The sequence below is a fragment of the Lissotriton vulgaris genome, chromosome 9 (assembly GCF_964263255.1).
Source record: "Lissotriton vulgaris chromosome 9, aLisVul1.2, whole genome shotgun sequence".
In the NCBI taxonomy this organism is placed as follows: Eukaryota; Metazoa; Chordata; class Amphibia; order Caudata; family Salamandridae; genus Lissotriton; species Lissotriton vulgaris.
Window position 1 is genome coordinate 910,004,457 of NC_141697.1, and position 144,179 is coordinate 910,148,635.

Sequence of the window (144,179 nt, forward strand, 5' to 3'; positions counted from 1 at the left end):
AAGGCACGTACTCATTTTGGTATTCACAGAATTTAAGAGTCCTAACTTTAGGACTCCGAAATGCCTTCTGTGACTACCGAAAGTCTTAAAGTTAGGATTTTTCTCAGTTTAGGGGTCCTAAAGTTAGGAGTCCTAACTTTACTACTCCTAAACTGAGACAAAAACCTAACTTTAAGGCTTTCAGTATTCACAGAAGGCATTTAGGAGTCCTAAAGTTAGGAGTCCTAACTTTACTACTCCTAAACTGAGAAAAATCCTAACTTTAAGACTTTCGGCATTCACAAAAGGCATTTAGGAGTCCTAAAGTTAGGACTCCTAACTTCTGTGAATACCGAAATGAGTAAGCGCCTTCTGTGAATACCAAAATGAGTAAGTGCCTTCTGTGAATACCAAAATGGTAGTAAGTTTAGGATTTTGTCTTAAGTTAGTTCTGTGAATTGGGTCCACAGAGTGCAGTGTTTAAGATTGGAATGGTGTGGGGTAGAGTGGAGTGGAGAGTTGCAGAGTGGAGCGGCCTAGATTGGAGTAGTGTAGTGCGCAGTGGCCAAGAGTGCAGTTGTGCATAGTATGGGGGGGGGGGGGTAGAGTGTGCTGGCATAGAGTATAATAGTGCACAGTAGATTACAGAAGCGTAGAGTGCAGTGGAGTGGCGTAGAGTGGTGCAGAGTAGAATGCAGTGACACAGAGTGGCACAGGGTAAAGTAGTGCAGAGTAGAGCAGCATAGAGTTCAGAGACAGAGAGTGCAGTACTGAAGAGCAGAGTGTTGTAGTAGTATACAGTAGAAGGCATAGATTGCATTGGTGTGGAGTGCAGTGGCATACAGTAGTACAGAGTAAAGTGACGTAGAGAGCAATAGTGTAGAGTAGAGCGGCGTAGCGTTGAGTGAAATAGAGTGGAGTATAGTGGCATACAGTGCAGAGGTGCAGAGTGGATTGGGATAGAGTGCAGTGGTACAAAATGTATTGGTTTTGAGAGCTGTGACGAAGAGTACAGTGGTGTGGTGTGGAGTGGCGCAGAGTGGATTAGAGTGTTGTAGACTACAGTGGCATAGAGTAGAGTGTTGAAGAATAGAGTAAAGTGGTGTAGAGTGCAGTGTAATGAGTAGAATGTCGCATAGTGCAGTAATGCAGAGTTGATTTGAGTGGCTTAGAGAGGATTGACGTAGACTGCAGTGGCATAGAGTTGAGTGGTGCAGAGTTCAGTGGCACCGAGTTCAGCGGCATAGAGTGGCATACAGTAGATTGGCATAAAGTAGAGTGACATAAAGTGGAGTGGCAGAGTGCAGTGTTGTAGAGTCTATTGTCATAGGGTGCAGTGGTGTATAGTAGAGTGGCGTGGAGTGCATTGGCTTAGAGTGCAGTGGGGTAGAGTGCAGTGGCGCAGAGTAGAGTGTCATAGAGAGCAGTGGCATAGAGTACAGTGGTGCAGAGTAGAATAGAGTGGCGTGGAGTGCAGTGGCAGAGTACAATGGTGTAGAGTGTAGTGGCATAGAGAATAGTGGCGTAGAGCACACTCGTATAAAGTATATTGGCATACAGTGGACCAGTTTTGAGTAAAGTGGTGTAGAATGCATTGGCATAGAGTGCAGTGGCATAGAGTTGTACAGTGTGGAGTGGCACTGAGTGCAGTGGCACAGAGTAGATTGTTTCAGAGTAGAGTACAGTGGTGCAGAGTAAATTAGAGTGGCATAGAGTACACTGATGTACAGTGGACTGGTACAGAGCAGAATGCATTGACATACAGTGCAGTGGCATAGAGTGCAGTGTTGCAGAGTAGGATGGAATAGAGTGGACTGGTGTAGAGTGCAATGGAGACGAGTGCAAAAGTGCATAGTAGAGTAGTGTGGGGTAGAGTGCAGTGGCTTAGAGCAGAGTTGAGAAGAGTAAAGTCGAGTGGTGCCAATAATAGTGCATTGACACCGTGTGCAGTGGAGTGGCGTAATATGGAGCTGTGCAGAGTAGAGTGCAGTGGTATAGAGTGGTGCAAAGTAAGGTGCAGTGGGGTAACATGGAGTATTAATGGTATGGTAGTGTATTGCAATTACAAACAACACATCATCAATTGAAAAGACCATTACATTTGCATTCACATACATTTTTACTGATAAAAGTATATAGCACACAAACGAAAATGTGAGGAAATGCCATAACCCAATGTATTAATTTAATCATCAGCATAGTTTATTTACAGACATTTACATTTTGTTGTGCACTAGAAAAAAATTAACATTGAATAGCCTACCTCAAGTAGACTTCCAGTAGCCAGCATTACTGTCATATAAATCCTCTCACTTTGATATCAGAGAAATTAAAATAAACACCAAACTCACTGGAAGACACCGCCTGACACATGAACGTCTGTCTTTGAATGCACAGCAAAAGTGAAAAGATAAGAACAAGATTTAAAGGTTTGTTTACAGATAGTGAGTTTGTGGAAGAATACGGTAAGCGGGGTTTGGGCAACGTGAGGGACGAACTCGAGCTAGACAGCCTCAGGCAAATAAAGCCAGCAAATAGAAAGCCAGAAAATGTGAGTTACAAACCACAAATACAATGGTAAACAACGGACAGAATGCATTCCTTGGTCAACTTTCTGAATATCCCCAAGATGTCGTTTGAAAACCAGACAAATGTGCTGTCTGGTAGGCTGCGACCTAAAAAGGGGCATCTACAGGTCTCTTTTCACTTTTGGATGTGCTCTTTTTTTTATTAAGGTGCCACTTACAGTGAGTGGGACAGAAAAAAAGCTGCATTACCAGCAAGCACTCTGTCAATCTACTTAAGGAGTCAAGATGATACTCTACTTAGTATTGGCTACAGAAGCTCAGTATGTTTTCAGTATAGAGAGATAGCGGAGGAACCACCAGCCAATTAAAGTGGCCCTCTGTGTAACATTTTAGGTGCCCAGCAAATCAAGAAAGATATTAATCTCAATGACCCACACCTGGAAATCTTTTGAATGTTGGCTTTGTAGGAATTAAAATGGTTTCCAGCCTAAAGCCAGCCATCTAAACAGTTCCTTTCTAGGCCATATCATTTCTTCCATTCTTCTAGTGATACAGGGAGTAGAGATGCATAGCCACAGGCTGCAACTACAGAAAGAAACTATAACACTGCAGGCTCGCATCCCTTGATCAGAGATCCGAACTTTACATTACAGTTAGTGAAAGTAAAGAGAATGCAGGTTATTGGAGAGTTTTACATAATAGGATCTGTAGCACTTTATCTTAAAACAGAGTTCGTCATACAAACAAGGGCTCTGGGACCAAAGGATGTTGGAAAAATAACACCTGTTTCAATGCAGGCTTTGCAATGAGAAAAAAGGCGTTTTTTTTAAAGGTTGTTGAATGTTATATTAGTAATGTTAATAGAAGACAAAATGCAGTATGAACAATGTAAGAATGTTATGTTATGTTATCAGCACTTTTATAGCGCACAGGATCTGGGGGGAGGACAATTTAAGGATCTTAAAAGACAGACATAAGGTCTTAAAATCAATTCGTTGCGCCATAGGCAGCCAGTGTAGCGTCCGGATAGTTTGTTTCACGGAGCAGAACCTCAGTAAACCCACCAGGGCTCTGGCAGCAGCATTTTGAACACGCTGCATCCGGGCGACTTCTGCCTGATTTGCCCCTAGCAGGAGCGTGCTGGCGTAGTCAAGCCGTGACAGAATAGTAGCTTGCATGATCAGCTGCCTGGTGGTGGCATCAAAAAATTCCAGGATGGGCCTAAGCCCTCGCAAGATCCCGAAACAAGTAGCTGCCACTTTTTTTTGTATGGCTGCAAAAACTGAGGGCAGAGTCCAGCCAGACACCTACGTTTTTAACCTCCGAAACCGGAGTGGGAGTGACACCTAGCTCTCGAGGCCACCACTCTTCACCCCAAAGGTTGCTCTGTTTGCCCACGATCAGGACATCCGTCTTCTTAGCATTGAGCTGAAGACAATTAGCTGTCATCCAGCCTGCTACTGCTAAGAGTCCGTCCCGTAACCAGGGGGCATCAAGGTCGGACCTCCCACTCAGTGTCACCGCCAGCTGCGTGTCGTCAGCATAGGAGACCATAGTCATGTCCCACTGCTTGGTGACCGCAGCCAGCGGCTGCACATAAAGATTAAACAATGTGGGGCTCAGTGCCGATCCCTGAGGCACTCCCAGTTCGAGCGGATGGGATTTAGACTCGAAGGGTGGGGTTGCAACCCTGAATGAGCGATCGGCCAAGAAAGACCGAAACCAGTCCAATGCTGTGCCAGAGACACCAGCCTCTTCCAGACGTTGTAGCAGAATCGAGTGTGAAACCGTGTCAAACGCGGCACTGAGGTCAAGTAACACCAGTGCCGCAGTCCGACCGGAATCAAGCACGGACCGCAGATGTTCCGTCATCGAGAGTAAAGCGGTCTCAGTGCTGTGGCCAGCACGGAAGCCATTCTGGGAGGGATCCAGAATTTTGGCCCTTTGTAGATGTTGAGACAGAATACCATTGACATGGGCCTCTGCGACCTTCGCAACCCATGGGAGCAAAGAGATTGGTCGATAATTCTCCAGTTTGAGGGGATCTAACGTGGGTTTCTTTAAGATCTGGGTGACAAAAGCCTGTTTCCATTTAGTTGGAAACAATACCTGAGGAAAAGGACAGGTTAATAAGCTGGCGCACAGGAGGGAGACAAAGAATAGATGGTTCCCTGAACTGCGCCAGTCTAAGAGGGTCAGCAGGAGACCCAAATTTTACTTTAGTGGCCAACCTATTAAACACCTCCTCCGACAGGCAAGGGAGAGTCGAAAGAACCACGTTCGTGGAGAGGTTGGGTCTCAGAGCCTCGCTCGAGGGGATAGAGCTAGGAAAGGAACGATAAATAGCCTGAACCTTTTCAAGGAAAAAGGCCTCTAGATCTTCACAGTGAGACTCTGAACAGATTTCAGTTGTAGGAGCTCTTTTCACGGTCAGGTCTTTGAGGACTTTGAAGATCAATTTCGACGGATTAGAGCTATTTTTAAACTCTTTAGAATAGTAGGCCGCACGGGCCCTGCATATGGCTCTATGATAGCTTTTAACTTTAATGAGGTATGCGGTCTTTTTCCCAGCTTCATAAGTTTCCAGCCAGTCCTGTTCCGCTTGTTTACATGCTTTTTTAGCAGCAGCAGGGTACTATCGTACCATGGACTTGGTTCTAAGGAGCGACATTTGCTCCACATGGCGGGGATCAGAGTATCTAGAGCCCGGCTAATCCATGCACAGAAGAGATCATAGCCGGATTCCACCTCGTTAAGGGGATCAAGCGGATTTTCAACAAGTAAGTGATGGAGGTCTTCAAGGTTTCGTTTTTTCCAAGAGCGTTTAAAAACGAACCTATCTAACGGTTCAAAAGGGAGGTCTCTGATCGTAAGATACAATTTCACTAGAAAATGATCAGACCAGGCAACTGGGCTGGGCTGCGGAACCTTAGCTCCCAACAAATTCGAAAATATGGGATCCAATATATGTCCACCCACGTGTGTAGGGTGAGTAACCAGCTGGCTTAGCTGCAGTGCCTCTAAATCAGCAATAGTGCTGCTAATCGATGGAGTATAGTGGCGATCAAAATGGAGATTAAGATCTCCAGGGATACTAAAATTGGTCGAACCCATTACAAGGGAGCTAGCTATTTCAGGAAGGGCCTTCCTGAAGGCAGTATCATTGCCAGGCGGACGATAAATCAAGAGGCCGGAGAAGGTAAAATGGTGGCTGATCGTGACATTGAAATGTGCACTTTCGCAGCCATCCAAGTTCAGAACCTTCCAGACACAAGGATAACAAGACCTAACTACCATAGCAATGCCCCCGCCCCTAGAGTTACGATTATGGGTATAGATGCAGTGGCATGAATCAGCGGTGGTGAGCTCAGTGAGAGCTAAGATAGGGGTTGGGGTGTTAAGAGAAAAGTTGCCACATGAGCAACTAAAAAGACCACACAATGGGTCACAAGTGTAGGGAGGTGGATACCTGACTATGGTTGCCCCCAACTTTTTGCCTGGTGTTTTGCTGGTTTTCCGACTTAGTTGGCCTGGGACCCTGCCAATCAGGACCCCAGGCCTACTGCTCTCTCTCTAAAATGGATTCCATGTACCTTAGGTACATTTCCAATTGGTACTGGGCCACCTTATCAGACCCTGTAACTCAGGGCATAGGTGTACCCAGGGCCTACCAGGGGCTGAAGCATGTATTATGCCACCCCTGGATGGCCATCTAAATCTGACACAACTGGCTGCACGACAGCTGGGGCAAGGTGGTGTAATCACCCCTTGCTGTAGATATAGTATACCTATATCTAACCCTAAAAATGGACGCACAGATTCCTATCAGTCACTCCTATGGCAGGCCTTGACAATCCTGAAGGCAGAGTGCTTGGAATCGTGTGAGATGGTGCTCTGGCATGAGCTGAGTCAGTTTGCAGCTTGCGGAACCAAGTCCTAATAGCTGTTCCATGATAATGCATACCATATACTCTTAAGTGCATTATAATCCTCGCGGTTAAATGCTATCTTTGCTATCGCTTTATCAAAACATGTCGAGTAAGGTGTCATACGAATTGGAATACTAACCCCTCGCCAATTCTGGCGACGGGGTTAGCATTCCACCCTTCTAGAGGGACACAACATGTATGTAACTGTGAACCCCGGTTAAAGTTAACTCAAGCCTCAGCATCACAAAATGGATGCTGCCACCACAGACACGAGCCTGACCCCCTGCAGCTGGGAGTCCTTCCAGCGAGGGGAGCTTGGACAAAGGGTTTCCTGTCAGGGGCGGTGCTAGCACCATCCCAGACAGGGTTTTGTGTATCCTGGGTAGGCAGGGCTTTACAGGAAGGTGACTGCAAGTGGCACCCCGGTGCTCACTACGCATCTGCCGGCTAGAACCAGTTCCAGGGGCACACCAGCCCTGGCCTGGGGAAAGTCCGGCATGGGAGAGGGGTGTAACCACCCCCCTTCCTGGTCCCACCCCTAGGGCAGGACCTAGTCGCGTACCCACCCCTTTCTTTAGGATAAAGGCAGGAGCGGGGACCCTTCCAAATTAGATCATCTTTGAATCAAGAAACTACTTTCCACGAAAGGAACTCTCGACTCTTCTCAAGATTTCTCCCTTGTGACTAAGGAGTAGTCACCCTGCATCCGCAGGCACCATCTAAGAACTCTGCGGTTTGCTGCACGTCCTTCCTCCGGAATCCGACTGACCAGCTCGACGAGACCCGGCTTCCCTGGCACCTCTGACCTCTACCTACCTCTACAGCTAAGCTGAGAACCGTAGGTGCGACGAGACCTCGAGGGACCGGCCATCATCAGAACTGCACGACTTCTATCCAGCACGACCGCCGAGGGATCCTCTGGTGAGTGCTTTGGGGTCCGAGAAGCCTCGACCCTGAGCAGCTCCAGCACCGAAGTCCAGCCCCCCAGCATCTCCACGATCTGCGTGGGGCCCTTCTGCTTTTTGCTGCTCACCGCGTTGTCTGGCTACTAGCCCGCTGGCTTGTGGCCTTCCCGACGACGACCGACGACATCAACACTGCTAGTCTGGTTGATCCAGACTGGCCCTTGCTCTCTTCCAAAAGAGGAGCAACCCCGGACCCTCCTGGTCCACTCCAGACGCCATTTTAGGTCCACCGCGTGGGCTTGAATTTGCCAAGACTTGTTGCCCCAATCCTGGGTCCAGCGATGTCGACAGCATCAACCATCGTGGGACAGCTCGCACCTCCATCCTGGTCGCCGACAACGCCTCCTGGCCCGTGAGACTGCAGAGCCCAGCGTCGCCCACTCACCTGGTCGAGGTGACTACCATCCGGTGCCCTCCTGGTGCCATCTGATCACTGGCTAGTGGTCAAGAACTTGGTCCCCTCTGCTTTCAGGTGTCATCCATCTTCGATCCAGGCTTGGATCACTTCGAACAATCTTCACTGGTCGCCTGCCAGCAACTCTTTCTTCAGGCTCCTGGTTCGTCAACGAGGATTCCCGACGTCTTTTCAGACCTATGCAGCCGCAGCCCCTGGGCTAGGTAACTTCGGCATTTCAGTGCCCCAGCATAGCCTCACTATCCAAGGGTCCAGATCCACTGTCGTTTTTGACCTACCTTATCGGGTTCGCCCGAGAACACTAACTTTGCATTTACTAGCTCCCATAGACTTTGTCCCGCATCCCGCGTGAGAGTGCACACTCTGCACCCGAGTCCCCTAGGCCTCCTACTAGTAATCTGAAGGTTCCGTAACATAGTCCTAGCGATTCCAAAGCCTATTAGTCCAGTACTTACCTGCTAGTAATTTCGCATTCCACTTCCATAGTATATGGTTTTTCGTGCCCCTCGGGCATTTGTGTAAATTGTGCAACTTAAAGTATTTTCGTAAGAGTTTTGTTGTGTGCTTAGTACCCTGTCCTCATAAAGAGTACAGGGCTGTTGTGATCTAAATAAATACACTGTTTATTTTCATAACACTTGTGTGGTGTCCTTTCACTTGGTGTTCAAGGGGTATATGTGATGGTATAACAGCTGGCTTAACACGCCCTCTAGAGTTTAGCCCGAAGACTGCTCGTATCCACGCTACTAGGATAGCTGGTCTATAAGGTTGACTTACAACCAATCACCATAAGGGTTGTTTGGACTGATACAAAGTGCTCACTAGAATAGTGAACATTATATATCAGGCCAACTTCTCACATTGGTGAGCAGCGGTTGGGATTTGAGCTTGCTGTTGTTTTACCACACGTATTCTAAGAATATCTTTGTGAAAGATCACATAAGTACTCCAGGTACATATAACTTAGCTTAGAATACTCTGAGTTCTACTGAACCAGCTGTTGTAGCTCCTCAAGGCTTAGCACACCTTGGCTACAACTCTTAGCAAGGGATCAGTAGGCAAACAAATAGTGTAGGTCGGTGCATCACTTACACCACACTAGAAACAGCATGTCAGACAAAGGAGGAAACTCTGAGTCTCCTCTTGTGTCAGTGGACCCTCCACAGGTCACTTCCAGATATTCTGCTCTTAGCTTCCAGGAGATGAGACAAGTGTGTACCTCCAGGAAGCTAAAACAGGGTTCTAACCCTACAATCCCATTTCTGATTGGTCTCTTAGAGACTTATGATGCTAGGAGGGCTGCTAACACAGATCCTTCTCATCCAAAAGGGAATATGCCCACCTTACAGGGTCCCTTTGATAACCATGACCATCCCCTCCAGGAGGCAGACGATGCTGAGGATGAGGATGAGTTGTCAGGGGATGAGGCAGACAAGGGACAGGTAGAAGTCAGGAGACTCACCAGGTCCAACTTAAGTAGGCATGAGAATGGACTTGGGGGACCCCCGGGGCCACTCTCAGGCAGACTTAACATTGGGGATAGACGAGTTAGGTCTCGCTCCAGAGGCTCTAACAGATCTATTCATACCAATGGCTCTCAGACCTCTTCTCATAGAGGGATGTCATCCCCTAAGAGAAGGGAGCATGAAGCCAAGATGAGGGAAGCCACTCTGAGGATTGAAAGGGAAGAACTTGCCCTGGCTAAAGAGAGGCTTGCCTTTGCTAGAGAGCAAAAGTTAAGTGGACTAGATTCCACTGGTGGCAGCATTCCCTCAAGGGAAAACAGGAGTTTAGATACTAGACACCTGAGTAAGATAGTGCCCCCCTTTAAACAAGGGGATGACATCCACAAATGGATGACTGCTTTGGAGAGGGCCTGCACTGTACAGTGTGTCCCCCAGAGTCAGTGGGCAGCTATCTTGTGGCTCTCCTTTGAAGGCAAAGGTAGAGATAAGCTCCTCACTACTAGAGCTGAGGATGCTAACAATTACCAAGTCCTGAAGAATACACTGGTTGACGGGTTTGGTTTAACCACTGAACAGTACAGGTTGATGTTCAGAGATACCCAGAAAACTCAGTCTCGGGATTGGACTGACTTTGTTGATTGTGCCACTAAGGCTTTTGAAGGCTGGCTACTGGGAAGTAAGGTTACTGATTTTAAAGGATTGTACAATCTAATTATGAGAGAGCAAATCTTAAGTAATTGTCAGAACCAGTTATTACACCAACACCTGGTAGACTCTGATCTGACCTCTCCACAAGAATTGGGTAAGAGGGCAGACAAATGGGTCAGAACCAGGGTCAGGCCTAAGAACCAGGGTGGTGACCAAAAGAAGGAATCAACCAAGCCTCAAGAGAAGGGTGGGAATAAGTCTTCTGATCAAACCACAGGGCCCCAAAATTCCTCTGAAAAGGGTGGGTCCCAAACTTCTCCCAAAACCCAAAAGAAACCTTATTGTCATACCTGCAAACAGGTAGGCCATTATAAAAGTGACAGCAGTTGCCCCAAGGCCAACAACAATAAGGAGAACATACCCCCAGGTAATACTCCCAGACCTCCTGTTACCACTAGTGGTAATCCCCCAGGTGGTGGGAGTGCCCCCAGGAATGTGGTGGGCATTACTTTGGGAAACCAGGTGGACTATGGCCTAGCCAGGTCCCCTAACAACACTCTTGTCTGTGAGACTGGCATGGGGTTTGCCAACTTCACTACTGGTTCCCACATTTTGGGAAAGTATAGACAAGAGCCCTTTATCAATGGTCAGAAGGTTGAGGCATACAGAGACACAGGGGCCAGCATCACCATGGTGATTGACCATCTGGTCCCCTCTGCTCAACTGACCCCTGGTTTTCTTTATCGGGTGACAGATGTTCATGGAGTGAAAAGAAGGCATCCCATGGCAGTAGTCGAGCTCAGTTGGGGTAATGTCACAGGGCCCATGAGAGTGGCAGTGACAGATAACCTACCTGTAGATTGCTTACTGGGGAATGACCTGGAACTCTCAGCATGGGCTGAGGTGGAGCAAGAAACTCACTCCAGGATGATAGGCCTACCCAGAAAGGTTAGTGGGGCAGTAATAGCTACAGCCCCAGTCCAAGCACCATTCCTCCCTGAAAAGGTTGGAAGAGCAGTGGTAGCCACTGCCCAGGCTCAGACAGACTTTCCTGAACAGGATAGGAGGGCTGTGACAGTCACAGCCCAAACACAGACTGAGTGCCCTCCTGAAAAGGTTGGCAAGGCTGAAATGGTCTCAGCCTCTACTCAGACAGATAGTGGGGTTGTGAAGCCTGAAACAATGGATCACTCCACCCAAACTGAGAGCATTGAGGCGGAAGAAAAGTCTTCCCCCTCCCGGACACTAGGTGAGAGCCAGCCTCCTCAGGGAACTGACTCTACCCCTGGTGAAGGAACTGCCCCAGAGGTAGTCAGGCCTAGCCTGGCAGAGCCCCTGATGACAGTGGACCCTTCCCAGGTGGGACCCAGTCTGGAGCAGGTAGCCTGCACCTCTCTACCCTGCCTCAGTCAGCCCAGGGCTGTAGAGGTCAGGGAGGCCAGTGGTGGACCCCAAAGGGCCCCCTGTCCAAAAGAACTCCCCAATCAACAGATTAGGATCACTGAAGCTAGTAGTTCTAGCCAAGTGAAAATAAAACACACTCCTGAGGGATCCCCCTTAAACTTAGTTAGGGAACTCCCACAGCTGGACACTGCTGGGCACAGCCAAACCTGGGGCCTAAAAACCCCATACCTGACCTGTCCCTCCAGTAAGCCAAAAAGAGGGACTCAGCCTCCAGCTTTAGGTAGCCAGAGGTTGACCCTGAGAGCTCATAGCAACTCAGTACTGGAAAGAAGGGCACATATGGTGGATAGTGTTTGGAGGAAGTTGAGCCCAACAGTAGTGGAGTCTCACTTCAGTACTCCATTCCCACACCAGCCTTTTACTTTGCCAAAGCACACCACAGGTAGTGATTCCCTATGGTCGAGACCCTCAGATACCCTTAGGGTGAGGGGTTGCTTAGTGGACCATGATACAGGGGGTAACCATGCCAGTGCATGTACCACCTCATATGGCCACTCAGGCAATATAGGCTTACCTGGTCAAGGATAGCCTTATCTCCTTTCGTTTGGGGGGGGGGGGGGGTTGTGTAGGAAGGTGGATACCTGACTATGGTTGCCCCCAACTTTTTGCCTGGTGTTTTGCTGGTTTTCCGACTTAGTTGGCCTGGGACCCTGCCAATCAGGACCCCAGGCCTACTGCTCTCTCTCTAGAATGGATTCCATGTACCTTAGGTACATTTCCAATTGGTACTGGGCCACCTTATCAGACTCTGTAACTCAGGGCATAGGTGTACCCAGGGCCTACCAGGGGCTGAAGCATGTATTATGCCACCCCTGGATGGCCATCTAAATCTGACACAACTGGCTGCATGACAGCTGGGGCAAGGTGGTGTAATCACCCCTTGCTGTAGATATAGTATACCTATATCTAACCCTAAAAATGGACGCACAGATTCCTATCAGTCACTCCTATGGCAGGCCTTGACAATCCTGAAGGCATAGTGCTTGGAATCGTGTGAGATGGTGCTCTGGCATGAGCTGAGCCCGTTTGCAGCTTGCGGAACCAAGTCCTAATAGCTGTTCCATGATAACGCATACCATATACTCTTAAGTGCATTATAATCCTCGCGGTTAAATGCTATCTTTGGTATCGCTTTATCAAAACATGTCGAGTAAGGTGTCATACGAATTGGAATACTAACCCCTCGCCAATTCTGGCGACGGGGTTAGCATTCCACCCTTCTAGAGGGACACGACATGTATGTAACTGTGAACCCCGGTTAAAGTTAACTCAAGCCTCAGCATCACAAAATGGATGCTGCCACCACAGACACAAGTCTGACCCCCTGCAGCTGGGAGTCCTTCCAGCGAGGGGAGCTTGGACAAAGGGTTTCCTGTCAGGGGCGGTGCTAGCACCATCCCAGACAGGGTTTTGTGTATCCTGGGTAGGCAGGGCTTTACAGGAAGGTGACTGCAAGTGGCACCCCGGTGCTCACTACGCATCTGCCGGCTAGAACCAGTTCCAGGGGCACACCAGCCCTGGCCTGGGGAAAGTCCGGCATGGGAGAGGGGTGTAACCACCCCCCTTCCTGGTCCCACCCCTAGGGCAGGACCTAGTCGCGTACCCACCCCTTTCTTTAGGATAAAGGCAGGAGCGGGGACCCTTCCAAATTAGATCATCTTTGAATCAAGAAACTACTTTCCACGAAAGGAACTCTCGACTCTCCTCAAGATTTCTCCCTTGTGACTAAGGAGTAGTCACCCTGCATCCGCAGGCACCATCTAAGAACTCTGCGGTTTGCTGCACGTCCTTCCTCCGGAATCCGACTGACCAGCTCGACGAGACCTGGCTTCCCTGGCACCTCTGACCTCTACCTACCTCTACAGCTAAGCTGAGAACCGTAGGTGCGACGAGACCTCGAGGGACCGGCCATCATCAGAACTGCACGACTTCTATCCAGCACGACCGCCGAGGGATCCTCTGGTGAGTGCTTTGGGGTCCGAGAAGCCCCGATCCTGAGCAGCTCCAGCACCGAAGTCCAGCCCCCCAGCATCTCCACGATCTGCGTGGGGCCCTTATGCTTTTTGCTGCTCACCGTGTTGTCTGGCTACTAGCCCGCTGGCTTGTGGCCTTCCCAACGACGACCGATGACATCACCACTGCTAGTCTGGTTGCTCCAGACTGGCCCTTGCTCCCTTCCAAAAGAGGAGCACCCCGGACCCTCCTGGTCCACTCCAGACGCCATTTTAGGTCCACCGCGTGGGCTTGAATTTGCCAAGACTTGTTGCCCCAATCCTGGGTCCAGTGATGTCGACAGCATCAACCATCGTGGGACAGCTCGCACCTCCATCCTGGTCGCCGACAACGCCTCCTGGTCCGTGAGACTGCAGAGCCCAGCGTCGCCCACTCACCTGGTCGAGGTGACTACCATCCGGTGCCCTCCTGGTGCCATCTGATCACTGGCTAGTGGTCAAGAACTTGGTCCCCTCTGCTTTCAGGTGTCATCCATCTTCGATCCAGGCTTGGATCACTTCGAACAATCTTCACTGGTCGCCTGCCAGCAACTCTTTCTTCAGGCTCCTGGTTCGTCAACGAGGATTCCTGACGTCTTTTCAGACCTATGCAGCCGCAGCCCCTGGGCTAGGTAACTTCGGCATTTCGGTGCCCCAGCATAGCCTCACTATCCAAGGGTCCAGATCCACTGTCGTTTTCGACCTACCTTATCGGGTTCGCCCGAGAACACTAACTTTGCATTTACTAGCTCCCATAGACTTTGTCCCGCATCCCGCGTGAGAGTGCACACTCTGCACCCGAGTCCCCTAGGCCTCCTACTAGTAATCTGAAAGTTCAGTAACGTAGTCCTAGCGATTCCAAAGCCTATTAGTCCAGTACTTACCTGCTAGTAATTTCGCATTCCACTTCCATAGTATATGGTTTTTCGTGCCCCTCGGGCATTTGTGTAAATTGTGCAACTTAAAGTATTTTCGTAAGAGTTTTGTTGTGTGCTTAGTACCCTGTCCTCATAAAGAGTACAGGGCTGTTGTGATCTAAATAAATACACTGTTTATTTTCATAACACTTGTGTGGTGTCCTTTCACTTGGTGTTCAAGGGGTATATGTGATGGTATAACAGCTGGCTTAACACGCCCTCTAGAGTTTAGCCCGAAGACTGCTCGTATCCACGCTACTAGGATAGCTGGTCTATAAGGTTGACTTACAACCAATCACCATAAGGGTTGTTTGGACTGATACAAAGTGCTCACTAGAATAGTGAACATTATATATCAGGCCAACTTCTCACAACAAGGCCCAGAGGCACAATGCGGGGGCAGCTGTCTAATAGTCAGCAGCTCCTCCCTAGAATACTGACCTCCTATGACCTGAGAGACAGAGTCCCTAGCGCCTAGCACTGCCCCATTTTTATGAGAAATCGTAAGTCAGAGCCAGCACCAAAAACGTACGACTCCCCAGGGAAGGCATAAGGGAGGCACAACTAAGAGAAATATCTTTATTTCTCCTAGTTTTTCCTCTTTCTATTTTGCGGCACACATAGAAAGAGGAAAAAGCCTCTTGTGATTGTTTTTGTGCAGAAACGTTTCCCTTCTTGCACAAAAATTATCATCCCCGCAACCCATGCACCCTTGCCCCATGGTGCAAAGGTGCCTGCGTTGGCGCACAGGCACAGGGAAAAAGGACAGGAATGTGCTGTATCTAATAGATACGGCACAGTCCTGCCCTTTTCTTTTGCTGTAGGGCAGCGCAGCAGCAAGGCCTGCTGCGCTGCCCCACAGAGGCGGGCCGAAACATGGATTCCTGGAAGACTTTGCTGTTGTGACCTGAAAGAGATTTCCTTGCAGGGAGAGGAGCATCATGGCCTCAGGAAGAGCTGCACAACTCCCAGCTGGCTTAAGCTCTGTCTGGAGAATGATGCAAGGAACCAAGACTGCCCAGGAGCCACATGATCTCTGCAGTGCAGCTGGCCTGGAACCCCGCCAAAAACCTCCATGCCAGCACTTGCCCAGTCAGAAGGAGTTGAAGTCCACAGCAGTGCTTAATTTGAGGGAGTGGCTTCCAGTGCTCTGCACCAGCACTTATTAATCAATACCAGTGCTTTTCATATGCAGCAGTTACAGTCACATTAATTTAGGATAGGCACAGGGAGTTTGAGTGACTTGTCCAGAATCACAGGATGTTGAGCCGATGACCAGACTCAAAGCTGGTTCCCCTGCTCCAAAGTTTGCAGCGCTGGCCATTATGCCACATCCTCTGCCCACTTTCATGGTTCTGTTTTAGATGGTGCTAACAGGAGAAATGGGATGGTACAAGCCGCCTCCTGACAAGAGCCCCAACACTTATCTTTTTACAAATTAACCACTGGTTTATAGCTTCATACCCCTGGGATACCCTTTGATACACCTGGCTGGCCATGGCTGTCCTTATCCTGATTCTGAAACCATCTGAATTATGATAGCACATACGGTTCCTGAAATATAACTGTTTAAGGTCACGATTGCTCCCCACCCTGGTATTGCCTGGCTTCCGAATGTTCACCAAGTCCCATGTGTGCCGCACCACAATACAATCCTCACTATGATTAGTTGCTTTCCATCTACATGTCATTTAAGGTTGGCACCCCTGAGCTTGTCATAGTGGGAGATGACACTAGTACCTCTGTCCGCATTCACAAGACCAGGAACTGCTAAGTCGCTAACAGGCCTCCGAACTATATCTGGACTGGACACCAGCTTTTGCACCACCAATAGTCCACTGCACTGAACATCAAAAGTCTTAGCAATCTAAAAACTCCAACGTCCTTTTTGATAGCATAAAGCCTTTGTAGCTTGCAGGATTAGATTTAAGGTACACCCAATAAATAGCTATTGCTATTGCTAACTGGAATTACAGGTACTCAGTAGGACAAGCTGAGTTGGCTTTATGTGATCATAACTTGTAACCTGCAGTTGAGCCATTTTGGCCTTATGAGGATGGCCGGGAGATCAGTCCTGGGAGAAGACTTTAGAATCAAGTTTAGGGTAAGTGATTTCAATGCTTAATTTGAGCTGGTAGTTTTTGGGGTTCACCCGCTCTCATTTTTGGGGACTGGGACTTATTTTTCATCATCAGACTTTGACCCAGAACAACAGAGAGAAAATGAGGAAAGATGGAGAAAGAGAAGGGCGGAAAAACAGCGCCAAAGGGAGAAACCATTGAAGAAAGAGAACCTGCAGGAATGAGATAATAGGACGGGAAGTGTAGGGTGGTGGATGAAAAAGGCATGACGTGGCAACAAAACTAGGCAGTGTTGGTATTAGCAGTCTCAACCTTCACCTGCATCGGAGGTAGGCTTATGGGGAAAACTTTAGACCCTGGAATTTAATATTTAACAAATTAAGCACCATGTGATTTACTTAAGGAATGGGGAAATATAGAAATATATATGTATCAGTTTAGTGATAATGGCGGAGGGGACTGGCTTGTACCGAGGGCGGTGCGGCAGGGGGTGGCCAACCCCCCGAACATAAACTCACTTACCTTGGTAGTGCAAAGTCCTTCTCCCTCGGGTGTCTTCCAGAAAGCTCCAGATGCAGGAAACTGCACTACACCATCCTGGTGCTGCTTTACCAGCATGAAAGCAGCACCAGGATTTGATAGGGCGGCCTCTCTCAACACTCTTAAGAGCACCGGAGGCCTGTGCTTTCTCTATTAGATTAGAGAATTTAAAAATGTGCATGTTTGGTTGGCCGGCCCAAAACAGCTGGCCAAAGAGACATGTGCATTTTAAAGCACACAACATTCCTCTCTGCTGCTGCCACTCAGCAGCGCTGGCCCTGCTAAGTCCTGACACTTAAAAATAAAACGGTGATAAATAAACTTGATTACCTTTTTATTTGTAAGCTCTGGGGCTTGTGGTGCGCCGCTCCTCCACTCAAATGGATTATGGTTTATACTCCTGTGTAAAATGAATGGGCCTAGGATGACGTTTCTTTGAAATCTGGTTCCAACACCATATTCCCCAATGTTCTCTTCTGAACTGTGGGATAACGCAGGCCTCAACCCTTCAGAGGTTTCCAAACGCCAGGGGCCCCCATTCTGCCCAAGGCCTATGAGGATAAGTTAGATACATTGAAGACTCAGGAGTCAGAACCCAAGGTTCCCTCATCATATTCTGCAGGGGGGGGGGGCTTCATTTTGCATTACGCCACTAAACTGTGGCCAGGTGATGTTAATTGCAAATCTTTGCTGAATTGTCCTACCTCTTCACCATATATGCTTTGGTACCAGTGCTGAATTTGTAAAAGATTAAGTGCCATGGGCTCTTCTCAGACAGCCACTGTACCCTGCACCACGCATTGCCGCTGCCAATGACACTACCAACATAACACCTGACCATTTCACTGCTACAATTGTGACTATTTCAAGCCACACAAAGCTATCATAATGCGGTGCGGCTGGTATTATTAATTTTCTATGCAGATGTTACCTAATAAATACGGTTGTTGTGCTCATCTCATAGTTAAACAGACAGCGCCCCCATGGGGTGGTCTGTCACTAGAGCCAGTGCTGACATTTAAGGGCTGGTGCTTAGCACCAGAAACCAACAGCTCAAATTAAGCACTGTTAGGTACACAACACCTCTCGCTGCCCCTTCACTTAAAGCAATGCTTTAAATCGAAATATAGGGTACCCACTGTCTGGAGCACCTTTTCCTCCTGAAAAGTTTCTGTATTCCCCCATTAAATGGATTGCAACAGTGTTGAGAAGTGCAGGTACTCTCCCTTTCAAGTTAAAGTTGGGCAGAGACTCAGTACTGGGGAGGACCAGCACACCTAAAACACAGACCAAGTACCCTACAGGTGGCACAGTTACGTAGACATCCATGCGGCACTCCAGAAGGTTACCTAGTTACATGACCTCCTCGTCCATCTTCCCGTCCCATTCCTTATCCATGAGCAGCTCGTCTGCTCCACAGAACGTTCTACCTAGCTTAGGTCAAAATACTTCCCCCAATATGGCGCTGCCTACCCAACAGGCATAAAGGGGTCAGGACGTGCGTCAGCCTGACAGTCTGAGAATACCAAAGAAACTCAAAAGAAAAAGAAAACAAGCATTGGAAATGCAATAGGTCTCGCAGCATTAGAGTTAGTGCTTTTAGAATTGTTTATGGGTTTTTTTTGTAAATCTTTAGCATTTTTGTTTCCTGTAGCCAATGCTAAAGAATTACAAATAAAAAAAGCCATAAACAATTCTAAAAGCTCTAACTCAAATGCTCCGAGACCTATTGCACTGTGTGAGGGTGAGGGAGTGAGGGTGAGAGAGGGTGAGTGAGGGTGAGGGTGGGTGAGTGAGGGTGAGTGAGGGGTTGAGGGTGAGTGAGGGTGAGTGAGAGTGAGTGAGGGTGAGTGTGAGTGAGGGTGAGTGAGGGTGGGTGAGGGTGAGGGGTTGAGGGTGAGTGAGGATGAGTGAGGGTGAGTGAGGGGTTGAGGGTGAGTGAGGGTGAGTGAGGGTGAGTGAGGGTGAGGGGGTGAGGGTGAGGGGTTGAGGGTGAGTGAGGGTGAGGGGTTGAGGGTGCCTACTGTTATATGTTACATATTTATTATGTGTACATCCTGCTAGAAAGTGCTCTATTGTATTTTTGTGGGGAGCTACATATTAATGTCAATAAATAAAGATAAGTAGCAGAATTCTCAATATACTTTCATCAAGCTGCAAAGGTAACGAGAAGAAAAAACAGCAAATCCGCATAGTGCAAGCAGTCATAAATAATAAAGCCCCCATCATCGAACACCCTTCATTCCTACATGTCGTATGAAGCTGCATGACTATTCCCGCTCTAGCTCTCCAAGTTTGTATTACAAAATTAATCGACTTGCAAGGAATCACCTTTAACTAAAAAAACGCAAGCAGTTCACTTTGTTTACTGTCAACAAAGCCAAATATCTCTAGATCTCACAGTTATTTAAGTATTTAAAAAAAAACAAGATGGTTATATTTAATCTTTTTTGTCTGTTTAAAGGAAGCTATAGCATTATTTCAAATGCTAGTTAATAATTGAAATAACTAATGATATTGGTATACTTATTCTGGATTACTGGCAATTATAATGAAACTATGCTTAAACCTCTGTTTTTGTATTTAATTTACTTCATGAAACGAAAAGCTTTAAGATGGCCGCTCGAGTAGCGTCTCTTCCGCTTTGGGTTTATTAGGTGTTGAGTTCTCTGTTTTCCCGGCATGCATCGGTGCATATGGCGGCTCCCATATGTGTGCAGCGTGTGTTTTGATATTTGTTAATCCTGATTTTATACCTGTTTACATATAGTTTTAACGCATCATTGAACTGGATCCCCAGCTACGACGAATCGGCCCACAGCACCAACATGAAGAGCAAATCTTCCCACCACAAGAGCGAGAATACATTTAAGGTAGGAGAGGGCTAGATCAGAGTAAAACGTAGAGAGTGAGAGTTATTCCTCATGCGTGGGGAAAGCAACAGATAAACAGTGCTTACTCGAAAACGCTAGACTGCAGGTATCAGTTGCATGAAAGTCATCGCAGTGCAACCGGCAGATCATTAAAATCGGTGGCATAATATGTTGAAGGCGATCGCCACTATCCGAGCTCTCAATATTTCCATTTGAAAGCTTGAGAATCTCAAGTCCGGGAATCGTCTTTGAATTTGGAACTTATTGTCCTGGTCTGATAATGCCTCAAACAGGACTACAAATCCCAACATCCATCGAAAAAAATGTGGAATGGATTACCCACTCACGCAATGAACTGGGTAATTTGACAGTGCTGCATGGTGTCAGCAGGGGCAGACTGGTGCTATCTTTTTGAAACCGCACTTTCAGGTTCAGAGACGTGCTCTATCTATAGGAAAACTCACCGCAAGTTATAGGAATTATTTTGTGCAGCAGTCTTCTGGAGAATTCAGATACCTTATTTCCTTAGAAACAATCATGCCAGCGCACAGTGTTGCCCTTGTTACTTTGCAGGACGTTTTACACTTGCGAAGACATCAGAATATGTTTGTTAGGCAGTGGGGTGGGGGTTGAATCCCGTAGCGATTTTTGTGGTTTCATTTTGAAAGCCTCCCTTTACATCTTAAAAGCTATAACTCGGCCGAAGAGCAAACGTATCGACTATGATTACTATTTATACTGCATTGGAGGTCTAACCCGTTACTAGCTTCCGGCGCAAGCCTTAACTGCTCGCTATTGCAGCTTTTGAGAGTAACGTTTAGAAAATTAACCTCCCTAGTATCCAAATGGAATGAAATGGTCTTAAGCGTTATAACAACAATGGTAAATAGCAGTATCTACTGCACATGTTGCTAGTAACCACTCACCATCTCTGGTCCAGTGGATAATTTAGCCGTATAACTAAGATATTTAAGTTAATCTCTATTTCTTTTCATTGCGTGACTGGGCAGGCGGGCCGGAGGTGGGCTTCTGTGTGTTAGGAGGGCATTGCTGTGGGGAGGGGGGAGGAGAAATGCGACATGGCGGGGAGGGGGCGGAGCGGGGGAGAGGGTGTGTGTGTTGTTAGGAGGGCATTGCTGTGGGGAGGGGGAGGAGAAATGGGACATGGCGGGGAGGGGGCGGAGCGGGGGGAGAGGGTGTTAAGCAGCAGGGAGGGGGTGTGAAAGCAGCAGGGGCCTGGAGTGCGGCTGAGGGAACTGATGTGCACGCGCTTTTAAGCTCAATGCGCATGCGCATTGAGCTTAAAAGTCACGGGCACTGCAAGGAATCGCCACGATTCCTTGCAAGTTGGGAAAAGAGTGGATAAGTCCCAATACTCTCGCTTGCTCGATGCGCATGCGCATCGACAGGCGAGACCTAAACAATCACCAGTACCAGAAACCAGGGAGGGAGGGACGGGCCCAGGAATAGAACGGGAAGACCAGGACTCGGAGTAATGAAGATTACCGGTGAGTAACTGCGGATTATGAAACACCAATAATAAATATGTAAATTAATTGATGAGTTAATAAATTGCTCTAGAGACATTTTGATTAAATATTGGCATCTGAATGACCATCCTTCTGCTTTCTTTGTCACACCCCACATCACAGACTTTGGTATCAGGGGCCCTGGGATACAGGTATGTGAGTCCTGTCCTTCTGACAGCTGGTGCAGCCCATGGTACCTCAACACCCCCCATGGGATACAGAAAGAGGAAATCATCGACAGCTGAGCAGTCCTGGGGGTCGGGAAGGCAGCCGCCCCTTCTCTTTTCACATGCACACGCCCTGCCTGCCCAGGGCTGTAACCAGACACCAGCCGCCAATTGCTTCTCACGACTACTGTCCCTTTAACTCTGTAATGACAGCTGGGAGCAGCGCGCATCTCTCGGGGGTCAGAGGCCAGGGGTCCCACGGCATCAGGACCTGTGTTTTCATCATTTCAACACCGTGCACTGTTGATGCAAGAGACTGCGTCCAGGGCAAAGATCTGTCATCTGCTGACACCGTGAAAGGGCTCTCTGTGCGGGGAATCGGAGAGCCAAACATGGGGCCCCGGGAGAGGGGGGCTTACAGAACACAAAAGGTCTCTCGACCATAACCCCCAGCGGGCTGATCCGGAGACTGGTCAGATCTCACCCTGTTATAAATTCAGACTGAGAGGGATCAGCAATACATCGCAGCTGTGAGGCCAGATGACACCCATTGCACTAGTGGCGGCCATCTTTAGCACTAGAGCCAGGCAATTTTGAACCGGTGCCTGACAATAATTCATTGATGGTTGCACCGATCTACAAGTGCACAACTGACTTTTGTACCCGCCGGTCTAGACTGGGGCAAAGGTATCCGGAGCAGGTGCAGCTGACATGATCTGGCCCACTTTCTGTTAAGGTCACGTGTGCAACATTTTATTGTCAGGGTCGCTGCTTCAGGGAGGTGTTTTGGGTGTTATACTCCCCCTAATAAATGTATTTTCTGGTGAATAGTGGAATACAGGTGCTTTCAGCGGGGCATGGTATGGTGAGGTGTCTGTTGGATATCAAAGGAAACTTTTTACATAAATACAGACAAAAATGCACGCACACACTCTTCCGCTCTGCTTTGAAAGTCTTCAAAAATGTTGGTTATTTTACAAAATATTGTTTACTCTCACTTAGTGTCCCTACCAACCTGCATTCATCTCACGTTCCACTGCCCTGCTTGTCCTTTAATGTAGTTTAACATTATATGGCAGCGTGATTGTTGGAAAATCTGAAGCTGACATCCTCCCAGTCTTACTTACCAAGCTACATCCCTAGAAAAAATGGACAAACCAGCCTACTCCCTATGTCTGCTCTCGGAATTTCTCTCTTTCCACCCATCCTCTCTCTATCTCTCTCCTCCCCCTCTGGTCGCTTTCTCTCTCAGTTACTACTGGTTTCCTCGCCCTCTCTTTCTTAATCTTGAATCTCCCCCCTTAAGAAGCTGGGCAAAGTGACAAGAGGCACCAGGAGTGGCCCTTGGTTTTCAAAATCCGCCTCCAAGAGCTCCAGACACCAGGAACATGTCTAGGGGTTTAAAGGCCCTTTTGACTCTGTAGGACAGAAATATACACTCAGCGGCACAGTGAAGTAGACAGGACTGAAATGTCCATGCAGTGGTAAGTGAAATGGGAAGAATATCCATGCTGTAGCACAGGTCAAACATGTCTAAGAAGTGGCACAGTGAAACGGGACGTAAATGCCCATGCAGTGGCACAGTGAAATAGACTGGACTGAAATGTCCATGCAGTGGTAAGTGAAATATACAGGAGGGAAATGTCCATGCAGTGGCACAGTGAAGCAGACCAGATATGCCCATGGAGTGGTAAGTGAAATGGCAAGAAATGTCCATGCAGTGGCACAGCGAAGCAGGACAGGAATGTCTATGCAGTGGCACAGTGAAACAGGATAGAAATGTCCATAGAGTGGTAAGTGAAATGGGAAGAAATGTCCATGCAGTGGCACAGTTCAGAAATGTCCATGTGGCACAGGTCAGAAATGTCCATGCAATGGCACAGGTCAGAAATGTCGATGCAATGGCACAGTGAAACAGGACAGAAATGTCCATGCAGTGGTAAATGAAATGGGAAGAAATGTCTATGCAGTGGCACAGGTCAGAAATGTCCATGAAGTGGCACAATGAAGCAGGACAGAAATGTCCCTGCAATGGCACAGTGAAACGGGACAGAAATGACCATACAGTGGTAAGTGAAATTGGAAGAAATGTCCATGCAGTGGCACAGGTCAGAAATGTCCATTCAGTGGCACAGTGAAGCAGGACAGAAATCTCCATGCAGTGGCACAGTGAAGCAGGACAGAAATCTCCATGCAGTGGCACAGTTCAGAAATGTCCATGCAATGGCACAGGTCAGAAATGTCCATGCAATGGCACAGTGAAACAGGACAGAAATTTCCATACAGTGGTAAGTATAATGGGAATAAATGTCCATGCAGTGGCACAGGTCAGAAATGTCCATGCAGTGGTACTGTGCCCAGTGACACAGGACAGAAATGTCCATCGAGTGGTAAATGAAATAGGATAGAAATGTCCATGCGGTGCCTCAGTAAAACAGCACAGAAATGTCCATGCAGTGGTAAGAGAAATGGGAAGAACGTTTATGCAGTGGCACAGTGAAACAGACCAGAAATGTCCATGCAGTGGTAAATGAAATGGGAAGAAATGTCCATGAAGTGGTAGAGTGAAACAGGACAGAAATGTCCATGGAGTGGTAAGTGGAATGGGAAGAAATGTCCATGCAGTGGCACAGGTCAGAAAAGTCCATGCAGTAATACAGGTCAGAAATGTCCATGCAGTGGCACAGTGAAACAGGACAGAATGTCCATGCAGTGGTAAGTGAAATGGGAAAAAATGTCCACGCAGTGGCACAGATGATTAAAAGTGTCCATGCAGTGGCACAGTGTAACAGGACAGAAATGTCCATGGAGTGGTAAGTGAAATAAGAAGAATGTCCATACAGTGGCACAGGTCAGAAATGTCTGTGCAGTGGCATAGGTCAGAAATGTCCATGCAGTGGCACAGTGAAACAGGACGGGAATGTCCATGCAGTGGTACGTGAAATGGGAAGAAATGTCCATGCAGTGGCACAGGTCAGAAATATTCATGCAGTGACACAGTGAAACAGGTGAGAAATTCCAAGCAGTTGCACAGTGAGACAGGACAGAAATGTCCATGCAGTGGCACAATGAAATAGGACAAGAATGTGTATTCAGTGGTAAGTGAAATAGGAAGAAATGTCCATGCAGTTGCACAGGTCGGAAATGTCAGTGCAGTGGCACAATGAAAAGGACAGAAATGCCCATGCAATGGCACTGTGAAACAGGACAGGAATGCCCATGTAGTGGCACAGTGTAACAGGACAGAAAAGGCCATGCAGTGGTAAGTGAAATGGGAAGAAATGTCCATGCAGTGGCACAGGTCAGAAATGACCATGCAGTGGCACAGTACCCAGTGAAACAGGATAGAAATGTCCATAGAGTGGTAAGTGAAATGTGAAGAAATGTCCATGCAGTGACACAGGTCAGAAATGTCCATGCAATGGCACAGGTCAGAAATGTCCATGCAATGGCACAGGTCAGAAATGTTCATGCAATGGCACAGTGAAACAGGGCAGAAATGTCCATGCAGTGGTAAATGAAATGGGAAGAAATGTATATGCAGTGGCACAGGTCAGAAATGTCCATGCAGTGGCACAGTGAAGCAGGACATAAATGTCCATGCAGTGTCACAGTGAAGCAGGACAGAAATGTCCATGCAGTGGCACAGTGAAACAGGACAGGAATGGCCATGCAGTGGTACATGAAATGGGAAGAAATGTTCATGCAGTGGCACAGGTCAGAAATGTCAATGCAGTGACAAAGTGAAACAGGTGAGAAATTCCAAGCAGTTGCACAGTGAGACAGGATAGAAATGTCCATGCAGTGGCACAATGAAATAGGATAAGAATGTATATTCAGTGGTAAGTGAAATATAAAGAAATGTCCAAGCAGTGACACAGGTCGGAAATGTCAGTGCAATGGCACAATGAAAAGGACAGAAATGCCCATGCAATGGCACAGTGAAACAGGACAGGAATGCCCATGTAGTGGCACAGTGTAACAGGACAGAAAAGGCCATGCAGTGGTAAGTGAAATGGGAAGAAATGTCCATGCAGTGGCACAGGTCAGAAATGACTATGCAGTGGCACAGTGCACAGTGAAACAGCATAGAAATGGCCATAGAGTGGTAAGTGAAATGGGAAGAAATGTCCATGCAGTGGCACAGGTCAGAAATGTCCATGCAATGGCACTGGTTAGAAATGTCCATGCAATGGCACAGTGAAACAGGGCAGAAATGTCCATGCAGTGGTAAATGAAATGGGAAGAAATGTCTTTGCAGTGGCACAGGTCAGAAATGTCCACGCAGTGGCACAGGTTAGACATGTCCATGCAGTGGCACAGTGAAGCAGGGCAGAAATGTCCATGCAGTGGCACAGTGAAGCAGGACAGAAATGTCCATGCAGTGGTACAGTGAAACAGGACAGAAAAGTCCATGCGGTGGTAAGTGAATTGGGAAAAAAATGTCCATGCAGTGGCACAGGTCAGAAATGTCCATGCAGTGGTACTGTGCCTAGTGAAACACGACAGAAATGTCCATCGAGTGATAAGTGAAATAGGATAGAAATGTCCATGCAGTGTCTCAGTGAAACAGAACAGAAATGTCCATGCAGTGGTAAATTAAATGGGAAGAAATGTCCTTGAAGTGGCAGAGTGAAACAGGACAGAAATGTCCATGGAGTAGTAAGTGAAATAGGATAGAAATGTCCACACAGTGGTAAGTGAAATGGGAAGAAATGTCCATGCAGTGGCACAAGTCAGAAAAGTCCATGCAGTAACACAGGTCAGAAATGTCCATTCAGTGGCACAGTGAAACAGGACAGAATGTCCATGCAATGGTGAGTGAAATGGGAAGAAATGTCCATGCAGTGGCACAGGTCAGAAATGTCTGTGCAGTGGTATAGGTCAGAAATGTCCATGCAGTGGCACAGTGAAGCAGGACAGAAATGCCCTTGCAGTGGCACAGTGAAACAGGACAGGAATGTCCATGCAGTGGTACATGAAATGGGAAGAAATGTTCATGCAGTGGCACAGGTCAGAAATGTCAATGCAGTGACACGGTGAAACAGGTGAGAAATTCCAAGCAGTTGCACAGTGAGACAGGACAGAAATGTCCATGTAGTGGCACAATGAAATAGGACAAGAATGTGTATTCAGTGATAAGTGAAATAGGAAGAAATGTCCATGCAGTGGCACAGGTCAGAAATGTCAGTGCAGTGGCACAATGAAAAGGACAAAAAAGCCCATGCAATGGCACAGTGAAACAGGACAGGACTGTCCATGTAGTGGCACAGTGAAACAGGACAGAAATGTTCATGCAGTGGTAAGTGAAATGGCAAGAAATGTCCATGCAGAGGCACAGGTCAGAAATATCCATGCAGTGACACAGGTCAGAAATGTCCATGCAGTGAGTGGCACAGAGAAACTGACATGACTGAAATGCCTCAGGGCATGGGTGATTTTGTGAGACTAATAAGCTCAGTATTGTGTTCATGAGACATATCTCCTATGCCTTGTGCTTTCTCAGGGAGAACAGACCGCCACCTGCTCATTAGATACGTTTTTCGCAGAAAGTAACATACGTCTGTAGGTTCCACAGACACATATTAGGAGAAATTCTATGTAAACTGGCTAACATTGTATATATTTTAGCATTAAGCTCGAACTGACCTTTTTCTAGTGAGATCAGTTGCAGTCACAATTGTAATTTCATTATTTTGCTGTGCTGTCGGCTACTTTACACTAAATTCAGGTTAAACTTTAGGATTTCTTACATGTTATGTTATATTTTTAACATCTAAAATGCCCCTGGGTGTTCTTTATTCAGCAGTGATGCAGTAATATATACATATGATAGAAATACTGCAGAATATTTTTTATTCCATACACTGACACAGTGGAAAAGACAGAAATGTTTGTGGATGATCTTTATTGTGCAGTGATAAAGTAAACTAAACAAGAAAGAAATGCCCAAATACGCTCTTTATTCTATACAGGGAAGGCAGAGACATGTCCATAGGTGTTGTTAGGTCAAGCCTGGGCAGTGCAAGTGCTTCTCTGCGAAGCATGCTGTATTGAGTATATGGGTTATCGGAACTTTGAACACACCCATCACTTTTGATTGGTTAGTTGGGCTGCTTTTAAAAATTAATATTGTGCATCTGTCCCGCCTTTCGGTGCTTGGTTACCCCCCCCCCCCCCCCCCCCCCAACAGACATCATCAATTGATTCTTTTGGTTAGCCAGCTCGGGACATCTCTTGACTCCACACCCCATCCCGTCACATGCAGCGTCCATCCAAGTCATAATCTGGAGGGGGAACATGTAGGCCCTTTTCAACAGGTCACTGGCTTGCAGAAGAAAGTCATGGGATCCTGCAGGTAAGATCAAGATTAAACAAGCATTTGCAATGCAATAGGTTGCGCTTTATGGAAAGCTTGACTTATCGGTGTTGCAGATAATAATCCAACACCAATAGCTCAACCTTACAGTAATGCGAGACCTATTGCATTGCAAATGCTAATTTTGAACTGCAGTGATACAATGATATATAAAGGATCGAAAAAGTTGGGAATTTCTTCATGCAGTGAAATAGGACAAGATAGACTGTGCCCTGTTTCATTGCAAGCTAAACTGACATAGAAGACATTTCATGCCCTGACATTAACAGAGAGCCATATACATTCTTGCATATGTCCTCTGTTCTCTCCCGTATGAGTGAAATAAAAGTTATAGGTATAAACGGTGAGGGCCTTTATATCTCGCAGTAATGTTATCATAAGTCTATTTGGAAAGTGCACATGCACGAAGCTTCTAGACACTGCATAAAAACCGACTACAACTAAAACCTCTTGGAACTACTACAAGTGAAAAGGGAAAAACAGAAAATATAGTCCTACGGGTTAAATAGGAAACTTTTGAGTTGTTCTCGAAAAACACACAGTAACCAATTCCATATTTTGACTGCAGCAATTAAAAAGCTCTTTCTTCCTAAGCAACAGTGTGAGCTCTAGAAACATGGAGATTTTGGAAAGATGAACTACGACCAAGTAGTGATAAAAAGAAAATGTATGAGTAAGCAGAGTTAGACTAACAATTGTAAATGGGGGCCATCGGGTGAATGTCACAATATGCCTGATAGCCATCATCAAATAAAGGAAAACCCTAGAATGTTTAATGTTGGGGATTATTAGCCATACAGGAATGTGTAAAGAGATATTCTTCCTCTTCCCTGGAAGGCTTCTTTAAGGCCTACAATTTATTTCTGCAAAGGGACATGCGAAGAACGAAGTGACCTCAGAGACAGGATTATATGAGTTTGACAACGGGTATTCATGATAATCGAGCTTTGTTATTCTGTACCAATAGCAAGGGTACTGCATGCATAAACCAGTGCAACTAAGTTGTACCGCATGAATGAACCAGTGCAACTAGAGTTATACCGAATGCATAAACCAGTGCAACTAGAGTTGTACCGCATACTTAAACAAGTCCAAATTGAGGTGTACTGCATGCATGAACCAGTGTAACTAGAGGTGTACTGCATGCATGAACCAGTGCAACTAAAATTGTGCTGCATGCATAAAGTGCAACTAGATGTGTACTGCAAGCATAAACATGTGCAACTAGACGTGACCTGCACGCAACACCAGTACAACTAGATGTGTACTGCATGCATGAACCAGTGCAACTAAAGTTGTACTGCTTGTATGAACCAGTGTAACTAGAGGTGTACTGCATGCATGAACCAGTACAACTAGATATGTACTGCATGAATAAAGCAGTGCAACTAGATATCTACTGCATGCATAAACATGTGCAACTAGACGTGTACTGCATGCATGAACCAGTGCAACTAGAGGTGTACTGCTTGCATGAACCAGTACAACTAGATGTGCACTGCATGCATGAACCAGTGCAACTAGAGTTGTACTGGATGTGTAAACCATTGGAACTAGAGGTGTACTGCATGCATAAACCAGTGCAACTAGAGTTGTACTGGATGTGTAAACCATTGGAACTAGAGGGGCACTGCATGCATAAACCAGTGCAACTAGAGTTGTACTGGATGTGTAAACCATTGGAACTAGAGGTGTACTGCATGCATAAACCAGTGCAACTAGAGTTGTACTGGATGTGTAAACCATTGGAACTAGAGGTGTACTGCATGCATAAACCAGTGCAACTAGAGTTGTACTGGATGTGTAAACCATTGGAACTAGAGGTGCACTGCATGCATAAACCAGTGCAACTAGAGTTGTACTGGATGTGTAAACCATTGGAACTAGAGGTGCACTGCATGCTTAAACCAGTGCAACTAGAGTTGTACTGGATGTGTAAACCATTGGAACTAGAGGTGCACTGCATGCATAAACCAGTGCAACTAGAGTTGTACTGGATGTGTAAACCATTGGAACTAGAGGTGCACTGCATGCATAAACCAGTGCAACTAGAGTTGTACTGGATGTGTAAACCATTGGAACTAGAGGTGCACTGCATGCTTAAACCAGTGCAACTAGAGTTGTACTGGATGTGTAAACCATTGGAACTAGAGGTGCACTGCATGCATAAACCAGTGCAACTAGAGTTGTACTGGATGTGTAAACCATTGGAACTAGAGGTGCACTGCATGCATAAACCAGTGCAACTAGAGTTGTACTGGATGTGTAAACCATTGGAACTAGAGGTGCACTGCATGCATAAACCAGTGCAACTAGAGTTGTACTGGATGTGTAAACCATTGGAACTAGAGGTGTACTGCTTACAAAAATTGTAAATAAACAGTATGACAGCAGCAGTGCTACCTGAACTCAGTGTAGACATTACTGTTACTACCCTGCTGACTGTTTCTATAAATACGGTGCAAAAAATGAACTATGACTTTACTCCTGTTAGATACAGCATCTGCTTTTGTTCTGTGTGTGTGAGCACTGTGCATGTTCTACTGCTTTTATTAATTTTGTTCTCTACAACAGGGAGCTCTGCTGGTATTCCACTGTTCTGTACACATGGTACAATTTTATTGCTACATTCACACTATTCATGTGCACCCTGGGCAGGTAGTACCATTGTTGTTTCTATACACCCTATGCAAACAGTTCTTATTTCGTCACGCCTTACGTACATCTGATAATGGTAGTGTTGCTTCGGTTACATGGCTTCTGTATACCCCATGCTGACAGTACTGCTGTGCGACTGTGCCTTTCCATTTCAGGCTGTTTGCAAGGCTAGTGCACCCACAAAACACACACATCTAGTGCTGATGATATGACTGTTTCTGTAGAATTCACGCAGGTAGTACTGCTGCCTTTAATATGATTATGGACAACATATACCAGCTGTACTGCTCCTATGGCATTTTCTCAATGCTTTGTACACTTTGATACTGCTGTTCACACAGGGATTTGCTGCTTCGGATAGGTAGTAGTATTGCTGTCACTCTGTTCCTGTATACCCGGGCCATATTATGGCAAGTATCCTGGGGCGCACCAGGCATATGTGCCCACTTTCCACGCCAGTGGGGCACTTCGGTATTATAGAAAAGGCAGCAGATGCTTGTGCCGCCCTTTCTGTAATACAGATCGCGCTGGTGCACATATAGCCCACACTGTCACCAGAGGGTGCTCCTCATTTGCATGGGAGCGTAGCCCCCTGAAAATGAGGGAATCCATATGCTTCTGCGCCCGCACCGTGTTATAGACATGGGCGTAGAGACAAAGAAGCTGTCAGGAGGAGTACTGAAGGATCGCCACCCAAAAACAGAGAAAGTGTGCCCTATGTGCAATAGAGCCCCTGGTGTGAGGAGCTGTGATGAAAACACTCTGTTTCTTTTCATCTTTGTTGGACTTGGCCCTTCTGGCAAGTTCACCCCTAAACTTTTTGCTTTTAATCGTGACCTGGTATTGGTGATTTTTGGCTTCTGCGCACTTTACCACTGTGCCCCAGGGTAAAGCGCGTGCGTGTAGTGAGGTTGGCCTGCCCTCTCATAGGAATGCATGGGGATTGTATGTGAGTGTGGAGAAAGGTGAAGACCATGATGAAAGGACAGAAAGTGTTTGGAAATCTTTGTTTAAAATTCATGCTTTGCATTTTTTTCCTAACGCATAACTAATTAGTCTCAGTTTTAAAACGAATGGGCAGAGAGTTTGTGGGGAGCATTAATTTTGGATGTGAATGCCTCCTGCATGGTAAACAGACATATACCCCTGCCAGGGGTGCCCCGACTGCATCTGGCACTGCAATGCTGACTATTTTTGGTCCAGCTGTCACACTAATCTAGCGTGTCCCCTGAGGCCTGGGCTTGTCCATGGTGATTCTAAAGCCCAGAACATGTTCTATGATCTGGGATCTGTAGCAAGCGTGCTTTCTTTACTGACGTAGGACAAATATCTCTGACCTGGTTGTTGGCATGCAGATTTGCTGGCTGTATACCGATTTTTGTGAATTAACACTACTGAAAAAAACTTTGTCCTGGTTCAAGTGGGTAGTGGTACCCTCTGGCATCTTTGCAACATGACTAGAGGGATGTGTTTTGCTGCTGCCTCGACATGCTGTGCAACCTGAAAAGATAAAATCAATGCCACTGTGGATGACCCTAACAACTGCCATGAGGCCACAACTTCTGAAGATGGGCTATGCATGTGAAGGCCTATATTGGTGTTTGTTCACAGCAGCAACAGTTGAGACGACGGGGCTACTGACTGTGACCCTGCACCGACTGACGAAGACCCTGATGGTGCGACCACGACAAGTGCACCCTCAATTGCTCAGCCACAAGCCAGCGAACAGGTAACACAGGGCCCGAACTCAAAGACTGAGAGACTGTATCTTGAACTTATAAAGATATGCCTTCCTGTTAAGAGGATACATGTTGCCAGTGTTAACTCTTTTAGCTCAAGAGCGGATCAAACTGACCTTTGTGTTACTAAAAATGGAGGTTTCTTGCTCAGACTGATAGTAAACTCACCAGAACCTGATTCTGCCTATGAGCCGTTCTCTCTGCTGGACACTGAAGATATTGTGAACACCACAGGGGTTTGTCAAGTCACTATAGAGGGTGTGAGAAATGGAGTACTTTCCCAGAGCATACTAGAAGTAATTGTAGCACCCAGTAACTGAATTCCAGTTAATGTCTGTAGCATTTTGTGTGGCTGTGATACTGAAGTACTTTTATTTTTATTGAAATAATCATTGGGTTGGACAGTGAGATTGTGTCTGTTGTTTGACTGTTTGAGTTCTGAGTTTCTGCCCCGCTCACACTACCTCCCTCAGAAGCCTTTGAGTGCTCACCATCACTACCCTGAAAGTCAAGTGTGGAAAGGGTATACTTGGCCCACTTTGCAAAGACATAGGAGGATGGATCCCAGGATACCACAGTTAATGACCTGAACCAACACAGTTGTGGCCCAGTATCCCCTGCCTGCCCAGTTGCCCCTTAATGGGATGTGGCAATAAACTAAAGTGCATGCAATCGCCCACACAAAACTATATAAAATACAACCAAAGTTTGGGCTCTCAAATAATGAAGACTTTGTAGCCCAATCCAGCTAGCTTAAATTTAGGGACCACAAATAACGTCTTGTCAGCAGACCATAGGCTGCATGTTGAATGCCAAAAATACCAGCTTGAAAGCACTTCAATGTGGTTGATGGGGTGGGAATGGCCCCTACATGACATACAGGTGTCTTCCAATGCCACGAGTGCCAGACTGCATGAATATCTGGTATCCTGGCCTTTATTTTGGCCTAAATTCCATGCTAACCTAAGTATGTACACAGAGGCCGCTGCCTAGGACCCCTCCATGTGATGTCCCTGACATAGCCGTTGACCTGAAGTGGTGTGCAGAGGAGTATTGTCCCTGTCCTGGGTATTGAGAAAAAAGTGGTGATGGCACCATTCCATGTTTTGGAAAGATCAGTTGTGTGACCGGACCTTTTTGAATTGAACACTACCATAAAAGAGTAGATGTCTGTTTTGCTTACGACTTCTTGTGGGCATTCTGAAGGCTTCCCTGGGAATGTATTTCGTCCATTGCTTACTAATTTCTTTGTGGATTGTAACTCACATTTGCTTCCTTTTTATTTGCTGGCTTAATTTGTTTTAGACTGTCCAGCTTGAGTTTTTCCCTCCCGTGAGCATTTCTTGTATACTGTATCCTTCCTAGTACTCGTTTTCTGTAAACCGGCCTTCAAATCATTTTCTTGTCACATTTTCTGTGCATTCAAAGACAGAGGTCAAATGTACGGCTATTTATTCTGAGGGAGCTTAGTGTTTAATTTTCTTTTGCTGACTTCAAAGGAAGAGAATTTATGTGACAATCCATCCTGGTTGTGGGATCTTATTTTTTCTACCACACAACAAAAATAAATGAACTGCTGATATTTCAGAATACATCAGAATTAGGAAAGTAGAAATGAAGCAATTTTTTTTGTAACTTTTAAGTGTGATGGAAACAAATATTTTAAAAAGATCAAAGTACATCACACTCTATGCCATTCCACTCCATTCTAAGACACTCTACAGCATGTCACACCACTACACCCAACACCACTTACCCCACTTCACTCTAATCTACCTCACTTCACTCCAATCTAATGAACTCCAATCCATCACACACCACTCCAATCTACACCACTCCACTTCAATCTACCCCAATCCAATCCTCCCACTTCACTCCAATCTACTCCACCCTAATCTACACTTCACTCCAATCTACCCCACTCCAATCTTATTCTACTTCAATCTACCCCACTCCAACCTACCTCAATCTACCCAACTCCAGTCTACCACAATCTAGCCTACTGCATTCCACCGTCTACCCTACTCAAATCCACCCGGTCTATGCCACTCAAATCCACCCGGTCTACTCCACTTCAATCCACCCAATATACCTCACTCCATTCCATTCCAATCTACCCCATCCCACTTCAGGCTACCAAACTCCAATCTACCCAAACCTACTCTACATCAATCTACTCCACACAACATTCTAATCTACCCCACTCCACTCAACCCTAACCTACCCTAATCCACCAGTTCTAACCCAATTCACCCATTCTAACTCACACCACCATAATCTACCCCACTCCACCCTAATCTATCTCACTCCACTCCGCCCCTCTCAAATTGACCCCTCTCCAATCTATCACACTCCACCCCAATATCCATTCCACTCAAATCTACCACAATCTACTCCACTCCAGTCCAACAAATGTACTCAATTCCAATTCACCCAATATACCTCACTCCACTCAAACCTACTGCAATCCACTCATTCCACTCTTCCCCAATCTACATAAGTCCACTGCAACCTACCCCATTCCACTTTTCCTCAATCAACCCCACTCTGCTCCAAACTACAATACTCCAATCCATCCCACCCCAATCTGCCCCACCACAATCCACCCCACTCCAATCTCTTCTAATCCACATATTCTACCCCACTCCCACCTTCCCTCCTCCACACTACCCCAGTCCAATCTACCCCACTCCACTCCAATCTCCATTCCACTCAAATCTACCCCATTCTGCCCCACTCCAATCTACCACAATCTCCCTCACTCAACTCCATTCTACCCTACTTCAATCCACCCAATCTTCCCCACGCCACTTCAAGATACCAAACTCCAATCTACCCCATCCCAATGTACTCCTCCTCATTCTACCCCAATCTACTCACTCTACCCCACCTCCAAATTACCCCACTCCAAGTAACCCCAATATACCCCACTCCATTCAAATCTACCCTACTTTAATCCACCCAATCTGCCCCACTCTACTTAAATCTACCCCATTACACCCCAATCTACCCCATTCCACTCTTCCCCAGCCTACCCCACTCCAATTTACCACAATATACCCATCACTACTCTACCCCAATCTACCTCAAACTACCCCACTCCTAAATACCCTACCCCAATCTATCCCACTCCACTCCAATCTAGTCCACGTTAATCTACCCCACTCCACCTCAAACTGCTCCACTCAACTCCAATCTACCTCACTCCAATCCACCTTACTCCACTCGAATCTATCCCACTCAACTCACCTCCATTCCAATCCACCCACACCACCCCAATCTACCAAACTCCACTCCTATCTTCTCCCCTCTAATCTACCCCAATCCACTCCAATCTACCCCATATACCCCAATCTACCTCAATCTACCACAATCCTATCTACCCCACCCCAATCTACCCGAGTCCACTCCAGTTCACTCCACTCCATTCAACCTCACCCCCTCCAATCTACCCAACCCCAGTCTTCACCCACTGCACCCCAATCTACCCCACTCCACTCCAATTCACTCCACTACCCTCCAATCTACACCACTCTGCTACACCACAATCGACCACAATCTACCCCACTCTAGTGTACCTCACTCAACCCCACTACAATTTACCCCACTCTATCCCATTAACCCCCTCCCTTGAAAAGCCCTCCATTCTACACTGCGCCACGCTACTCAAATCTACCCCACCTGAATCTACCCCACCCCACACTGCAACTCTAACTTTTAGTCTTGCTAAACAGCAGCCACACTGTTGTACAACATGGCTAGGCTGTCCGGAATTCGGTTTAAACCGACTCTAAACGATACTACCCTACCGGATGAAAATCAGCTGACCTGGTTTAAACCGAGTGTCACTGATTTTCATTGTTGTTGCAGGTTTTGGCCACTTGAGGGAGCCAAAGCATAATAAAGTGTGGTGCCTGGCGCGGAGGTTTTCACGCGAAAACAGTGCTTCTGGGCCGGTCCGCACATGGGGAGCCGTAGTGTGAATGGCCCAAAGGCCAGAGCAACACCAGGCCCCCTGCCTGGCTCACTTGGGGGGAGAGGAACTGTTGTGCTCGGCTGTCTTACTGCGGGCGGCCGCACCAGAGTACTTCACAGGTCTTAAAAAGACCATTTACTTTATTTGCTTTGATGTTATTAACAAAGGAGTGGGCGACAGGGGTGGGCACTCTTCTCCTCTGGCTCAGCTTTTTCCTCGCCTGAAGCTTTATAGCCTCTCTCTCGCTTTGCTATATCCAGTCCCTCTTCCGCTTACATGCACACCAGACACCACTACCTCTCTCCTTTTCTGTGCTCTGTTGGTGTTTTCTTATTGTCATCTTTCGTTTCTCTTCCCCTGTTTTCCCCGCCAGTTCACTCTTTTCTCCCTCCTCATATGCTCAGGGTGAGAGAGTCGCACGGTCACCTTCTCTTCTGGTCTGGTATATTGCAATAGTAAATTAAAATTGTGCAACGTTTTGTTTCCTGCCGTTTTCCACGCACAGGCTACAGCCAGGCGGCAGAATGTCCTTTTCTTATCTAGCCAGATTATAGTGTCACTGGATGTGTGTGAGGGCCCCCTCCACCGTAGGGAAGACTGCCCCCACAGGCACTGCAGGGGGGGGAGCTACAGGTCCTTGCCTTGGCCCCCTGGTGTGAGGAGAGAGTTGCTTGTAAATGTCGGCATTTGGCAGGTTTAACAATTTCTGGCAGGGGGCTATCAAGGAGAAGTATTCAAGCATAACGGTCAGAGGCAGGAACAAAAGCGCGCCCCTTTGATGTGTGGCACCGCTAATCTACCCGACCTCCCCTCCCATTCACGCACTCCCACCCCTTTAGGCTTAACTGCAGCAGTGATGGGGGTCAAGGAGAGCACCGAGGTGTCATAAAACAGACCCAGAATATGTTTTTGTGAGGGCATATTTGTGTCCGACCTGAAAACCATTGAGATTCCAAAGGAAAATGCTTATTAACAGATGTGGCTGCTTTGAGGAGACTTGAGGCTGATGAAACGTCGAGGACTGCTTTGAATTTAACAAGCACCGAACATCGTTGTTTGCTGGTAATTTATGTCACATTTTCCTAGTCTGTGTAAGCTCTTTTTATTGCGTGTCATTTCTGTTTTACTTCTTGAACATTTTCAACTCCAGCAACTACTGTTGAAGCTATCACATTGCTATATCTTTCTTGTCCATGGTTGCTGTGCTTTTTCTGCCGTCTAATGATACACCAGAACATTTTTGCATTATTGACCTTTATCAAAGCAGCTCCAAACATAGAAAAAACGTTTTATTGTTGTGCCTTTTTGTTTTTGCCATAGTGTAGCACATTTTAGCACATCATTGCCTTTTGGGGGCGATAGAGTGTAGGTGGCAGCGTTTACGTGTATTCATAGAACAATGCATTGTCAGAAAAGATGTGTGTTCCTTTTCCATGGTTCAGTTCCAGCAGTACCTCTGGGCTCTGTCAGCTAGAATTGCACTTCTGTGAATATGTACTTAGTCAAGGCCGCGTATCTTCCCTTTTGGCCCAAACCTCCAGGCATGGCCTTTTTCTTTGTCATTTTGTTGATCTGGAAAAGCTAAACAGTTGATTATCGTTAATCTCATTTCATAGTTTCAGCCAATCCCTGCCTGCATTTTCTTCTCCCTAGGGGTTGAAGTGGTTTTAAGTCCACGCCTGGTTTGTGTGAAATCAAGATACTCTGTGCTCCAATGTTGAGAATTCCGTTATCACAGAGAGGAGCTTTGGATACCAGATTTCTGGAGTGCAATGGCCAGTCTGCCTCCAAAACAACTACACAGCACAACCAGAGCAAAAAGAAGTTAACAACTGCAATATCTTTAGGTTTCAGCAAAATTCCCATTTTCTGCAGCTAATGTGTTGGCAGTGAGAACATTTGAGTACCTGTGATAGCCAGCCGGCAGTAGTGTACTAGAGCAGGGACAAGGCAGAAGCCTTGACCATACTTTGTGGTTTCCACATTTTGCTCTACACAGAAAATCCTGTGATTCTGGGCAAATCACTTAATGTCCCCGTGCCTAACAAAATGATGAATGTGTCCTCATGTAATGCAACTGGTGCTATGTAAAGCGCTCTGATACCCGATACCGGGTCAAGTTTGCGCTATATAAAATTCCAGGGGGGAAAAAAGCACTGATTTGTGGGGCAGACTAGTTAATGAAAGCAAATTACATTTTCTACCAACTTCCCTTCCTCCTTCCCGTCTTGGGACCGTGGGGCAGAGGACTTCAAAATAAAGAGGGTTTGCTTTATGATTGAACAGAAATGGTCACATTTCGAATCAAACGAACAGTGATCCTGCAACTCGAAGTGTGAGTGTTTAAATGTAACTTACATTTTAAGGGATTGTAATGGTTATTGATAGGAATGCAAACTGCCACACAGGCAAGAAAGAAAGCTCAGTTAAACGCTCCCACGCAGGTTCCAGAGTTAGCCTACAGGCAACAGCAGCAACCACCACAAGGCAGATTCCACCCTTCATCCTTCTGAAGTCGATAAAATAAGCACTGTTGAGTTGGGCCGATGTGATTACATTGGCTACTTTCCGCTTTAAAAAAATGGCTAATTACACAAACAAGCACCAGGTAATTTGCAATGTGTTGTTTTTTTTATCATTCAAGTAGTTTTATTTGTGTACAATTATAAATTATTTTGTTTTTTCTTTCTGAGTTTCACAAATTAATGTGTTATTGATAGATTAGTGGTGGGAGCAAATGAGGTAGGCAGCAGGATTTTATATGTATGTTGTGTTACATCACATTTGACTTTGGCTCAAAAGTAACATCTCCATGTGTAACACTCAGCATATATCGGCAGCCATAAAACGACTGGGCAAGCAACAAGAGCAAGGGTTTAAAAACCAGCATTGGCATAGCTAATAGGTCTGGCCTTTGGGACCTTATAAGTGTTTAGCCATGCAACAGTTAATGTTGTTGCACCAAGGATATTGTGCTGCATAACTAAATACTAATAAGGTCCCAAAGGCGAGACCTATTGGCATGGTGCACCTAAAAGTACCTTATTGCATTTCAGCACTTGCTACACAATCCTGTTGGAGAGCAGTCAAAAAAGCAAAAGCTACCATCACTGTCGGACAAAAAAAATCAAGTGCAAAAACAAAGTCCCAAATACTTATTAATTTTTTTTGCTGGAGGAAGTCTTTTTCTTAACCCCATTTTTTTGACTTGCATATGCCCCTTCGGCCACACTACAATTTCATAATAGCATTTTTAAAAATTCTCTACGTATGTTTATTGACAAACCCTGAGTGACCAATTCATGCTTACATTTAAAACAAGTATTTGCAATGCAATAGGTCTCGCATTTACACAAGTTTGAGCTGTTGACATTGCAAATAACAATGCCTTTTATTTTTGTTTTCGTTTTAAAAAATCTAAATAAAAGGCTTTGTCATTTACAATGCCAATAGCTTAAACTCGCATGAATGCGAGACCTATTACATTGCAAATGCTTGGTAAATCTGACCTGCAGAATCAAAGGACAATGGAAAGTATTTCATGACTGTATTAACTTCTGAAATGTAGAGCAGTATACCATTTCTGAAGAAAAAGGAAAAAGCAATAATAAAAGCGAAGCGTTCCACAAACACCGGTAAAACACTGTTTCAGTTGATTTTTTGGCACGAAAATGAGTAACCACTGAAAAGCACTGTTTTTTAAGGTATGGAAATCACTGGAAAACACTGAAAAAACACCACCAGAATTTACCAAAAATAGAAACTGAAAACAGGAAAGCCTAAACATGGCTAAAACACATTGCTGAAGCAAATAGCTCTTGCAACGGGAAGACCTAGTGGCCTTACCAATGCTAATTTTATGTGTCACTGAGAGAAGGGCATACCGAATCCAGTTGTGTTCTGTTGTTATGTGTATGCCCAGAACCTTGCAGTGTATATCGAGTGTGTGCCTATGGGTAATGAGTGTAGCACATGTATAGTTATAGGCTCAGTTTGTGTATGAGTGAGCTTGAGAACTGAAGCCAGTAGGATCCATTTTTGATGCCCACAAGATTAGGTGCAGTCACGAAAGTCTTTCTTAGGAGCCCTCGCCTAACACTGACAAATGCTGAGGTTTCTGAACTTCCAATGCTACCTAGTCTTGATTCCAATGCACGCTTCTTTCTTCCACCACCCAGTACTTCCTATCTATTTGACGAACTCTTGCAAGTTTTTTTCATCTTTGCCTACTACTTGTGTCACTTTTTAAGAATCTTTCTCCTACTCCTTCTTTCTCCCTTTTCTACCTTTAGCTCTATTTCTCTGTGTCAAAGTTCTGATGATGACAAATAGGCCCGGTGCCAACAAATGTCTGTTGATGCCCAGCAACTGCAACCACCAGCACTCATTAAGCACTGGTTGTTATTGTAAACTGTCATTGTAAATTGTATTTATATAGCACTTACTGGCCTGACGATGGGTTGAAGCACTTTGGAGCGAGTAGCACGGTACTCTGAAACCCAAGATAGAGTTTAATAGTTAGTAGATTAGTAAGAATTATTTTTTCCCTTGTGCGTTAGTTGTGTTGGGTTTGTGTTCTTGATTTCTTGGGTGTTTACCAGGTTTTAGAGTAGGGATAGAATGATGGCAGTATGTTTGAAGGGGAAGTAAATTGTTTTTGTAAGCAGTGGTCGAGTGGGCCTGCTAGTTGGGAGAACATGGCTAAAAATGGAGGGTGACATTTGAGAAGGATGTTTGTGAATTCATCGTAGTCAGAAAGGTTTGGGATTAGTTAGGAGGAATGTGATTATGTTACATGCCTGTTGGGGTAAAAAGTAAACACCAAAATTCTAGATCTGTCCAGAAAGTGTTCTGGCTTGCACACTGCTTTGAAACAAATGGAGACATGGGGTTCTGTGGTCTAGTTAATCAAGCATTGGTAAAGGGGAAAAGTCTTGGCTTTAAAAGGCTGAGCTATTGACTTGCCAATGCTTTTTTTGTTGTCATTTGCATATGAATGCATATGTCACAACGCTTGTATGGCTGGTAGCCTTACAATACGTTTCTATTCCAAGGTTCCCACCGATGCATAGGCATGCGTACATGTGTCATGATGCATGTGTTTATGTGTTGTGAAACACAGCAGCCATTTTGCCACTTTAAAGTTACTGTTCTAATATTTTTTCAAACCAGTATTATGGTTGTGAGGCTTTGCACAATGTAAGTCTGTGCCAAGTAGAGGTCTAACAGTTGGATACTGCTCTGGTGTACTGGTGGTATTGTGAATACTGAGCAGACAGGTAACCTCATGCGAGGAAAGTGTCCCACAGTCTCCTACCTCAAGAATGGAGGTGGGGGTTCTGCTAATGTCCTGCAACAGTGTATCGCTCTGCCAGCCACAGCTCCTACAGCTTAAGAGTTAAAACACTCTCTTTGTACTGCCCATGCGATGTGCCCGGGGAACTCCCATGTAATCGCCCCTTCTGCGTTGTTACCCCTCTACACTCCGCCTGATATAATATCTTACATTCCAACCATTGCACATGAGTGGAATCATAAGTCGAAGTGGATGGGATCTATGGGGAACAACGTGCCCTAGGGTTTTTTTTTATTTCACATAAATAGTTCCCATATTTTTTGCTATGAAACCACCCTCCATGGACAGTTAATGCTCACCTTTGGGTGCCTGTGGCAGAAAGCGACGAGAGTGGGCGGTCTTCGTGCTGTGAAGCCAAGAGAGGGACAGAGGGCTAAGAAGAAACAACAAGCCTTCTCTCCAAGGTGCCTGCAATCTGACAGACATGTAAAGATGCGCCACTGGTTGATCAGCAATGATTGGGCTGCGTGGGAGCCAATGTAGGCTTTATTTGATGGAGGCACTTGAAGCCTCAAGGTGACAAAGATTTGAGAGGTTATGTGAGGGCAGATGAGTTCTGGAGGATATCATTTCATTGGACACATAAAAAATGCTTGTAATACGTAGTCAAGTTGCATATTCCTAAAATATATATTTTGAAAGCACTTGTTTTTATCTGAAACAGTAAGGGCCTGATTCACAAAGGGCCTCCGCACTCGTGGCAGTAATAGCGGGACCTCCGTACTGCAGCTACCCATTGCGGGAACCCAGCCATAATTGCGGGGTCTCCACCACAATTGCAGGGCTCCTGCCACAAGTGCAGAGGCCCTTTGTGAATCGGGCTCTATATCTTTTTGCACATTTTGCTGCAGCCTACCTTATACCAAGTGTAATACATTTTTTGTTTAATTACTTATATATTCACTGTGCTTTCTGTCACAATCTAGGACCTCGGAGCACTAAAAACACAAGTCACTATTCCCCACTGGGCCAACCAGGTTTCATGTCTGTGACTCTCTGGTTACAGATAAAGACATCTGCAGTGATTGCATTCGTCTCTTGTTTCTTAATGTATAAGAGTGCATTTTCCACGGATTAATTTCATTTGTATTTATTTTTCATTGAAGGCGAGTGGTTACTTTATATTCAGTTTCCTGAAAGTGAAAGACCAACTAAAGAAGCTACAGATTGTTTTGCCCATTGTAGCTGCGTCTATGGCACGCTCCCACAATTGCTAGCCAGGTCCCATTGCACTTAGGATCACCGTTCCCATACTGTCAGGAACTTTAACCGCGCATTGGAATATATCTATTTAAAGCGCTCTGGATTGGTTCAATCTATGAAAACACATTAGGGTGAGATTGTCAAAGTTAAAGGGCATTCGATAGCTTTGCCTGTTACTCTCATTAACACCATGGATCCCAAGCAGCTCCCGTGCATGGAAACCTCTGCCCGCAGCTTGACACCTGTGCCCCGCCGCCCCCTCCTGGTACACTCATTACTATTATAAATTCCTCAGGAATGTTCTCAGACAGCTCTGGTTCCCAGGCACGGTAGCACTTATGACTAAAGATCGGGGTCGCCTTGAGGGCCGGGCATGAAACTGCACACTACTAAGATCCCAGGATTTAGAATGAAGTGTACGTCACTTCCAGGGTCTTGTGCTCGAGGGCTGAGACTGCACCCATCCCGGCATCCCAAACGTGAAGTCTAAAATCGCAGTGCTTTCTAGGTCTCAGGCGCGAGCGAGCGTTGACACTAAGGTTCCCTAGATCACACCTCTGTGAATACTTAATATATCTCTACACTACCCGGAACTACGTTTGCTACCTCACTCTTTCTACCTCTGTTCAGTTGACCTCATCTCTCACTACTTAAATCTTTTCTTACCTCCTCTACTTTTCTATCTTTACCTCTTTTCTCTACATTCCATTAACTATCCTCTCTTTCTCACACATTTCTCTCAGCACCCCCTTCTCCATGTCAACTCAGCCCTTCTACCTCACCTATCTCTTCCAACCTAGCTTTCTTTTTACATTCGTCTACCTCACTTCTATGTCTCTAATTCTAGTCTACTTCACATTTTTCTCACACAAGAAATATTCTCCTACTTCGTAGGGCACACCGTGAATTTTATAATTATTTCTATTAGTTTATTTTGCAAACTGCAGTGAAATCCATAGACACTTAGCCAGTATATTTAGAAATTTGGCTAAAAAATGTAGTCTGTCTGTTGTGTGGCTTATTGTGGGCCTACCAAGAACATGCAGGGGCTTGGAGCCCGCCCTTTGCTTACCATTCATTGGCTTTCCTGTCTCTCTCATTGGCTTGCTTCATATGGCTTGCCTTGCCATCTTGTGTCTGCCCTTACCCTGGAGCATTGTCCTTTTTTTGTGTTCTTCTACTGCTCATCTTTAGGGACCTACTTATTTTTTTTCATTTAAGTCGTCCACTGGAGTGTATGTGTTTTCCAGCAATTTTCCTGGTGTACTTCTCTTGATTTCCATCTGCTTGTCCTATTGCACTCTCTCACCGTGTGCTTCTCACCGCATCCCTCTATGATGCACTCGCTGTCATATGCTTCTCCCCATGTTGCTTTCTCACCCTTGTACTTCCCTTCCAACTCACTTCAAGTTTCTCTCTCTCTACCCATGCTCCACTTTGCTCCGTATGATCTCTTGCCCGTTGCTTTTCCACCCCGCCCTCCATGTCGCTTCCACCCTCTGCCATGCTTACCCTACAAACCCTGCGAAACAAAAGGGGATGATGGACGGAGCGTTTGAGCAAATCAAACACTCACCCCCAGTCAACTGATCAGGGTTTAATCCATCACCATTCTTTAGCTCACTCAGCCACCCCAGTTCAGACATGGCCATTTGCAAATCAGTCTGACCCTGTGCCTCATGGGAACAGTCCAGCCCGAACTGCCAAGCCATGTCTTCCCTGGACCAGAAACAAGCATCCTGGGACCGGTTTCGGATTCATAATCCTCATCAGCCAGGCTATCTTGAATCCAGTGGCAAAGTGAGCAAGTGACTCACGTCTGAGCATACCCTGCCAACTTACGGCGAACAAAGCGAAACAAAAGGGGATGATGGACAGAGTGTTTGAGCAAATCAAACACTCACCCCCAGTCAACTGATCTGGGTTTAATCCATCACCATTCTTTAGCTCACTCAGCCACCCCAGTTCAGACATGGCCATATGCAAATCAGTCTGACCCTGTGCCTCATGGGAACATCCAGCCCGAACTGCCAAGCCGTGTCTTCCCTGGACCGGAACAAGCATCCTATGACCGGTTTCGGATTCATAATCCTCATCAGCCAGGCTATCTTGAATCCAGTGGCAAAGTGAGCAAGGGACTCACGTCTGAGCATACCCTGCCAACTTACGGCGAACAAAGCGAAACAAAAGGGGATGATGGACGGAGCATTTGAGCAAATCAAACATTCACCCCCAGTCAACTGATCTGGGTTTAATCCATCACCATTCTTTAGCTCACTCAGCCACCCCAGTTCAGAAATGGCCATATGCAAATCAGTCTGACCCTGTGCCTCATGGGATCAGTCCTGCCCAAGCCATGTCAGACATGGCCATATGCAAATCATCGGCGAACAAAGCGATGTCTGAACTGGGGTGGGAAAAGGAAAGCAATTTTTTTCACATATAGGCAAATTGGGTCTAAAGAAGTAATGTTTGAGCTCCTGAGGAAGGACAGCAAGACCAAAATGCATTGCACTGCACAATCATATAATATGAATTATAAATATTGTTGATTCTGGACCAAACACAATGGGGAATAACACTAAGGGCCTCAAAACGAGTACGGCAGTCCACAGGACCCCTGTACTCATAGTGGCGGTCTGACCACCACCACGCTGGCGGTCGCCCACCGTATTATGAGTGATGTGGTCAGACCGCCACAGGACCTCTGCATCTGCTGGGATCCAGAATCCGGCGGCGGTGGTGCAGCGGTCGGTAGCACGAATATCCTGGTGGTGCTGCTGCCGCCAAGCATATTCGGAGTTGCCTGTCCACCGCCCCTTTTATGGCAGTGAGCCTGCCATGAAAAGGGTGGCACAGAGGCACCTACGGGGGCCCTAAGAGGGCCCTCTGCCACTCCTGGGCCTAGGGTGCATGCAGGGGGACAGATGTTGTGGAATTTCAAACCTGTGCCTGCACGGTGTGGCTTGCAAGACATGGTGCATGCCACATGCAGGAACATGCTGCAAGCACTATAACGACGGAAGTCTGCATGTTAGGCTCTCCTATGAGCCTAACAGACCACTGCTGTGAGACTGCCACAGCACCGCCAGCACGCACTGGATTACACTCGTAATCCAGCAGGCAGGCGCACTACGGGCTTGGCGGTGCTCCTGTCGGTGCGGCGGTGGTAGGCAGACAGGAGGACCGCCAAACTCCACCTCAGAGCGCGCAAGCACCTTTGACCCATTTTTAAGATGTCTTAGATTTAACTGGATGTCTTTAGGTTCCAGCACCTAAGACTGCTTAATAGAGATCTTGGGTGAGAGACCGCTCACTGGAGCACGGGACTTTCATTTCATTATATTGCTGGTCACTATAATGAATGTCTCGTTTTGTGTGTGTGGGTTTAAGGTCGTAGTTTGGGCCGAAGGCCTGTATCAATATATACTGCACTGAGGTCAAGGGTGTGGTGTATTCTGTCATGAGGTGATTTGATAGTTCTTGGGGAGGTTAGTGCCCCATGCTGTTTATTTTGGAGTGGTTAGTGTTCTATTCATTTGTGAAGTTGTGGGTGTTGAGTGCACAAGTGTAGTTTATTTTAGAGTGGTGAGTGCCCTGCTACTGTTAATTTGTGCCCTACTACTGTGAATTTGTGGAGTTTTTATTTTAGGGTGGTGAGTGCCCTACTACTGTGAATTTGTGGGGTGGTTAGTGCCTCATCGCAGTTTATTTTAGGGTGTCCTATTCATTTGTGAAGTTGTGGGTGTTGAGTGCACAAGTGTAGTTTATTTTAGGGTGGTGAGTGCCCCTGTGCTGTTTATTTTGGGGTAGTGGATGCCCTAATGTGGCGAGTTTGTGAGCTGGTGAGTGCCCCAGTGTGATTTATTGTAGTGTGGGGAGTGCACTATCATGTCGCCGTTAAGGGGTGGTGTGTGCCCCAGTTTGTTTCACTGCTATGTGCGTTTTGGTGTGGTGTGGGTTTTTTTCCCTAAGGGAGGGGGATGGGGTTAACCTCTACCAGTTTATTTATTTTTGTCTTTGGTCAATTCCATAATTTCATGCATATATATGGTGGCCTTCTTCCATCTTTTCTGATGTTTATAATTTTTCTGCATCATTTCTATTTTATGCATGTATATTGTCGATTGCTTCCATCTCTTCTTATGTAATGTATTTAATGATGTTTCGATTAAGGTGCATTATTTCTGCTTTTAGTTTTCCTAAGGAAGGGGGATTTGTTATAACTTACTCGTCTCTTCCCTACTGCTCAGCCAGAGTGAGTGCTGGTGTGCTTGATGATGTTGGAATGTTGGATGTGTGTGATGTCACAGGATGCTTGGGGTCTGGAGATGTGTGGAGTGGCAGTTGGTGAATGCAGGCTGAGCAGCAGGGAGGCTGCTCCTGGTGGGGCTTTTGTCATCTTTACTTATTTACTTGAAACCTAATTTGGAACTAAGCTTCCTTAAATCCAGCGTGTTATATATACCTGGCTCAAGGACTTTTTAATTACAACAAGCTCACAATATGCATTGAATACACACGTGTGTTAGCTGATCCAGTATACATGAGACTAAAAAGACAAGCTAAAAATGTTCTAGTGGCTTATTGGGCCGTGATATGACTTCAAGCAGTAGCACTGCAATCAATTCAAGTAACCAGTGCATCTATGGACAGCGTTAATCAAGTGGGCTGGTTTATGAGTTATTCCCAGTGACTAATCCATGTAGAAAAGCCTCCAAAGAGGATATTACAATGTTTTGAGAACCCTATATATGTCTTCTCGTTATACTAGTTTCTCAGGTGCACTGGGTGATCTGAGGGACAATTCATTGTGTCCGATTCCAGACTAGTAAGGAGTTGCAAAAATGTCAAAATCCTAGAAGTCTTTTTTTTTTTTATCAAACACCTATCAGGCAAAATTTAAGTTGTGCTGCTGCCCATGAAAAAATAATGGCTCAAGGCACTTGATGCCTTTGAAGATGAGCGCATTGGGAAAGCAACTCTTTTGCATCAGGTTTTTTGCACAAACCACCTGGAATCCTCATAGCCTGTGCTCTCATGCCTTGATAGTATGCATGTGATGCGGTTTTCCTCTTACCACAACTCCAGTGCTTAAGCATCCCAGCAGTGCTTAATTTTTGCTGGTGTCTGCCAGTGCCCAACACTTGCACTTGTTTATGAGACTACACCACAAGATGGCGCTCCCAGCCTATTTCTTTATTTTGTTTAGCACAGCACAAGTGTTCAGCAATTCAATGAATTCAAATTTTTTTAACACTTGCACTTCCAGATCCTCCCTACAGCTTAGGGTGGCCTGCAATAGCCCAAAATGTCACACTACCCTCAATGTGATAATGAGTAGGTAATGCTGACGATGCCATTTGGCAGCAGTGGTAGGAGCCGCAGTAGAATACTTTGGGCCCAGTGTGGTGCTGCAGCATCATGGCCCTCTTCTTCTGTGACTATGAATCAGGTAGTACAGTCTGTCTGTCTTCCACCTCCTGCACCCATAGGTGTATAGCACACTGATGGACTCCCCTGCCCAGAGGCTTCTGTTCAATTCATACTGATTTCCCTTAGTTATTCGTGCATTAGCTCAAATTATTCACAAGCCGGTTTCCCTGGCTTTCCAGTGCTGCATTAGGGCATGGAGGTTGCATGAAATGTTATAATTCCTTCACATGAAAGGGGTTGGGTGTTTGATCATTGTGTACTCTGCGGTCCAAGATGTATTCTATACATTGTTTCCATTCGGAGGCCACTTTAACATGGCCCCTTTTTGCTTCCGCTGCAGGGTAGGCATCTTCACTGTGTAATTAACGCAATATCTGAGAATCAAAATGTATCAACCGCGGCTGTTTCTGTGTCAGTGTTGCTACTCTGGATGCTGTTCATGGCTTCCGAATTTTCTGTTACTCACGTTTTAGATTCGTCTGAATACCTCAATGATCAAAATCCCAATTCAATTGGTTGTGCAGAGATTTCTTTTGGCTTCTTGTCAGTTTTGATTCTGAAGAGAAACCTGTTTCACAACACACCTCTGACTTTCTTGTGCTCCTCAATTGATAAGACTAATGGAAAGTAACAGCGCCCTGATTTTAAAGAATGCACTCTGTATCATCCTGCTCGTGATAGTTTCACTGTACAAAGAACTAATTTCCACTCATCAAAGTATAAGGTTCACTTAAAAAGACAACCAGCTATCCAGTGATCAGTGTCAGGGACAAAGGAATAGGTTCAGGGAGAGAGCAGTCCAGACTCCAGATGGCCCATACTCAACTATTCAACCAAGGGGATTTCTGGTGCTGGGTTTTGGGCAGCCACGTTACATTCTATCAGGTACAAAAGGACCCTTAATTCATGAGAGCTGGTCATGGTTGGAACCTGTGGGTAATAGAGACACCCACATTAACCTGGGCCCCCACCACTGGCGTAACTTGAGGGGGTCCCACTGCAAAATACATGTAGGGCCCCTCCCTACCCCGGCCCACCGCCTGCCACTTTGGTCCCTTGGAGCTTGCACCCCACACAGCACAGGGGCTGAGGGGCTAATGGTATGCCACTGCCCCCCACTGGAAACACTATCTCCTACTAACAGCTGCTAAATTGATATTTGAGATAAGACTAAAGTCAAAGATTTGAAATTAAAGATCTCTAGAACATAGGGGTAGACAGATGGTTCAAATGTTTCCGGTAAGACAGCGTTCAGCAATTCATCAGTACATGAGCATATGGTCAAGGCTGAAAGCAACCATGCTCCCAATGTGTCTTTTTCAAGTTGGGTACGAGAACCCACAGTGCCAATGGCGGCATCGACTTAGTTAGGACAATCCAGAATCACCAAGTTTGCAGTCTGGAAATGTTTTCTGCAGGTCATTAGCCCTCTTCAAACCAATGTGATGTCCTCCATTAAGCCTTTTCTACAGTTCCTGGGGCTGTCATTGGCTACTACCTGATAACCGTGGACGGTACTGTTCTTCGTTCGAAATAAAAATTGGATTTAAAACATCATATTAATAAGTGTCACATGAACAAATAGAAGAGAAAGAAGAACAAAAAGGGCAGAATGGCAGACCCGAAACCAAGCGCACAATACAGAAGACCGCTTCCATTTAGTTTGTCAGAGCCACAAACAGGAATTAGATGGGAAAAATGGGTCAGACGCTTCTTCGAAAGATACGTCGAAGCGACCGATGTGACAGAGGCCAAGCAGCTAGGTCTATTTCTGAATTTAGTAGGGGACGAAGTTGAAGATTTACTGGTGACACTGCCAAAAGAGGAGACTACCACTTATGACAAACTTAAAAAGTGCCTTACAAACAAATTTGATCCGCAAAGGAATGTGGATTTTGAGCGATACAGCTTCATGATTGCATTTCAACAACTGGATGAATCATTAGATAATTTTGCAACAAGACTGAGGAAACTCGTAACACACTGTGAATTTGACAAATTCGATAATGAACAGGCGATACGGCTACGCATCATTGAAGGTTGCCGTGACATAGAGTTCCGTGCAAGGGTTCTAAAAGAACCAACATCCCTAGAAAACATCCTATCAATGGCAAGAGCTGAGGCCAGAGCGACAGCACATGCAAAAGAAATGGAGCGAGGAAAGACACGAAATGTGGAACAAGTTCAACGCATAACGAATAACAACCGCTCAGGTGGTTGGAAAAAAGACAGAACCGAACAAACGGTGAAGAAGCAACCGGAAGGAACATGCTACAGATGCGGACTTGATTTTCCGCATAGAGGCCCATGCCTGGCATTTGGCCAGACATGCCGGAAGTGCAACGGAAGAAATCATTATGCCAGCGTGTGCCAAGGGATGAATTTCAGAAATGACCGAGGAAGATCAGGAAAACCACGTATGACAACAAATAGACACGTCAGACACGTTGAGACAGGACAAAGTAGCTCCTCCATAGAGTCAGGTGAAGAGGAGGAAGAAGAAAAGACAGAACGCCTGTACCTCATGTCGGGCGTCACCACTGAACCAGCCGATGAAAGTGAAAACAGAGAAAGAATATGCCTTGTGGACAAAAATAAGATAAAAAAAGACAGTCTGTAACGATAGGTGTGGGACCACACCAAGCAAAGTTTGTTCTGGACAGTGGCGCAACATGTAATATCATGTGCGTCTCTGAATATGAAAAAATGAAAATAAAGTCAACACTGAGGCCATCGCGAGTGGAAGTAGGGGGTCCAAGACACCGGTAACGAACCTGGGAAAATTTATGGAAGAACTGACATATAAGGACCAAAAGACAAAGGAAGAAATACACGTGCTAAAAGGTGACATCCCAGCACCATGCCTATTGAGCAACATCACGGCTCAGATGATGGGTCTCCTAGAAATGACCTACAGTATGTCCGAAAAAAAAGCATCCTGAAAGAATACCCCAAGCTGCTGCAAGGGCTAGGAAAACTGAAGGGGCGGCAAATAACGTTGCATATTGACGAGACGGTAAGGCCAATAGCGCAACATCATAGAAGAGTACCAATACACCTGCAGCCACAGGTAGAAGAGGAGCTGGAAGCACTACTGAAGCAGGACATAATAGAACCAGCAGAAGGACCAACACCATGGGTGTTACCCATTGTGGCCGTCCCAAAGAAAGACACGTCAAAAATAAGAATATGTGTTGACATGAGGATGCCGAATAAAGTCATCGAACGTGAGAGGCATCCCGAACCACACATCGATGACATGATTAGCTGTCTTACAGGCACAAGGCGTTTTTCCAAATTAGATTTGTATAAGGGATACCACCAACTAGAACTAAATCCTCAATCTCGCTATATCACAACGTTCTCCACCCACCTAGGTCTCTTCAGATTTGGAGTTTTGGAATCTCATCAGCCGCGGAAATATTCCAAGAAACAATACGGCAAATAATAAGGCCAGTAAAAAACAGTCTAAATTATAGGGATGACATTCTAGTGTTTTGAAAATCAGATGAGGAACACGACAAAGCTCTGAGGGAAGTATGCTCTCAGCTAGAGCAGGCAGGTCTGACACTGAACGAGGACAAATGTGAGCTAGAGCGTGACGAACTGGTATTCTTTGGCCACATTTTCTCCAAGAAAGGAATGCGACCAGATCGCAGCAAAGTAAAAACACTGGAAAAGGCAAAGAAACCAAAGGATGTAGCAGAAGTAAGGTTGTTTCTTGGTCTTGCCAGCTACTGCGCAAGATATATTCAAGACTTCCATTTACGATTATCACTGACCATCAAGCACTCATAACAATCTATGGCATAGAGAGGTGGGGGATCAGACTCATGGACTATAACTTTAAAATAATCCACAAGCCAGGAAAGGAGCACAATCCAGCTGACTATGTATCAAGACACCACCTGCCACAAGCATCACAAGCGACAACGATGACAGGGGAATACTTGAATTTTGCACTGAAGCTAAGCACACCGGCAACCATAACAATGGAAGAACTGGAACAAGAAACAAAGCAAGACCCCACCATGCAGGCAACAATGGAAATAACGAAACAACAAAGATGGAGACACATAAACAGCAACAGCAGCGTGGAAAAAGGGGTAGAAAGAGAAGAATTGCTGGCATTCAAAAAGATAAGTGAGGAGCTATCTGAAAGTGGCAATGGGATAATGATGAGAGGCACCCGAATAGTAATGCCCCAGACGCTGAGAAAAAGGACAGTAGAACTCGCACATGAGTCGCATCGCGGAATTGTAGCAAGAAAAAAAATGCTGAGAGAAAAGGTATGGTTTCCAGGACTAGATAACATGGTTGAAGAAGTTGTGATGCACTGTCACATCTGTCAAATAACAGGGCCCTCATCAAAGCCGGAACCACTGCAAATGTCCCAACTCCCAAAGGCGGTGTGGACGGAGCTGGCGGCCGATTTCCTTGGCCCTCTGGAAACAGGAAACTACCAGCTGGTGATAATCGACGAGTTCTCCAAATTCTCCATAGTGAGAGCAGTGGCGTCAACATCGGCAAACGCAACATTGCCCATCCTAGATGACATATTTGCAGCATGGGGCTCGCCACAGACATTGAAAACAGACAATGGCCCGCCATTCTCGGGTGAGGAATTCAAAAGATTTATGGCATATCTCGGGATTCACCATAGAAGAATAACACCCCTGTGGCCACAAGCCAACGAATGGCAGAACGGTTCATGGGAACCATCAAGAAGGCGATACAGAGATCGAAACTGACCCAGATCTCAACTGGACAAGCACTATGTCAGGTGCTGAGGGATTATCGGAACACCGCTCACAGTTCCACTGGAAAATGTCCTGCTGAGCTGGTGTTAGGGCGCTCAAGCAGAACAAGACTGCCACAATTGAAAGAGGTGGAGCGAGCGGAACAAAAGGACATCGCGGCAAGAGACCAAGCAGAGAAAGCGAAAATGAAGGCCTAAGCTGACCAGGGAAGACACGCAACTAGCACAAAATTAAAAGAAGGAGACACTGTGTTGGTAAAACAAAGGCAAGTGAAGAAATCTGACAGCGCATTCTCAAGAGAACCACTGACGGTGACGGAAGTCAAGGGACCAATGATAACGGCGTCAGCTGGTCAGTACCACATCATTAGAAACAGCTCGCATTTTAGAGAACTAAAAAACAAAAGAAGAGGAAGTACCAAAGAAAGCTGAAAGAAGACACCCAAAGAGAAGAAGTCCGAGATAACATCAGAGAACAGCGACCAAGACGAGAATGCAAGAAGACAAAAAGACTAATTGAGGAGATGTAAAGAGATGGAGGCTGTGGACATTTTCTATCAGAGATACATATATATATATATATCTAACCCTTTTCTTTCTTTCTCTCTCTCTCTCTCTCTCTCTCTCCCTCTCTCTCTCTCTCTCTCTCCCTCTCTCTCTCTCTCTCTCTCCCTCTCTCTCCCTCTCCCTCTCCCTCCCTCTCCCTCCCTCTCTCTCCCTCTCCCTCTCCCTCCCTCTCTCTCCCTCTCTCTCCCTCTCTCTCCCTCTCTCTCCGTCTCCCTCTCTCTCCCTCTCTCTCCCTCTCTCTCCCTCTCCCTCTCTCTCCCTCTCCCTCTCTCTCCCTCTCTCTCCCTCTCCCTCTCTCTCCCTCTCTCTCCCTCTCTCTCCCTCCCTCTCCCTCTCTCTCCCTCCCTCTCCCTCTCTCTCCCTCTCTCTCCCTCCCTCTCCCTCCCTCTCCCTCCCTCTCCCTCTCCCTCTCCCTCCCTCTCCCTCCCTCTCCCTCCCTCTCCCTCCCTCTCCCTCCCTCTCCCTCTCCCTCTCCCTCCCTCTCCCTCCCTCTCCCTCCCTCTCCCTCCCTCTCCCTCCCTCTCCCTCCCTCTCCCTCCCTCTCCCTCCCTCTCCCTCTCTCACTACAGGCCAAATCAGAAATGTTTGTTTTGCAACAAGGGGGGAGATGTGCCCAGAGATAAGGGCACTAGGACCCTGGGACAAGGGGCAGGGGACACCGGACACCACATCCGGTCAGGGGAGGGGACAAGAGGACAAGAGGACATTCTGCTGCTGGGTCTGGGGCAAGAGGTCATGATCCATGCACGCAGTAACTATAGAAATAAATGCATACCTGCTGATTATCATCGTGTCCTGTGTGGTTTCCTGGGTCGTACGACACAACACAGTATAAAAGTGGTTTGAAAAAAATTAGCTGCAAAATAAAACAACATGGTAAAGATGGACACTTCATTCATCGTAGGTAATGTGGGCATGCAGATGAGAAATGGAAGGGGTCAGTTATGCTATGACCAGGAGCACAAACGTTATGCTGGGCAGGGGGAGCAGAAGAGTAACATCCAGGAACTCCTCGCCCTGTGAAGAAAAAACACAACCACAGTAGGAAGTTGCCAGCGGTAGGACGTTAGAAGTGGAGGAAGTAGATGGGGTGGAGGCGCCAGGCGACCATGTGTGCTGACAACATACAAATTCACTATCTGTTGTATAGTAGGCATGAATATCTAAGCAAGGCCAGATAATCAAAACAGGACCAGTCTGTGATGTGTGTACCAGGTGTTCCACTGCATGAAGGTGAGCACCTTGAGCATGAATGGCACTAGGGTTGGGCATAACTCATGTAATTTAGTATAGATTGATCACATAGAATTACCTAACAAATCCACAAGATTACACATAATTACGCAAGAAGAGTAATTCTGCGTTTAGAGCTATTTCTTAACAAAAAAATACCCCCTCGTATCCAGAATGTTCACGAGAATGCCTTTTGTTCAAATAAATAGAGCTAAATGCAGAAGAACACAAATAGTGAGCGGCCACTCGCTGTCATTAAATTTGTTCTTGCAGTAGGAATGTTTCTACCAAATTACTCTTACTTGCACAAGCAGGAGTAATACCGTTATTATCAGTAATTCTGCATCAAAGAGTAAAACGGAATTACTGAAATTACTCGGAATACTCAAGGTAATTATCATTACGCCAGAACCTAAATGGTACCAGGGCCAATATCCTAGCAAACCAGGCTTCACTTTCATTGCGTTCCTCCTTTCTGTCCCTAGGTCAACCCTGTGATACAGAATGTAAACAAGCACCTCTCTCTTCTTTGCAAAATCCTCCAGTTTGTCTGCACCTAGCATGTCTTAATTACTATAGCATCATTCACACCAGCTTCCTAAAAAAGCTAACTGCCATGCTCCCAAGACTTCAGTAGCATACAGCCTACCTTTGCCTTAATTGCCATAAGTGTATCTACATCAAACCAGCCATTAAAGCACCCCATTGGCTCCCTATCACTGCCAATATCAAATGTAAGTCTTTTGCATTGTCCATAAAACAAACCATGGCAAAGGCCCAACATTCGACGAACAGATGATGGACGGAATGAAGAGCAAATCAAATATTCACCCCAATCAATAGATCTGGGTTAAATCCATTGTTCTTTTGCTCACCATGCGACCCCAGTTTAGACCCAGCCATATGCAAATCAGTCTTGACCCTGTGCCTCATAGAAACAGTCCAGCCCAAACTGCCAAGCCAAGTCCGCCCTGGACCAGAAACAAGCATCCTGAGACCGGTTTCAGGGCATCATCCCACATCAGCCAGGCTAGCTTGAATCCAGTGGTGCAGTGAGCTCGGGACCCGCGTCTGGGCATACCCAGCGCACTTAGGGCGACAAAGCAAATGACACACAGATGATGGGCGGAATGCAGAGCAAATCAAACATTCACCCCCAAGTCAATAGATCTGGGTTAAATCATCGCTCTTTTGCTTACCATGCTACCCCAGTTTAGACCCAGCCATAAGCAAATCAGTCTTGACCCTGTGCCTCATGGGAACAGTTGTCATAACACACCGGAGGCGTACACTGACAGGCTCCATTTGAAGGAGCCGACACGGACAAAACAGGAACTACAATTCCCAGCAGTGCTTGGGCTTGTGACGTCAGATGCACTGCAGTGCACGACGTCAGGAAACCTAGACATAGCCAGGAAAATGGCAGACAGAGTTGCCAATTATTCGTATCTCTGGCGTGTGGAGGCCTGTTCCTTGTCCGGTAAGGGTGCTCGAAGCACCATATCATTTATTCTTAAAGTTCTTTACTACAGAGGATTTACGCTGCAAATTGGTTTATCTACCCTGTTTGATACTTATATCTCCCTTCGTTGGCGAGTACGACTACTGAAGGGACTCATGTGAGGGAGTAAGAGTTTGTGCATGACAATGCAGTAAAGCGTGTTTTTGCTTCACATGTTATTAAGTTTTTTTTTTGGGCAAACTTAACCTTTCCTGGTCTTCCCTGTTGTAGAGTCTGATCTGAGGCTCATGCAGGGAAGAGAATTAAAAGGCATAATTTAACAATTAAATCTGGAGGGGCACGGACAGTGATGGCAACTCTCTAAGTCGGCTACGAACACTCCTCTGGGGCCCGGCACAGGAAAAGAGAAATTGCCTGGTGGCTCTGAGGCCTAAATAGGCCATTGGCTCCACCCCTCTCCCTGCGCCAGTCCCCGCTGGAAGTACGTCATAGGGTGACCCGGAAGTACTCCCCTAAGGCTGGTCGCCAATCGGGCTACCCGGCAAGGCTATGGGGGGCATGGCGTGGATCTAGGAGGTCGGGTCCTAATGGCACACTCCCTAAAGCTTGCACTTTCCATAGTGATGGAAACTCTAAGTACTTTGCATCGACTACTTGCTTGATAATCCAACTATATTATTCTGGAGCAGTTCCGGTTGGAAGTGGGGCTGCTCCAGCATTGGCTCATATAGTTTGCATATTGAAAGACAATCAAAAGAGCATATTCTGTGCATTTACTTTGATGAAACCTGGATGTTTGCTCAAATTTTAAGACTCTCTCAAAACATTGATAATCAGCATTTGGCGAATCTTTGTGTTTCACAAAACAGGGGTTGTCAGGAGTAGGTGAATGATTCCCAGAGGCTCCTACTCTTTGGGTCATCTCAACCTGACACAGAGGGTATGTGTGATAGGTACTGTTATCTCTGGGGGTGTTGAGCTTGCACAGCGAAGTTATTTACATTCTTCCCTGTTCCCTTCTTTACAGTATTGGTGTTGAGTATTCAAGATCACCTGTTCACCTTCCCTGTTAGGTGGTTAAATCGTTTTTCTTTTATAGGTAGTTAAATGAGAGTTTATCACTTCTATTGCTATTTAGTATAGCTATCTCGTTATTAGAGGAGTGTATTACAAATATTCTCTTTCTATTTTCACAGGTCTACCGCCCTGCAGTCCCCATCCTTTCCTTCCCCAGCTTGACCAACCTAAAGTCTGAGCATAGATATATATATTTCAAGACTTGGGGCTGTCGAGAGCTGGACCCCTCTGAGCATCGGTATGAGCCTGAGGATACACTTGATCTTGAACAACAGTCCAGCCCGATCTGACAAGCCAGGTCCTCCCTGGACCGGAAACAAGCATCCTGGGACCGGTTTCAGGGCATCACCCCTCCACAGCCAGGCTAGCTTGAATGCAGAGGCACAGCGAGTCTGGGACCCATGTTTGGGCATGCCCGGCGCACTTAGGAGGAGAAAGCAACACAAAAACACAAATGATGGACGGAATGCAGAGCAAATCAAACATTCACTCCCAGTCAATAGATCTGGGTTAAATCCATTGCTTTTGCTCACCATGCCACCCCAATTTAGACCCAGCATTGTGAAGATCAGTCTTGACCCTGGTCCCCATGGGAACAGACCTGCCTGAACTGCCAGGCCAGCCACTCCCTGGACTGGAAAGAAGAATCCTTGGACCGATTTCCTGCACTGTGCCCCGTGGCTGTTTAGGACCTACGTTAGGGGTGAATTAAATGCATTAAAAAGGAAGGTTTAGGCCTGGCAAAGGGTTTATTTTGCCAGATCGATATGGCAGTTTAAAACTGAACACACAGGCTACAATGGGAGGCCTGACAAATGTTTAAAAGGCTTCTTAAGTCTGGTGGCACAAGTAGAGCTGTGGGTCCACTAGTACCATTTAATTTACAGGCCCTGGGTACATATAGTGCCACTTTACTAGGGGCTTAAAAGTAAATTAAATGTGATATTTGGGTGTAAACCAATTTTATCGTGTTTAAAGGAGAGACACAAGCACTTTAGCGCTGGATACCGCTGTAAAGTGCGCAGAGTCCTAAAGCCAGCACAAAAAGGCGGTTGGAAGACAAAAAGTTTGGGAAAACCATGCCAATGATGCCAGGTACAACAGCTAGTTTCAATGTGTAGGCTGTGAACACATTTCCACAAATGGGCCCATAAATGACAAACACATTTAAATTCTACATTTCCACTTGAGAAAATGCTAAAGAAATAATTCAAAGATATTTTCTACTTAATTTTTTTTAATCCAAGTTAATGATGAAAAAGGATTTTGACAACTTTAATCAGAGAGGAGCCAGGAAATTAAAGTATCCCCACTTCAACCATACCTCGAATCACACTGACCATACAAAGTAGCAACGTTCCCTTCACCCTTTCATCATCCTTCCATTCATCCATCCTTTCACTCTTCCATATATTCATCTATCCATTTCCATCCTTTCACTAATCTACCCATCAATATATCAATGTATCAATCCACTCATCCTTTCACCTTTCCATCTGTCTGTCGTTTCATATTTTCATCCATTTTACATTCCCAGCAGTGTTCTTTTTGAACAGTTTGTCTGCAGATCTGCAGGCGGAAGAGGCTTATATACTACCAATTTAAGTTTTAGTGGGGCTCAGTGGCAGCCCCAGTTAAACTGCTTAAGAGGGGAGTTCCCTATGCCACCGACTTTAATGGAAAATACACTTTAGAAAATGGTCTTTGGGTTGCCTTGGCAAAAACTTCCTTTAAAAAGTTCAACCCCTATTCTAGAGTAGGAATAAACATCCTGGCTATGAGAGTTAATGTGTCTGGATAAAAGACAATAGCCTACCTCTGTGCCCAGGAAGAACACAGTAGCATTACGTAATGGCCATCAAGCAGAGAGAGAGAGGAGAAGAACAGCTGAAAGAACAAAGGGCAGCCCTAACATGTTACCTTTTTCTTGCTGATGCCGAATTGGGCTGAAGGAATCTGCTCCCACTCATTACCCAGGCTCTCCTAGATCCTTTGGCTTCAACCCTAGCAGGAGGAAGAACCAGTTGTGACCATGACCAAGGGGAGCGGATGTAATTTAAACAGGCAAGTGGCAAGAGAGTGTGAGAATACTTGCCTGGTGGCAAAAAGGTTCTGCCATCTTTAAACAGGGGGTCCGGGGTAATTGTACAGTAAGGCAAAGAGGAAATAATGCAACAAGAATGGGAATGGAGTGATAAAGTAGCCAGTGAAAATTCTCAAATTATTAGGTAGTGCTCATAATAAATTTGGACTTCACCACCACCCCAGAACACCCCTGGACCAGGGAAAATTACACTTGAAGAGGAAGCCCCCTGTTAGAAAGGGCCTTTTTTATCACGTCACCCCCCCCCCACACACACACACACACACTTTTTTGCTCTAGATGCTGTCTTTATAGATCAGGGTATTGGAGTGCTTTACAACATACGTGTCGAGGAAATCACATTGTAACGCAATAGTCTTGAGGAAATCACATAGTAGCGTGGTAGTATACATAATGGTATAATTGTTCATGGCGCTTCGTAGGTATGGGTGTGCTGTACCGCATTAAGGCAAGGAAGTTTGATGGACTCATAGCTGTGTGCACGTTGGCTCACGCCATCCCTCTTTGGGGGTGTGGGGTTGAGGTAGGTATCTGGTGGCTTGGCGGAGGTAGATGTCTTGATAGCAGAGAATCTGGCATCTGCCCGGTTCCGGCTAGTGTGCTCCGTCAGTAGCTATCGATACAGGGGCGGACGATTGAGAAAGAGGTCTTTGAGCCTCATTTTAAATTTTGGAAAGGATGGGGCAGTTCTGATGTGGACTGGGATGAAATTCCAGATTTTGGGCGCACTTCCAGAAAAGGAGCCGGCTGCGTTTTTTTGTTTACGGGTTTTCGGCAGGATGAGAAGTGTAATGAATCTCCTGAGGGTCCTTGTCTGGCGTCCTTCTTAAGTTTGGAGGCCAGGTAGGCGGGTTTCCCGGTGAGCAGGGCTTCGTGCGTGAGGCAGGCAGTTCTGAAGTTGGCACGCATTTCGACTGGGAGCCATTTTAGCTCTTTGAGTGCGGGTGAAAGGTGATCGTATTTCTTTGCTCCTGTGATCATTCTGGCTGCTGCATTGAGTGTTGTTCTGAGGGGAGCTAAGTGGCATTTAGCTGTACCTGTGAGGGCTGCATTACCGTAGTGTAGTCTGGACAGCACTAGTGCTTGAGTAGCTTGCTTTAGATCTTTGGGCAGGATGTAGGGTTTTATTTTGTTGAGTAATTTCAGGTTGAGGAACACGCTTTTTGCAGAGATTTTGATGTGCTTGGCCATGTCTAGTTTTGGATCGAGGGTGATTCCCAGCGATTTTACAGAGTCAGCCAGGGTGATATTGCTGTTGAGGGCGTCAATGGCTTTCAGCCATTCTGTGATTTGGGGGTTCTTTTTTTGTAAGAGATAAGGAGGAATTCCGTCTTGTCTTGGTTAAGTTTCAGGTGATTAAGGGATAGCCAATGTTGGACTTCTCTAAGAGTGTCGTTAAGTCTTTGGATATCGACGGAGGAGGTTTTGAGATAGATCTGGGTGTCGTCTGCATATAGGTGGAAGGGGATTTTTTTTGTATGGTGGTGAGGGGGTTCCATGTAGATGTTCGAAAGTTCAGGGGAAAGAACTGATCCTTGTGGGACACCTCTGCTGAAGGGGTGTATGTCCGACAAAAGTTTTTGATTTTTATTTGTTGTGTGCGGTTCTGGAGATAGGAGAACCACTGTAGGACCGCCTCTTCTGCACCTAGCCTATTTTGAAGTACTTTGATGAGTAGCTTGTGGTCAACCGTGTGAAAGGCTGCCGATAGGTCTAGGTGTACGAGTAGACAGGATTGGCCCGTGTCTAGTGACTTGTGGATGTCATCTATGATGTTAATGATTGCTGTCTCTGTACTGCAGCCTTGTCAGAAGCCCGATTGGTGGGGGTCCAGGAGGTTGAGGTTGTCCATGTGTTGGGTCAATTGTAAGAGAACACACTTTTCCAGGATTTTGGAAAGGAGAGGAAGATTGGAAACGGGTCTGAAGTTATTCTAGTCTTTAGTGTCTAAGCCTTGGCCGACTTTGAGGCAGTTTATGATTTTGCTCCAGAGCAGCGCTAAGGAGAGTTTAAGTTTTTTTGCCAGTTGAGTGGGTATAGGATTGAGGGTGTGGGAAGAGGGTTTGGAGGTGGAGATTAGTTTGACTACGATTGATTCAGAGATGGGGTTGAAGGTTTTCCAGAGTATTGGTGGGTGATTGGGTACAATATTATCTTTCCTTAGGAACAGGCTCCTGTGAGTGGTACTGCGGTTGACATCCAAGGAGAGTTAGATCTTGGTGATTTTGTCGCTGAAGAAGTTGGCGAAGTTATCGCACCGTTCTTTGGAGGCCACCATCGAGGGATGGGGGCTTGGAAGTCTGTTGCCTGATAAGGTTGAAGAGTTCCTTGGGTCTTTTTTTTTTGCTTCGTTGTCGAGAGCAGGGGAGAAGAAGGAGGTTTTTTAGTTAATTATGTGTTTTTTGTACTTCCTGCGAGTTGATTTGAGTTGCTCGTTATTCCACCATTGTCTTTCTGTGGCCCTGAAGTGTCTCCTTTCGGAGTTTATGTCCGTGTTGAACCAGGATCTGGATGGAATGTTTCTGGCTCTTTTTAGTTTCAGGGGGGTTAGTTGGTCCAGAAAGTCACAGTTGCGTTATAGTGAGAGATGAGTTCTGGTGTGGAGAGCTCATCCGTGGAACTTGGAAGGGTAGCCAGGGGGATCCGAGTTAGGTTTCTTGCCCATTTGGGGGGGTCCAGCGTAGGGGATTGGCATAGGATTGGTTGGCTGATGCGGAATAAGATGAGTTGGTGATCCGACCAGTCAAAGGGCAGGATGCGGTCGATACGGATTGTGTCGCGTTGAGCAATAATGGCATCCAGGATAGATCCTTTGTCGTGTGTTTCTTCAGAGCAGTGTCGGATACGATTGTTGTTGATTAGGATATCGTTCAGGGATTGGATTAGCGGGTTGTTTTCCTCATTCCAGTGTAGGTTGAGATCACCTAGGATTAAATAGTTCATGTCTCGGAGTGAGCGTTAGGTAATCAGATATGACAGGTGTTCCCCGAATACTGTGGGGTTGCCAGGCGGTTGGTTGAGAAGGTGTTGAGTAGAGATTTGTTGTCTTTTGTCTTAATGTTGGTGGTTAGGCATTCAAATGTGTTGTATTTGAAGGTGTATGTTTCTGTCACAAAGATGTTGGCCTTGTGCAGGATTGCCATGGCCCCTCCTCGTTGATTCCTTCTGTCTTTGGTGATCACGGTTCGATCCCCGGCAGCAGATTAGCCCAGCACCATGTCACTCTGGGCAAAAGCTTGCTTAATCTTCCCGACGGCCCCCAGCGAATAGAGACCCTTACGGGTGATTGTTCGCGCTTTACAAATGTGGATTACTATTATTATATTATAAGTGCATAGCCCGGGGGCACAAGCATGTCCAGGCTTGTGGACAAGAATTAGTTTAGCCAGGTTTCAGTGATGAAGGTGATGTCTATGTCATGGGAGAGTATTGTTTCCGCCAGCTCACTTGCATGTTTGGTGGCTGATCTGCAGTTAATGAGCATACATTTGGTGGAGGTCTCCTCATTTTTGTGTTTCTTGATTAGTACATCCCGAGAATATTGGTGTCTTGGCGGAGGGCGGTCTCTTCTGAATCCCATGATAACCTCGATCTTGGATTCTGGGGTGACCGAGGTATGAGTGTCATAGGAGACAGCGAGCTCTATCACTTCACCTGGTGACATATCCGCAGTTGTTCTTTTGGGTCTCTGTGATTTGTTTGAGAGCAGGGTTGAGATCCAGCAGGGATATAAAGCCTTGGGCGGCTGTTGCTCTCTGGTGAAAGGACAAGCGGGAGTTGAGAGGGGGAGTTAGCTAGGTTCTCTGAGTGTGGAGAGGCTTAGTAAGATTGCGTTAAGACCTAGTATTACAGTTTCTAGCTGGCTTTCCAGCAAAGCGAGATGTTGCGTTGTTTCCTCGAATGGGGGTGAGGGAGGTTAGTGCAGGGTCATCCAGTGGGGAAGAGAGCATGTCGTTGATATGTTTGCTTTTGGCGTTCCTGATGTCGGTGTTGACTTTGTGAGAGGCAGTGGGTAAGGGGCGTTGGGGAACGCGTGGTAAATCCCTTGTCCTCTTGTGCGTGGGGAGAGGTGTGCGATTAGGTATCACAGATAGCGGGTTGGGGCATTAGTTGTTGGTTGGGTGCGGTGCAATGGGGAGGGAGGGGGTAGGTGGCGATTGAGCGGGGAATGCGGGGCATCCTTGGCATTGTACCTCCTGCGTGTGTTGGAGAGGAAGAGTGTATTGGGCGTGTTTTGTGTGAGGTGGGCGGAGGGGAGGTGGTTGTTCAGAGGGGGAGAGGATGACTGAGTTGGCAGAGGGAGTGGGATTAGTTTGGGGGTCTCTTCATGAGTTAGTCTGTCCAGGGATGGGGAGTAGGTTGGCTGTGTGTGGTGTGGGTGCAAGGGGGCGTTATGTAATGCAGGGCTAGAGGGTGTTGAATGTTTCTAGGTTGTCATTGTTGGCTTGAACCAAAACTGTGCTGTTGTGGTAGATGTTGCCCTTACGCCTAGTGTGGTTGGGGATAGAAAACTTTAGCTTGCAGCTGTATGGAGTGTTGGTTGATTTGGTTATGTGGAGCTGTGTTCTGAGAATGGAATTCCAGTTTTCTGGTCTTACGATATGAAAAATGAGATCCATTTTCAGTTGACCCTTGGAAGTGCAGTGGTAGATGTTCGCAACTAGTGTTTCTGGGAGCGGACTAATCAGTATGTGTTTCAGGTTTCTTTTCGCTTTTGTAGAGAGGTTGTGGGGGAAGGTGATGTAGAAGGAGTTTGGTTTTAGGTGTGTTGGTGAGGAGGGGCTGGGGGGATTGTGGTGGTGGATGTATTATGTGTTAGTTGGGCGGGTTGTGTCAGAGTGGGTAGCCCTCAGATGCAACCCCAAACTGGGGTATATGAGGTGTAGTGGTGCTAGAGTCTGGGAAATGGACTGGGACCTGCCAACCGGGCCCCAGTGCCAGTGCTTTTTCCCTTAAACTCTCTGTTGAATTGGTACACCCAATTGGCAAGCACCTATCACGCATTATAAGTCCCTAGTACATGGAACCAGGGGTAAACAGAGTAAGGGTGATAAGAGGGATTTCCAGAGCTGAAGCTCTTACTGCGCCACCCTGGGTGATCAAAATAAAAGTATGTCTGCAAGCCTGCAATCACAGCCTTACATGAGCAGCCGGTCTGCTCGAGAGTGACTCTGCAGACACCACTTGTTGCAGAGCCACACCACTGCTTTAACCCCTTCACTGCGGGGGATATTCCCCCGCTGTGCTGCGGGGGAGGGGGCGCGCACAGCGCTCCCATGCTCATGACAAGCTGAGCTCGTCATGAGCTACGGCGCTCCTGTGCTCATGACGAGCTCAGCTCGTCACAGGTGCATTGGCTCCCGTGGAACGCTCAGCATAGCAGGGGAATTCTCCCCGCACCTGAGCGTTCCACGGGCCATGACGAGCTGAGCTTGTCATGAGCACCGGAGCGCCGTGGCTCATGACGAGCTTAGCTCGTCATGAGCACCGAAAAGGTTAATATAAGTAAGTCACTCTTGAGGATGCCCTCCTAAGCCCAGGAGGTAGTGTGTGTTATATTATAGATATGGATATATATGTTCATATGTATATATCACTACAGTAACCCTGCAAAGCAAGGTTTTACTGTAAGTGATCGGAGGTCCATAGAGTAACATGGGATGTGTTAGACCTGGCATTATTGGCGTGAGTCTCCCTTCCATTTTTGACGGATTGCCTCCTCTGTTTTGATATGTTTTTGCTGGATTTCTGCTTTGGGCACTGTGCCACTGCTAATCAGTGCCACAGTGCAAGTGCTCCCTGGAACTGGCCCTTTTTGCAGGGTTATCCCCAAACCTTTTGCTTCTTCCTCCCTTCTTTTTCCTGACCTGTGGCTGTTGGCAATAGGACTCTGAGCACTTTACCACTGGTGACCAGTACTAAAGTGCATATGCTCCCTGTGTAAATTGTTATTGTGATCAGATATCTATGATTGGCATAGTTGTATCACCAAGAAGTCCCTAGTAAAGTGCACTGGGTGTGCCAGGGCTGGTGATGACAAATGCTACCCACATGAGTACGCCTAAAACGGTGTCTCAGGCCTGCCACCGTAGTGCCTGTGTGCAGTCTGTGAACTGCCATGTCCTCCTGGTCAGTGACCCCATTGACCATGCCTACCCCTTCCCTTTCTGTGCACATTGGTCACCCCTATGGAAGGCCCAAGGTATCCCCCTTGGGCAGGGCGCAGTGTATATGAAAGGTAGAGCATGTACTTGTGCAGGTGACATGCTCTGGTAGTGAATTACAGCCATTTTCGTTTTTCACTGCTGCAAGGCTATCTTGCTCCATAGGCTATTATGGGGGTTGCTGGCTACAGTGGCTACCAGCATATCTTCCCATAGGAACAAGATAGGACATAAAAGTCTGGTATCCCTGTACTCAGAATTTAATAACACATCTTCAGGAAAGGTTGTTTTTAAATCCTGTGTTTGAGAACAGCACTTTTAGAAAGTAGCTGTTCTCTTGTCTGGCCCTTCTGTGTGCCTTGGCCTGTTTGTGAATGGACTGCCTGGTTTGAGAGTGACAGGGGCTGGGGAGCCCCCAGGAGGCTGGCTGGGTCAGCCCTAGGCTGAATGACTGCATTTGCAACTTGAGTGGTGGGAGGAGATAGCACCTGGGCCTGAATAGGGCTGTGCCTGCCTTCCACAATGCTGGCTCCACCTTCTGCTGGGCGGCTGACGACCCTGCCCCTCACTCTGAAAGGAAAGGAGAAGCCATAAAAACAAAGTGCTCAAGGAACACCCAGAACTGGTTCAGACCGGGCTCAGGGCCCAATTGCACAAAGGCTTTTAGGGGTATAAGTACAGGACCCCTGACAACACAAAATTAGATCCTGGAATCAAGAAGGAACCTCTGCCAAGGAGAAAGCTGAAACTGAAGAAGGAAGACTGTCCTGCTGTGGCTCTGCTGGACTGACCTGCTGTTGCTTTGCTGCCAAGGAGAGGGGAAGGACTTTGCTTTGTGCTGTGACCCCTTGCTTGAAGGAACCTCCAAGGGCCTGAGAGAGAGCTGGCTCCCTGTTATGAAGTCCCAGGAACAAAAGGACTTCACCCCCAGCTTCCCTGAACTCTGCTGAGAGAGTTCTGTCCTTCCTAGAGTGTGTGGCCCATTTGTGGTGCCTCTGGAAGTTGTACCTGTGTTGGGAAGCTGGAAACCAAGCTTTTAAAGACTTTCTGCAAGTTATGTCACATTGCTCGCTTGCGGAGCTCATCTCCGACAGTGCGAGGAAATCCCGCCGCTACGAAGGTTGAGATTGTCGCAGCACCTGTTGCCGCTGCCAGAGCCGTTGCATCCTTTGTTTGCAGGACGCACCCGACTGGTGCGGGAAGATTACCATCGCTGCGAGTGTCATCACAAAGCCTGTCGTCGCTGGGTGAGATTGCGCCGCCGCTTCCTTGTGGACCGCATCACGTCACTGCAAGTGTCGTAGCAGAGCCATCGCATCGAGGAGCTTTGAGAGGAAGATCACCGCTGGTCCGCGCATCGTCGCCCCGGAGATCTTTGCAACTCCAAAGATCATCGCATCGTGCCTTTGCGAGTGAAAACTTCCTACGGAACCTACGTACCGGAATCCATACAAGTCCGCCTTCCTCCCAATACAGACCAGATTCGTAGCAACATGCCCGCTGCTGCAGCGGGGTTGTCGCATCGCCTCCCCAGGGTCTCAGGAGCAGCGCATCGCTTGTTTTCCACTGCACCAGCTTCTGCTTTGGAAACTTTGTCGCATTTAAAAGTACTGTTGGCTAAACGTGATGCTATTGTGAACTTTTCACACAACTGTGGATTATTTTATCGCTAACCTTAAGAACCTGAAGAACTCTTTTGCAACCATATTCTTGAACTGTGTATGTTGGATTTTTGTTGTTTTGGTCTTGTGTAGTTTAGATGAAATACCTTTATTTTTCTGAACTGTTGTGGAGTCAGTTTGTGGTGTTTTCACTGTGTTACTGTGAGTTTTGGTACAAATACTTTACACATTGCTTTTTGATAAGCCTCGACTGCTCATGCCAAGCTACCGAGGGGGTGAGCAGGGGTTATCTCAGAGGGTTTCCTCCTTACCCTGACTAGAAGCAAGGGTCCCTATTTGGACAGTGGTACCTACCCCTGCCAACTAGAGACCCCCAGTTCTAACATTGTTGGTCAGCGGTGGGATTTGAACTTGTATTTGTACTAGACCCGCAGTGATTGGTGTACATCACTAGTGAGTGCAGAGCACTACGCCACAGCATACTACGGTTGAGTTTTTTATTTTTAGTTCTATTTTTGATCGTAACACTGAAAGAATCCAAGCATCAGGTCTCTGAATGGTAAACCAGCAAGTGATGTTGCAGAACTGGACTTTGATATTGAAATGTTAAGTGATTACAAAGTAGGTCAACTCAGGCAGTTCTGCAGGAGCTTTGGATGTCCCATGAAGTGCCGCTCCAAGAAGGAGGAGCTACAGGAGGCCTTAAGGGCCTGGTGGGAGATCAAAGAGGCTGGGGAGACAGATGGTGCAGAAGTGGATAAGGATCCACAAAGGGGGTATGGGGCGTGGCTTGGCCACCAACAAGAATGGATGTGTGAGCACAAAGCTCCGTGCCCACCTCCCACGTTATCCTGTGAAAACTGGCCCTGATGTCCCAAGAGGGCAGCGTTTGATCACCCCCCTCTGTGTGGGCTCTAGGGTGTGGTCCGGAGCAGTGACCGGTGGCCAGCAGCGGGGATATTGCGGACCTACGGAGGACTTGCTCTGTTGGCGCCGGCCATTTTCTGACGGCCTAGGCAACTGGGCACATCCCCGGCCTTGCGTGATCCCCGGGCCGAGTCGCGACATGGGCGGGCCGGCTCCGGTCGGCGGTGGAGCCGGAGCACCGGAGCCGACCCGGGATTTGGTCACCGGAGGGACGCTGGAGCAGCTGCTGAAATCATCAGCAGTGCCTCGTTGGAAGCCTGACCATGCTGGGGAGCAACCCCTTACCCCCACTGACGGTGCACCTGTGCTGCAAGGTAGGCCGTGCGGCCTGTGAACTCCCTGGCAACTGCGGGAACCCCAAGGGTCCGGACGACCTGCGGACCCGGGGCACACGGTGTGGGGTGACGACCGGCTGTGCTGCAAGGGGCTCCCTGGCCGCCCCGGCTGCCCTGGCTCTGGCCTCCCTGGTACATGACGAGTGACCGGATGCGGGCCCGTTCATCTAGGGGAGAGGACACAGGCCCATCTGGGGACTGTGTTTGATGCTCCCAAACCCCGTGGTGGTTGCTGGACTCGGGGGCCGGGCATAAGCGGTGGCAGGATGGGGGCCCTGAACTAGGCATCACCTACGACAAGAGCGGGCTCACGAGGGGGCAACTGAGGACATACCGCGCCGCTCGCTCCTGGGGCCGGAGCGTTTGCATCGGAACCTTGGCTTGGTACATGCAGGAGGCTGCCTGCGGTGGAGGTTGGCTGATCCATCTGGACATTCCATCTGGCCCACGGGGTGACCGAGGTGCTGGTGGGTGCAGTTTTGGGCCCATCTGTGGGTGCTCTAGCGCCCTATCGGCCAATTGTCGCAGCACTGGAGGACCGTTGGCTGTGGCTGGAGCTGTCATCTTTGTGCTCTGGGGTGCGTGTACCCGGCGCTGGCGGGAGCTCCTGGCGGACCTGAGTTGAGGGGATTCTTCGCTGCAGCTGGGTTTTTCCCACTGATTGACGACCGGCGCTATGGGGAAGTTGCGCTCGAAACCGGACCCGGCGCCTCTTGACCCTGCGGGGGACCAATCTGGGGACTGTCCGGAGACCTCGCGGCGGGGCTGCAGCAGCGCCAGTTGGATCAGATCCTGAAGGCCATAGCCGACATGAGAGGCCCTGCACCATGACATCTCTCAAGTGTCCACAGGCTTGGGGCTGTTGCGGGCCGACCATGAGAAGCTGGAGGACCGAGTCAAGCAGACCGAGCTTACGCTGGACATGCTGGGTCCGTCCCAAAAAGCGACGAATGCCGCCCTGGCGGACTTGCAGAGGAGAGTGCAGAAGCTGGAAAAGAGGGCAGAAGATGCGGAAGGTCGCACCCGGCGTAACAACATCAGAGTGGTGGGTCTGCCCGAAAAAAATCGAGGGAGATGATACGGTCACCTACCTGGAGACCTGGCTACGGGAGGTGGTTGCGCCTGAAGGGTTGACGCAATTCTACACGCTGGAGAGGGCTCACCGGGTCCCGGCCCGTCTCCCGACTCCTGGTCGACCCCCTCGACCGGTGGTGGCGCGCCTTCTGCACTTCAAGGATAGAGACATCATCCTACAGAGGGCGCGGACGATGGGGCCCTACCAGGTGGATAATGCAAGGGTTTCCATCCATCCTGATTATTATTTTGAGGTCCAACGCCACCGCTCCTCCTTTTTGGCGGTCAAGAAGGCTCTTCGGGATGAGGGTATCCAATACTCTCTCTTGTTCCCGGCTCGCCTGCGAATAATGGTGGACGGCACCTCCTCCTTCTATAATAGCCCTGAGGAGGTCTGGCACTGGTTGGAGTCTTACAAGGCTGGGACTGACGGCCACACGACGAATGGGGAGAAGCGGGACGATGCTCCGAAACGCAGACGAGGCCGCCGGGCCAGAAAACAGCTGACGGCTACTCGGGTCCCTTCCGTGTCACAGACTGAGCTGGAGCGCCAGGAGGCCCTTAGGGCGGTTTCTAATATTTCAAGGGCGGCGATATCTACTTCTGCCGTGGACTCCGGATCTAGGAGGGGATCAAAAGATGCGACATCTGAGGGCTCGGGAGGCGAGGACCAACTGCTACCTCATGTCACGCCAGGGACTGCAGATGGACTTTTGGACGAATAAACCCAGTGCCTCTCTCATTGTGGTATTGTAACAGAATCTGATGTTGTATGTAGTGGAGAAGTGTGGCTCAGGGGTTAGAGGCGGCAGACCTGGAGCTTGAGTTCGGCCCTGGACCAGGGTTCAATTCCCCGCCTCGGCGGGTCTTGGGCTCAAAATTCCACGGACTCGATAATTCTCGCTCCGGTGCCTTCTCGACTCACGGGTTCACACTCTGCGACTCTGGGCAATAGCTTGCTTAATCTCCACAACGGCCCCTCGCGGCGGGATGCCTGGCTTTCACCTTGTGGATACCCTGCTAGGGTTATCTCACAGGGGAATACCAGGACGGGTTCCCTAAGCAAGCGCGGAGATGCCCCAGGGTAAGTCGTGCGCTATATAATTTCATTCATTTCATTTCATTTCGTATGTGAGGTGGGGGAGACGGATGCATGTGATGTCAGCGGTGGCTTGCAAAGGGGCATGGCGGTGATTGGAATATGTTCATGATAACTGACTAAGGGCTCTGGGTCATCAGGGGAGTTATTTGGGAGGATGGGTTACACACTTGTGGGGACTTCGTTGTCCAAATTGTTGTGGTTCTGCACCCCATCAATCTCACACTGGTTGTGAGACTCTGGTGGCTACCAGAGACTTTCTTTAATTGGGATTTTGAATTTGGATGGGTTTCTGCGGTTTGGTACCTGTTCTGGAGGCGGGTGGGAAGTGGGTTGGTTGAGCTGTTAAGGGGTTCCGAGGGAATGTCAGTGCGCCTGGGGATTTGCCAATGAATCGGACTGTATGTATAATTGTAAATGGGGACCCTACCTGAACTGAAATGTATAACCTGGAATATGCGGGGACTGAATTCCATGATGGAACGGCACAAAGTACATGCCTATCTTGTTCGCAGGGGGGATCCAAGTGGCTTTTATGCAAGAAACACATATTGACCAATCTGAGGGACGGGCCTTACAGCGCAGGTGGAGGGGCCAACTGTTTTGTACTACCTACTCTGCCTTTGCACAGGGTGTTTTGTTTGGGTGCGGGCAGGAGTTCCGTTTCAGCCCCTGACAACATTGGTGGATCCTGATGGGAGGTTTGTGGCTGTGCAGGGCCGGCTTGATGGGAGGGATTTGACGCTCGGCAGTGTTTACGCCCCGAATGTAGAGCAGGTTGCCTTTTTTGCGCGATTGTCTGGGAAATTAGCAACAGTTTTAGCTGGCACGATCCTAATTGGGGGAGATTTTAACTCTGTTGTAGATGTGGGGTTAGACAGATCGCACCCACCACTAGCTCAGTCTGCAGTTCATAGAATAGCGAAGGGGCAACGGGATTGGCAGAATACGTGGAGTTTGGTTGATGCATGGCGAACGCAACACCCTGCTGAGAGAGATTATTCCTTTTATTCCGCCCGCACGATCTACATGTCCGGCTTGACAGCATTCTAAGCTCACCAGATGTTCAGAGTTTGGTCCGCCATAGCGAGTATCTGGCAAGGACGATCTCTGACCACAATCCCTGTTTGGTAGTGGTCCAGTGGACTCAGTTACGTCAGGCTATTCCCACTTGGCGTTTGAACCCTCTGGCGTTGGAGGACTCGGCTTTTAAGACGGCAGTGCAGGAAGGCATAGAGCGCTATTTTGCTGAGAATGAGAGAACGGCGTCGAGTAGGGCTCTTGAATGGGACCCCTTCAAGGCGGTGGTTAGGGGGGTTTGCATATCCACTACAGCGGGGACCCGTAAGACTCTCCTACAGGATCTTGCGCAGAGCCAGGTTCGGCTGCGTTCCGTGGAGCGGGCTAGCCACGGGGATTCCGAGTCTCACGGGGCAGTTTCGGCTGCTCGTGAGGAGGTTGTGATGCAGATGGAAAGGCTCCGTTATTTTGACCATAAAGAATACCTCGTTCGAGCTCAAACTGAGCGAGATAAGGTGGGCTCCCTGCTGGCTTGGCTGGCCAACCCTGCGGCCCGTGGCACCCAGATTCTGGCCCTGCCTACCGCGGAGGACCGCTTGGTCTATACCCAGAAGAAAATCAATCACCAGTTCTTTGAGTGTTATGAGAGCCTCTATGGGAGTACGATGCTAAGTGTGCCAGGCGAACTGGATGATTTCCTGGCTGCAGCTCAGTTGCCGCGCCTCGAACCGGACCAGGTGGACAGGTTGGGAGGGGAGATTTCGGTGGGGGAGATACGTACGGCAATCAAGCACATGGCTCGCCGTAAAACCCCTGGCGTGGACGGTTTGCCGATTGAGTTCTACGCGGCCTATGTGGATGTACTAGCTCCGCGGCTACAGGCGGTTTACAGGGAGGCCTGGGACACTGGTGTTCTACCTGCAACCGCCCGGGAGGCCATTATCGTACCCTTATTAAAGCGTGGGGGTGATGCCAGTTCTCGCTCGGCCTATCGACCATTATCTATGCTAACGGTTGACTATAAAATCTTGAGTAGGATCCTCGCGACGCGACTCCTCATCCATATGCGAACCCTGGTTCACCCGGATCAGGCGGGCTTCATCGCCCAACGCACCATTGCGACTTGTATACGCCGACTCCTCGGGGTCATGGAGGGCAATTTTGGTGAGCTCCCGGAGGCCTCGGTGCTTTCGATTGACATTGAAAAGCCCTTCGACAGTGTGGAGTGGCCCTACCTGTTACGGGTCTTGGAGGCGTTTGGTCTCGGGGAACAGTTTGTAAAGTGGACTACACTACTCTATAGTGCAGCTACAGCCAGGGTGAAAACGGGAGCCACAGTATCGGCCACGTATCGAGTTGGCCGCGGGACGCGCCAGGGGTGTTCCCTGTCCCCATTGCGGTTTGCGTTGGCCATTGAGCCATTGGCGTCTCATGCTCGGATTGGACGGGCATAAGAAGACCTGGTGCTGCGGTGCGAGACCCATTCCATCTCTTTATACGAGGACGATCTACTGATGTTCCTGGCGGATGCTGACAGCTCGCTTCGCGGAGCCAAGCTCCTACTTCAGGAGTTTGGCTATATCTCGGGCTTGAAGGTCAATTGGGGAAGTCCTGCCTTTTCCCAGTAACCCCAAGTGAACGTGCGCCCCAGACGGAGGGGAACCTTCGATGGGAACACCACTGTCTCCCGTATCTGGGTACTCATGTGTATCATTCTCAGTTAGACTTGCTGGAGGGCAATGTGAATAGGGCGATCAGGAACCTACAGAGTAACATGGGATTTTGGCGTACCCTGCCTGTCGGTAGCGGGACGGGTAGCTTTGTTGAAAATGGTGGCACTTCCCCACTTGTTGGATTTGTTCCGCACACTACCAGTGTGGATACCAGCGTCGATCTTTCGCAAACTTCGATCTTTGACTACGGGGTTCATCTGCGGTTTGGGCAGGCGTCGTGTCGCTCTGGCCACCCTGATGCATCCCAGAGCGGATGGAGGGCTGGCAGTCCCTGATTTTGAATGGTACTATTTGGCGGCGCAGCTGCAGTGGCTTACTCAAGCAATGGCTCGGGAGTTTAGAGGACCGGAGGGGCCACAGGGCAGACTGCTTCCTAGACATGTCATCTCTTTTATAATATTAGGCCAGAAGATTGACTTAGATCAACTCACTCTTGAGGAAGGCACACTTCGTCTCTGTTGGTTTCACAGCCAGAACCGCTCGAGTGTCGTTCACCCGTATGCCCCAGAAATTCCTTTGGGGATGTGTACAGCCCTTCCGGACGGCGGTAACTGATTAGCTTTGGCGGTCTGGGAAGAGCTTGGGCTGCACATGATTGGAGATCTGTACGGAGATGGGGCTCTGCTGACTTTCCAAGAGTTGCAGAGTACTTATGGCCTCCAGAGGGGATTATTTATTACATGCCGCTTTAGTGGCCAGTATTCATAAACAATGGAACGTAGGGCTTTCCGAGCTGCCGACTTCTCGGGGTTGCCAGTATGTGGTTAAGGCGTCTGGCACTTTCAAGGCTGTTACCTGCCTCTACAGGAGGCTGTCAACGGAAGCCATGCTGCCTTTTGATGGTTTGAGGGGTAAATGGGAACTGGACATCGGAAAACCCATCCCAGAGACGACATGGCCCCAGCTGGTTTGGCGCGCCTCGAAAGGTACTCGGAATGCTAGATTCCAACTGGTCCAGTTTTTGACTCTGCATCGGGCATATCTGACGGCTGTTAAGATACCGCAATATTTTGGGGGTACTACATCACAATGCCCGAGATGTAGGACTGACGGAGCGGATTTCTCCCATATGTTCTGGTCCTGTATGGGACTAAATGATTATTGGAAAGACGTAGTGGCTTGTCTGAATGCTGTCACGGACCGGCAGATAGAGGCGGACATGGGAACCTGCTTGTTACTCTGGTTCCCGCATACTCCCCGAACGAGAGTTACTAGCAAATTCTATAATCTGGGCTTGATTCGGGCCAAGAGGGAGCTTACCATGCACTGGAAATCGAATCTGGGCCCTAGTTATTCATGATGGAAAGCGAATCTCTTACGTTGGGAATGGGCTGAGAGCACACTTCGGCTGCAGCAGGCCAGGCGCTTAGATAAGGACAAATCCTTGGAAGTGGCCAGAGCATGGGAGGCACTGGTGACAGCGCTCCAGCGACCTGCCGATAGTTCGAGTGAGGGGGAGGAGGATCTAGCGTAGGACTCGATACTCTAGTGGGAAGGAGCCTATCACAAGCAGGAGAGATAGCGGTTACTGCGAGGGGCGAGTTTTGGAGGCTGTCCCCGTTACACTACCTGGCACGGCGAGAGTTCCCGATCGGTAGAGGATACCCATGACTATTGAGTTTTATATATTGGTTGTAGGCGCACTGACAGGGGTGGGGGGCACTGAAGGGGGTGGGGGTCCTGGGCTTTACCCTTTCCCCTTTTTCATTTCCTATCCGGGGGCTTGAGTACCGCCAAATGCATTGTAAACTGTCGCTCACGCGAACTGGTGTAACATTAAAATATGGTGCTCATTTTGTTTACAAATGCCAATAAAATATATTTACAAAAAAAAAAAGGATGCACAAAGGGGTGGTTTCAGGTCACAGGATCTGCCTGTGCCCAGAGCAGCCTCAAGGGCTAGCAGCAACCATTCAGCTGAAAGTTTTTCCCCAGAGGAGTTGCAGGTAAACCAAAGAGCTAGAGATCAAAAGTTAGAAATGTTGAGGATTGAAATGGAGCTGAAGCAAATGGAGAGAGAAAGGGCGGCAGAGGAGAGCAAAAATGCCCGTGCCCTGGAGGAATTAAAATTGGCATTGGCCCATGGATTAAGAATGAGGAAGCTTGAGTTGGAGCTCGAGAGGCTTGAGGCCAAGACTGTCTCAGCTGAAAAATAAACATGGGTAGCTCAAGAGGTGAGCTTGCTGAGTTGGAGGTGGAGTCCAGCTCAGATGGTGGCAGGAAGATCATAGGCTCCAGTGCTGCGAGAAAGGTACAAAGACCCAGAGATGTGGCACCTGACTTGAGGGAGGGGGTTGACATACACCAGGGGTTTCAGGTTTATGATGTAGTTTCAGTGGTGTGCGGTGTCCCTGAAGTAGATTGGGGGACTGGCACAGGGGACCATATTCCTAGTGGTGGGAGGGACACTCTACTGACTCTAGATGAGAGGTACAGGGAGAGTGGTTCCCCCATGGTAGAAACCTTGGCGTGTGTGTGTGTGAAGACCAGCCAGAAGAGTGTGGGTTGTGTGACAGAGACAGTCAGATACTGTCTTGCCAGTCTCAGGAGAGTGGTGTGGGGTACTTGTGTGAGGCACTGGAGGGTGAGGCAAAGGGTGGTTTGGTTTAACACTTGTGGAGGGCTGTGTTATTCATTTGTTGGAGAGCGTATTTTAAGTCCCTGTTTTCCAGACCCATTCCAACACCCGGTGGAGTGTGAGTTCTCTGATCCCAGAGAGCTTGCGTTGGGAGGCAGACCTCTTGGTGGATTCCAGAGAGTCTGAGGAGGCATTGGTGAGTGATACCAAAAGGAGTGGCACAGATATCTTCCCGACCTGTGAGGTGGAAGAGGTTCAGTGTAGCCCAGTTAGGTCCCAGGGTAGTGGGAGGGTGTAGGGGCTCATGTCCGGTCTCAGTGGAGAAGGAATGAGTGTGGAACGGTGTGTCTCACGGTGCCCGAAACCCAGTCTCAGGGCCTGGCGGGTTTCTTAGGGGAACACCAGGTTGGGGGCCTAGAAGGTGCTAGTAGGCCATTTGAGGAGAATCTCCTAGTGTCAGGAGAACCTGGAGCCCCTGTAAACAGAGCTCCGGTGGTTCTGTTGTCTGGCAGTGTCAATCCATTTGGGAGGCTACCGAAGTCCAGACTGGGGGTTGAGAGGGGGAAGGAGTCCCCAGTGGGTCAGGGGCCAGCCAGAAAGGCTGAGTCTCCCAGGAGTGACCATGGTGACACCACTTCTGTCCTGGGGGATCTTTGCGCACTGTCAGGTGGACAGGGGTCGGGAGATCTGCGCCAGGCAGACTGTCACGGGACACATGAGTCATGTGTCACCCTCAAGGGGGTGCTGTGTGAGTCCCCAGAAGTCCTGGCGTGCCAGGCAAGTGCACAACCGCAGGTATTGGTCCCTGGGTTGGGAGACCAGGTTCAGGATCGGCCTGACCTGGAAGGAAGGACATCTGTAACCAGTGTCCTGACCAGTTTGGCTTTCAGGGGTACCTCTCCAGTAGGGAGGGTGCAGTGCTCTGGAAGGGGGTACAGAGGCCGCCTCTGACCCTTGACCCGGTCACTCTACTACCGCACAGCCCAGTCAGTCAGTAAGAAAACTTTATTTGGTTAATTACAACCTTAAAAGCATACCCTATACATAAAATTACTGTTAAAACTTAAACAAGATCATATTAAAAACATGGCATTTGTACTTCCCATAAAATAGTACATTCCTTCGTACTAAATACAAAAATACCCCTAGGGGTAATTAAGTCCGGTAATTTCCATCAGCATCAAATCAATTCCAAAGGTTCCAAATCATAACATTAACCTTTACATGTACAGGCTCATCCTCCCCCCATGAGCGCCGCATAAGATATTTACTCTGTACACTTTAGAAACAACTTGACTTTATGTTATGTTATGTTATGTTATGTTATTTATTCTTTTGTATAGCGCACGGCTACTCAAAAAGAGTGTCCCGGCGCTTTAATGGAGAAGGAAGGCTGCAACACAATAACATAACACCGATAAAAGAAAGGACAGAATGCAAAACAAGTACATACAGGGAAAACAGGCTACTGGGTAAACAACCAGGTTTTAAGGCCTTTTCTAAAAGCAAGGAGGCTGGTAGCTCCCCGCAGAGCAAGCGGCAGAGAGTTCCACAACTGTGGCGCCAGCAATCCAAAAGAGCGGCCTCCCAGGCGCGCTCTCTTCACACGCGGGACAACCGCCAGAAACAGAGATTCCGACCTCAAAGACCTGGTCGGTTGATAGAAAACCAGCCTCTTTTGAAGGTATTTTGCTCCCACCGCGTGGAGAGCTTTATAGGCCAGAGTCAGAGCCTTGAAGGCAATCCGTTTCCGGATAGGAAGCCAGTGCAAGGTTTTCAACAGGCCCGATGCACTGGCCCGTCTATTTAATCCAAAGATTGCTCTCGCAGCAGCGTTCTGCACCACTTGGAGCCGCTGCAGCAAGTACTCTGGTAGGCCCAGGTATAGAATGTTGGAATAATCCAACCTGGACCCAATCAGAGCCTGCACTTTACACAAAAATTTCCCCATAGCACAAGCAATATCTAGATACATCATTTCAGCTATAAAGCTAGCAGCTTGCATCCTATTTCTGATCCTGTATTTTTTAAACATCGGGCATAAAATCTCTTTTTGTAAATCTAAAAACATCATACAGTCTAGTAAAATATGTACAATATCGCAATGGGTACCCAACGCGCAAGTACAGGTTCCATTATTATTCAACATAAAATTTTTGGCTTCCTTGTTCCCATAGCAGGGGTTTATCCCCATTCGCACTTTTGGGACCTCACGTCTTAGGTGGTAGCTTGGCAATCTGTCTAAGTAGGGGTACTGTTGGTTAAGTTCCCAGGCCAGGGTCATATACGACACCGAAACTTTCTGCGAGAGATACTCTCTATCATATGTGCAGGACGTCTCAGCTCAGTTCCTTCTTAGCTATACCTGGATGACCCAGTTCCGGGCATAGTTTTAAACCCAACACACCATAGGCTTCACTTAGTGCAGCTCTTGTTTCTTTCGCCCAGGTCAGTTCGCTAGCGACAATTTCACTTTTACACCACTGTGAAATTTTTAAGCGCTCTCCAGACCCTAGGCGCTGCCAAAAGCGGATTAGTGCCATACAGGCAGTTACTGCCCAGGAGGTAATTCCCAGCTCCAGCCTTGCAGCCTGTACCATAGAGGATTTAGGCAAAGAGAACAGGTTTTTTTAAATATTTCCCTCCTCTTTATCCCACCCTTTTTTCCCACTTAAGTAGAGCACTTCTGCCCCATACAGGAATTGGGGGGAGGGGGACCATTGCTAGGTAGGCTTTTATTGCTAGGTAGGCTTTTATTGCTAGGCAGCCCTGTGTGCCCGGATTCTGCTGCTGCTGCCTGCTTGGCCCTCTTGCTGCCGCCTCTCCTTAGGGCCCCTGCTCTCCAGGCTTACCCTCGCTCCCCAGGCTTGCCCAGGCTTGCCCTCGCTCTCCACCGCTCCGCTTTCCCGCTCTTTCCAAACCCCCCTCTGCTCCCCGCCGCTGCTCTCCTGCGGCCCCGCCCCCTTCTCCTGTCTCCCGCTGCGCATTCATCGCCCCGCTCCCGCCTCCCAGCTGCTCCTCCCTCCCACTTCACCATAAATGACGGGGACTGCGCGTGCGCGCAGCAGGCGCGCCGATTGCGCGCCAAAGGCAAGCCCGTCTACGCCCGTCCGCGCCTGGACCGCGCCCAGCGCCAGAACCTCTGGACCCCGCCAGAGCCATATATTCACAAAACAAGACCTAGACCGACCAGGCATAGAACATTCAATCAGTAACTGGTGCACCATCAAATGCAAAAGACCACAAGTGGAGTATGGCTAGATAGGGATTAGCCATTCTCACTTTTTTAGCATCCCATGACCAACACGAAAGTAACAGAATAAAGCTAAGTTCCGTGTTGCTTGTGGTCTTTTACGTACTTGTCATTTGACACCTTTTGTGTTTGTTTGTTTAATCCCACACACTGCATTCCCTCACAAACACCGTTTTGTTTGTTTTGTGGACACTCATCTTCCTTTCGAGCTTGATGGCGCCAATGATGAGATCAGGGCAATCCTGGTGAGTACCTGCCATCTCACCAGGATTGCCATCTCGCTCACACACACTTTTTCTATTTTTCTCCATTTACCTACTTAGGCACATAGGTGTGCGTTATTTGTTGTCTCACAACTGTTCATTGTTTTTTCAAGGGTTTGGGCAGGTGTTCTTTTACTATGGCATACTTTGGATGTACCTCCTACCTCAACAATTAAAACAGAGGAGTATTGTGCAAAAAGGTTTTGCATTTGATGGTGCACCAGTTACTGATTGAATGTTCTATGCCTGGTCGGTCTAGGTCTTGTTTTGTGAATATATAATTGAGTGGAGGGCGACCCGTGACCGTTTTTCCCTCTAAGCTCCTTTTTGTTTACTACTCCCCGCCAGAGCCAGCCAACCCGACTGAGCTACGACGCCGCCACCCTCCACGCACTCAACACCGGCCGACATCCAGCCTGCTACCAAGCCACCCCGAAACGCACCCACGGAGCCTTCACCTGCCACGCCTGCTACTTCACCTGAACTCGGTCCTGCACCGCGCCAGCTAAACCAGCCGCCAACAACCACCTCAAGTGCATCCTGCTCAACACCCGCTCCATCCACAGGAACGCAGTCGAACTATGGGACTTCCAGGGCAAAACTGCACTAGACGTCGCCTTCTTCACGGAAACCTGGATGAACGCCTCCCCAGCCCCCGACATCGCCATTGCCATCCCGGACGGCTACAAGATTATCCGGAGGGACCGCGTCAACCAGACCGGAGGAGGCATCACCATCGCCCACAGAAACACTATCCGCATCACGACCAACACCGACGACACCCTCGCCACCGCAGAGCACCTGCACTTCCAGATTCACACCGACCCCAAGACCACCCTCAGAGGAACCCTCATCTACAGACCCTCGGGACCACGCTCACACTTCAGCGAGGCCATCGCAGACTTCATCAGCCCACTCGCCCTCGCCTCCCCGACTACATCCTCCTAGGAGACCTCAATTTCCACCTGGAGAACGACCAGGACAACACCACCACCGCCCTACTAGACAACCTCGCCACTCGGATTCAAACAACTGGTCAACACCCCCACCCATTACTCTGGCAACACGCTCGACCCGGTCTTCTCCTCCAGCAACCACATCTCCTTCAGCCACACCACCGAGCTCCACTGGACCGACCACAGCTGCGTACACTTCAACTTCAGGAAAACAACGACCCACCACTGCCCTCAACAAACCCTCCGAACATGCTGGAGCAAGATCACCACCGACCAACTCACCACCTCCTTGCGCCTTAACCCTCCCACCAACACCACGGACCCCAACGAAGGAGCCCGCAACCTCACACAGTGGATCACCGACTGCGCCGACACCCTTGCTCCACTGAAAAACCCTCCCAGCAACCTCAACAGCAAGAAAGCCGCGTGGTTTACCAACGATCTCAAAGACTCCAAGAAATCCTGTTGTGACCTCGAGAAAGCCTGGCTCCACAACCAGTCAACGGACAACATGACAGCCCTCAAGAACGCCACCCGCAAACACCACCAGCTGAGAACACGTACGCCACCACCGAACCTACACCCCCACCACCACCATGTACGCCTGGAGTCAGGTCAACACGGAAGATACCACCGACACGATGAACACCATCCACTCGGGCTCCCCAGCCGAACCTGCCCACACCACATCTTCAACAAAGCCGACTCCATTGCACCCAAACTTCGGGACATCATCAACAACTCCTTCATATCTGCCACCTTCCCAGAGAGCTGGAAGCACGCAGAGATCAGCGCCCTCCTGAAGAAACCCACCGCAGACCCCTCAGACCTCAAGAACTTCCGCCCCATCTCGCTCCTCCCCTTCCCTGCAAAAGTCATCGAGAAAACCGTCAACAAACAGCTGACAGCCTTCCTGGAGGCTAACGGCTCCCTCGACCCATCGCAGCCCGGATTCCCAGCAAACCACAGCACCGAGACCGCCCTCATCGCGGCCACCGACAACATCCGGACCCTGCTGGACAACGGAGAAACCGCCGCCCTCATCCTGCTCGACCTTTCGGCTGCATTCGACACGGTCTGCCACCGCACCCTGACATCCTGCCTCCGCCACGCCGGGATCCAAGGAAAGGCCCTGGAATGGATCACCTCCTTCCTCTCCAACAGAACCCAAAGAGTCCGTCTCCCGCCCTTCTTCGCAGAAGCCACCAAGATCATCTGCGGCGTACCTCAAGGCTCCTCGCTCAGCCCCACCCTCTTTAACGTCTACATGAGCCCCCTCGAGGCCATCGCACGCAAGCACAACCTCAACATCATCTCCTACGCCGCCGATACCCAACTGATCCTCTCCCTCACCAACGACCCCACCTCCGCCAGAGCCAGCTTCTAGGACAGAATGAAAGACATTGCAGACTGGATGAAGCTCAGCCGCCTGAAACTGAACTCAGACAAGACGGAAGTCCTCATCCTCGGCCCATCCATCTCCGCCTGGGACGACCCCTGGTGGCCCCCTGCTCTGGGCCCCCCACCCAAGCCAACGGACCACGCACGCAACCTGGGCTTCATCCTTGACTCCTCCCTCACGATGACCAAGCAAGTTAACGCCGTTACCTCCTCCTGCTTCAACACTCTCCGCATGCTCCTTAAGAATTTTCCGCTGGATCCCCACTGGAACCAGGAAAACGGTCACCCATTCCCTCGTCACCAGCCGTTTGGACTCCGGGAACGCCCTCTACGCTGGGACCACTGCCAAACTACAGAAAAGACTCCAGCGCATCCAGAACGCCTCAGCACGACCCGTCTTGGACATCGCCAGACACAGCCACATCTCCCCCCCACCTGAGGGACCTGCACTGGCTCCCCGTCAGCAATAGGATCATGTTCAGACTCATCACCCACGCACACAAGGCTCTCCACGACTTGGGCCCCGAATACCTCAACAACTGCCTCACGTTCTACACGGCAACCCGCCAGCTCCACTCCGCCAGCCTCGCCCTCGCCAACGTCCCACGGATCCGCAGAACCACCACCGGAAGATCCTTCACTTACCTGGCGGCCAAGACCTGGAACACCCTCCCCACCCACCTACGACTCACCCAGGACCATCTCTCTTTCAGGAAGCAACTTAAGACCTGGCTTTTTGAGCTGTAGCAGTCCCCCCCCCCCGTCGCTCCCCCCCCCTTCCCCCAGGGCCTTGAGACCCTAGCAGGAGAGTAGCGCGCTTTACAAATACTCTTGATTGATTGATTGACCCCGGTGCAACCTGAGGGGTTAAACCCTAGGTTGGGAGACCAGTTGCGGAAAGGAGGTCCTGAACTGGTAGGAGAGTTGTGTTCTGAGGGCGCCTCTCCTGGGAGGAAAGTGCGGGAACCCAGCAGGCGGGGTAGGGAGAGGAGAGCCTCATCCGTGACCCCTAGTCAGCCTGAGGGTACAGTCCCTGGGCTGGCAGGCCAGTGTCAGGATGCCCTACCTGACTTGGCCAGAGGGAGAGTGGAAGGAAGGTGCCAGGCACCTGGGGCTACTGCCCCCCACTCTCTGATGCCACAGAGGTTAGAGAGGCCTGACAGACATGTGGCCTGGCTCTCATCACTGTCAGCTGTCAATGACCCCTGTGGTTGGTTGTCCTGGTGGACAGGGTTGCCCCTAGAAGGGGGGCAGGAGTCTCACCCTGGGGGTGGACTGGGCCACACCGTTGTGTTGGCAAGGTTTGTACTGTGTACCAGTGTGGACATAACTGTGAGTGAAGTCCTGGTACGCCAGGCAAGTGTTCCACTGCAGGGGTTGGTCCCTGGGCGGGGAAGCCAGGTTCAGGTGTTGACTGACCTGGAGGCTTTGGAGCCTAGGTTTGAGGGCCAGGTCCGGGGTGTCCCCCCTGACCTGGGATTCCAGTTGCAGGATATAACCCCTGAACTGGTGGGTGAATGGTGCGGGACACCTGCCACAAGTGCCCTGGCTATTCTAGAAGGGGGTACCGCTCCAGGTGGGAGGGTATAGAGCCCCAAGGAAGAGGAGGACTGGGTGTGGAGAAGCCCACCCCAGCCTCCTGTTCAGCTGCCGGATACAGGTCTGGAACTGGTGGGTCAGTGCCAGGATATCAGACTTGACCTGACAAAATAGAGAGTGGACAAAGGGTGCCCAGCACCTCGGGCTACTGCCCCCCGCCTTCTGACGCCACAGGGGTTTGAGAGCCTTGAGAGGCCCGAGGCCTGGGTCTTATCCCTGATCACGGTTGGTGGTCACTGTGGCTTGTTGTCTCTCTGTTGGGATACACCTGTGAGTAAGTTACAGTTAGGTGCTGCACAGGTGGTGTCCACAGGTAAGGGGGAAGGGTTCCACATGGATTGGCATGGTGGACCTTGAGAGTATGGATAGAGTGATCCAACTGGGTTTAGGACAGCGTAGAACAGGACTGCCCTGATGTTTGGGCCAGTTTCCGTGTTCTGTCGCCTTAAGCAGGGAATCCCATCGAGGTATAGTTTGGTCTACCCTGGCTTTAGGCTGGAAGGGGGTTGTGTTGGAACTGGCCCTTTTTGCAGGGTTATCCCCAAACTTTTTGCTTCTTCCTCCCCTATTTTTCCTGACCTGTGGCTGTTGGCAATAGGACTCTGAGCACTTTGCCACTGCTGATCAGTGCTAAAGTGCATATGCTCCCTGTGTAAATTGTTATTGTGATTGGATATACATGATTGGCATATTTGTATCACCAAGAAGTCCCTAGTAAAGTGCACTGGGTGTGCCAGGGCTGGCGATGACAAATGTTACTAGTGGGCCTGCAGCACTGATTGTGCCACCCACATGAGTAGCCCTAAAATGGTGTCTCAGGCCTGCCACCGCAGTGCCTGTGTGCAGTCTGTGAACTGCCATGTCCTCCTGGTCAGTGTCCCCACTGACCAGGCCTAACCCTTCCCTTTCTGTGCACATTGGTCACCCCAACGGAAGGCCCAAGGTACCCCCTTGGGCAGGGCGCAGTGTATATGAAAGGTAGAGTATGTACTTGTGCAGGTGACATGCTCTGGTAGTGAATTACAGCCATTTTCGTTTTTCACTGCTGCAAGGCTATCTTGCTCCATAGGCTATAATGGGGGGTGCTGGCTACAGTGGCTACCATCTTCCCATAGGAACACGATATGACATAAAAGTCTGGTATCCCTGAACACAGAATTTAATAACACATCTTTTAGGAAAGGTTGTCTTAAAATCCTGTGTTTGAGAACAGCACTTTTAGAAAGTAGCTGTTCTTTTGTCTGACCCTTCTGTGTGCCTTGGCCTGTTTGTGAATTGACTGTCTGGTTTGAGAGTGACAGGGTCTGGGGAGCCCCCAGGAGGCTGGCTGGGTCAGCCCTAGGCTGAATGACTGCATTTGCAACTTGAGTGGTGGGAGGAGATAGCACCTGGGCCTGAATAGGGCTGTGGCTGCCTTCCACAATGCTGGCTCCACCTCCTGCTGGGCAGCTGACGACCCTGCCCCTCACTCTGAAAGGAAAGGAGAAGCCATAAAAACAAAGTGCTCAAGGAACACCCAGAACTGGTTCAGACCAGGCCCACTTGCACAAAGAGAACAAAGACTTTTAGGGGTATACGTACAGGACCCCTGACAACAGAAGATTAGATCCTCCTGGAATCAAGAAGGAACCTCTGCCAAGGAGAAAGCTGAAACTGAAGAAAGAAGACTGTCCTGCTGTTGCTCTGCTGGACTGACCTGCTGTTGCTTTGCTGTCAAGGAGAGGGGAAGGACTTTGCTTTGTGCTGTGTCCCCTTGCTTGAAGGAATCTCCAAGGGCCTGAGAGAGAGCTGGCTCCCTGTTATGAAGTCCCAGGAACAAAAGGACTTCACCCCCAGCTTCCCTGAACTCTGCTGAGAGAGTTCTGTCCTTCCTGGAGTGCGTGGCCCATGTGTGGTGCCTCTGGAAGTTGTACCTGTGTTGGGAAGCTGGAAACCAAGCTTGTAAAGACTTTCTGCAAGTTTTGTCGCATCGCTCGCTTGCGGAGCGCGTCCCCGACAGTGCGAGGAAATCCCGCCGCTACGAAGTTCGAGATTGTCGCAACACCAGTTGCCGCTGCCAGAGCCGTCGCTTCCTTTGTTTGCGGGACGCACCCGACTGGTGCGGGAAGATTACCATCGCTGCGAGTGTCGTTGCAGAGCCTGTCGCCACTGGGTGAGATCGCTGCGCCGCTTGCTTGCGGACCGCATCACGTCACTGCGAGTGTCGTCGCAGAGCCATCGCATCGAGGAGCTGTGAGAGGAAGATCACTGCTGGTCCGCGCATCGTTGCCCCGGAGATCGTCGCAACTCCAAAGATCATCGCATCGTGCCTTTGCGAGAGAAAACCTCGTACGGAACCTACGTACCGTAATCCATACAAGTCCGCCTTCCTCCCCATATAGACCCGATTCGTCGCAACACGCCCGCTGCTGCAGCGGGGTTGTCGCATCGCCTCCCCAGGGTCTCAGGAGCAACGCATCGCTTGTTTTCCACCGCACCAGCTTCTGCTTTGGAACTTTGTCGCATTTAAAGGTACTGTTGGCTAAACGTGACGCTACTGTGAACTTTTCACATAACTGTGGATTATTTTATCGCTAACCTTAAGAACTCTTTTGCAACCATATTCTTGAACTCAACACTCGACTGTCCTTCTACACACCCACCCGCCAACTAAGATCCTCCAATCAAGCCCTCGCCGCAGTCCCGCGTATCCGAAGATCCACCATGGGAGGTAGATCCTTCTCCTACTTGGCGGCCAAGACCTGGAACTCACTCCCCACTCACCTCCGCCTTACACAGAACCACAGTTCCTTCAGAAAAGAACTCAAAACCTGGCTATTTGACAAAAAATGATCCCCCCCTCCCCAAGCGCCTTGAGACCCTATGGGTGAGTAGTCCGCTATATAAATCCCTGAACTTGAACTGTGCATGTTGGATTTTTGTCGTTTTGGTCTTGTGTAGTTTAGATTAAATACCTTTATTTTCCTAAACTGTTGTGGAGTCAGTTTGTGGTGTTTTCACTGTGTTACTGGGAGTTTTGGTACAAATACTTTACACATTGCTTTTTGATAAGCCTTGACTGCTCATGCCAAGCTACGGAGGGGGTGAGCAGGGGTTATCTCAGAGGGTTTCCTCCTTACCCTGACTAGAAGCAAGGGTCCCTATTTGGATAGTGGTACCTACCCCTGCCAACTAGAGACCCCCAGTTCTAACACTCCCTATGTTAAATTGATGTATTAATTGGTTATTCCATGATTGGGTTATTTGATGGATCTGTCAGCCCCTAGTACAGTGCACCATGTGTGCCCAGGGCTTGTAAATCAAATGCTGCTAGTGGGCTTGCAGCACTGGTTGTGACACCCACAGAAGCAGGTTGTAAAGTGTGTCTCAGGCCTGCCATTACTAGGCCTGTGTGCAGTCTAGCCCTGCCATGTCGACATGGCCAAGTGCACCCACTTGCCAGTCCCTAAACCTTCCCTTTGCTTCATATTAGACACTCCTATGGTAGGCCCAAGGGCAAGGTGCATTGTAAGTATAAGGTAGGACATGCTCTGATGTGTGTAGCGTGTTCTAATAGTGAATTACAGCCATTTTCGTGTTTCACTATTGAAGGCTACCTGTTCTCCATAGGCCAGAATGAGCAGCTAGATTATTACATGCTTATAATCCTAACTGACTCAGGGAACACAGTAGAAATTTGAATTTAGTATGCCTGAACTCAGAATAATAAAATACATCTTTTAGTAAAGTTTATTGTAATAATCTGTTGTAGCCAATACCACTTTTAGAAAGCAGGTATTTGCTTGCCTAACCATTTGAGCCTGCCTCTGCTGGGTTGTGTATTCCTTGTCTGGGTTTGTGAGTGACAGGGGTGGGGATTCCAGGAGACAGCCTGGGGCAGCCCAGTGGTGAATAGAGAGATCAGCATCTAGATGGGAGGGAGGAGTTGCACCTGGGACCTGAATAGGGCTGGGACTTCCCACTACAATGCTGGCTCCACCCCCTGTGGCTTGTCTGATGTCTCTGCCCTGCACTGTGAAATGAGAGGAGGAATCATGTCAACAGAGTGCTCCAGAGCTGTATCTTCCTTCCCCTTTGCTGGCTCCACCTCCTGTGGGGCGGCTGATGTTTCTGCTCTGCACAGTGAAAGGAAAAGGAGAGTCATGTAAACAAAGAGCTCATGAACTGGTTTGGACTAGGCAGTGGCCCCTCTGCCTTCAGAGAACAAAGGATTTTGGGGTATAAATATTGGGACCCTGATACCAAGAAATTAGATCACTTCTGGACAAGAAACCTTTCTACCAAGGAGAAGAACCAAGGAAGCTGCAGGAGTTGTACTGCCCCTCTGCCAGTGTGCTGTTTGCTGAGTTGGCCTGCAGTGGCTGCTTTATTGCACTTCATTGAACTTTGTAAGGACTTTCACCTACAGAATATTCACCACGGGCTTGAACTGTGCTTGCCTCCTTCTGAAGTCTCAGGAACAAAAGACCTCACCTCCAGCTCCCTCCTGAATTTCATTGCTGGGAATTCTGACTCCAGTCACTTGCGTGCCACTGGGAAGCGTGACGCATCGAGAAGAAGCATGTCGCTGCCACAGCTGAAATCATCGGAAAAGCGAGCCTTCGTCGCATCTCCCTGGAAGCGTGTGTTCATCGAAGCTGCCTGCTGTAGCATCACCGGAGGAGCGTGGCGCCATAGAGAGAGTCGCCATCGCCTCACTGGAGAAGCGTGTCGCAGGGCCTGTCGCGGCTCCAAAGTACAGTCGTCGCAAGGCTGCCAGGGCGTCATCGCATCGTCATCGCATCGCCGCATCAAGGGCGCCATCTTCTCACATAGCAACCGGATCATCGCATCGCATCAAGGCGCCATCTTGCGCACAGCAACGGGCCCGCAGGCCGAGAATCTATGCATCACCTCCACACCAGCAAGGCTCAGTTCCCTACTCTGCGCAAGCAGTGAGGAAGGACGCAACCGTTCCCCCGGGTCATGGAACCGAGGCATCTCCCCTTTTGCGAGCCTTTTCTTCACTTTGCGTTACGCATCCAGGTACCTTGTTGAGAACTTTGCCGTATTTGCCATCAACTTGAACCAAGAGACTTTAAACATCTTTTAAGTAATCTTAAGTGTATTATTGTGGATTTTTGTCGTTTGTGGAATTGTATTTAAGTCTATATAAAGAATACTTCTTTTTATAAAACCTGTGTTGTGTCCATCTGTAGTGTTATCACTGTGTATATTCACAAACGCTTAACACACTGCCTCTGAGATAAGCCTGTCTGCTCGTGCCAAGCTACCAAGGGGGTGAGCAGGGGTTATTAAGGAGTGTAATAGCCTTATCCTGACTTAGAATTAAGGGTCCCTATTTGGACAAAGGTGAATACCGTTGCCAACAAGAGACCCCCAGATCTAACAAGATGGCTACAGAGGAAACTTGAGGTAGCCAGCTCCATTATGGAATGACCAAATTGTGTTGTGTTTGGTATCAAACACCGTGCCTATACACCGCCAAAATAATTCTTGTGCCACCCTGCTTAGGTACCCCCCTAGAGTACAAAGCTCCATTGCCTTGGGAGGCTACCCTGAGCCGGTTGCCGCCAAGACAAGAGTCTGCCCTCCTGGTGGGATGTGCTTGCACTTTCCCAGGATGGAATCAAATGTCTGGGCAGGGAGGAGGTTACACCTTCACCTGCCCAAGATGGCTAGTGTTTACAGTGATTTAGGTGGTAACCCTCAGAGGCTTTCACCACCCTTGATATGTAATCTCTTGTCCCCCACTTTAGTACAAAGCCCTTCTCGCCCGGTCCAGCCTGACAGGCAGTAATATTAGTTATTCAGGGGGCGTACACCCCCAAAATGCTGGCATCACCTTTAAGGTGGGCTAGGAGATTTGTACAGCTGAAGAGGGGTTCTGTCATAATAGAAGACCCTAAAATAGAGTATTCTGGGTAGCATAGTGACGTACACCCACAGGATGTTGTCACTACAGGGGTGGGTTAGCCACAGGCACCAGTAACCCATTGGCCACTTGCCCTCACGCCCTCTTTAACACCCCCCCCCCCCCCCACCCACAAACTAGGATCTGATGGGCTCCCCTGGCACCAGAGCCTCAGTTCTAACTTGGAATCCCAAAAGAGGTACAAAGGTGATGCCTTCACTGACTACAGGACTTTAGACTATGTCGCAGTGTAGAGAGAGGACACTTAAGTGCCCAAAAGAGACCATATACTAAAACTGTGTGTTGGCATGTGTCCGTAGCAAAAGCTCATTGCTGTCAGCAAGAGGGTCTTCAGTGAACATCAGAAGCCAAAGCAGACTCCCCTGACTAGTAGGACTAGTTGTCTGCATCCTGCAGAAGCATCAACATGCTGTGTCACAAGAATGGCGATTCGCTGGGCCGGTCAATGGAGAAGTGGTGTCCTACAAGCCCAGATTGATAGCTAAGCTCACGCCAAGTCTTGAGCCGCTAGCCTACTCCTGTCGACCTCTAGCCGCCACAGTACCCAAAGAATACATTTGTCGCTGCCAAGGTTTAGTGATTGCCAGTCGGGTGATCGACCCCTTAAGAGACATCTCCAACTCATGATCAGCTCACAGTGAAAGCAACAGAAGTCGTCAACAACCCTGCTGCTGTGTGCCTGTATACTGAAGTTGCCGCCTGTGTTGTGAAGCATCTTTGGCATGACCTTCTCCGGTGATTGACAGCTGCTAGCTACTTATGCACCCTGTGCAGCCCAGCTGGGTAGGAGAAATCCAGTTGTTCCACCCGAGGCCTGACCCCAAAGGACTCTACTCTCCGAGGATAGAGTGTATCTCCAACTCCATGTGTAGTTTTGCCAAGTGCTGCACTGTTGACAGGTCCCGCAGATCCCATCAGCACCATGGACAGCCAAGTAACCTCGGCACCAGGACTCCCTGGGCAAGGTAATAAAGTAGTGACTTTCGAGTCTTGGTCTAGGGCCCCGCAGAACCTTAACCACAAGAGGGTTTGCTTGAACTCACCCTTCAACTATCATTTTGCTAAGTGTGTTTTCTCCCATTGACTTTAAATGGTGAACATTTGACAGCTATCATTCCATTTATCACTAATACTTTGAAAATTGATTACTCTGGTTATCTGCAACCTATCGAGTTTGTTTTGGTGCCTATTTTTGTATCTATTTTTATAAATTGATGGCAAGGTTTTTTTTCGAGTTATGTCACTCACTGTCAATGCTGGTACTGTGAAATGCTTAACACATATTCCTCTCCGAGTACGCCTGACTGCTCAAGCTACACTACCAGGACCAGGCACAGGCTGCTAAGTGTGAATCTGAGGTCCATCGCTGTGTATTGTGGTGGTATTATGTGATAAGCCTCCCAGCTTATATCATATAATACCTCCACCTTGCAACACCCCTGCTAGAAGAAAGAAGGCTCCTGACTCCTATTGGGAGAAGTGAGCTCAAGGCCTCCTGACTACTGCTGGCATCCAGGGACTAGAACTGCTCCCCAAAAGTCAAGTTGCCTGCTCCAGGGACAGAAAAAGCAGGACGACACCTGATTCCAAGTGGCCCAGCTGGCCACAGAGAACTAGATTCTGCAGGTGCCCTGACTGGATAGATATCTAGTCCCTACAAGCCTGCCTCAATGACCTGGGGATATTAAACTGATCAGAAAGCATTTTCCTAGCGGTTAGAGAAAAGTAAAAATTTGCAATTTTTTCCTCCTCCTGAGGACAAGGGCATGGTGCAAAGGTGTCAAGGTAGGTCATTCCCATGGGGGGGGATGGGGGAACCAGGTTTATCCCACTCAGTGATGTTGTGTTCAAAATGGATGCGCCTGGACCTCGCAGTAAAGGTAAACAACTTTATGGATCCCAGACCATGTACAGCTTCTACCATCGCCCCCGTTGGAAGATTTTGAGAACCAAAAAGTGACAAATTTCAAAGGTTACAGCATTGACCGGGGTGAGGTGGCAAAATCTGTCTGAAATACAGGTGACCCCAGAGGCTACAAAATCCAGCTTTGTCCTACCTGAGGCTTTTTGCACTAAAACAATGGCTTCAGTGGGAGCTCAAAGAAACTGTACCCAACCTCAAGCGAATCTTGCTGTCCATTTTGTTCCACTAAAGTTTTTGACTTTCTTCTCAGAGACTAAGTCAGAAGGTAAAAACTTTAAGCAGGACAAGCTGCTTGGTGTATCTGACTGGCACCCCATAACAGGGAGTCTGAAATCGCACCTAGGACCCCGTCTACTGCAAACTGTTGTTTCTCAATGGTGCTTTACTTTTTCTCTGAGCTTTTTGTTTCAAAATACTAAAAATTAATATCTATGGTTCTCCTTATCAACGTTTTAATAAAGTTTTTTTTGCTCATCCAAATTGTCTCTCTCTTTCTAAATTGGTTTCGGATTTTTCTTTTGTTGGATTCCTTTCTTTGAAATTGTTGGCGCTTCTTGAACTTAACATGCAACTCTCTGGGTATTGCCTACTGCTTGTGCCATAACAACCAGAGGTTGAGCAGAGATTCGCTACGAACTTTGCTTTGATCTAACCAGATTGTTTTTTTTTTATTTGGTACGGGTCAGGACCCAAAATTATTATCCCAATTTCAGACATTTCAATACTGATATCTCAATGTATTGTGAAAGACAAGGTGTGCACTGTGCAAGCTTGAAGGATGTCTCAATAGAAAACTATCAGTGCAGGTAACGGGTAAGTACAGACTGGTACAACGAGACGCCTTTTTTAGGTCGAGCCTAGACGAAAGCAAAAGCTTCGCTTTTGCTGTCTAGGGTGAGACAACTTATGTTATCACTTTTGGGGGAATGTGGACAGCAGACTGACACGCGCTTCTCCTGCCGGAGATTTTACCTCGTGGGCACGCACGGCGCCGTGCCCCTGTCGTGACTCATATTCCCATGCGCACACAGCCAGCCCCCACACCCCTGCTCACACACCACACAGGCACACGTAAACACGCTGCCGCCGCCCCCACCGCGCGCACACACACACTCCCAACCCCGCTCACCGGGCACACGCAGGGCTTCCATCACTGGGGGGGGGCGGGCACCGTCAATGTGCCCCGACTCCCCCCCTCACCGGCTCCTCTCGTCCTGTCCCTCCGTGTCCAGACTCCGCAGCCCGCTCCGTTGTTTGCTTTAGGCGCTTTGACGGCCCCCTCCCTACGCCGCACCAGCCGCGCAGCACCTAGTCAAGCGCTACCACGGTCACGAGCTCCATGTCACGCCGACGTGCACTCTCACGCCGTGCCTACAACGCGCAGGTGCACTTTCACTTTCCCTTGTTATTCCTCCGCGCCGTTCCCACAACCACGCAACACACTTAATGCTTCCAGGCTTGCCGTGCACCCTCCAGCCTCCGAATGTGTTGGCTTTAGATGCAATGATCGTCTTTGGGAGAACTTGATGCAGCGAGCACAGATACACACGTATATTAAGGATAGGTAAAAACGGCCCTCTTCCATGGCTAAAGCGGTAATTGGCTGCCATTTGCCCAGGTGTTAATGAGATTCACAAGATATTGAGTTCATAATCCTCTGCATGAAGCGTGACGCACAAGCTTTTCTAAATGGCTGTCCACTCTTCCTTTGCCAAGCGAACCTTCCATCTTCTTATGCGTTATTGGTATTTCAGGCCCACGGTTTCAGAAATCTCGGCTAGGTGGCATATCCTTTACTATGTGAACACCTGGCCTGGCGAATTGCATTTCTATTGGCATCCCGCAGCAGGAAGTTCATGCTGCCTTTATGCAAGTACTAAAAAAATTAAAAAAATGTTCATGAATTAAGATCCTGTAGAGTAGCCTGGTGCACTGTGTTGGTTTATTGAGACTGTTCAGCTCCACAAGGATTTTAAAGTGAATGCTGCAATCTACAAATGCAATAAACTAAAGGAACAATCTAAAGGATTGGGGGTTTGCGAAAACATGCATTTATTCTACGGGCCTGGTGTTTAAATAAAAACTGTCGCAAATCACAAAACCTGCTAATATCTTAATACATCTCCAAGGCTGTCACTGCGGAGTAATAGACAGAACTCTTTCAGATACATAACAAGCATTTTTATTCATGGTTTAACAATCCTATGTGTTTCTATACTGTATAGAAAATCCCCTGTTTCATTAGGCAGGCTGTGTTTGTGTATCTTTGAGTGAGGTTCACACCTGGGAGCTGGGTGTGAACTTTAAACCTTCGTAGCGCCCATCACGCATTGAATATGATGGTGTGTGTGGTAAATCTGCACCCGAAAATACAATTTCCGAGCATTATCACTTCAACGTTCCTGTGCAATTATGAGTTTTTGGCCTGCAATGAGAAATAAATTGCCAGATGTGGAATCCCCTGACCTGTTTCTGCAGGTCTACCCCAATTGATTGGCAGATAAATAAGGAAGGTTGAACTGTGCTCTGGCTTTACTGCACTTGGTAATTCCAGGTGCAGTAAAATACACCAATTTGTAATTCCCGAGTTCTTGTCTAGAACAGAATTACCTCTCAACTTGTGCTCAAGCCCCTTGTAGTTTAAGATGAAGGAAGAAATTATCAGAAAGGGAAAATATTTTGTGGGAAGAGGAGAACATTGAATTATGGGACATAATAATAATGTATTTTTATGTAGCGCTGCATACTTCCAGGCACTGTAATTAGCAAGCATTGCTACACTTTCATTAAGTTGTGCTCAATTAGCTGACCTTCAGATAGATAGAAGGTTGAGTCGGTCTTGCTGGGATTCAAACTTGTAACCTGCAGATCACTGTATGATTAAGCGGTCAACTCACTGAGCCATCTTGTTGCCCATGTTATAAAACATATAAGCTCACAGGGATCGCTAGGTAAGCAGTGTGCACATGAGATCATTACATCTGAGGAAACACGCATGTATATGTGGGTTGCAGAAGCGCAGAGATAGGAAGGAGCCTTGAAATATGGTACAGGACAACCCTCCCGATTCAGTCGTGAGACTACCGATTAAAAGACTAGTCTCCTGACTCCCGATTCCTGCATTCAACAAGCATTTGCAATGCAACAGGTCTCGCATTTACATGAGTTTGAGCTTTTGGCATTGTAAATTACAATGCCTTTTATTTATGTTTTGTTTTTTGAAACATAAATAAAACACATTGTCATTTACAATGCCAATAGCTTAAACTCGCGTAAATGCGAGATCTATTGCATTGCAAATGCTTGTCTTTTTCTTGAAACGGGGAAATAAATCTGTGACACGTCTATGTGTCTAAATTGCATATCAGGTACACAATTTGCTCAGTGGACATGCCGGTTTCATGGCTACTGCACAGCAGTGGTTTCTGACATTTTGGAACAATTCATTAATTCCACTTAATTACTCCTTGTAAAACCTAGCCAGTACATTTGACAGCGTGTGCTATAAAGTGCTACATTTCACATCCATTCTTCGAAACGTTTTCTTTGGTAAATGTGTTCACTTTCTATGTGTACTGCCATGGTCCTTTGTCAGCTGGTTTTAACATGTTTGCCAGATGTTCCGGTTCTCAGTGGCCCTAATTGCATAGGGTTGTAAACCCAAGGAGCGGTGACCCGGATATACAAAGAGAAAGATCTAGTTCAGGTCACAGGCACAGCTTACAAAAGTAGAACAAATGGCTTCCGTCAATGCATTGGTCTTCAGGAGGTCTCAGATCCGGCAAGACTAAATGTAGATTCCTTAAACTCTCCAAGAAAGGCTAGAGGGGTTTACAAGAGGAACTAGATGGGGAAGTCACATTGATAAAGTCAACATAGAACTGAACCGATCTCTTCTGCTACATTAGTCAACTACTACGAGAGGGCATGATTCACACAGCCCATCCACCGAGCATGCGCTATATGCTTGTAACATCTCAGCTCACCGGAATCCTATCGCAGCTGTACAGGTAAAAGGCATGAGTCTTCTCTAGCATCGCAGCCATCAACAATCAGTTTCAAAATTTCTTGTTGAGGGTGCAATGGACAATCTTTTCTGTGAGTTAGGCACACAATAGAGCATGCACCCGGGCCATCAAAGAATTGTGCTGTGGCAGTGTAAACTAAAAAAATACCAAGCAATCTCAAGAGACTTCTTGATGGTCAAAAAACTGAGGGTAAACCAAAAAATGGCAGCATGTGACATCTGACCACACAGTGCAAGGACTTCAATCCTCTACATCCCATGCTGACCATCTTCACTTCTACTCACCTTCCTATGAAAGCACCTCCACAAACAACTTGCGTTGCACACTACACAAATTGTCACAGACTCCTCCTAACTTTACTTTTCAATGCCTCACTGTAGTAGTCAAATTCATTGCAGCCAGACCTGCCTGACTTAACATAAGTAACCAACCAGGGCATGGAATTATTTGTAACACATGGACTTCAGCTCCACCCATCTTATATTGTCCAACCACCATATATTCATAGGTAACTTTAAATTGCACTGGGAAGACCCCAAAGAAAACCATTTTCAAACGTTCTCATTTCTGATTCTGATCGAAAATGACCTGACCCAACACGCTCTGAAACCTACGAATTTGAAAGTGTGCACGCAAGATCAGCTTATCTCTGAAAATGAATGTAATACAATCTGCTGATGCAATCACTGTAGACTGGTCTATTCACTACTAAATTCCCTTTGACCTCTCTTTCTCTCAATCCATCCATCATGGTCAACCCAAATGCTCCAAACTGCTGAAGAGGGAGGGGAGAAATGTCACCCAAGATGTCCTGGTGACATGCCTAACCAATATACTCAAATAAACGTTAACACAGCTACTAACCACCTCAACTACACTTTAACAGTAATCACGTGTGATGTAGCACCCCACAAACAAAAAATGGTTAAAGTGAAAAGAACGCACTCATGATATACCAAGGATCTCATTCAAGAAATAAACATTCTTAGATTGATTGAATCCTCTAAGTAACAACATCCCTGCAGGTACAATCTAGAACTTCTTCGCCGCCCCAGATCATACAAAAAGCATATATATATATATATATATATATATATATATATATATATATATATATATATATATATATATATATATATATATATGATGCCAAATGCCGGTCCAGTAGTTCACAGATTGAATGGGCTCAAAACAGACCCAGAAAGCTCTTGAAGTAGTCCCAGAAGCATTGAAGCCACAGATCTCTATTGAAGTCTTGGAACCACAGAAGAATTGGGAGGAATGTACTCACTATTTCAATTCCAAGATCAAAAGTATTAAAGCTTCTCTACCCAGACCAACCAACAATTATAGTACTACTCTTACCAGAAAATCCACAAGCACCTGGGCTTGCTTCGGGTACATCCTAGATTGAAGTATGGAACATCAGCTCCAAGATTAACCTTTATAATCTCTTTCTAGACGCACCACCAGCTAATCTAGTGCAAGAAAGGTGTGATGTCCAAATACCACACTGATTAAAATTATAAACCTCTTGCTTAAATAAGGAATTTTCCATATCTTCCTGAAAGTTGGGCAAATAGCCCTTTTACTAAAAAAAAAATATCTGATGATTAGGAGGACCTCAACAACTATTTGCCGATCATTGGACTCCCATATTTAGCAAAAATCCCAGACAGCTGTGTCAATATTCAACTAAAACAATTTGCAAAAGATAACCTTCCTACATGATTACCGACCTGGCTTCCGAGAGGGTCCGAGCACAGAGACTAGCATCTTACAAATTAATGACTATGCACTCAGAATTACGGATAAAGGAGACTCTGCCTGTCCATACTTCTTGACCGCTCAGTGGCCTTTGACACAATCAGCCATGACATCCTGCTCTACATCCTAAAAGACTGCATGGTGTTTGAAAGGAAGGTTCTTGAGTGTTTCAAATCCCACCTAGAGAACCACTCTTAAGCGATCAAATTGGAATATTTTGTGTCCAATCCCTCTGCAAAATTCCCAAGGTGTTTCCCAAAGCATTGTTCTAGCTTCTGCCCTGCTCAATTTCTACCTACAGCCACTGAGCCACCTCATCAATGACTTAGAGATTTCCTAACACCAATTCGCCGATGACATACAGCTGTCTTTGGCCATCTCCTCTACTGCTGACCTCTCCTGACTGGCTTCCACTCTGGACAAAATCCAATCCTGGATGACCTTACATCTGCTCAAGTTCAACACCCATAAGAACATCTGCTCAAGCTCAACACCCATAAGACAGTTCCTTCTGATCTCACCAAATTCTTCATTCACATCAGTTCAAGAATAGCTTTGTTTCACCAACATCCTAGGCTGCCCTACAACCAGGACTTAAAGTGGGCTTGGTCCTGCCGGTGCTCAGCACAGCAGTTCTAAGAAGCAATTGCCGGGACGGTACCCTTTCGGACTATTTTTAAACCTCAGAGTGAAAAAAAATAATCTTAACTTGGCAGCAGTATTTACTACCCTTCACTGTCTTTGATATATCTTTAAAGTGACTTATTACAGTTATTTCAGTCTCGTCATTTCAGAACTGGAGCATTTTAACTATTTCATACAAAGATGCCATTGTTGTTGCTTATTCATCTTATGCAACCAACAGCAATTGACAAAGCCAATAGTCCTGGCTTGCTGTAGGTATAATGATACCAAAATCATATATCTGGATGCAAACACAGAAAGAAGCAGCAAAATACAGGTCGGTGGCACATAATGCTAAGCAGAGATGTCTAAATTACATGTTTTAAGCCAGACCCTTCATTATATTGGCTACACCACTTTGAGAGACCCCCTCATTTTCATCCCATGTAATGCCCTGCCTGCAACCACTACTGATAATGACAAATCCTTAGGTTTCACCCTTGACAACAGCCTACGATTCCGTAATCACAGCAAAACTGCTTTTGAAAATGTCTATTACTAATGTATACTTATTTGGGGAACTCATGACCTGAAAGTAGTGTTTCAAGCTTTGATCCTATCTAGACTGGACTATGGAAATGCATCCTCCCTGGAATCCCCAAACACACCCTGCAGCGATGAAGGCCCTGCTGCAAGAAGCTAATCGCCTGGCCTCAGGGACCACCTGATTTGACTGGGTCACTCCCATCTTGTCTTCAATTAGATGGCTGTTCATTGAAGCGGCATCCAGGTTCAAAGTTGCCAGCCTAGTTCACAAAATTAACCACTCTGATCAATTGCATTATCTTGCTAAGAAACTAAAATCTTGTGGGGTTCCCATCAACTTTCCAGCCTTTAAGAAAAAGTAAATGAACCTTGAACCAATCATTCTCTGGAAGGTCCAGAGAATATGGAACTCTGTCCTGCCTGACATTCGGAACCTAACTTCCCAACTAGTCTTCAAAAAGCAAATGAAAAAAGTCCTCTTCCCTAAACAAAACCCCGTCTAGGTCGACCAGTTTCTCTGTTACCTATTAAATTACTTGTATTTATATGTTAGTAAATTAACTGCACATCTCGACTGGATCTACGGTGAGCTGTTGTCTCTGGGCCTTTGCTCCCTTGATGTGACTGCACTGCTCTCAAATTGGTGACTTGCCTTTTGTTTTACCGCGTTTCTTATATTTGTAAACGTTATATTCAAGTTCACTGGAATTGTGTGATTCTGTGGCTGAGTGGTTTTCCGTATAGTTAAGGTTTTGCCGCATTTGCCACATAATACACAATTTTCTAAGTAATCTGCACATTAAAAAAACTGTTTATAGATCAATGGGAGCAAAAGGTCCTAAAAAAGTGGTGACAAGTGTTCCCACGCAGTGCACGGCCCTTCGCAAATGTTGACTGGTCAGCTTTCAGTTGTTTATTGCTGCATTTGATTGTTAAACTGCTACTACTGAGGTAAAATGTATCCCCAGACAGTATTACCATGTGTAAAAATATAAAAATAATGAATCAACACTACCATAAATTGTGCGGCATTACGCCACATAATTTGCCTTATCTGGCTGCATAACTTAAACAACCTCGCCTATGTTAATGCATAACTCGAGTGTCCGATTTTATACTGTGCTATATAAAAGGACATGATTCTCTTGGGCCTTGTACGCACTATATAAACTCATAAATGAAAAAAACAACAGGATTTGATTCTCAAGAATTCTGCTATTTTCTGCTGATGAGCCATGGAAAGAGAAAAGAGTGAAAATCAAAAACTGTTTCTTTTATTGCCTTTACGACACCTGAGAGGATGGCAGTGCCCCGGGCATAACAGCTGCTAGGCCTGGCTACCTGTAAATGAAGACCATATCATTTCTGCAACAGCAGGTGATGCTATGTGTACAATGGCGCAGCTATCAATGGTGCAACAGGTGCAGTGGTTCCAGGAGCCAAGGCAGCGAGGGCCCCACAGCACCTCAAATATACAAAGCAAGGGGGCATTTGTCTTCCTTATACATACTGGGCCAGTGCCACCCTTGCTACTACTCCTTTGAGCCAACCTACCACCTCACCAAAATCTGCGTCTAAAACGCATTTAGGACCAAAGTGACGAGAAGACGGAGGCAGCAGGCCCTCCGCGGCCCGGGCCGAAGCCTTCAACCTGCCCTGTTTGTTTGCTTTCCTCGGGGGGAGGCAGCTGGGCCAGAGCGGCGGCCGCTGCCCGGGGATCAGGGTGGCGCGGGCGCTGCCGATGACAGAAGCCGCCACCCATTGTCCCGGGGAGGTAACAATGCCAGGAGACTCCGTGTTTTTCCAGGTCCGGCTTTCTTATTTACCTTGCGATAACTGGCCGGAAAGTGGCTCGTACGTTGGAAATAACGTGGTGCCCTCCGGTGCGGGGCTGATAAGCCGGGCCAGCGCGGCATCGCCGGGAGGCATGAATGGGCCTTCATCCTGCCGCTGAATGGGAGAGCCTGGGACGCTTCCTGCAGCCGCCGAGGGCGCAGGGGCGGGAGGAGCATGGGAAAGCATCTGCGGAGCACCACACGGGTGCCGCGAGCTCTAATGTAAGGAAGGAAAACGCCCCCCTCGCTCGCCTAGGTGGTGAAAGACAGCCATAATTGGCGCGCGATGGGGCCCGCGCACCAGCTGGGCCCCGCCGCCACCGCACCTGCCGCGCTAATGACGGCCACGCTCCTCCGAGTGATTGCGGCGTTCTCGTGTCAATTAAAATTATACTGTTCACGTGTTATTGGGCTCTTTCTAGTCAGTATAAAACAATTGCAATACCAGTATAAAAATAAAGAACGATGTAGTTTATTTTTGCATTCGGGTATTTGTGGTTTTAGCTTCGTGTGGCCAGGCGTCTCCGTTTTGCCAGGACGGTCTCAGTTTTTAACCAGCGGTCCCAGCAAATTTCAAGAAATGTAGCGCATGACCCGGTTTTTAAAGAGTAACCACTGAAAACGGTGAGAGGTGGTTTTAAAGTTTTACAAAGCAGGGATAGTTAGCAGTTGTTTCAAGAAAGCAATTTAATTAACAGGCAAGCTACTGGGTTTTACAATTGCATCTTATGTATGTTCTTACAGTACTGCCTGTTCCGTAATTCTCTGCTGAGGAGCGCTCTCATCGCTTGAAGTAAAATTGTAGTCCTTCTTCTATTTTTGTGAAATGTCCTGGTTTTTGGCTTCAAAATTAGTGGCTCTAAAACCAAGAGACTCACAATCTAATCCTGGATTTACCACTGTATTTATTTTAAATTATGCCAAGCACTTCTTTAGGAAAAACCAAGCCACAATTTCAGCGAGGCGCTTTTGTAGTTCACTAAAGTAAACTAGTAACATATCATAATAGCAGACTAGGGAAAAGAGTGGAACGGGGATATAGTTAACCATGGAGGGAGGTATCGTTTGAAGAGATGAGGATTTAGACTTTTCGTCACACTGTGTGATCCTGAGCAAATCACTTTATCCCTGTGGTTGTTAATCCCCCATACCATTGTTGATGGCACCCATAGCAGGCATCTTTTTAAGTGAAAAAAAGGCCAGCCGCTTGTTCATCTTTTGGGGTTCTGAAATGGCCAGTTTGTGTTACTTGTTTAAGAACTGGTCCAAATTCAATCAACGTGGCCATTTTGGTGGAAACTCTGGGTATTGATTTAGGAGAAGAAAGAAAAAACAATTCCATCTGTAACCAAACAAACTTCAAATACAAATTCTGTGCATAGTGGCAGAGATGAAAAGGGTGGTGCAGCTCTAAAAGGCATATGGCCAAAGAAACATAACTGTGAATACTTGCCAGGAGGCATGGCCCATGTAATTAAAGGTTTCAAACATGTAAACTCAAATCCTATGCTTCACACAGCATGGCACTTGACTAATATTTGAGTGCCTCTCCGTAAACTTTCCCCACTTCTTTTTTAAATCCTCCATCTGCATATTCCACACCTCGCCTCTTCCTTCTTCCACCCCCTTTTTTTACACCCTCCTTCTGCATATACTCCCTTGCACCTCTTTCACTGCACCCTCACACACGCATAAAGTACACATTCACCTGTAAGCACTGCAGTTTTTTTTTACTTTTGCCCTGTCAATATTTCATCAGTGTTTCTTCTTCACACAATTTACATAGAATCACAATTACTATTGGCATGTATTCATTGTCCTGTGCACTCTGCAAAGAGGACAAGGATTGAACGAGCATGGATTCTGTGACCCCCTGAGAAGTACTATGAGAACCTCCCATTGCAGTCACCCACAACTCAGGAACTCCAAATTGTGGACTTTTATAAAAGCCCACCAGCCACCTGTAATTACACAGACATCTACAGGTGACCCCGTTTACAGTATGCACAGTACAATAGTAATATGCTGCATTAAAACAAAAGCTTCAGAAAAACAACTTCTTAGGGAAGTAAATTAAGTGAAATGTGAAATGTAAAAAGGAGCTACTTCATTGACACTGATGACGTCTGCAGTTTTTACAGTCATTTTTTAGATATTGCTTTTGAGAAATCGATCAGTGTTTTTGCTGGTAGGGATATTACTAGAGGGTCCGGTAGGGACCCATTTCAAAGTCATCTTTTTGTAACTGCACAATGTGGGACCCGGAAGGATCTGCCCCTGTTAGAGCCCTTCATTTTAGTAAAAGGGTACCAGCTAAAATTTTACGCAATACCAACAAGCATCCTTAAGTGGGATTAAAAAGATCAGGGATCTCTAGAATGGGAGCAGACAAAAAAGCGTAATGAGGGGGGCGTGGCTAGCTGGCCGCAGCCTAGGAGAGCTCCGCGATCAGGGAAAGAAAGAGCAGCAGCGGTCCTTAGAATCGCCGCACCTTAAACCCAGTTCCAAATTAGGTGTCAGTTTTTATGCTGCCAACCCCGACGTCAGCTGCTAAGTGTCGTCGCTGTGATTCCAGATCATAGGGTACTTTTTAGATTTGGTGGGGGCGCACATGAACAAAGTCCAAAACGAATATAGGTTGTATGCAAAATATTTCTTCTTTATTTATTAAAATTTATAGAAAAGTTCATTGTTGTAATCACAAAAAGATCAGCCAACGCGTTTCCCTCCCAGGCGGGGAGCTTCCTCAGGGATTACGTACATCTTTTCTAAAGCAGATTCAGCCTTAGGATTCGATTATTGAAGTAGCCGGCGGTCACTTTATTGACACATGAATCCTGAATACTAAAAGGAGTCCTGAAGTGACGGTGAATATTGACTGGCTTACCCATCATTACATATACATCGATACATTATCTACTCTTGGAATCTAATTGCTTATATACTGTCCTGAGGAAGCTCCCCGCCTGGGAGTGAAACGTGTTGGCTGATCTTTTTGTGATTACAACAATGAACTTTTCTATGAATTTTAATAAATAAAGAAGAAATATTTTGCATACAACCTATATTCGTTTTGGACTTTGTTCATGTGCCCCCCACCAAATCTAAAAAGAGCTCTGCGATCAACAGCTTTTCTCCCCGCCAATCTTGTAATTAATCCAACGGCCTGCCACAGTCCAAGAGCAGGAGATGGCACCGGAACATCCAACGCACGATCGCTGTATGTTTTGGCTCTGTACAACCACCAGACAGAGACTTAGATCGTGTAGAGGGGCCACAGCCTAAGAGGTGAGGATAAGCTGGGGCCTTGCGTAGTGTGGACACTGCCTGGAGTGGGGACAAACCCGAACTGTATCCCTACGACTGCGGAAGAAAGCGTGCTGACACAGATAGCTCCGGTGGCTGCCGCACATCATAACAGGCAGATCCCCGAAGTGACTGGCCGGATCGAGAACGACTCCCAAGGAACGCCCTTGCCGGATGGTCCAGAGCCAGAAGAAAAGAATCAACAGCAGTTCTGGGGCCCTGTCTGAGAGCACACTTCATGCTGACGCCAAGTGAACACTGCCGACACAGATGGGGAGCGGAGGCGGCATAGACGGTATGCAGAAAGCCTGTGTTCCGTGACGCTACCCGGGACGGCCCGCAATGCACCTCCAAAGTGCGACCTACAGATTAAATATCATAAGGCGCAGCGTAGGGACCTGGCTGTCCTGGAGTGACGACGCATTCACGGAGGTGGGTGAAAACAACACGGTATGACCCGCATTTTCCTGGGCCACAAACTTTCCCGCAACCGCCGGACATTAGCATGCAGGCCTACATTCGCAATTACAACGCATGATACTGGCAACTCCTACACCAGAAGGCGACAAATGGGGGCAGAGAGGGACTGAAGCTGGCCAAGAAGTTAAAGCAACACCGTAAGCACCAAATAGAATTCTAAGGCGCAGTAGAATACCCTGGAGATTCAGGGTGGAAGCAGTGAGCCAGAACTTGCAAAAAGCAAGGTCCTAAAGCTCTCACCAGCGGCGCAGCCGGTTTTGCGAGAAGCGACATCGGGGAACAGGAAAACCGAAAGGCTGCGCGTGGACTATACCCCGGCAGGCAGGCAGCGGTGACTACTGTTCTCCCCCCTCGGAGGCCTGGAGACACCGCCAGGTGAGTTAGACACTATGGGAGGACGAGGCCAACATGCGACGCAAACCAACAAGCTGGAAAAATATGCCTACCATGAAGACCATGTTATAGAGAACAGTGGTTCCTTTTCTGGGAGAATACAGTGTGATAGATAACCATACACTAGAATAGAATGTATGTCTTTTGTCCAGCCGGACAAGAATTTATTTTCATAATATTTTTCAAAAGTAGTATCAAATAAAACATTCAGATGACAAGTGGGCACAGCCGTGACCCACAGAACACAAGACAGAACAACGAACACAGAATTGGCCAAAAGGCAAGCCAAAATGGGTCCGTACACTTGTACTCAGTATAGACAGACACAAATTAATCATTTAACACCGTTGCACAATGTGTTTTAGCTTGAGTCTGGTGCATAGGGTGTTTGGGTGTCGACGACGTTTCGATGCCAACATTAAATATAGGGCATCATCTTCAGGACAAACAAATAATGCATTGATGTCTTGATAATAATGTATCACACCTTGTTTTCAATTCTAAGGTGGCAGAGAATCAACGGTTCACTATAGGCACGAGGGCGCTCAGCATCTGGACTTTGGGGGTTGCTGAGTGTGGGCAGTATCGCCGCAGCAGATGCGGCGATACTGCCCACACTCACTGAAGTAATGCGATCGTGCATTTTCCTACAGCTGGCACACAGCACCCAACAGGACTTTCTGCCATTAAGCAAACAGAATTGATCCTGCTGGTGCCAGCAACCCCCAAAGTCCAGATGCTGAGCGCCCTCGCGTCTATAGTGAACCGTTGATTTTCTGCCACCTTAGAATTGTAAAAAAGGTGTGGTACATTATATCAGTATAGACAGACACAAATTAATCATTTAACACCGTTGCACAATGTGTTTTAGCTTGAGTCTGGTGCATAGGGTGTTTGGGTGTCGACGACGTTTCGATGCCAACATTAAATATAGGGCATCATCTTCAGGACAAACAAATATTGCATTGCTGTCTTGATAATAATGTATCACACCTTGTTTTCAATTCTAAGGTGGCAGAGAATCAACGGTTCACTATAGGCGCGAGGGCGCTCAGCATCTGGACTTTGGGGGTTGCTGAGTGTGGGCAGTATCGCCGCAGCAGATGCGGCGATACTGCCCACACTCACTGAAGTAATGCGATCGTGCATTTTCCTACAGCTAGCACACAGCACCCAACAGGACTTTCTGCCATTAAGCAAACAGAATTGATCCTGCTGGTGCCAGCAACCCCCAAAGTCCAGATGCTGAGCGCCCTCGCGTCTATAGTGAACCGTTGATTTTCTGCCACCTTAGAATTGTAAAAAAGGTGTGGTACATTATTATCAAGACAGCAATGCATTATTTGTTTGTCCTGAAGATGATGCCCTATATTTAATGTTGGCATCGAAACGTCGTCGACACCCAAACACCCTATGCACCAGACTCAAGCTATAACACATTGTGCAACGGTGTTAAATGATTAATTTGTGTCTGTCTATACTGAGTACAAGTGTACAGACCCTTTTTGGCTTGCCTTTTGGCCAATTCTGTGTTCATTGTTCTGTCTTGTGTTCTGTGGGTCACGGCTGTGCCCACTTGTCATCTGAATGTTTTATTTGATACTACTTTTGAAAAATATTATGAAAATAAATTCTTGTCCGGCTGGACAAAAGACATACATTCTATTATAGTGTATGGTTATCTATCACACTGTATTCTCCCTGAATAGGGATCACTGTTCTCTATAACATGAAATTGCCCAAGGTCCCTGTCTAAATTTCCTTTGGGTTCCCTTGTTCTGTATAATATCATAAAGACCAGGTGATCACACCAGAGACACTTACAGACAGCAGAGATTGCTCACAGACCACGAAACCTAAAGAGGTCACCCTGCAGGACATAATGGCCACCTTACACCATGTGCAATCATCCATTGGCACTATATCCACCAACATTACACTGCTACGTGCTGATGTTTCCAAGATGAGTACGAGAATAATGGAGGTTGAATCTACTACAGCGGGTCCCTCCACTGACACAGTGACTCTGCAGCGGCAAGTCCAGAAATTAGAATTGGCACACAAGCAAATGGAGGACAAGCTCGACGATCAGGAGGGCTGCTCACGGCGTAACAATATACACATGGTTGGAGTACCGGAAAGTGTGAAGGGACCGGCCCTCAACCTTTTTGTAGAAGACCTCGTCAAGATCCAACTACAGCCACGTGAGCTATCAAGCTTCTTCTCCGTGGAACGGGCCCACTGAGTGAATGGAGTAAGACCCCGACCGGGCACCCCACCCAGGCCCATACTAGCGCGAATATTCAATTTCCGTTATCGGGACACGATTCTGCAGGCGGCGCGCATTGCCCCCCAATACATGTTGAAAACTGCACTGTAACCCTCTATCCGGATTACACAGCAGTGGTAACTAAGCAACAGCATAATTTCTTGGATGTTAAGAAAGAACTGCGCAGTCGAGACCTTAAGTACGCAATGCTGTTCCCTGCAAAATTGAGGGTGGAGGCGGAAGGGAAAAACTGTTTTTTTACAACACCGTAGGAGGCCCACGACTGGCTGGAGGGGTGGCTCCCGGCCACGGGGCCCAGAAGACAGGGACAGAGACAGAGACACCCAACCACGACATCGGGATCATCGGGAGCGAGAGAGGCAGAAGCCTCTGGTGGTATGACGATGCAGAATGTGAATGAGGACTCAGATTGACGCCACGCCTAACGGACCGTGGAATTGAGAGGGAGAACACCCCCAAAAACATGGGCGCATGAAGACTCAACAACGGCATACTCGGCGGTGATTTGAGAAAATATACATGCCCATAGCCACAAATACCGTAGAAGATAATTTAGCCTTTCTAAAGGACATACAAATGCCCACACTATCTAATGACGCAACTCAAGCACTGGAAGCGGATCTGACTCAAGATGAGCTTGTATGGGCGATAGGTGCACTACATACGGGAAAAGCCCTAGGACGTAAGGGTATTCCGGTAGAACTCTACAAAAAAACAGCCACTAAGCTTGTGCCACACCTACTCAACATTTACGAAGATAGTCTGGGAGCTGCCTAGGGATCAGCGCCTGGCAACAATAGTTGCAATACATAAACCGGGCAAACCCCCGCAGGAATATATGTCTTCAAGCCTATATCCTTAATAAATGCAGAAGCTATAATACTTGCTAAAGCATTAGCCATGAGACTGCAGCCATATCTTGCAACAATGATTCACCCGGACTAATCCGGATTTATGGCAAACCGTAACACAGCGTTGAATCTCAGGCGACTCTATAATGTCATGGCGCGTAGATCTACTATAAAAAAAGACGCCATCATTCTGTCCCTGGATGCTCGTATGGCATTCAACATGGTGGAATGGCCCTTTCTCTTCGCGGTCCTCCACCACATGGGTTTCAGTCCCAAGTTCTGCGAATGGGTGAAACTACTATATAGCAAACCCTTGGCACAAGTTGTGGTAAATGGACGCATCTTGGCTGACTTCCCTCAGGGTAAAGGAACGAGACAAGGCTGTCCCCTGTCACCGCTCCTATTTGCAATAGTGCTTGAGCCACTGGCGGCATGACTACGGCAGGATCCAGTCATCCTCATGGAGAAGTGTGGCTCAGGGGTTAGAGGCGGCAGACCCGGAAGCTGAGATCGGCCCTGGACCAGGGTTCAATTCCCCGCCTCGGCGGGTCTTGGGCTCAAAAATTCCATGGACTCGATAATTCTCGCTCCGGTGCCTTCTCAACTCACGGGTTCACACTCTGCAACTCTGGGCAATAGCTTGCTTAAACTCCACAACGGCCCCTCGCGGCGGGATGCCTGGCTTTCACCTTGTGGATACCCTGCCGGGGTTATCTCACAGGGGAATACCAGGACGGGTTCCCTAAGCAAGTGCCGGGAAACCCTTTGTGGGTAGCTGTGCGCTATATAAGCTCAAATACATTTACATTTACATTTACATCCGTGGGTTAAAATGGGCTATGAGATGGGAGGATCGCATATCGCAATACGCCGACGATGTATTGCTATACTTGACATCCCCTACACGCTCTCTTAATTGCCTATTAGATATATGTGCTGCATATGGACGAGTCTCAGGCTATACAATAAACTGGGCAAAATAAATCATCTATATACTTCACAGTCCCCCCGCGGCGACTTCCGCGTAACTGCGAAATACAGATAGCTGACAAGGGCTTCAAATATCTCGGCATTTACATAGCACATCAAGTCACGCACTTCATTAAAGAAAACCTCATGCAACCCCTGGCGCATTTCTGCCAAGATGCCAACCACTGGCGATTGCTACCGCTCACACTACTGGGAAGGGCAGCTCTCTTTAAGATGATTGCGCACAAAGGGAGTTAGGTCCTTGGAGGGACTGAGGGAGGGCTGGACCGTTTTGTAATGTCAAAACACACACAAAGATGCCCCCTTCTCACACTACTTACAATATGGCTTTAACAGCGACCAAATAAATAATTTCATTAGATCTGGTCTGGTACATTTATTTATACCTATTATTCATATGTTCTTTATGGAAACTAGTATACTCCAGAAATTTTTTTTAAAGGCAGTGAAAGAATACATTTATCAAAAAAGCACTTACAATCTTATTCAATCAGCAAAATACATTTCCAATTAACATGAAACATTACAAAAACACCTAAGGAAATAACATTAAAAAAAATAAAAAATACATCCAACAAACATTTACAAAATCCAATTCATCAATTTGAAATATACTAAATCATTTCATTAGTTACAATCCTAAAAAGACATAATTCATAACAAGAGCAACGAAGCTTGTATCATTTAATCAAAAACACTAGATGTAGTAATTGGCTCTTGGTGGGTTTGCCGACGCGTTTCAGGTTCGGGTCATTAATCCCCAAACCCTCATCAGGGCTTTGTTAATCATCTGTTTAGGATGCAAAAAAACATGAAGTTTTAAAGACAACCTGTTTACCTCTTCCCTAGCTTTCATAGCGTTTGGATAAAGTATATTTGTACCAGTTTCTTCCTATGCGGGTGACCATTGGGCACTTCTTTCGATAGATGCACTCTTTTCTTCGGATAGCGGATGGCGCACTTTATAATCTTGAAATTAACCACATATTACCTCTATGTATGGGTTATGTATTTATCAATCAGTCGTAAAACTAGGTAGAGTTAACAATAAAATCCATACCTCCGTCTGCGCGGACTGGCACTGTGGGAGGGGCGGAGGAATTTCTGTCTCTGTTTACTTTTGTCCTATGTAACAAAGAAACATATGATGCTTTTAGCAGCATTGCTAGTATCAATTGGCATTTTTGTTACCTTTATAAAGACTGCAAGCCTACCGTACCCTGTTTATAGTCCACTGTCATATTACAGCTGGGCTGCGCCACCTTTTTCTCAAGTAGCTGTGGCTTACACCTATTAGAACAACAACGTTCAACAAAGACCCACACATATTGCACTACTATTTTTAAACCTTTATATTGCGTAGTAAACTACTACCCTACCTGTTTTCTTTGATAAAACAAGGTGGTTCCTCTCGCCCCAGTCTGCTGCCCCGTCCGGGGCTCGGCGTATCTGAGGCTCGCCTCTGCTTCTACTCGTGAGCTTAAAATCATTTCAGAAGGAATCAATCACTCTGTGTAAAGAGATGCGCGATAATATGTCAGTCGCGTTCTCTCCGTTTTAGTCGCAATCCGCAAACACCCGCTGCGCGTATGTTTAGGCAATACCTGAAAATGCGGTCTGCTCCGCTTAGACGAAGTCAATGCTACTGCTTCCTTCACTCGCCGTGTCTGAAGCCGGCGGCCATTTTGAAATGCTTTAAGAGTCCAGTCTTGTATTTAGATGCATCATGGGGGCTGTAGTTTCAAACGGAATTTTGTGTATTGCCGTGGGCCACCCCAAATTATTCAGATAGTCCAAGGTCAAGTAAATACCACATTTATTAAATGGGGCATTATTTTAAGCGTCGCTAGCTGTATGGCCAAATTGGAATAGAATCTCATTCCAATCACAGATGGTGGCTTGCAGACATTAATCCTTCCATTTTACTCCCTGATGTTGAAACTTGATTCCTTCAATAGTACTACCACATGAAACACAATTGCCACATTTATGGTGGCCTTCTATTGGTTTCACGTCTCAAAAGGCAAGGAGATCATGTTTGGGTTGAGGCTTGGGAAGATCAGCTCTCACAATTTGTTGTCCCAAGCTCCGGTTCTTCTTGTATGCAAAAATAGAGCGCGGGAAGGGACACTTCAGGTCCTCCAAAAGGTGCCAATTTTTGAGCACAGCTTGTCTAAGCTTGTGTGTATGCGACCCAAAGGTGGTCACACATACCAATCGATCTAACTCCTTCTTTTCTTTTGTTTGCAATAAAGCTTCTCGGGGGGTAAATTGAGCTCTTTTGTAGGAATGCTTCAAAAGCTTCCTTGGGTATCCTCTGTGGATCATCTCATTGCAGAACAACTGGGCATGGTGGTCGTAGTCCCCTATCTCTGAATTTTGCGTTCCTCATTACTTTCCTAGGATGTTACAGAATTCTCTCCCAATCTTTATCTTCTAGGGCTCACCCTATGTCATCCGACCATGTGGTTCGTAGAGTACTAAGGGCTATCCCCGCATGGACCCGAATCCCTACTTACAGCCATTTAATTAAGTGTCTACCCCTGCCCATATAATAAACTGCTTTAACCAGTTAATGCGTAGATGGTTCATGCTGGAATGGGGCCCAGTGTACTTTTACATATTGTAGTAGCACCGCATGTCATATATACAAGTGATCTGGCACCCCTGTCTCTCAAACAAAGTTACCATAGTCCAGCAGCTGTCCGTCATAGAACAAGTTTGACACCGTGCTAACCCCTGCTTCGAGCCAGGGAGCGATAGTGTGCTTCGTTATACGTCCAGTCGCTAGTGGTATTCCGAGTAGTGGGATGTTGCCTGCATAGGCAGGGTGTGGGCATGTATAGTGTAATGCCGCTTTCCAACACTGTAGTGCCGTGTGTAGCAGGGGAGGAAGGTGACGGGGGTGTTTGCAGCGTGGCAATAACAGTGTATGTGAGGCTCCTCTTGCAATATCGCGCTCAGTGTAACCTATTTCCTGCAAATTACGCCCAGCCGTCCAAAAGGACAACCACTGTAGTTGGCAAGCATAGTAGTATGCTCGGAGGTCCGTTACTCCCAGCCCTCCTTTGTCCGTACCAAGCTGTAGCTTTTTAAAGCTTATCCTCCTCCTGCCGGGCTCCCATATAAGGTCGACAAGCATGGTGATTAGGAGTTTAAAAGTGGTCTATGGGAGTAGCACTGGTAACTTTGTAAAATAATGAATCAGTCATGGGACGAATGGTACAATGATAACAGACAAATGTGCACAGGGGATGCCCCAAAAAATTGACTCAGGTGTGGGGAAAGTGGAATACATTTCGTGGCAATCTCTGTGAACCCCCACAAGAAGAATCACTATCAAAGGGTAGTGACTAACAACTGAAACAAGAGTGATGTATAATGTGACTTTATGCAGTTACAATGTGAAGGTGCAAGAGAGGGACCTTGATAATCACTGTCAGAAATACACCACTATTGTAAACTATTCTTTGCCATTATGTATGTATGCACTATCGAATATTCAATGTAATGCATCACTGTTTTTCAACGGAAAATACAAAAAAAATGTTTTTTTTAAAAAAAAAGAGTAATTAGGACCCTTTCCAATTGGCGTGGCCTAAGTATGAGGGTATGGTTTAAGACATGCAAACTGAAATCATGTGCTTCACATATCTTGCCACCAGGGCAGTATTTGGGTGCCTCTGTGGGAATGTTCTTTTATTGCATCCAGACTTATAACCCATCAACTGACATACGCTTAAAACAAGTCAGACCTATTGGCTTTACCAGTGCTTTTTAGCAGTATCAAATAAAGGAGTAACAATGGTTTTGTTGTGAATGATTAGAACTGAAAATGTTTGAAGTCTGAAATAGAAAAGCGTGACTTACACATTACTAAGATCTGTGAAAGGCATAGTGGTCTTCGGAGTGTCTAATTTACTCCTGAACTCAGCTGTATACTGCTTTCCTTTGCAGTTTCTCACTATGTTGGGCTCTTTTTCTCCTCCCATATTTCTAGGACCCTCCATCTGAAAATCTCACACATTATCTCTTTCCTCTTCAGCACGTCTTTTCACTCTCTCCTGCACAGACATCCTTTCATCTCCTCCATTTCAGCCCCAAACTCACAACCAACACACTCACCTGGAAGTACTACATTTTCTTTTTCGCTGTTCATATTTTGACAGCGGTGGACCCCCATACACTTTACCACAATTACATTTGGCACATATGTGACCATCGCTCAGTCAATTAATCAGTCAGGATTTATAAATAGCGGCTAATCACCCAGTAGGTTTATCCAGGCACCTTCAGGTCCCGGAGGCTTATTCAAGCAGCCAGGTTTTGAGGGCCATTCAGAATTCCTGAAGTTACGTGATAGTCCGGAGGTGCGTGGGGAGGCTGTTCCAGGTCTTTGTTGTTATGCGGGAGAAGAAGCATCCTCCACTTCTGCTTCAGTAGATGCGGGGAGTATGGGCAAGTGAAAGGGAGGCGGAGCGTATTCATCTCGACAATTGGTGGAAGTTCAGGCAGATATAGGGGGGACTTGGTTGTGTAGAGCCTTGTGTGCGTGGGTCAGCAGCTAGAATTAGCATCTCTCCTGTGCGGGAAGCCAGTGAAGTTGTCTGATGTGGGACGTGAAGTGGGTTCTTCGGGGAGTCTGGCTTTGGCGTTCTGGTTGTCTGAAGTCTCTGTTGGAGGAGTAAAAACTACAGAAACATCTTGAAAAGTCTCTGTTGGAGGAGTGAAAACTACAGAAACATTTTGAAAAAGCAAATAATTTTAGGAATTGCATGATGAAATAAAACATGAAACTTTAACAGGGATCGCATTGCTGACATGGATCACCTCAAGGGTGTTTACAGTCATTGTTCAGAAATTGGTGTTTTGCCTGCAAAGTTGAAGAAATGAATCGAGGGCCTAGCAAGACCTCTTTCAAAGTCACTTTTTAATCACTGTCGAGTCTGAAACTGGGCAGAACCCAGCCCACTGAAAGCACTGAGCACTCTGCTCTGGAAATCCGATGCCTGCACAGGGTCCCTTATGTTATTGCTTTTTCTCTGTGCTCTCTGACCTGCAATCTTGCAAGTCCCATAGGTTGCTCCTCTCTCATGGTCACGGCTGCCTGGCACTTTCATTGTATCGTATTGCAATACTTTTCCAGTTCTTACTACCCCTGAATAGGCATTGAGGCGCTTTATAGTGAGTACCACTCTACTTTGGAACCCACGATTGTTAGATAATTTGGTGATTTTTTGTTTACTGGGATTAGTTTTGTGTTTTCAAGAGAACTCTTCCATGTATTTTGGAGTTAGATGTGATTACTAGCGGGGAGAGACAATGGATGTGATTGACTGGTTGGGTGAATAGGTAGTGTACAGGCGGATTACTGACTGGTTGCAAGTAAGTGATTACCAGCTTCTAAAGGAGGTGTTATGGGTTCTGAATGGATATGTAGGCAATACAAATAGAAAGTAACACAGGGAACATGCAGGGTTGAAACAGGTCGAAACAAGGAGTTTTGAATATGAGTCAACTAAGCGGAGCAGGTATTGGCTGTAACTTTTTCAAAAGGAATGTTGAAGTAAAGGCACCTTGTGTTGGCTCTTCAGCCTGATTTCCTTGAAAGTGATTGGTTAGGCCTTGTTCCTGGTTAGCAGCACCTACATTTGGTTTAACTAGCAAATCTTCACTTTACCTGGAATGTAGTGAACCCTCTTTTTACATAAAATGGCTCTCCTTCTCCAGGCTGGCCAACATTTACAGATCAGTGTCTCCTATAAAATGCTCAGTCTTGAATCCTGGACTCTACTTAACAATTTCTCTTTTAATCCTACTATGACCCATCGCCGCTTCTAACACTACATCCCTTTCCAACTACCATTAAACTCACCAAAGTCGAGCAGTGCGCTCTACCACCGCCCTCAGTGGGATGATCCAAAATAAAGCCCCCAGCCTGCAAAATTAGTGAGCCCTAAATTTAGGTTGGATTCTGGTCACCTCACAGATTCACTAAAGCCTGGGGTTGACATGTAGTGCAGGGGGTGATCACTGAACTGCTGTCTGCAGGGACTACTGTATACCTTTGGGCATTCGCTCTTTAGCCCTGCCACTTACCAACCCTGGCCAAACTTTATCAACCCTGCACCAAAAATACTTTTTTACATTTTCGCACCAGTACAGCATCCTGCACTCTTTTCAGAATTTTATTCCTACTCCTCACGTTGCTTCACCTGTCAACCTTGATCCTTTTCCACATCTAGTAATACTCGTAAGGCTGCACAAATCTTGACAAACTACTCTCCCGCCAACCCTTATCATAGAAAGTAAGCACTGTTACGCCAACCTCTATTCCCTTCCAACACGGCACTACTTGTAACGAAACACCTGCCACAGTTCCTCCACCTACCACCGCCATCACCCTCTTCAGAGCTGGTTGAGAGTGGAGATGCTTTCTGCATGGTCACCAAACTGTGACTAGCTCTAGCCACCCCCTGTACCTCCTTGAATGATTATAGGCAGGGCCACTTGAAGTATGTGGCAGGAGAAGGCCTGTTTATGCGGCAAAGGTAAGTAAATTCTGCGTCAAGAAAAGGCAAATTATGCAGCACAATGCAGCACATTTTGCAGTAGTATTACTTCAAGATTTCGTCATTTTTAAACTTGGCAACACTGTCTGGGCATTGGTTGCACCTCATTAGTACCGGTTTAATACCCAAATATAGCAATAAGTGACAGAAAGGTGACCAGACCAGCTTTGCAAAGGGATTTACACGGCGCTGCAACAGGTTTCACCGTATTTTTAGTAACTTTTGAATCGTTTAAGTTGGAAACAATTTTTTTGCTTAAATCTGCAGTTTATGAGGCAGATGATGCATTGTGTGGCAAATGCGGCTAATCTATAACTATGCGAACATTGCTGCAGAATCGCATCATTCCAGTGTCCCTGATTATAGGGTGAGTGCACTTGATTTAGTGTCCATCGTGGCCTAGAAACCTACAGATAGAGTTTAAGGAAGTAATTTAAGGCCTGTTTTTACAGTGGTGGGTGAGGTCGAAAGGCCAAAGCATATGTTTGATAAGGAATCACAGAATGGAGACAGCTGCATCTTCTAAAATAGGAAAGGCACTTTTGGGAGTCTACATTGCAACTGCAGTCTCCAACTCATGTCAACACTCCAAAGCCCGCCATTGTCTCTCTTGCTTATCTCTTTAGCTCGAGGAACTCCTGTAATCCATCAGAGCTTCCTGCTAGCTACCCCCTTTCTGTTGCCAGAACTGACCCCCGTTTACTGGGACCAACAGCGAGCAAAAAAATGGTTAGGGGTTCTGCCCACTTAACCCTCCCGTACCTGAGCAGGAGACATCCAAGGATGAGAAAGTAGCAACAAAGGGTACCGAAGGGATGAATCCAATTTGAATTTTCAAACAAGAGACAATTAATTATCTTGTGAATAACAAATTAAATGTTGAGAAAATATATATGTTAATTCATCTATACACATATGAGCGGACATCAAGGGAGGCACAACAACCAACACTCTATATACAAAACATCATATACAAATATACACAACATTTACAATATCAACAAACGCTTATCTGTACCCTAAACACAAGGAATATATATACACCAATTCAAGTAAGTGCCTCCTCTTAATTTACAATGGAGTGCACGACAAAGTGGTAGCCCCAAGAGCAAAGCACCAAGGGGTTAGAACATCAACCCGGTCTATATTTGTATTGGTGCACATCAGAAAAATCTAATCTTTTTTAATTTGTAACAGGGGACTCCATTCGAAGCAAACAGACCAACATACCACTATAGGAGGAATATAATCATTCACTATGACCTAGAGAACTCTACAACAGAAACCTAATCCCGCAATGATCTCTGGGACAGTGAACCAGCAGAGAGAACCTTGGCTGAGGAGGAATCTGGATCATGCTCTATGTGCAGCTGCAGCCCAAGCCGGTAAGAGCGGTGAGGCCGGGTGGGGGAGGGTGGGGATTTCGACAAACGACGACGAGGGAAAATTAATGATTTTTAAAAATGTTCCCTCAATGACGTCTGTCAAAATCCCCCCCAACCGGCCCAACCGCCCCACCGTTTTTCCCTGCACGTCCCCCGGCTGTTTATGTGTTCTCTGGAACACTGCACCAGGAGGCAGACCACTGTCTAGTGTGACCTCAAATCACTACGCTAGGGAACACAACTACCAACTCCTGCCCCTTATGAACGCAGGCATTGTTTATTGTAACCTCGTGGGCACAGCATCAGGAGAGGAAACCCAGATCACTGGTATTTCTGGGATACTCAAAACCCCTCATGCAAAGTGGCCTCAGGCAACCTGTATTCTGTGGCGGCTGCTCCGGGGCAGTAGTGGTGAGGGGAGGGAGTGGTTAAAAAAGAGGAAAAGAAAATATCACTTGCCTGTCGGCCAGCCAGCCACCGCCTCTCCTCCGCCCTCTTCTGTCAACCGGAAGCACACAGACTCCCAGACTCCCCTAGCCAATAGCGACGCTGCTGTCACAAGCAATGCAGCAGTGTTGTGATTGGTCTGAGCGGCCTGGTTCGGCGTTCAGATAAGGAGTGGGAGCCTTTGCATGTTCTCCACCCAGGCTGTGCAATACAGCTGGATGGAGAAGATGCTAAGTGGGCCTGACTGTTTGGCCTGCCCAAGAGGGCCGGACAAACCGTCATGCACACTGAAGTGCACCAACCACTCCTCCCCTGCTGGCTGTGACGGCACCCAAGCCTCGCCTCAAAACCGGCTTCAGCACGGAAAAATTAAATGTTAATAACATTGTGTAATTATCATTTTATTTTTCCTTTTTTGCACTGCTAAAAAGCAGTGGGGCGATGCTCCTCCGCCTTACGAGAGGCGCCGCCTGCCCCAGGAAAGACACCTCCTAATGATCATGACGTCGGAAACCAAACTAAAGCTGCACCACTAGTCAAGATGGCATCTGGACACTGCACAAGGCATCAGTGCTCCGTATGACCTTCTTCACTTTCCGAGATGGTCTCTATCAAGAGTCAGCTTTAACTGTCTGTTGCCGAAGATCTATGGTGTACAATGCAATATATAAAGAGAGGGCTTTGGGTGAGCCCTCATCACTGAAAAGGTTCTCTCGCCTATGTCAATTCTTCAGCCCACATTCAATCACTTTCCTCCCTATTGAATTTTCTTTCGCTTTAAAAAATGGCATTCCAAAATTGCCGATGTGGACACATATGCAGTGGCCTTTTTTTTAGTTTATTCTCAAGTTTCCATTCTTAGATGGTGAACAGCAATCTCAGAAATGTAAAAAAAAAACACTGGCAAAGCCAAAAGATTTTTGTTCAAGACCTATTGGCTTTGCCCATGCTTGTTCGTTCTTAGTGGTTTTCTTCTGCTCTTCCTGCTCCTCTCTCCGAAATGGATCAGCGAACGGACTAAGGCCCTGATTGTGTCTTGCTAGTTGTTTTCCGATCCCTGTATACTAAGTAGTCTTTTCATGGACTGAAATTCTGAGTTCTGCAATAATTATACAGCCCCCCATGCTTTCCCATGACAGATTTCACTTAGTAAAACCTGGCTAAAATTTACATAGGAAAACAGACAAGTAAAAGCAAAATACATAGATTTCGGTGCAATGCCTCGATTCCAGAGCAAAACTCAGAACAGGATGTATTTATTGCGCATTGTAAATATCATACTGCAAGCAGCAAGCACTGGACTTACCACATGTGGTAAACACATGTATGACGTTATTCCACAAGCCGGAATCACGCTGTGCCTTCACAGCGCTGTCATTAGAACAAACGCATCTTTAGTACGCATTCGTTCAGCACGCAAGTCGTTATAACGACTTGCCTTAGGGGGGGCGTGGATTTTGGAATAGATTAATTTACTATTCCAACTCCAGTCTGCACAACAGTAGGGAAGGAGTTGGACTTTAAATCCAACACCATTCCACCAATGCGCCCCCGTCGTTATAATGACTTAATGACTTGCGTGCTGAATGAATGTGTAATAAAGACGCGTTCGTTCTGTTGCTGATTCCGGCTTCGTTCTAATGGACGTTTCCCATGGTGAACACCATCTTCTGTTCTAAGCAACTCATAATCAGGTACTTGGTAGCTAGGGGATCAATCAATCACATGTTTAGGGCCAGCTGGGAACCTCTCTCTTCCTCTAGATGTGATTACCACTATTTAATATCGCTCCTCCTTCCCAGGGTGCTCAGGCTGGGTGTCCAGGTGAAGGGAGGAGAGGTCAAGGGTGTCTTCCAGTGTCATCGTCACTGTTTGCATGTGGTAAGGGCTGCGGCCAGCACCCATGCACTCTTCACCCCCTCTTTCACCTTAGCTTGAAACATGCTCCTGACTCGCGTGTTCTGTAACCTGAATGGATTCCTTTTACGGACTCATTGACCACCACCCTCTCTTTTAGCTCCTAAATGTCACACGCCGATTGGCTGTGCTATTCCTGCACCTGGGTGATACCTAGAGATCAACTTGTCTGTGTTGTTGCTTGATTTCTTGGGTTGCCTCTTTGTTAGTCAGAGGGGGAGGGACAAGAAGTTATGCAGCCCAAAGAGCATGGCTGGTTGTCCAATGCCCATTCCTATGGTTGGCTCTCTGGCATACATGGGTGGACCAATTAGAGCCTATATACAGCTGCTTGTACAATTGTTGCTCGTGTGTAACTTAACATCCACTTCTACTTATGGCTTCCTGCTGCTCATAGGAGGACGTCCCAGAGCAAGTACCACAGGCAGCTGCGTAATGTCCATCACTATGGGTTGCTCTCTACTGCTTGTACATGGTCTAGAGAGCATATGCCTTAGCTGAACCAAGACGGAATCCCAAAGAGAGTAGCTTCATTCTCCTTTTGGCTCTTTATATGCCCATAATCTATGTGGTGTAAATGTATGACCAAGATGACTCCATATGCAGCAGGCACCTACATAATCAATCAATCAATCAATCAGTCAAGGGTTGGTAAAGCGCAGCTACTCACCCGGGGGGGAGGTGGGGAGCAGATCCTTCTAAGTGCTGGGGTTATTGGAAGAGCCTCTTCCCACAGAGGCCACACTACACACACGCACACATTCTCTCGATTTTTACACAAGAATCAAATGCTTAAACATCCTATCTCTCCTCTGCAAATATGGTCCAAAGAGTAGTGACAAAAAAGATAAGGTCACGTCACAGCACTACTCTCATAGGTTATCTAACAAACACACTATTCCATCCACAGCATTCCCAAGGAGCAGCATGCTGCTTGTCCGCAAATGTGCTTTAGAGCCTCATCATGGGTATGAAGCGCTAAATAAATGCAACTACAATACAATGGAATATAGTTCCTGGCGTACGACTCCAGAAGACACAATTCCTGCTGGCTATGGTCACTGCACCAAGAAAGAAGATTCCTGCTCACTGAGGCCGTTTGAAGAGTACACCTCAAGGTAGACACCTGCTCAATGTGATCTCTGGGACACCACACCGACCCTTGCCAAATTACCTTTGTGACAAAGTACATCAGGAAATCCAAACACTGGTGTGGTGATTATGACCCCTGGGCATTGGGCGCCACGACTACTCTTGATGGCTTCCGATTATTGGACCAGGAGATTCAATGGGGCATATTCACAAGAAAATGTTGTGACGTGGAGCTGCGCGAAATTTAGCAGAGCCTTGCTCTGACATTTTCAAAACGCAGGGATGAGCAGTAATCACAAGAAAACAGTGCACCCCAGTGTTTCCCCTAGCACGGCGCAAAAAAAGCTGCCACGCGCCAGCACAGGGAACCTACTGCCATGTGTCAAGGGTGCCTATGCTGCAGTGATGATTGTTTATGTGCAGCTTCCTGCACATAAACAATCAATAATGGCACTTTGCACCACATGGAAAGAGCAAAAAATTAATAATTTCTCAACGTTGAGACATTCTAACGCCTGGTATTACATGGTATTCGTTTTTGGCGCTGCCTCAGCCTTGTAAACCTGGGCAGAATCAAAAAGCAATGGTTGCTGTGGTGGAAACCCCACTGCAACACTAATTGCACACCCCTGCGCCACAGTGGACTGCGGCAGAAAGGGGCATATTTACAAGGTGAAAGGGTAGGGAGGCCTTCAAGGGATATAATTCATAAGAGAGATCAGTTATTCGATATGCTTTTAGGATAAAGTTAAATAACCTAATGTATCAGTCATATAATTAAATACACACAATCAGTTTGTAAAGCACATAAGAACATATAAACATATAAACAACAAAACACAGGGGTGTATCAAAAAAGAATTTTATCAAAGAGTTCATTAAATCAGCAGTAAATCAAAAAAGCAGGTAAGGAGATGCTGATATGAATAGCCTAGTGGCAAGTAATCAATAATACAGCAAAACCTAGAAAAGACATCTATCTCAGAACACAAAGTGAATCAAACACTGTAGAGATATCTACTGATGAATGAATTATATCCCTTGAAGGCCTCCCTACCCTTTCATTTAACTACCCAAGCCCTCAAGGGTATAACTGGGTTCCTCACCCTCCGTGAACCAATATTTACAAGGTGGCATTAAACCAAGTGAAGTGGCTTAGCTCCACCTTGTAAATATGGAAAATGACGCTGCACCATTGGAGCGTCAAAATAAGTGACGCTACGGCGACGCTGTGAGCTTGTAAATATGCCCCAACATCTGCTCACTATGGTCCCTAGGAGAATGCACCAGCAGACACCTCACCTGCTCACAATGGAAACCGCATCAAGACTGGAGATTCCTGTTCACTTTTAACCTCTTGGACTGTGCGCCAGGGGGTTATGACCTCTGGTTGCTATGGACACTGTGCTAACAGCGTATGGGGCAACTGCAGGAGCGTGGACCGTTGTGTGAGCAGGGATTGGCTCCCGCCATGGACGTAGTTGTTCTCCTGAAAGAGCACCGATAATGACGCAGAAAAATTACCCACAGTCCCTGTAAAAACAAATACATTTTGCTTGAAAGTGCATGGAGATTGCTGGCTTTCAGGGGCTGAGTGATCCACTTACAGGGCTGTGCTAGGCCGCGGGTAGGGACTTCCTTTATCAGATAGCACAGTCTGAGTTTGATTGTACAAGGCCCAGGCGTCACTGAAAAGCAGCCCCATTTCGACGTGTCTACAGGAGAACCCTCACAACATCCAGCGTGGAAAATCCCAGGCCCTATAGTACACAAGCCTTCAACATTCTTAGCAACAGCGCTGCTAGGTGTGGGCAGGGCTTTAAGTGGGATGAAAAAACTAGCGGGTCTCTCAAAGGGGTGTGGCCGATGTAATTAAGGGGTTAGCTTACAAAACACCTAAGCTGAAGATCTGTGCTTAGCGTAGTGTGCCGCCTGACTGGTATTTTGCTGCTTCTGTCATTGCACACAGGTATATAATACAACAAGTAGCATTACACCAACAACAAGCCAGGACTATTGGCTTTGCGAATGGTTGTTAGTTGCCCAAGATAAATGAGCAAAAAATATGGCTGTGTGAACTATAACAAGTCTCTTTGAAGTTACTCTAAAGGCAGTGAAGGTTGGTACCGATGCAGAGTTAAGATTTTTTTTTCACCCTGAAGGTGAGGGCAAAAATGGAGAGCCCGATAGAGACCCGTCTCAGCACCTGCTTTTAAGAACTGCCATAGCCAACCATAGCAACACATATGCAGGGCCGGACTGAAAACATGAATCTGCCCTGGCAATTTTTTTGGAACCTACCCCCTCGGGGGTTTGGGTGGGGGCGAGGGTGCAAGTGTGAAGCACTGCTGCTTAACTAAACCGGTACCCAGCACCCAACACCCAGAACCCAGCACTGCTGCTTAACTAAACCGGCACCCAGCACCCAGCACCGCTGCTTTTGTTACTGGGGTCCAATAGTGCTGCACTGCTGCAAAACCGGCTCCCAGTAACAAAACAGGGCTCCACCGCCACTAACTCTTCCAGCCTCCCAGGGAAACGCCCGATGCCCACTACGGCCATGCACATATGGGCCTGATTTCGAGCTTGGCGGATGGGTTACTCCGTTACAAACGTGCCGGATACATACCTACTAAATCACACAGTGACACATGATATCGGCTCCCATCACACGGTCTCCCTGTGAGGAGCCGATATCACAAGGTGGCAGGGGAAATTAGCTGAAAGCCACTGTATATAGTGGTTTTCCAGCTTGTTTTCGGAGTCTTTGAACTGCTGACGTCCATTAAGGGGTATGAAAACACTGCAAGACATCGGCACCAGGCTCAGCACACTTTTTTTTGGGGGGGGGGGCTTGGGTTCAAAAGTGAATCAGAGGTACTTCTCGGCATGAGGCTCCGCCCCTTACAAGGCCCGACCCCTCTTCACACAGTGAGATTGTTCTTCAAGTTGGCCGGTATGCAGATATCCCGTCTGCCATATTAGAAGGTAATTATATCCAATGGCACTTGCAATATGGCGGGCGGGATATCCGTCATGTTTGTAACAGTGTAACCAGTCTGCATAACTTTGAATCAGGCCCATATTATTGTAAACAAGATTTTTCTCCCACCTGGACTGTAGGTCAGAGGCAGCGCTGTATCTGAGTTGTGAACCTCTCCATACAGTGCGGGAAGGATTTTTTAGTGTTGGTCCAGGGCAGTTGGATCCATTCCAGATTTACAGGATCTCCATTGACCAGGGTGGACTGGGAGTTAAGCGCCGCCTTGGGGAAATAACCCATGCCAGCACCATAGAGTAAAGTAAGCAAGTGAGTTTTGCAAGTGAGTCTGATTGCCACCTGCAGCATGGTTGTTTGCCGGGCTAGATAGTGGCCTGAACATCCACCCGAAAAGTGGCTCCATGGTCCTCAACCAACCTGGAGTTTTACATGTGTTCCTTTTGGACAGTTCAGCCCTGCCACTGACTAATCAAATAAGTTTCACTTAGAATCAATGCATGTAATTATTGTAATATCTAATGTGAGGATCCTGAAAATATTCGTTTCCAGTCACGAGCATGGCGGCGCCGCGCTCCCTCCGCCCCCCCAGTGCTCCAGCGGAATTACCGCCACAGCCAAGGAGTTACGCTTGATCCAAAATGTAGGCCTAACATCCACAAGACGTTTTATCTGTCTCAGGAGATAGTATTACCAGTTCCGGTCTCAAATATCCCAATTTCTATTTCAGTTTAGCTAGATGTGAAAAGGGATATTCAAAACTATATACAGAAGAAAAAATAAGTGAAATATTTTAATGCTTTGTTCATCTCACTCGGGGTAGCCAACAAAGGAATAAAGGTGTCTACACCTAAATTGAGTAGGTGGGTGAAGCAGACAATTTTGTAAGCTTTTTTGTCTGAAGGTGCTGAAGTCCCTCATGCTATTCAGGGGAGGTCAACAAGGACTGGGGCCACTTCACGGGCAGAAGTAGCAGAAATGTCCTTACAAGACATATATGTAGAGCAGCTACATGGTCCATGTTGTGGATAAGTAGGTGTAGACAGCAGGAGACTTCTTGGTAGTTATAAGTTTGGTTTATTCAATTACAGCAGAGCAACACAACTCGCCAGCTGACCAGACCTTCAACTGTCAAGTCTGGAACCTCCAAGTATAACATATAATGTAGACAGGCATTGTGGGAGGCTAGTAGGTAGGAGCATAGAGGAAAGTGTGATGACAGCAGGTGGCCATGTTGGAAGGAGAACTAGTTTACTACAGATCCTCCTCCTTTATCTAGAAAAGACAAATGACCGCAGATGGCCATGTTGGGAGAAGCATATGTTTACTACACATCCTCCTCCTTGATCTAGAAATGTATTACACACCATGCTCCTCCTTTATAATAGAAAGAAAAATAAAGATAGAGAAGGCAAACGAGCGTTAATGGGCGAAGAGTGTTGAGAGTGAGATGTGAGGTGAGACACACCACCCAAAACAACTAATAGGTATCACCACCACCTATTCCCCTTAGACATACCAAAACAGGAAAAGACAGTCCACTTTCTCCTATTAGTCCTTGACCAGCAAAACACATAAAGAGACAGTTTGCTTTCTTCAGCCTGTTTTGCGCTCCAAGATGAATTTATAATGAAGATATAACTGAACTAAAAGTCCCGGTCTGGATCCCTCTAACAAGTTCTTGAAGTCTTTCTCAAGTATTAGATCCTTTGCTCTGGTTGAGGGCCTCAGAGTTAGATTATGTTTTTCGGACTCTAAATTCAAGAAAATATTTTCCTGGATTTTCTTATATTTTCTGATACTGGTCTCTTTATCTCAGTACTGGGGCACAGAGGCTCCTGTTGCAGAAACTTCTTTTTGGTTCTGGGAACATTTGTACCCTTCTAGTTTACAGACAAGATTAAGAGCTCCCTGATCAGCTTCCAGATGTGGAACGCTAGACCCTGTTTTGAGTCCTCTGACCCACTTCTGGTCGCCATACCAGTCATGGGCTTTGTGCTCTTTTGGACGACCTTTGTCCAGTTCTTGTCCACTCTTGGACAACTATTGTCCCTTCATAGTTGTGGGATAACCTGTGTCCCCTCTTGGATGACCTTTGTCCATTCCTAGTTGTGGGAAACCTTTGCCCCTCTTGGATGACCCTTGTCATTCTTTGTCCTGGGACGACCTCTGTCCCTTCTTGGACGACAATTGTCCAATCCTTGTCCACTCATGGATGACCATAGTCCATTCCTAGAGCAACACAACTCGCCAGCTGACCAGACCTTCAACTGTCAAGTCTGGAACCTCCAAGTATAACATAGAATGTAGACAGGCATTGTGAGAGGCTAGTAGGCAGGAGCATAGAGGAAAGTGTGATGACAGCAGGTGGCCATGTTGGAAGGAGAACTAGTTTACTACAGTCCACCCCAAACATATTTATGTCACATTATCATTTGGATTTGGAGAACAGTAATTGTGAACATTTTGCATCAGGAGTACTGAAGGAGGAAACTGCGTAATTATGGTTTATGATATAGTAACCAAACAAGGCTATAAAGTTTGATTATCATGCTAAACGTATGGCTTTTGCATACCCTCAGATACGTAATGACTGGGACGAAGAGCAGCTACGAGGGGGTAAGGTTTTCATTACTTACCATTAACCCGAACCGACAATATAAACAGTTCAACAACAGGCAGGGCACCTTGGAGGGGAGGAGTTATTTGTTCCAGTGAGAGAAATAGTGAAAGGACTTCCAGTAACAAATGTGCTGCGTGTGAACTGGCTGTCCTTGAGCATGCGTTCACCTCAAATAAGTAATGACGGGGACAACGTACTCGGAATGAGGAAGTTTACCGGCAAATAATGAAATCGTTTATTGAAGAAGGGCCCCTATCACGATGATCTTAGGTGGGAAATTATAGAGAAACTTTTAAAAGGGAGATGGCTCAGTTAAGTGATACTTTATTGGCAGATAAGTGTTGTAACTAGATTTATCTCCTTTTAGGTTGCTCAGCCAGAATGAGTGATATGTCTGCGTGGAATGTTGGTGTGCGTGGTGGGACCTATTACTTATCTTATTGAAACCAACTAATAAACATCTTACTTGGATTAATTACCTGGCTACCATCTACTTTATATCTTCTTTTACCACAACAATAGGTTCTTCTCTTTTCCTGTCTTTTCCTTTAAATTTACTATTTATTTATTTATTTATTTATTTATTATCTACTAATTATTTCCTTTGCGCAGCAACCCTCTTTCTTCCAGGTTACCTTCATACTAAATAGCTAACAAGCGTCGCTGCAAAAATAATAACAAATATTTGGGAAAAGGAAAAAAATCCCAAAAGCAGGTCGATAGGGTTGGGGCTGCCCTTCTGGCTCTCTTCGTTTATCACAACCTTCAGTAGAGGCAGAAAAAAACAATTCTGTCTCTACGTCTTTAATTTGGGGGTTTTGTTTGAACAGCAGGGAGCATAACATCTCCTTCAATTCGTTGTGGTTACATCTAGCTTTGTTTTTTTAGTACTTTCCCTTCTCTTGGGCCGACCCTTCGCTGTTTTAAGTTGAGGACTCCTCTTCAACCCTCAGAACATCTTGCCAGGCCTTGCGACCATTTGGCTTTGCCTTTGGATCCGATCACCAACCTGTGAGAGCCACTCTTCTCTTGGAGCGTGACAGCAATCTAGCACCTTCCCAGCCCAGCCAGAATACAGGAGGTGCAATGGCTGATTCCAGGCCTCCGTCTGCCATCTGCCCTCTGCTTCGCATAATAAATCATGGCCCACAACTTCTTTGCTTAGCAAAAAGGCCACTTTATTAAGACAGGTGCATATTATATTTCTCAAAAACATATTACATATAGATGATAAAGCAATCCCCAAACTCATCTTGACATATCTTCAAAACATAACCCCCAACATTGGTGACCCAAGCAAACCTAGTATAACTGACTTCTGTTGAGAGATCCCACCTCATTTTCTTTTCCTTTCCCCGTGAACTGTATACCCCACCTCCCCCCTTGGAGGATGGACAATCCCGCTTAAGACTGCCCACCCCCCAGAAAAATTCTGCATACTAACTCTACTTGTCTAAAATGACCTGTCTTATAGTGGCAGAAAAATGTTGAATAACCGCTGGCAGTATCTAAGGCTGAAAAAATGCATCTCCTGAAAACAGTCAAAGTAAAGGGAAGGGTGGGTGGGACAAAATGAATACCTCTCCTCCCGCCGCCCTCGGGGACAGTGATTTTCCCACCCCGCCCGACCCATACAAATAACTTTCCCAGCGCGCCCCTGCCTCTTAATTATCCCTAACTAAGCACCTGAGTGGCCCGTTCCACGGTGCGAAACAACCCAGGGGGAGACCGGCTGCCGCCCAGCTGCCCCTGGTTCCCCCTTAGTGTCCTTGTTACGCCTTACATCCTCAAGGGATACAGGGTTGTTACTCCTCCCAGACGCTGCTGTTGGGTTTCCTCTGAGAACTCTAGCTCTAGCAACCAGGCAACTGGCCTTTTCAGGCCTGCTCTTCCAGGTGGACATCCTGGGAGAACAGAGAGATGAGTCTTTCTTTGGTCTCTGTTTCTTCCTCCTCCTGTGCTTTTCATTATCCTTTCTCTCTTTGATGATAAGTGGATTTGTAAAGCACACAGATGCTCACTCCTAAGAGTGTCCCATCTCTAGTCAGTCAGCAGTTTGGGTAATACGGTGTGAAAAGGCATGTTTTAACTTCTTTTTGAAAGTATGCTCAGAGCTCAGCTGCCAAAGTGTCAGGGGAAGTTTATTCCACTCGAATGGACCAAGGAAGGAAAAAGAATGCCTGTCGGTCCTAGCCAGAGAGAATCTGAGGACTTTTGCCAAGTCCCTATTTGAGGACCAGAGGCTCCGAATTGGCGTAATCCAACTGAGAGATAATGAGGGTCTGAATAACTGTTTTACTGAATGGAACAGGCAGAAAGAACAGGACATTTCAGTGCTTGGAGGAGCCCGAAACACTTTTCAACCACTGATCTAATCTGCGAATGGAAAAGTAACCGATTAGCAAACATAACTCCTAGGTTCTTAACAACCTCGGAATGAGAGCCCTGAAAGGGGGTTCCTTCCGGCCAGCATGCCGGCCAATTAATAGGAGTCGGAGTGCCAACGAAAGGTGTTTGAGCCTTGTCCGCATTACACATCAGCTGTTTCTGATGCATCCAGGCGAACACAGCAGCCAGGTATGGCCATATTGAATCAGGTGAGATATCAGTGCCCTCAAATGAGAAGAGAATCTGAGTATCATCTGCGTATGATGTAATCTTGGCACCAAATTATTCTACCAAAAAGGCAAGAGGTGTAAGGTAGATTTTGAACAAAGTGGGGGTGAGGGCGGAACCCTGAGGGATCCCAACTGTTTTCGCCTTATTTCCAGAGGCAAAAGGGGATGTTCAGACCTCCTGATCTCTTTTCTCTAGAAAGGAGACAATCCACTCAAGTGCCGGCCCCTTTACTCCAATTGTCTGGAGGTGGGCCAAAAGAGAAGATGGATATTAAAGGGGCAGATTTACGAGCACCCTGTGCCACCAGTACATCACTTTCACTTCTCCAGATTTACAAGGAGAGGAAAAGCCACCCAGCGTGACTTTTTCTCTCCTTGTAAATATGGCCCCTTCACACGCACACTTTGAGTGGCAGGGGCGTTCCATGGGTGTTGCTGTGGGTGTTCCCATGCAACACCCATGTAACGAGACACATTCCCAGATTTACGAGGAATCGTAAATCTGGAAATGCGTTTCAATGCTACGGCTCCCTAGGGGAGCCGTAGCAGGGCGCAACGAGGAGAAATGTTTTCATTTCTCCTCATTTTTCCTCTTTCAAAGCGTGCTGCATTCTACAGCACGCATTGAAAGAGGAAAATCCCTGTAGTGATTGTTTTTGCACAAAAACCATCTCCCCATGATGCGGGCATCCTTGCACCATGGTGCAAGGGCGCCGGCACCAGCGCATGGCAGCTGTTTGTGCGCCAGCGCAGGGGGGAGCACAGGAATACAACATATTATTGTAACTATGTTGCATTCCTGTGCTTCTGAAGTGCTGCAGTGTGGCACAGCCAAAGGGCTTGTGTTGCCGCGCTGCGGCACTTTGTTGCAGATCTGCCCCTAAAAATCTTGTCTTGCAAGAAGTCTGATATTTTTCCATGGCATTCGAATGAGGGTGGGACACCTCTGGTACAAGCAGGGGGTCCATAAAGTTATGGACTACCTGCTGATACCGCTGGTCATTTATTGTTTGGGACTCTGCTCACCTTTCTGCATCAGTCCTTGGGGCCCACTACCTTGCCCGTATTACCGTGAGGTCTGTTGCCGGACACGGACCCAAACTCTTGGCGTTCCTGGCGGGCGCATCGAACAGCGTCACTCGAAAGTGCCAGGAGGCGCTTAAGAACGCTCACAGCCTCCTGCAGTGCGGGACGCTCCTGATACCGCTGGTCATTTATTGTTTGGGACTTTGGTCACCTTTCTGCATCAGCCCTTCGGGCCCACGACGTTGCCCGTACCACCGCGAGGTCTGTTGCCAGACGCTGACCACAACTCCCGGCGTTCCTGATGGGCGCATCAGAACAGAGTCACTCGAAAGCGCCAGGAGGCGCTTAAGAATGCTCACAGCCTCCCGCAGTGGGGACGCTGCTGATACCGCTGGTCATTTATTGTTTGGGAGTCTGCTCACCTTTCTGCATCAGCCCTTTGGGCCCACAACGTTGCCTGTACCACCGCGAGGTCTGTTGCCAGGCGCTGACCACAACTCCCGGCGTTCCTGGCGGGCGCATCAGAACAGCATCACTCGAAAGTGCCAGGAGGCGCTTAAGAACCCTCACAGCCTCCCGCAGCGCGGTCGTGCCCGGGTGCTGCCCGGGCGAAGCCCAGGCCAAGGGAGAGCTCGTCCACACCCGTCGAACCCAGGAGTAGGCAGGGCAGGGCCACTCCCCTTTAAATTGGACCTCCAGTGTTTCCAAGGACTCGGTTAGTGGCATTTTGGACTTTAATTGCAGATACGCCCTGTTGATATTTATTTAGTAATTGTGTGGATATTGATTGACTGAGTGTTTTTGTGTTTCCTAATGGCCACTAAATGTAAACTCACTGGGCAGAAGGTGGGGGGTGGTGTGGTAGGCACACTGGTCGCGTTCTTATTAAGGGCTGAATCTGTTTACAGCATGAAATTCAGCTAACAGAGAAGAGACTTTCTTTGGGGTCATATGTGGGACAAAAATGATCATCCCTGGGGGCCATTAGAATGGTTAAATCACCAGTGATTGTCCCGCAAACTATGATCCACCTAAGTTCGGAGTCAATAGAAGCAGGCGTGGCTAGTATATCTGGTATGGATCCCACCACTGACTTAGGGACCGTAGAGGTGGTGAACCTGAGTGTTGCGGAACCCACTCATACCCCAAGGTTGAGTGGCCATGGGGTCTCGGTGGGTTCTCCCCACTTGCTTGACTTAGAACCCCCCGTTGCCCCAACTCTATCCCAAGCGCTTCCCGAGACCTAGATAAAGGTGATCGAGCCACTAGATCCAAAAGATCTGTGAAAGGAAATGAAGGGGTGGGAAGTGCATTTAAATTGGGGCTAGGCCTCAATAATGAGGGAGGAATTGGGGAACCACCTGCAAAGCGCACAAGGGGCGGAGTAGCATTGAGGGTAGCAAAAGATAAACTCAGACATCAAACCCAAGGGGCAAGTGGGAAGTCGTCTCTGAAACCTGATAATGGCACGCCTATCACTTTAATGCCGACGTGCTCATGTTAGTGGATCCTGGAGGTAACCCGGATTACTGGAAGCGTCTGGAGACCCTAATTACAGTACTTTTAGCACCCTTTTGGAACAAGCTAGGGGCAATTGAAGAAAAATTATCACTCCTCTCAAAGGGTACACAAGTGATGATTAGTTCAGAGGTGACCAGGGTTCATAGCAGTGCTGTAGGGGGGTGTGTGGGTTCTGTGGCACCCGCCCGGCCTAGTTGTAGTGGCCCTGTTGAAGCCCAAAATGGGGATATGGCCTAGGGAGCGGTGAAAAACTGTCCTTGTGACGGCGGCACAGAAAGTTTGCAAGTGTTGCATGTTCCGCCAAGGTTAGGGGGGTCTATCCCGCAATTGAGTACAGGATCCCAAGGGGTGGGCGGCCAGGCAGGCATATGTGGCCCGATCAGGTTTTCAGATCTTGCCTACGTCAGAGGGCCCACAAAGGGTATTAACGGCTGAATATGACCAACTCAGAGATGGCTCGAGTCCCACAAATCATGTGATCACCAAGCCAGCACGTGACATTTTAGATCAGCCACCAGCGGCCTGTCCCCTTGTTGTGGTCTTGGCTGGTGTTCCCTCGCTTAGACCTGATCAAACCGAATCATGGACCCAACTGAGAAATAAAACTGTTGACTGGTTAACTAGACACAAAGGTTTCAGGGTAGCCATGAGGAATAACATCATAATGGTTCGCAGAATTGCGTGGGTTGGGCAGTTGCCAAAGAATATAGGAGGGGATTGTGTTGTCATCAACTTTCGAAGCCCCTCTGTCACTCAAATGATCCTAAAGGCCTAGGATCAGTGCCCATTATCTGCCACCTCTATCTGGGCCCTGCCACTTGGCTATTTCTGAAAACCTCCATTGAGAACCCCGAAGGAGATAGTTTCATTAATTCCGGCCCTAAACAGGTTTGAGTCTTTGTCCGGCTTAGTCATTCAAGACTGACTAACTGCCACCAATATAGCCTCAGTGGATATATTGAATCTAGGGGAAATGGCCGAGGAAGAAACACCAATCCCTATGCCTAGCCTTTCAACTTTAATAACCCCTCCTGCTGCAGAGCTTTGTCCCACTTCACTTGGTTCCCCCAATTTTAATCCTACTAGGTATTCATCCAAGGGAGCTTTTTTAAAAGTTTTATTGTGGAATATAGCAGACCTCAGGAGCAAAAGGGGGGATATTAATTGGGAACTCTTCCTTTCTAGTTTCCATAATATAGCCCTCCAGGAAACATGGGATTCCAAAAAATCCTATTTTTTTGGATGGGTTCTTAACATTCTGTAAACATGCCATACCATCTTGTATGGGGAGAGCTAGTAGGGGGCTTTCGCTGTTAATTAATCTTAAATTATCATATAAAGATAAGCAAATAGACTCATGCTCACCCAACATCTTGGCAGTTGAATTAACAGGGAAGAACGTACCGACCTTATTAGTGGTAAATTTGTATAATTCTTTTATGAGAGGTGACGACTTAGAGCATTTAAGATCTCTCAGTGCCTTTTTGTCTGATTATGAGGCCAAGGTTGATATGTACCACCATGTACTAGTCCTGGGAGATTTTAATATCAATGTTTGTCCTACCAATTGTTTATCAAAATTAGATGAGGAGTACGGTCCGTAGGGGTTAATGCACTTTGAACATACCCCCTCCGGGACCTTTCTAGAGAGTCTTTTATCGACCCATAACTTGTTCTGCCCAACGCAGCCGGATACGTCACCTCCTATATCCACATATATTGGCCAAGGCCGCCAAGCACCATTGACTATATATTATTCTCTGGCTCTTTGATGGACTTATTAGGCACCCTTGGCGTAACACATAATTGCCTAAGTAACCACAACCCACTGACACTGGACATCAATATTTCTGTTACTGACAAAGTTAGACCCACGGCTCATGTAACTAACATTACTATTGCCCCAAAAGATCAAGCACATAGGTTAAGATGGGAAGTTATTACCCCTGACAGTTTTATTGAAAACTTAATTAGTGACAGTGCAGAGGAGTTTGGTATATGTACGGACCAGGACTCCAATCCATTATTAGTCCCAGGCGCGTTTGACCGAATTACAAGGCAAGTGGAGGTTAATTTGACCGTGCCCTGTAAATCTAGGCTTTCAAGACATAAAAAATGGTTTGATGAAACCTGCGTGAGTGCCCATAGAGCTCTCATGGAGAAGCTCAATGGGGAACCTAGATCCGTTGTTAGGGTTAAGCATGCCAGGAGGGCATATAAAGCTGCTGTGGAAAGTAGGAAGAAGCAGTTAAGAGAGATGGCATGGGATGACCTCAGCCAAGCAAGTGTTCTGTCAAACAGCACTAGATTTTGGAGTGTGGTGAGCAGTCCTACATTTTATGAATTATCTAACTCTCAAAGACTGTCTCATTCCCCCTGTGAGGTGGGTCCAACATTTTGGGGGCGTTTATAGTGATGTGAGTCATGGATTTCTGCTATGGACAGCTGACAGTGGTTGTGTCTCGAACCCCCTGTCCTTTACTGTGGATGAAGTCACAGAGGCGATAAGGTCAACTTCAAGGGGGAAAGCCCCGGGCCCCGATGGTGTTCCGGCTGATCTCTATAGAGCAGATCCTATTTTATAGGCAAAAATGTTAACTCATGTTTTTAATGCTGCTACCCAGGTCGGCTTTCCCCTGTCATGGGCCAAAGCAGTTATTACTCCAATCTTCAAAAAGGGAGCCAGAGATGATCCGGCCTGTTATAGGCCAATTTCACTCTTGGACTCTGCGGCCAAAATTATGGGGAAAGTTGTCCTTGCTCACCTAACAGATTGGTTAGATCAAAATAGTATCATTTCTGATCTCCAATATGGTTTTAGGCAGGGAAAAGGTACATTGGGTCAATGTCTTAATCTTCATTTAGTAATCAGTAAGTACACAGTCGCAAAGCATGGGAATCTCCATCTGGCCTTTATGGACCTAACCTCAGCTTTCGACCTTGTCAATCGATCAAAGCTGTGGGCAACCCTGTATAGTATTGGTTTAGATGTAGATTTGATTTCCTTGCTGTCGGCCATTCATGAGAACACCACAGCCCCAGTGCATTACAATGAAGATGGAAGTCTTACAGATTCCTGGGCTGTCAAAAGAGGGGTTCCACAGGGGTGCATTTTAGCACCCCTGTTGTTTACACTCTACCTTAACAAACTAGGGGCCGCCCTGACTTCCTGTTGTAAAGACATCCCAAGAGCGGTACAAAAATGATTCCCGCATTGTTTTATGCTGACGATGCGGTTCTGGTGGCAAGGACTTTGAGAGGCCTGCAAACCCTTTTAGATTGTTTTATTGATTTTATGGACTCTCTGGATTTGGTTACGAATTTTAAAAAGTCACATTCTATGTCTGTTAGCTCCGGCAGAGCAAGGAAGGCCAAATTCTATTGTAAGGACATGGAATTAATTAAGGTCCCCACTTTCCCATATTTAGGGGTTCTTTTTGACGATAGGCGCTCGTGGCTTCCGCAGTGCTTACACAAAAGGAACACACTAGCTAGAGCATCGGGGGCTATTGCAGAGGTCGCAAAAAGAATTGGCTCAAAACCACCCCTCATGAAGATTTACAAAGCTATGTTTCTCCCTATGGTGACCTATGGGAGTGATTATTGGGGATATATAGAGACTGGAGAAATCCAGGCGGTAGAAAACACTTTTTTCCGCAGACTGCTGTCGGTTCCGGCCTCTACCCAGTTTTTAATATTCATGAGGACCCAGGAGCTGGTTTTATTTCGGATCAGATTGCGGTTGGCCCCCTATTGTGTTGGCTGAGAATCTGGGCCCAACTGTCCCCCAATTTAAATCAGCTGATCATCCAAGACTACATCTCATTAGATAAAGGACTAGATATTCCATGGATACGCTAGATCAAGTCTCAGATGGAATCTCTTGGTTGTACTGACCTATTTTCAAGCCCTAGAGCTCTTGGTAAGTCAGCCATTAGAGACCTGAAGCTGCAGTTTTTGGATAGATCAATGTTGATTAGGGATGAAAGGGAACTAGAGTCTAGGCAGACAGTTGCAACCGTATTTATCTTATATAAATAAACCCTACCATCTATTTGCTTTAATTAGATTCAAGCATAATGGTTCCCTGGCTACTAGCTTTCCCGAAAGGGTTTTTTAAAGAAGGGTCGTTAAGTCCCTGTCCCTGTGACAACTTCTCTGAACAGAACACCTTCCACATGATATTCTTCTGTGATTTTTATGTTTTGTTATGTAGGAAATGTATTATCCCCCTCCTAAGAGGCCAAAACTTTGAACAAGTTAGGCCAGTGCTGGCATACTTGCAAATGTTGGCATCACCAGTGGTGTGTTTTGGGGTTGCAAGTTATATAATAGGAGCTATCAGGTGCAGGAATAGGTTCATAGAACCATAGAGTGGACTGGGATTTAAATGAAGTTATTTAGTTATTATCATGTGTCTTTTAAAAAAGGTTATATAACAGGTTAACTCTTGATTAGTCCAGACTTATATTTTATATATTTATTTAATCTCCGAGGACATATTGTGCTGGGTAGGAGTGCCTAATACATGATTGTTTATCAAATATTTTGTTAAGGTGTGAGAATCTGACTAAATTAAATTGTGCATCAATGTATTGTATTTTGCATTATAATGCTTTGTGTCATGAACTTTGATAGTTTTAATCTAACCGAATAAAGTTAATTTTGACTTGACTTGACTTGACTTGACTATCTTCAAGACTTCTTGCACTTTGTTTCCAGCCAATTCAATCTTGCTTTCAAAGAAATGCTTTTCGGTGGCCTTAAGTGAAGCATGAATTTCCACAAGGCCTCTCATTATGTCTCTTTCTCTGTTGTTGAATACCCTCTATGCCAATTACTCTCTAACTTGTTACAGAGTTTGTTCTCTGCAGCTAGAATTTCTGTAAACCAGGGAGCCAAAGTCTGCTTCTGCCCACTTTCCTAGATTTAGTAGGGGAAAAACGTGTTGACAGCAGAACGTATCCAGTTGTCAACCCTAATAATGTCAGTTTCAATGTTACCCACAAACTTAGCGGTGGTGAGCATGACATTAGGTTGGTCAACTATGCCGACGACACACAGCTGATTCTGCCCTTTAATAATAATCAAGAAGAGACAATAATGGCATTTCAGAAAGGCATGTTGGACATTGTCAGTTGGATGAATGCAAATTCATTAAAACTATATGGGATAAAACTGAATTTCTGTGTTGCTCAGCAAGTAAGATTCCATGACTGGCCTCTAACTTGGCCTGGCAGTTCGGGCTGGACTGTTCCATTGGGCGCATTGTCAAGACTGATTTGCATATGGCTGGGTCCAAACTAGAAAGGCATGGTGAGCAAAAAAAACATGGATTTAAGCCCAGATCTCTGTACTGGGTTGAATGTCTGACATTGTTCTTCATTCTGTCCATCAATTGTTCTTTTTGCATTTGTCACCCCATGTGGGACGGGTATGCCCAGACGTGGGTCCTGTGCTCTCCACACCACTGGAGTCAAGCTATCCTGGCTGATGAGGGCTGAAAGCCTGAAACCGGTCCTAGGATGCTTGTTTCTAGTCCAGTGAGGACCTGGCCTGGCAGTTCAGGCTGGACTGTTCCCATTGGGCGCAGGGTCAAGACGGATTTGCATATGAGTGGATCCAAACTGGAAAGGCATGGTGAGCAAAAAAACTATGGATTTAGGCCCAGATCTCTGTACTGGGTTGAATGTCTGACATTGTTCTGCATTCATCCATCAATTGTTCTTTTTGCACTTGCCTCTAACTTTTGGCCTCTTTCATCTGGAGATGAGCGGTTGCAATCAGACACAGTTCGGAACTTGTAATCACTTGTAGTGCACAGTGTCATACTCTGTAAACTGGACTACTGTAATGTCTTGCTGCTAGCGGCCTCTGACTATCTGTTTAATAGACTGGATAGAGTCCAAGTGGCAGCAGCCAAACTTGCCTTAAACAGACCTCGGAGATTCTTGGCATCCAGGTCCTTGAAGGTATTGCACTGGCTGCCTCTGAAGCGGAGGATCCACTTCAAAGTCATGTGCATTGTGCCCAATGTGTTACAAGGCACTGGCCTAGTGACCCTACGGCAAAGACTGAAGGGGTATACTGCAGGGCGATATATTTGCTCCAGCACTGCTCACTTAGTTTTTATTACATCTCGGAAGGCCAGACAAAGCACCTCTTCCCAGGCAAAACAGCCCAATTATGAAGCAAGCTGCCGCCATCCCTCAGACCCACAACAGATCTGTTGCAATTCTAGAAAGCTCTGATGACCTTGCTTTTCCCCAGTTAATTCTTGCCCTGTCTTCCCTCCTGACTGTTATACGTTAGGCAGTTTGTACCTACCTACATGCGTTTTAGCACCAGGATACCAGTTTGTTGACAGTTTGTGCTCTATAAATGATATAAATAAAATAAATAATAAATTGTCTTATTGAGAGAGACCAGAAGCTCCCTTTGCTTTACTTTACAATACTTACAACAAGGGGTGGTGAGGGACAGAGTCTCTGAATTAAGCAGAAAGCTCTCACCCAGTCAAGAGATCAGGGCTAGATCCAACACCGTTTTTTAGCTCACTGCACCATCCCAGTTTCAGAACCTGGCTGTATGCAAATTAGTCTGTTCCTGTCCCAGTGCATGATGGGAACAGGGCAAACCAAACTACAAAAGCCAATTCTTACACTGGGAAGGAAACAAGCTCCCGGGGACCGGTTTCTGGCATTACAGCCGTCTTCGGCCCGGTTTGCTTGAATCCTGATGGTGCAATGAGCAAGGGTCTCACATCTGAGAATACCCTTCCACGCTTAGGGTGGACAAAAATATTTACAACAAGGGGTGGTGAGGGACAGAGTCTCTGAATTAAGCAGAAAGCTCTCACCCAGTCAAGAGATCAGGGCTAGATCCAACACCGTTTTTTAGCTCACTGCACCATCCCAGTTTCAGAACCTGGCTGTATGCAAATTAGTCTGTTCCTGTCCCAGTGCATGATGGGAACAGGGCAAACCAAACTACAAAAGCCAATTCTTACACTGGGAAGGAAACAAGCTCCCGGGGACCGGTTTCTGGCATTACAGCCGTCTTCTGCCCGGTTTGCTTGAATCCTGATGGTGCAATGAGCAAGGGTCTCACATCTGAGAATACCCTTCCACGCTTAGAGTGGACAAAAATATTTACAACAAGGGGTGGTGAGGGACAGAGTCTCTGAATTAAGCAGAAAGCTCTCACCCAGTCAAGAGATCAGGGCTAGATCCAACACCGTTTTTTAGCTCACTGCACCATCCCAGTTTCAGAACCTGGCTGTATGCAAATTAGTCTGTTCCTGTCCCAGTGCATGATGGGAACAGGGCAAACCAAACTACAAAAGCCAATTCTTACACTGGGAAGGAAACAAGCTCCCGGGGACCGGTTTCTGGCATTACAGCCGTCTTCGGCCCGGTTTGCTTGAATCCTGATGGTGCAATGAGCAAGGGTCTCACATCTGAGAATACCCTTCCACGCTTAGGGTGGACAAAAATATTTACAACAAGGGGTGGTGAGGGACAGAGTCTCTGAATTAAGCAGAAAGCTCTCACCCAGTCAAGAGATCAGGGCTAGATCCAACACCGTTTTTTAGCTCACTGCACCATCCCAGTTTCAGAACCTGGCTGTATGCAAATTAGTCTGTTCCTGTCCCAGTGCATGATGGGAACAGGGCAAACCAAACTACAAAAGCCAATTCTTACACTGGGAAGGAAACAAGCTCCCGGGGACCGGTTTCTGGCATTACAGCCGTCTTCGGCCCGGTTTGCTTGAATCCTGATGGTGCAATGAGCAAGGGTCTCACATCTGAGAATACCCTTCCACGCTTAGGGTGGACAAAAATATTTACAACAAGGGGTGGTGAGGGACAGAGTCTCTGAATTAAGCAGAAAGCTCTCACCCAGTCAAGAGATCAGGGCTAGATCCAACACCGTTTTTTAGCTCACTGCACCATCCCAGTTTCAGAACCTGGCTGTATGCAAATTAGTCTGTTCCTGTCCCAGTGCATGATGGGAACAGGGCAAACCAAACTACAAAAGCCAATTCTTACACTGGGAAGGAAACAAGCTCCCGGGGACCGGTTTCTGGCATTACAGCCGTCTTCGGCCCGGTTTGCTTGAATCCTGATGGTGCAATGAGCAAGGGTCTCACATCTGAGAATACCCTTCCACGCTTAGGGTGGACAAAAATATTTACAACAAGGGGTGGTGAGGGATGGCCGGGCCGAAGACGGCTGAAATGCCAGAAACCGGTCCCCGGTAGCTTGTCTCCTTTCTGGTGAAGAATTGGCTTGGTAGTTTAGTCTGCCCTGTTCCCATGATTCACTGGGCCAGGGACAGACTGATTTGCATATAGCCAGGTTCTGAGCTGGGATGGGGCAGTGAGATAAATAACGGTGATGGATCAAGCCCTGATCTTTGGACTGGGTAAGAGTGGTCTGTTTAATTCAGACACTCTGTTCATCACCACCCCCTTTTTTGAATCTTTTTTGGCCACTATAGGTGTGGCAGGGTATACTCAGACATGAGTCCCTTTCTCACTGCTCCATCAGGATTCAAGCAAGCCGGGCCGAAGACGGCTGAAATGCCAGAAACCGGTCCCCGGTAGCTTGTCTCCTTTCTGGTGAAGAATTGGCTTGGTAGTTTAGTCTGCCCTGTTCCCATGATGCACTGGGCCAGGGACAGACTGATTTGCATATAGCCAGGTTCTGAGCTGGGATGGGGCAGTGAGATAAATAACGGTGATGGATCAAGCCCTGATCTTTGGACTGGGTAAGAGTGGTCTGTTTAATTCAGACACTCTGTTCATCACCACCCCCTTTTTTGAATCTTTTTTGGCCACTATAGGTGTGGCAGGGTATACTCAGACATGAGTCCCTTTCTCACTGCTCCATCAGGATTCAAGCAAGCCGGGCCGAAGACGGCTGAAATGCCAGAAACCGGTCCCCGGTAGCTTGTCTCCTTTCTGGTGAAGAATTGGCTTGGTAGTTTAGTCTGCCCTGTTCCCATGATGCACTGGGCCAGGGACAGACTGATTTGCATATAGCCAGGTTCTGAGCTGGGATGGGGCAGTGAGATAAATAACGGTGATGGATCAAGCCCTGATCTTTGGACTGGGTAAGAGTGGTCTGTTTAATTCAGACACTCTGTTCATCACCACCCCCTTTTTTGAATCTTTTTTGGCCACTATAGGTGTGGCAGGGTATACTCAGACATGAGTCCCTTTCTCACTGCTCCATCAGGATTCAAGCAAGCCGGGCCGAAGACGGCTGAAATGCCAGAAACCGGTCCCCGGTAGCTTGTCTCCTTTCTGGTGAAGAATTGGCTTGGTAGTTTAGTCTGCCCTGTTCCCATGATGCACTGGGCCAGGGACAGACTGATTTGCATATAGCCAGGTTCTGAGCTGGGATGGGGCAGTGAGATAAATAACGGTGATGGATCAAGCCCTGATCTTTGGACTGGGTAAGAGTGGTCTGTTTAATTCAGACACTCTGTTCATCACCACCCCCTTTTTTGAATCTTTTTTGGCCACTATAGGTGTGGCAGGGTATACTCAGACATGAGTCCCTTTCTCACTGCTCCATCAGGATTCAAGCAAGCCGGGCCGAAGACGGCTGAAATGCCAGAAACCGGTCCCCGGTAGCTTGTCTCCTTTCTGGTGAAGAATTGGCTTGGTAGTTTAGTCTGCCCTGTTCCCATGATGCACTGGGCCAGGGACAGACTGATTTGCATATAGCCAGGTTCTGAGCTGGGATGGGGCAGTGAGATAAATAACGGTGATGGATCAAGCCCTGATCTTTGGACTGGGTAAGAGTGGTCTGTTTAATTCAGACACTCTGTTCATCACCACCCCCTTTTTTGAATCTTTTTTGGCCACTATAGGTGTGGCAGGGTATACTCAGACATGAGTCCCTTTCTCACTGCTCCATCAGGATTCAAGCAAGCCGGGCCGAAGACGGCTGAAATGCCAGAAACCGGTCCCCGGTAGCTTGTCTCCTTTCTGGTGAAGAATTGGCTTGGTAGTTTAGTCTGCCCTGTTCCCATGATGCACTGGGCCAGGGACAGACTGATTTGCATATAGCCAGGTTCTGAGCTGCTATGGGGCAGTGAGATAAATAATGGTGATGGATCAAGCCCTGATCTTTGGACTGGGTAAGAGTGGTCTGTTTAATTCAGACACTCTGTTCATCACCACCCCCTTTTTTGAATCTTTTTTGGCCACTATAGGTGTGGCAGGGTATACTCAGACATGAGTCCCTTTCTCACTGCTCCATCAGGATTCAAGCAAGCCGGGCCGAAGACGGCTGAAATGCCAGAAACCGGTCCCCGGTAGCTTGTCTCCTTTCTGGTGAAGAATTGGCTTGGTAGTTTAGTCTGCCCTGTTCCCATGATGCACTGGGCCAGGGACAGACTGATTTGCATATAGCCAGGTTCTGAGCTGCTATGGGGCAGTGAGATAAATAACGGTGATGGATCAAGCCCTGATCTTTGGACTGGGTAAGAGTGGTCTGTTTAATTCAGACACTCTGTTCATCACCACCCCCTTTTTTGAATCTTTTTTGGCCACTATAGGTGTGGCAGGGTATACTCAGACATGAGTCCCTTTCTCACTGCTCCATCAGGATTCAAGCAAGCCGGGCCGAAGACGGCTGAAATGCCAGAAACCGGTCCCCGGTAGCTTGTCTCCTTTCTGGTGAAGAATTGGCTTGGTAGTTTAGTCTGCCCTGTTCCCATGATGCACTGGGCCAGGGACAGACTGATTTGCATATAGCCAGGTTCTGAGCTGGGATGGGGCAGTGAGATAAATAACGGTGATGGATCAAGCCCTGATCTTTGGACTGGGTAAGAGTGGTCTGTTTAATTCAGACACTCTGTTCATCACCACCCCCTTTTTTGAATCTTTTTTGGCCACTATAGGTGTGGCAGGGTATACTCAGACATGAGTCCCTTTCTCACTGCTCCATCAGGATTCAAGCAAGCCGGGCCGAAGACGGCTGAAATGCCAGAAACCGGTCCCCGGTAGCTTGTCTCCTTTCTGGTGAAGAATTGGCTTGGTAGTTTAGTCTGCCCTGTTCCCATGATGCACTGGGCCAGGGACAGACTGATTTGCATATAGCCAGGTTCTGAGCTGGGATGGGGCAGTGAGATAAATAACGGTGATGGATCAAGCCCTGATCTTTGGACTGGGTAAGAGTGGTCTGTTTAATTCAGACACTCTGTTCATCACCACCCCCTTTTTTGAATCTTACTTTACAATACGGTCTAAGAGAGGAAAGGATTTCCCCTACCCAAGCAGAATTCAGGGCCAGCTGAACATAACTGGGAAGTGATCTGTCTATGGATACCACATCTGCAAGCTGATGTTGGAGAAAACCAAATCAATCAGATGACCGATGGCTGGGAGACAAATTGGAACAGATTTAGAGAGGACACAGTATCCATAAGGTATACCGACGCATTTTCTGTGGTGCAATCAAAATGAATATTAAAGTCACCAAGTACCATGAGATGCAAGAATCTGATTGCCAAATAAGAAAGGGCATCCCCCAGAAAATTGAGAAATGCCCCAGTCTGGCCTGGGGGTATATAAATTAGGACATCATCCAGTGGCAGCTGCTTCGGAACGGGGTTGGTGTAAAATAAAATGAAAATAATGTACCTGTTGTCGCTGCAGCCCCCGCCGCCTCTCCTCCGTCTTTGGCAGTGCACTGGCAGAATGGAAGCACCCAGGCTCCCAGACTCTCCAAGCCAATCACAATGCAGCTTTACGGCTGCGTTGTGATTGGTCTGAGCTCTGTGGTTCGGTGCTCAGAGAGGGACTGGAAGCCTGTGCATGTTCCTCACCAGGCTGAGCATTACAGCCTGGTTGGGAACATGTGAAGGGCGCATGACGGTTTGACCAGCCCAAGAGGGTCGCCAAACCATCAAGCGCACTTAGGGAGCGCAAAACACTCCTTCGCAAGCTGTGGCCAGCCCCACTCCACCGTAACCTGGCTCTGAGTCAACAGTGAAAATAAAATGATAATAAGGTAATGTTATTATCATTTTCTTTTTTTGCACTGATCAAAGAGTAGTGAGGCAATGATCCTCCGCCTTAGCGGAGGAGCTGGAACTGATAACACCATTAAATTGCTGAGGGTAAAGGGAAATGCAAAACTAAAATGTCTCAGTACCAGACAGTTCAATGGTCTAAAGAAATGAACAATTATAATTTTGTTTATACACAATAGCAATACCCCCATCCCTTTCGCAGGGATGGTCCAAGTTGCTCTTCTTATAGCCCTTGGGAATGACCATTTCAATCACAGGAGTTGTCATGCTGGAGAGCCAGGTCTCCATGATAAAAAGGATATCAGGTGAATCATCACACAGTAAATCAAAAATTCAAGTAGCATGTTTCTGGAGGGAGTGCATGTTAAGCAGATACTCTGAGAAGAGCACTGCCTGGGATGTCTTAACAACAGGCAGAGGAGGCGCACAGGACGGATGCCCCTCCGCGCTGAAACCACATGTGCCACAAATGAGTGGAGAAGCATCATTGTTTAAGTCAAGGTATAGAATACAAGCATACCTCATGCGGAGTGACCAAAGCTCGTTTGAGGTGTAGTGTATAGGAGTGTTAGGATCTAGTGAGTCTTGGACATAGTGGCTGGCCATTGCCGCTGATTCAAAAACAACAGTTGAAGGACAGAATGCAGAACAATGTCATACATTCACCCCAGTACAGAGATCTGAGCCTAAATCCATCGTTTTTTTGCACTCCACACCACCCCAGTTCAGACATGGCCATAAGCACGTCAGCCTTGACCCTGTGCCTCATGGGAACAGTCCAGCCCGAACTGCCAAGCCATTTCTTTCCTGGACCGGAATCAAGCATCCTAGGACCGGTTTCTGGCTATCAGCCGTCTTCAGCCAGGATAGCTTGACTCCAGTGGTGTGGAGAGCATGGGACTCGCGTCTGAGCATACCCATCCCACTCGGGGTGACAAATGCAAACACAAGTTGATGGACAGAATGCAGAACAATGTCATACATTCACCCCAGTACAGAGATCTAGGCCTAAATCCATCGTTTTTTTGCACTCCACACCACCCCAGTTCAGACATGTCCATATGCAAATCAGCCTTGACCCTGTGCCTCATGGGAACAGTCCAGCCCGAACTGCCAAGCCATGTCTTTCCTGGACCGGAATCAAGCATCCTAGGAACGGTTTCTGGCTATCAGCCGTCTTCAGCCAGGATAGCTTGACTCCAGTGGTGTGGAGAGCATGGGACTCACGTCTGAGCATACCAATCCCACTCGGGGTGACAAATTCAAAAACAACAGTTGATGGACAGAATGCAGAACAATGTCATACATTCACCCCAGTACAGAGATCTGGGCCTAATCCATCGTTTTTTTGCACTCCACACAACCCCAGTTCAGACATGGCCATATGCAAATCCGCCATGACACTGTGCCTCATGGGAACAGTCCAGCCCAAACTGCCAAGCCATGTCTTTCCTGGACCGGAATCAAGCATCCTAAGACCGGTTTCTGGCTATCAG